The following is a 113,583-nucleotide window of genomic DNA, read 5'->3' as shown; positions in this document are numbered from 1 at the left end:
AAATGAAATATCCCAGATACACTGTATGAGTAAGCGTTCACTTTGAAAACTCACAGACTTGAGACAGAGAGATATCATGTTTTGGAGAGGGGTATTTATTGTTTATTTAAAAAGTTTGTCTCAGGGTCATGGGTTCGAAATATTCCTGCATTGCAGGGGGTTGGACTGGATGACCCTTGGGGTCCCTTCCACTCTACAATTCTTTGATTCTATGATCCATGAAAAGTCTTTTGTGGGAGGGATACATGAAACGGCATTTCCTATACTGTAAAAAAACAAAGGTGTGAATGGAACAAATGTGATTTTGCTTAAAAATAAAACAACCACGAGGTTAGTTTTGAGGGGGCAGGCAAAAATAATGGGGGGCATTTGATATGTCCACACGTACACTGAGAAGGAGTTCAAAATGGGGAGGTTTTGAGTGGCCTCATTCAGAGAATGTGGATCTATGGGGATAGAGACACCCAGAGTTTGGAAGGCGTGCATCCCTTTGGTGGGGTAGATTAATAATAATAATAATAATAATAATAATAATAATAATAATACCCTGCCCTCCCCAGCCAAGACCGGGCTCAGGGCTGCTAACACCAGATATTAAGCAATTGGTTGAAATAAAACTTAAAAAACAAGATTAAAATACAACATTAAAATGCAGCCTCATTTTGGCATAAACTCAGATAGGATCAGATATTCCCCCTTCTGCACACAGGGAACCCCTGAATTATGGGTCTCCCAGTAACACCAGTCCTCTAGATCCTGACAACCCACCCACACCATATACATACGTATAGAATCATAAAATTGTAGGGTTGGAAGGGATCCCGGGGGTCATCCATCCCAACCCCCTGCAATGCAGGAATCTTTGGCCCAACATGGGGTTCGAATCCCGGCCCTGAGATTCAGATCCTAATATTAATATTGGGCTGATTAATAAAGTGGGGTTACAGGTGTTGCAGGAAATTATGTATAGGTTGGGGGGGTTGCCCCTCCAGCAGATATCAGGCACATGCAGCCCACTACCAAAACCAGCACAATCACTTTTGTGACTTTTGTGATTTGCCCCCACAAAACATTTTGTCACAGTTTCTTCCTATCTATTCAAAGGGCCTTTGCTGCACAATACCAAATGTAAGAATTCACTGATCAATGTCTCTATGTACTGGCTCACTGGGAAAACTTCAGAAATTCATATAGACATGTGAGCTCAGCTACTCAGCAGCCCCTCTGCCTGAGTGATAATTCCTGGCATACTGATACCTGAGTGCCAGACAGGTAGCCATTCCAGAAATAACAAACCCAGATGAAGATAAAAGGGTGTGATGAACTTGGCTGGGAAGCAGGGAAATGTAAATATCTTTTTTGTTCCACTTGATGGGTGTTTGGTGGAGGGCAAGGGGAACCCTGGGGCAGGGTCCAGGATGCTCAGATTCCTGCCACCAGACCTCCCCTTTCATGATGTAACCATGATGCATTAGTGATGTAGTTTGGGGGGGGGTGTAACATGGGGATTAGCTAATAAAAGTTTGGGGGCTCTTTTGTTGGGGCTTCCATCTTGTTCCACCTGGTGGCAGGTGGGAGTCCTGTCGCAACGGTCTTCAATAAAGACCAAGCCTACTGGCTGCTGTTTTGCTCTGGTATTCCTGGCTGGTGTCCTTGTTTTTTGCCCAAGGGAGCCCTCAGATTTCTCCGTTAACACAAGGAACCAGGCACAGGGCCTTCTCAGTGGTGGCACCCACCTTGTTGAATGCCCTCCTGTCGGATGTCAAGGAAATATACAACTTTTAGAAGGCATCTGAAGTTTTTAATGTTTGATGTCTCACTGTTTTTATATATGTTGGAAGCTGCCCAGTCCTATGGATGGAGTATAAATAATAAAATTATTATTATTATCATCATCATCATCATCATTATTGCTTTATATGTTCAAAACCAGCACTTTGAAGCCGATAGGCAGCCTGTGCAATTCGGCCAGGATCGGTGCAATATGCTCAAACTGTCTTGCCACTAAATTCTGCACCAGCTTAAGCTTCCAAACTGCCATAAGATCTAATCTCAGGGTCGTGGGTTCGAGCCCCAGCTTGGGCTAAAGATTCCTGCATTGCAGGGGGGTTGGACTAGATGACCCATGGGGTCCCTTCCCACTCTATGATTCTGTGATTCAGAATTCAGATAGCGCGTTGCAGTAATCTAACCTAGAGGATTCCTAAATCAATAGAAAAACAAACTGCTATAGGAAAGAGCTGGGAAATTTTACCGGAACGGAAAGGGTTAACGAGCTGCCGTAAGTCCCGACACTGTCGCAAAGCAGCCTCCTCCGCCTTGTTGCCGCAAAACCTCATTTCCTTCCCAGCCCCTCCCACTTTACGTCGTCTCTTCCGCCTCTTCCTCAAAAGGAAAGAGATATAAAAAGGAAGCGAGGATTTCCCAGCAGCCATTACACCGGGATCCGATGGGACGCCTCCCATAGGAGAGTGGAGAAAGCAAAATTTTGCCTAGTGTTAAGTAAAGCAGGCGGAATGAGACATTACCTCTTGTTGCAGACATTAAACCGTATCACACCTTCTAGCATTTTTTGGCAGGGGGGCAACTTTGCTGATGGAGTAAACCAAGGTTTGCTTGTTTTTGAATGGGTTTTAAAAGAATTTTTAAAATTAGCAGATGCTTAAAAGAGTGCAAAGAAATGGTAATTTAAAAATTGTATAAGGAACGCTTCTCTGGAAGTAAATCCCCCAGGTAAAGGTAAAGTGACCCCTGACCATTAGAATCATAGAATCATAGAATCATAGAGTTGGAAGAGACCACAAGGGCCATCGAGTCCAACCCCCTGCCAAGCAGGAAACACCATCAGAGCACTCCTGACATATGGTTGTCAAGCCTCTGCTTAAAGACCTCCAAAGAAGGAGACTCCACCACACTCCTTGGCAGCAAATTCCACTGTCGAACAGCTCTTACTGTCAGGAAGTTCTTCCTAATGTTTAGGTGGAATCTTCTTTCTTGTAGTTTGGATCCATTGCTCCGTGTCTGCTTCTCTGGAGCAGCAGAAAACAACCTTTCTCCCTCCTCTATGTGACATCCTTTTATATATTTGAACATGGCTATCATATCACCCCTTAACCTCCTCTTCTCCAGGCTAAACATGCCCAGCTCCCTTAGCCGTTCCTCATAAGGCATCATTTCCAGGCCTTTGACCATTTTGGTTGCCCTCCTCTGGACACGTTCCAGTTTGTCAATGTCCTTCTTGAACTGTGGTGCCCAGAACTGGACACAGTACTCCAGGTGAGGTCTGACCAGAGCAGAATACAGTGGCACTATTACTTCCCTTGATCTAGATGCTATACTCCTATTGATGCAGCCCAGAATTGCATTGGCTTTTTTAGCTGCCGTGTCACACTGTTGGCTCATGTCAAGTTTGTGGTCAACCAAGACTCCTAGATCCTTTTCACATGTAGTGCTCTCAAGCCAGGTGTCACCCATCTTGTATTTGTGCCTCTCATTGTTTTTGCCCAAGTGCAATACTTTACATTTCTCCCTGTTAAAATTCATCTTGTTTGTTTTGGCCCAGTTCTCTAATCTGTCAAGGTCGTTTTGAAGTGTGATCCTGTCCTCTGGGGTGTTAGCCACCCCTCCCAGTTTGGTGTCATCTGCAAATTTGATCAGGATGCCCTTGAGTCCATCATCCAAGTCGTTGATAAAGATGTTGAATAAGACCGGGCCCAAGACAGAACCCTGTGGCACCCCACTAGTCACTCTTCTCCAGGATGAAGAGGAACCATTGATGAGCACCCTTTGGGTTCGGTCAGTCAGCCAGTTACAAATCCACTGAGTGGTAGCATAGTCAAGACCGCATTTTACCAGCTTCTTTACAAGAATATCATGGGGCACCTTGTCAAATGCCTTGCTGAAATCAAGGTAGGCTACATCCACTGCGTTCCCTTCATCTACCAGGCTTGTAATTCTGTGAAAAAACGAGATCAGGTTAGTCTGACATGACTTATTTTTCAGAAATCCATGCTGACTATTGGTGATCACAGCATTCCTTTCTAGGTGCTCACAGACTGTTTGCTTAATGATCTGCTCCAGAATCTTCCCTGGTATTGATGTCAGACTGACTGGGCGGTAATTATTTGGGTCCTCTCTTTTCCCCTTTTTGAAAATAGGGACAACATTTGCCCTCCTCCAGTCTGCCGGGACTTCGCCTGTTCTCCAGGAATTCTCAAAGATGACTGCCAGTGGTTCTGAAATCACATCTGCCAGTTCTTTTAATACTCTTGGATGCAGTTCATCTGGCCCTGGAGACTTGAATACATCTAGACTAGCCAAGTATTCTTGTACTATCTCCTTAGTTATTCTGGGCTGTGTTTCCTCTGCTGAATCATTTGCTCCAAATTCTTCAGGTCGGGTATTGTTTTCTTTATCGGAGAAGACTGAGGCAAAGAAGGCATTGAGGAGTTCAGCCCTTTCTGTGTCCCCTGTTTGCATTTCACCATCTTCTCCTCTGAGTGACCCCACTGTTTCTTTGTTCTTCCTTTTGCTACGAACATACCCATAAAAGCCTTTTTTGTTGCTTTTAACCTCTCTAGCAAGCCTGAGTTCATTCTGTGCTTTAGCTTTTCTGACTTTGTGTCTACACGTGCTGGCTATTTGTTTGAATTCCTCTTTGGTGGTTTCCCCCCTTTTCCATTTTTTGTACACATCCTTTTTTAATCTTAACTCAGTTAAAAGTTCTTTAGATAGCCACCCTGGCTTCTTTAGGCACCTTCCATGTTTCCGTCTCATTGGTATTGCCTGAAGTTGTGCTTTTACTATCTCCCTCTTAACAAACTCCCAGCCATCATGAACTCCCTTTCCTTTTAGTATTACTGTCCATGGGATCTCACCCAGCACTTCCCTAAGTTTTATGAAGTCGGCTTTCTTAAAGTCGAGAAATTGAGTCCTAGTATGCTTGGCTGCTCCTTTCCGCTGTATAGTAAACTTCAGAAGAGCATGATCACTCGCGCCTAATGATCCTTCCACTTCTACCCCACTAACCAGGTCATCAACATTGGTTAGGACCAGATCTAAAATGGCTGTTCCTCTTGTTGCTTCTCCCACTTTCTGGACAATGAAGTTGTCTGCAAGTCCAGTGAGGAATCTGTTTGACCTTATGCTCTTGGCTGAGTTTGACATCCAACAAATATCCGGGTAATTGAAGTCCCCCATTACTACTATCTCCCTTCCTTTTGCATGTTTGGCCATCTGTTCCAGGAAGGCATCATCTATGTCCTCCGTTTGGCTTGGGGATCTATAGTAAACTCCCACAATGAGGTCACTGTTATTCTTCTCTCCCTTAATTTTGACCCAAATGCTCTCACTTTGGCTTTGAGGTTCTAAATCTTGGATCTCTTCACAGGTATACACATCCCTGACATATAACGCCACTCCTCCTCCTTTCTTGTCTGGTCTGTTTCTCTGAAATAGATTGTATCCCTCCATTATTACATTCCAATCGTGGGACTTATCCCACCAGGTTTCAGTGATTCCTATTATGTCATATTTAGTTTGCTGTACCAAGAGCTCAAGCTCATCTTGTTTATTTCCCATACTTTGCGCATTAGTGTACAGACATTGAAGTCCATTAATCATTCCCCCGTGTCTCTTATTTAAGGATTTTTTCCTCCCACCACTAGGTCTGCGTGCTGTTTGCTCCATTCGGTCTATGACATTTGGATGATCATCTTCATCAATTGATAGACTCCTACCTTCAGGAGCACTGTCTCCCTCCCCCACATTAGTCAGTTTAAAGCCCTCCTGATGAGGTTTCTGAGGTTTTTGGCAAAAACATTCCTCCCAACCATTGTGAGGTGCAGCCCATCGCTTGCCAGAAGTCCATCTTCAAGAAACTGCATTCCGTGATCTAAGAATCCAAACCGTTCCTGTTTACACCATTTGCGAAGCCAGTTGTTCACTTCCACTATTTTTCCCTCTCTCCCTGGGCCACGTCGTTCAACTGGGAGGACAGATGAGATGACAATTTGTGCATTTAATTGCTTCAATTTCCTGCCCAGAGCCTCGTAATCTCTTTTGATCTTCTGGAGGCTATTGCTTGCAGTGTCATTGGTTCCCACATGAACCAAGAGGAAGGGGTATTTGTCAGTGGGTTTTATGATTCCTTGCAGTCGTTCAGTTACATCTTGGATCTTAGCCCCGGGGAGACAGCACACTTCCCGAGACATCTTGTCAGGCCCACAGATCACTGCTTCTGTTCCCCTCAGTAGGGAATCCCCTATCACCACTACACGCCTCCTCTTAGGTCTGGTCGGGGTTCTTCCGTGAGCTGTCCGTTCCAAGGTCGCCTGCACATTCCCTGAGGACTGCCTTTGCTGCTTGTCTTCATATACCTGATCGACTGTAATGAGGGAGAGATCCTCAAATGGAGTCTGCTCTTCGTCTTCCATGCTAGGGGAAAGGACCTCAAAGCGATTGCGTATTTCTAAACAATCAGAGCGAACCCTGGGCCTCCTACTTCTTTGAGTCACGTTTCTCCATATATCTGGCTCCTGTGTTGGTGAACTAGCCTCCTCAGGGGAGTCCCCTGACTCCTCCTTGGTGGAGACGGTGTGCTCTGTTGCTTCCAAGAAGAGCTCCAGCTCTCTAATTCTTTGGAGCGTAGCTACACGTTCCTCCAGTTGCTGGACTTTGTCTTTTAAGAGGGCAATCAACATGCAATTGCTGCAGGTAAAGCTGCCTGCAACCTTTGGCAAGATGGCAAACATTGCGCAGGAACCACAGGCGACTGCAGCTGTTCCCTCACCCTCCATCTTGAGAAGGTGTCGTTGGGGGTCCAGTCGTAGCCGACTCTGGGGTTGCGGCGCTCATCTCACTTTATTGGCCGAGGGAGCTTCCGGGTCGTGTGGCCAGCATGACTAAGCCAGAGCAGCGAACCAGAGCAGCGCACAGAAACGCCGTTTACCTTCCCACTGGAGTGGTACCTATTTATCTACTTGCACTTTGACGTGGTTTCGAACTGCTAAGTTGGCAGGAGCAGGGACTGAGCAACGGGAGCTCACCCCGTCGCGGGGATTCGAACCACCGACCTTCTGATCGGCAAGCCCTAGGCTCTGGGGTTTAACCCACAGCACCACCCGTATCCCTGGACCATAGGCTTATTCCCAAATCAAGAATTGCAAGCGCAGTTTCTAACGGGCATTAGCGAGCAATTCACACTTTTTCAACTTTCTATCCTGTGGAGTTTGGGTAGCTCACTGGCAGAACACCTGCTTGGCTTCCAGAAGGTCCCGAGTGCAAACTCTGATCATTGCCAGGACTGGGAATGCCCCTCATCTGAAATCCTGGAAAGCGGCTGCCGATCAGTGTAGACAGTACTGATCCAGATGGGACCAGCAGTCTGACTGTATAATAAGGCCCCTTCGCAGGTTTCCGCTTAAAACCACCTCTTTGTTTAAGATCATGAGGAGCAGAGTGTCCTTCCCCCCCAATTCTCTTTTGTTAAGTTTCAACATTCTTCACATATACAGTCAAAACACAAATTCATATTTTATCTTATTTTTATCAACTTCGCACCCTGTTTTCCATGGAGTTGTTGTTTCTCCCCTTCCTCTCTTAATAGTTATTAAATCATAACCACAGTATTGTAATCTAATTACTTCTGTTGCTCATAGCTCAAATCCCACTTGCGAGTTCAGCATACCATAATATTTCTTTAAATAATTTTATCAACAAGTGTTATCAGGTACAGTGGCACCTTGTTTTATGAACTTAGTCTGTTCTGGAAGTCGGTTCTTAAACCAAAGTGTTCTTAAACCAAGGCCTGCTTTCCCATAGCAGCAGGGTACTCAATTTACAAATGGAACACACTCGACATGTTCTACTTCCAAGGCAAAGTTCACAAACCAAAACACCTACTTCCAGGTTTGCAGCGTTCTTAATCCAAGTTGTTTATAAACTAAGCTGCTCTGAAACCAAGGTACCACTGTATCTTGATGAACAGGAGACAAGCTACACTCTCAAATTTTTGCTATAGACTACCTCTTTCTGTAGACTACCTCAACATCAAAAAAACTAAAATCATGGCCTCTGGTCTCATCACCTCCTAGCAAATAGAAGGGGAAGAAATGGAGGCAGTGAGAGATTTTACTTTCCTGGGCTCCATGATCACTGCAGATGGTGACAGCAGTCACGAAATTAAAAGACACCTGCTTCTTGGGAGAAAAGCAAAGACAAACCTGGACAGCATCTTAAAAAGCAGAGACATCACCTTGCCAACAAAGGTCCGTAGAGTTAAAGCCATGGTTTTCCCAGTAGTCATGTATGGAAGTGAGAGCTGGACCATAAAGAAGGCTGATCGCCAGAGAATGGATGCTTTTGAATTCTGGTGCTGGAGGAGACTCTTGAGAGTCCCATGGACTGCAAGAATATCAAACCTCTCCATTCTGAAGGAAATCAGCCCTGAGTGCTCACTGGAAGGACAGATCCTGAAGCTGAGGCTCCAAGACTTTGGCCACCTCATGAGAAGAGAAGACTCCCTGGAAAAGACCCTGATGTTGGGAAAGATGGAGGGCACAAGGAGAAGGGGACGACAGAGGACGAGATGGTGGGACAGTGTTCTCAAAGTTGCCAGCATGAGTTTGACCAAACTGCGGGAGGCAGTGGAAGATAGGGGTGCCTGGCGTGCTCTGGTCCAGGGGGTCACGAAGAGGCGGACACGACTCAACAACAATAACCACCTCTTTCTGTGATGCTTGTATGATGCTTTTGGGTGGTCTTTGGCTAAGGAGCTGGGCAATTTCTAAAGTCTTTAAAATCTGCTACATACCTTTGTTGGGGGGGGGCAGGATCTCTTCTCACTTCCCAGCAAAGGGGGGGGGGGGACTGTTGCAACTGGAAAATAAAGATCTGCCTTGATTCAACTGTTTCCTGCCTCCATCCATCCTTCTCTGACCGTTAATGGACTTCAGGGGACACTGAATCGCTTGGTGATGTGTTGCGCTGTAAAACCAGCCCCAGTTTTACATATAATATCTAACACAGGAACTCGTAGACACTCAGTGAACCTGCATGTTGGGAGACACAGGACAGAGAAAAAGAAACAACTTATTCACACAGCGCAGAGTTAAACTGCAGAAAAGGCTTAGAATTTATTATTATTTCTTGGCAGAGTTATCATATTTATTTCTTCTTACACCCATGGCATTTTTTTCTTTTTTGGTAAATGCTTTTTATTTCATTTTATCGCTTATTATTATTATTTTAAATATTCAATATTTTCTTAGGTCACAAAAGTACGCACTTTGTCATTTTTTTCAGGTCGCTGAGTCTTTTCTACAGATCAGTTACGTTTGATGTGAGACGTTTTATCGCTTATATAAAACAACTACAGTATTTTTCGCTCTATAAGACGCACCAGACCACAAGACGCACCTAGTTTTTGGAGGAGGAAAACAAGAAAAAAAATATTCTGAATCTCAGAAGCCAGAACAGCAAGAGGGATCACTGCGCAGTGAAACCAGCAATCCCTCTTGCTGTTCTGGCTTCTGGGATAGCTGCGCAGCCTGCATTCGCTCCATAAGATGCACACACATTACCCCTTACTTTTTAGGAGGGAAAAAGTGAGTCTTATAGAGCAAAAAATACGGTATATATAACATGAGAAAACACACACACACATATATATAGGCAAAGGGACCCCTGACCATTAGGTCCAGTCGTGGCCGACTCTGGGGTTGCGGCGCTCATCTCGCTTTACTGGCCGAGGGAGCTGGCGTTCAGCTTCCGGGTCATGTGGTCAGCATTCTCAGTGGAGGAACCAGGTTCATGAGTCGGTTATAAGCCGGTTTATTACAAAACCGACTAAGAATTTGTTTTTAAAACGATCTCTGCTTGGTACATGAGGATGCTTTGAAAGTGAAGCCAAACTCGGCCGTTCTCCCAGCACTGTGGCTCATCCACATGGAGACTAATCCTGTACATAAGATTTACGTTGTCTGCTTCATGTTGCATTGGTGATGTTCTATTATGTCATTTTTATTTATTGCTTGCAAGCTGCTTTGCGATTCACGCTTGAGTTGCACTGAGTTGCTGGGTCATGTTGGTTAGCTATGCTGGTGAATCTTGTCACATTGCTGCCTAGATGGGCAGTGGGCTCCGATGACCATTGGGTCATAAGCGCTGGACGTCATAAGAGGGCACACAACTGTTTGTATGTTTCTCCTATTTACTGTTAATGAGACGGGAGTCGTGTTCATTTGAGTTACGACGTCCTGGTAAATGGATGTTCAGCCAGCCTAGGTCAGAAACAAGGAGGTGTACAAGTGGGACTTGCAAGTCAGTGTTGCAGGGTGCTGTTCAGGGTGCCAGCCAGCTATGCTTTTCCCCTAGGATAAATCCTCCATGGTATTTCGTTGTGCCAAGCCACCCCCACCCTAACAGATGCTCAGTGTTCTGTAGTAGCTTCATTGGGCTTTAGGGAGTGTTACGGCTAAAATCTGGGTGCGGGGCTACTCTGCCACCCAGCTGATCGGACTAAGTCCGTGGGTCCCTGCGGAAGAAAATGAGCTCAGCCGGAGACAGGAGCAAGATGCGGAGATCCAAGGTTTATTGCGCAACAGGTTCAAGGCGAGATTGAACAGCGAGAAAGGGGTGACATGAACTTTTGAAACTCCCTCCATGTCCCAGAATACAGTGCAAAATACATCCCAGTTACATCATGAATACATTAAGGAGAGGTTGGGTTACACCGGATTAACATATGGAGGAGGGAGGGGGGAATATGCAGAGCTGGAGATATGCGCAGATAAGCGCTTCCTGAGTGCCGGTGATGGGAAGACAATGGTCCATGTATGCATAGTCTGCCACCTGGCATTGCCCGGAGGAAAGGCTTGGCAGAGCACCTTACTTGAGGGATTATGGACGACAGGGGAGGTGTCATAGAGTCCTAGAGAAATTGAGCAAATTGGCACGTTGATTTTCTATGGATTTTATAGATTTTAGTCCCTTTTGACATTGACAATTGGGAATAAATGGATATATTGTAGCGAAGAAGAAGGTGAAGAAGACATGCCCCCCCCCTTCCGTAACAGGAGAAAAAGGCTTTTTTGTTTTTACTTCTGCAGACCCCAAGACTGCTTGATACCTCTCTGTTTTGGTGTTGCTTTGGTTTGATGTTAGCATATAGGATTGCAGTATTTATCCTTTGGAAGCATGGTCCAGGTACTCTCCATCACTGCAGAGGAAGGGGGGGCGGTCTGCCCGTCCCGTCCATGTCCCGCCCTTGGGGGGACCCTGCCTTGCTTCATGAGCAGAAATATCCAAGGCACCCTCTGCAAGACCAAATAAACAGAAATCTTCTAAATCTATGAAAGTCACAAAGTCACAAAGCGTTGGACATCATAAAAAACAAAGCTTTACGGCTTGTTTTCACCAGAACAGAATCTGACCCATTGCTTCTTTCAGAGACTTGCATAGTCTACAGACACTTTCAGAGACTTATTATAAGACTTACCGTATTTTTTGCTCTATAAGACTCACTTTTTCCCTCCTAAAAAGTAAGGGGAAATGTGTGTGCGTCTTATGGAGCGAATGCAGGCTGCGCAGCTATCCCAGTAGCCAGAACAGCAAGAGGGATCATTGCTTTCACTGCGCAGCGATCCCTCTTGCTGTTCTGGCTTCTGAGATTCAGAATATGTTTTTTCTTGTTTTCTTCCTCCAAAAACTAGGTGCGTCTTATGGTCTGGTGCGTCTTATAGAGCGAAAAATACGGTATGTTTATTTGGTTCTCTGTTTTCAAGAGAATCCACCAAGAGTGCACCTTTTGTGACTTTCATAGATTTAGAAGATTTGGTTTTGCACAGAATGCATATTTCACATATTACATGTTGTTCAGTGTTCTGTACTGTATATATATATATATAAAGAGTTTATATTGACATCGCATTGTTGTATTTGGTCATTGTGTTGCCTTGGACGATTGTTTGCAACACGGGGATTTAATTCTTTGGTTACTTATTGCCTCCTGAGCAGCAGCACATCTTTGAGCACAGCCACACACACACACACAGAGGGGGGTGACATTCAGGGGCCCCCGCAACTCCCAAGCCTACCCCAAGCTGTCGGGGTAAGGGGGGGGAGCTGTGCTGCTTTGCCGGCAGTGGTCCTCCCTCCTCCATTCATTTTGACAGATCGGGGGAGCCTTGGGAGTCGTGGGGGGGGGTAGCACGCCATTGCCCCCCCCCGTGCTCCTGGGGGAGGGAAGGATGTGGCTTCCTTTGACGGGGGGAGAAGGCTTGATCTACATCGGATGGCTGCCTGTGCGGCTTTCTTTGATGGGGGGTAGAGGAAGGGGGAATTTCAATGTGTGTGTTGGGGGATTCCACACCAGGTACCACCTGACCTTGTTACGCCACTGCCCGCAACCCTGGAGGTTGAGAGCATCATGCTCTACCGACTGAGCGATTTCACCGGTAAAGGACCACGGGGAACCAGAACAGTAAAATTCTCCCTTGGTCAGAGACTGGAGCACCATTGTTCACAGCAATGTTATACCGAGGTGGGGGGAACCTTTAAGCCCTGCAACCAACCCACCCGGACCCTGCACTTGCCACCTGAGGCCCTTCTCCATGTCCCCAATAAGGGAGTTTTGGAGAAAGGGCCTTTTCTGCAGTGGCTCCCCGATTGTGGAATAGTCTTCCCAGAGGCTGGCCTTGGCACCGTCATTACACGTCTCTTTACCGAGGCCTTTGACCATTAAACATTCTATGGCCTGTGAAAGGGGGGGGGGGAGAGGATTGTTTATTACTATGAACTATTTTTCTATTAGGCTGTATGATATTCACTATGCTATCCAGTTATTCCCAGACACCATCTTGGCTCCCGGGCATCACCAGTGGCCAACAGGCAGGTGCAAAATGCGCCTGGCTAATTTAAAATACTGGCATGAAGCTTCTGCCCACAAATCAGTGTTGCAAAATGCGCACTGACAACCAACACAGGACTCTTTGTCAGCCACAAGAGAACACTTTTAATATAGACATCGACTTCATACAAGACATGTGGTTTTGGTTTGACTCATGGTCTAGTTGTACATTTTCCAAGAAAAAAACTTTTCAGAAATTCACCGAAGTTTCCAGGTGGAATATTTCCCATAGAAGAAACAGATGCAGAGTTATCTTTATTTTTTTTCCTTTATTTTTTTTCGGTTCTAACAGACATGTTTACACAAAATTCCCCTTTTAAGTTAATGATTCATACTTCCTGCAATAAACTATTTTAAGGAGCCGCTTTGGCAAATAATGGAATGAAACAACCAATAATAATAATAAAAACAAAGCCAAATATATACCACAATCACAGCCAATTTTCAAACCAACACATTTCACCAAAATTGGGGGATGAAAAGGAAAAGGGAAAAAAATCCACCAAGTCGTCATTTTCTCAGTGCTTCAAAAAGTGACCTATCTTCACCATCCCTTTTCAAGTCTGTGCAGGTGCCAGAACGAGTTGTCTTGCTAGAGAACAGAAAGCCAGATTTACATGCTCCGCAGCCCCTGGATCGAGGACTCTAATGTCTTGAAGTCCCAGGTGGTCATTGCTCCATCAATACCAGTGGTGCAGAACTTGCGGCAATCTCGTTTGTCCACCTCATAAATAGACACTTGGGTGATGCTGTTCTGATGCAGCGTCTCCAGAGTAGTGTTGAGATCCTCCGTAGTGGCTCTCTTGTCCATGTTGCAGAAACGTTCCATGGCCGAAATATTGCGTTGTATGCTCTGCTTGGGAATGTCCAGCTTGGAGACATAGGTGAGGGTACCATGGTCATCACAGTTGAAGAGCATCAGGCAGCAATCATGGCCAGCGGCAACCACACTGTTCTCCGAGACGAACGACACACCCAGCAATGGGAGGAATTCTGTTTTCAATTGCGAGATCATGTTTTTGGAGGCATCTGCAACCGACACAGTGCTATCATGGCTGACCCAGGCCAGGCGGTTGCCACGGGTGGAAAAACTGATGCTGGCCAGTCAACGCGACTCCGCTCTGAGCGGCGCTCTCTGAAGGCAGCACGACTGGCCTGTGGGAGAAGAAGACTTGCTTTAGCCCAGGTCTGTCCTCCTTGCCCAAACCTTGAGCATTGCATTCCTTATCAGCTATAGCTCCGTCTTATCCATTTCTGTACTGCATCCATGTTATTTTGATACCAGCTCTCGTAGGAACGCCATGATTTTAAGTCAGAGAGTTGGTCGGGAAGTCTGGAGCAGGGTGTTCTCCCCGCTCCATGCAATTTCTCCCTTCTCCCTCTTACCTGCATTATTTGCGGGGAGGGGGCTTCAGCAGCAGCCACAGCGGTGCAGAAGACATACCCTGCAAGAAAGAAGGAATCCCTGAATGTGTGAATGGTCTGTTACAGACCAAACGACCAGGGAGGGGCTTCAAGAAGTCGTTGCAGGAAGTCCCAGATGAGCAGAGGGCTCTGGGGCTCAAATCCTCTTTCTGGCGAGGGGCGTCCTGATGGGAGACGGGGGGCGGGCTGCCCCAAGTGCCATCCTGAAGGGGGGTGACATTCTGATGTGCCACCTGCCCACGCCCCCCAAACCCGCAAATCACGAGCGGCAAAGCATAGAGCGGCAAAGCAATGAAATCCCCCTGTCCCCTTACCTGTGAGGCGAGAGGCCGTTGTCTCGGCTCCAGGCCCTCCCGGGATGCGGCGGCTCCCAGGCTGAGCCTTCTCCTCGCTGCAAAACAAAGGGAGACATCAGCCGGGTGCCTGGCTCCCAACCACGCGAGCCCCAGCCTGGGGCAGGAGGGTGGGGACCTGGGAAGGGGGCATTTCATCCTACCTGATCTTATTAACTGCCCCACCCTGAACCCCTCCGTACGGGCGTCTGGGCTCCGCCCCGACCAGCCTGGCACAGAGGCAGCAGCCAAAGTCTCCCCCGGCTCCGGAATCACCCTTGAGGCATTTTTGATAGGGGGAAACCTTGGCTGCTGCTTCTGCGCCAAGTACGGCCAGGAAGGAGCCATGCCCGTACGGAGAACCGACGGAGGGTGAGGCAGACGAGGATCAGGATCAGGCGCTGGGAACCGCCGCGATGTTCTGTCATTCTTGATCCCGGGAGCAGGTGCTGGAGCCTCATCCCTGGAGGTGTGGTCCTGTGGAGGAAGCAGAAAGCATCTGATGAGAAGGGGCTGGGGCGGATGAAAAACTACTGCCCCATTTTTGATTACCCCCCCAAAAGAAGTTCCACAAGGACTCCTTCCTTCTGTCCCAGTACCTGATGTTTGCCACGTTCGCCACGTCCCTCCAGGGATTTCGCCAGCACGAAGTAGACGTTGGGGAAAGGCTCCCTCCCTGCAGAGAAAACGGAGGAATCAGCAAGCGCCTGGATCCCAGATGATAGCACCAGTCTGGCGCGTGAGGGAGGGGGGACGCAGGAAGGAAACATTCCTAAAATATGGGGCACTCTGTTGGCATTTCCACTTACCTGAAGTGGGAGCCTTTCCCCCCTCGTACTGGCGGGCCTCTCGCCTAAGGAAGAAACAAGTTCTGTTAGTCTGATTGCTTGGAGGAGTTGGAACCAAATAAATATACAGACGATAATATTCATTATTATCACCTCTATATTTAGACATGTTGATGGACATCTTTTGGAGCCGATTTTGTGCTCCACCCCTCACCTGCACCCCTGGCGGGGGCCCACCTCACCACCCGCTAGCTAGGGCCCTGCCTGGACCACAGAGAAACCCTCTTCATAAAAGTACAGGATCTCTAAATCTGGCCTGGGATCACTGGGAAACACTTCCCCTGCCACACAAGGTCACAACATACCTCTGGATTTTGCTGGGTTTCCCTGCACCGCTGGGCTGCTGCTGGTTCCCCAAACCACGGCCCTGCAAAGGAAGAAGGACATTGTGCTCTCTAGGGGGGCAGAGCAAGCACCCCTGCCAGGCTGCCCATGCCCACATCACCACAGGCTGCCAGCCTGCTCCTGCCTGGGCGCCTGACCCCTGGCTTGGAAGGAGGGGAGCGAGGGGCTGGGGCGAGACCAGCCTGCAACCCCCCAACCCAGCCCTGTTTCACGCAGGTCAGCGCCATGACCTCCCTGCACATGTGGGGAATGGATTCCCCATGGAAGTAACTTACCACAATCTCCAGTGGTTGACTCCAGTTCACTCCAGCCTCCATTGTTTGCCGTCTGAGCAATCTTTTATGTCCTAGGAGACAGAAAGGAAAATAAAAAACAGAGGAAGAGGTTACAGGTGGGAAATGTCCGGGAATCCCAAAGTTTAAATTCAGAGACCTAGACTCAGGATCCAGCCTGGACCTCAACCTTTCTCTGTTCCCTCCCTGTGTCCTATTAAAGATTGTAAGCCCCTTGGGGCAGGGACCTTTTGATCAAGGGTCACGCGCAGTGATGGTGCAAAGAAATAATAGGAAAGTAATTTCACCAGGCTCCTGCCCCGTGCAAGCTGAAGCCCCCTAGGCGCCTTTCCCTGAATACTCCAAATCGTCCACATCCTACCATTTCTTTCTTTCTAGGGTTTAGAGGTGTCCCCTACAAATTCAGAACAGTCTTTTGCCAACGCATGATAATAGAGTGAATAAGTTTGGAACAGAGTAGTTGCTTTGGGCTCCTTTATGGATCACTGCCTTGCCGTGGCGAAGGGGCTTGAATAACTCAGAGAAGCTACGAGCCATGCCGTGCAGGGCCACCCAAGATGGACAGGTCATAGTGGAGAGTTTTGACCAAACATGATCCACCTGGAGCAGGAACCGGCAAGCCACTCCGGTATCGCTGCCAAGAAAACTCCATGGACAAAGACAACAGGCATATAAAAGTTATGACACTGGAAGATGAGCCCCTCAGGTCGGAAGGCGTCCAACATGCTACTGCCGCCAAGTTGGGAGAGCATTGAACGGCCACATTCTCACAGCCATGGCGGCTGTTCTGCTGCTTCTTAGTCCAGCTTAGCTCCAGCCCCTCGGGCCCCCTTCTAGCCATTTCTGTCCTCATCCTGAAGCATCCTGAAGCAAAGTTCTTAACCTGAGGTGCCATTTCTGTAGAAGCCAAGCCCTGGCTCCGTGGCTCACCTGAACAAAGCGAATCCTCCTGCCGCCACATTCTCACAGCAATGGTGGCTGTTTCTCAGTCCAGCTCAGCTCCAGCCCCCCCCTCGTGCCCCCTTCTAGAACCCTCCGCTCTCAACCGACTCTCACCTGCCCCCCCCCCGTTCAAACTCCCTTTCCAAGCCTCCTACCATCTTCCGTCTCATTCCACTCTCTCTCTTCCTCCTCCCTCCCTGCTTGACATTCCCTTTGGAACTGTAATAGCATCACCTCCATTGCCATATTGCAGAAAAGGGGAAGAGGGGGCTGATGGGGAAATGTCCGGGAATCCCAAAGTCTAAACTCAGAGACTCTGACTTACGTGTCGCAGGAGGACTCAGGATCCACCCTGGACCTCAGCCATTCTCTGTTCCCTCCCTGTGTCATACAAAAGATTGTACGCCCCTCGGGGCAGGGACCTTTTTGTCAAGGTTCTAGTTACAGGTAGGTAGCAGTGTTGGTCTGCAATAGTCAAAACATAATAAAAAAAATTCCTTCCAGTAGCACCTTAGAGACCAACTAAGTTTGTTATTGGTATGAGCTTTCGTGTGCATGCAGATATCTGAAGGTATCTGAAGAAGTGTGCATGCACACAAATGCTCATACCAAGAACAAACTTAGTTGGTCTCTAAGGTGCTACTGGAAGGAATTCTTTACTTTTTATCAAGAGTCACATGCAGTGATGGTGCAAAGAAATAATAAAAAATAAATCTCACTAGGCTCCTGCCCCGTGAAACCTGTAGCCCGCTAGAAGCCTTTCCCTTAAAACCAAAGGCTGTGTACACACCATCCATTTGGGGCTCCTGCAGCGTGAAAAGGGGCTAATTCTGCACAGCTGCATTGCTGAGAGGCAGGGACCTGGCAAGCTATCGACAGCTGTCAACAAGTCAAGCCAAGGAGCCAAGCCCCGTGCGCCAGTGACGGGTGACGCTAATAATAATAATAATAATAATAATAATAATAATATGCCCCTCTTCTCCTCTGGGCCTCCTACCTTCAGCATTCATTTTCTCTACAAATCTCTCACCATCATCTGACAGGCATCCCCCTTGCAGGGCATTATAAGGCTTGCTTGCAAAGCAGCACTTTGTGACATCAGCTGGCAAACAGGGGCCAGGCTGCTGGGTTGTCTGGCAGCTGAATGAAGAAAAATAAAACCGGGGGGGGGGGGGTCAAAGTGTGCTGGGATGAGGCCCCCGTGGGTCAGGCCAGAGGGGGCTGGTGGGGTGTGTGGCTGTGCCTCCCCTTCTTCTGCATCTTGCTCCCCTGCCCGTTCCTTCTGTTGCTCGAGAGAATCAGAGCATGGCAGAGTTGGAAGGGGTGCCAAGGGGCATATAGTCCAACCCCCGGCTGTGCAAGGATCCTGCCCACAGCCAGCTCCTGGCTGGGCTCCACACTCCCACCACCTTCTTCCCAGCCCCCTTGCCATTCTGCATGGGGTGGGGAAATGGGAGAGATTGATGTTTTGCTCCCTGTCCCTCCAGATATGGATATGAGAGCCACAACCTGCAAGCCCTGTCAATATCTCAAGGGCCGGCGGCATTAGAAGACATAAGAAGGCAGCCCTGTTTAGGGAGGTTTTCAACGTTTGGTGTTTTATTGTGCTTTTATTATCCTGTTGGAAGCCGCCCAGTGTGGCTGGGGAGGCCTGACCAGATGGGCAGGGTATAAGATCGTCATCATTACTGTTATTGTTATCGTTAGCACCACACTCTATCCAACCGATCTATCTAAAAGCCCTGGCTTCAAGCGACCAGAAAGGAGGTCCCAACTCCAGGAAGAACTTTCTGACAGCAAGAGCTGTTTGACAGCGGGAGGAAATCCCTCGGAAGGCGGTCGACTCTCCTTCCACAACTAAACAACAAGAACATTTGTTATGTATTGAAGTTCTCCCCCTGGCCACCAGGAGTTTGTGTGTGTGTGTGTGTGTGTGTGTGTGTGTGTGTGTGTGTGTGTATAGTTTTCACTCAGGTCCACGTCAGTTAATTTAGGCAGGAAACCCTGGGTTGTTGTTGCTACAATGTTGACAGCCGGCTGCCTATAAAAGCAGGCCGGCTGAGCTGTTTGCTGTTCAGTTTTCTGTTCCAGCTTACAAATAAAATAGCTGCTTTGAAGAATTGCTGTGTCGTCTGATATGTTCACCCACAACTTAACAATATATATATATATACACACACACATAAAGAGAGAGATGGGGGAGGGAGATAACAATAAATAACAAGAGACATTCATTCATTCATTCATTTTCAGGTTTATACATTTCAATAATTTTACAGTCATTTTAACATTTCAAAACTCGACTTCCTTCCCCCTCTTCCTGCCGTTCCTTCAATTTATTTTTTAATATTTCCTGCACCTCCAAATTAACTTAAATTTGTTCATTTATTCATCTACTTTAAATATACACTCCTACGAAACTGCAGGTTGTTGCAATAATCCTGCCCATGTTCTTATCTGTTTGCAATTTGTTTGCAAATATTCAATGAATAAGAGGCAACTGTATGACAAGAGATGGAAGTTTTAAAATAAAATAACCCATAAGATTTGGCGCGTATAAAATAAGCCCAGTTACATATGGGTTAAGTTCTGGTCCTGGAATTATTCCGAAGGCCGAATGGTCCAGATTTTGCCCCGCACATGGACGATCCCCCCCCACTGGAATCCGGAACTGTCTCTCAGGAAGCACAGATCCCTCTCCTCTTTGCCCACCGGCCTCTTCCTCTTCCCCTCCCTCCCGCCCCTCTCTGCGCCTGCGCAGAGGGCCCCCCCCCCCGGAGGGCCAGCGAGCGAGCGAGCCCGAGTCGCCTAAGCCAGCTGCGGAGCGGAGCCCCGGATTCACCAAGGCGGCTTGCGCCGGCGGCGTGACGTCAGCGCCATAGAGCGCCGCCGGGCCTTACGCCGCTGGCGCCCCGGCCGTCCCTTCCCTGCTTGGCTTTGCTCAGAAGGCGAAAGAGCTTGAAAGGGACCGGAGCAGCAAATGGGGCGCCTGGAGGGGGGCAGGCCCGGGGCCCCCCACCCCTGAGGAGCCAGGGGGAGGGGGAAGAAAGCCAGGTGAGTCTTGGGGGGGGGTTAATTTGGGAAGGGCTTTGGAGGGGGGGCTACTGCCCAGTCCCCCCCATTTGCATTGCTTTATATAGCTGCAATTTTTTTTTGGGGGGGGGGCAGAAAAAGAACCAGCAATGCAATGTTTTTTCGAGGGGGTAGGAAAGAGGAAGCTGCATTTTGGGCCAGGGGGGTCTTAATCTTTTTGCACCTTGAACCAGACCTATTGCAACACATTTATAGACATTTTATTAGGAATTTATTGGGGGGGGGGGAGAAGGAAGGAGGCTTAGCTGGCTGTGAGTTAAACTTGGAAAAGGGGGGGGGGAGAGAGGCCTGCTGGCCCTGTTGCATTTCTCTCCTCCACACCCCCCAATTTCTCTCTTACACCCAAGGAATAAATTCAAGGAATAAATAAAGCACCCTCGCAGCCTCCCCTTTTTATTTTTATTTTTTTGTAGGGGGAGGATTTGCATTTAGGTTGGAGGGAATTCCATAAAATACCCACCTCCTTTCCACAAGCCTTTCCAACTTGAAAGGAGGGGGATGGACCAGTTTTTTTAAAAAGTGGATTTTGGTTGTGTGGGACAGAGACATGTGTTGGTGTGAATTGGAAGAGAGGCTTGTTCTTCGTTTTTTTTTCTTTCCCCCCAAAAAGAAACAAAAAGAAGTAACTGTGACCTAGGCCTACTTATTTGTTTTGCTCTTAACTTCCCTTGTCTTCCCTTTTGCAAAACAAAGAGCAGCGCTTGAGCTGTATTATATTTTCAGTGCTTTTTTTGGAAACCCCCTCCCCCCAAAAAAAAACTTTTTGAATTTTCTTCCCCAATTTGAAGAGCGGAGGAAAGTGGCTCCTGAACTGTGGTGGTTTCTAACTTGGAAGGTTATCTTTTGAAACAGAAATGAGATGATGGTGGTTGCAACTGAAAGGAAAGAGTTCCTGGTAAACAGTTGTTATTCTGAGTCTGCTTTTATCATTTCCCCCCTTTCCTCCCTGTGGGAACTGGGCCTCTTTCTCAACACCCCCCCACAAAAGTCCTTTTCCCCAAAACAGTAGGTTAGCAACATCCATAGCTTGGGTGTGTTCATGGAAAAGGAAGGGAAAAATAGAGGGGCAGGATAGACAAAAGGAGGAAATGAAAGGAACCTTTAACAAAAAAGGGAGGTTTTTTTGGGGGGGGATGAGGGTCAGTGCAGCTGTAGCTGAGTGCCTTTTAACCCCCACGTTGGCAAATCCACCTCATTTTCCTTTCCACTCATCTCAGACCAGGCCTTGTCTTTTCTCTTTCATCCCTCCTTAGTAGGAAACCAAACACACACCCCCAAATTGCAAAAAGAAAAAGTGAAAATCTAACTGTTGCAATACTGGTTTGTTTTCCTCCCTGGTTGGTACCTTCTGTTATCTGTAGCATGTCTTTTGTTTTGTTATTAAAGCAAATAACTCCTTTATTTGCATCTTTTCTTCGTCCTGCCACTTCCCAACTTCCCAAAAAGAACCCCCCCCCAAATCGTTTTGATGTGAAACACATAAAGGGATTTGGAATCCTTGCGGTTTTTTTATGCAGGGAACATCTCTTCTTTCCCTCTCTCTCTCTCTCTCTCTCTTTCTTTCTTTGCTTATCGTCCTAAATTGCCCCCAGACAGTCAAAAATCAAAATGTCTCGTGGGTTTTGGAGATGGGGGAGTAGGGAGGAATTCCTTCTGGGGGCAGGCCTGCGGCGCTTTGAGCGAAGGGGACCACCTATTTGGAGTGATTCTTGCTCTCTCTGTAATTTTATTTTCCAAGCACTAACCTGTTATGTTTCTGCTTGTGTGTGTGTGCGTGCAAAGTGTCTTCGTGGCAGGTTTTTAAAGCAATCTCTTAGGCAGGCTGTATATATAAGAACCCTGATTTATTTGCCCGGAACTGTGTTTGCAAAGTCACTATCTTGGGTCTTGTTGTATTCTGGCGAGGCCTTTCTGGAACGGATAAACCAAAGCGTGCGAATCCTTCTGGCAGGAGAACATTTGACCAGGAAATACATCAGATTCTCTCCTCCCTCCTCCTCCTAGGGAGTGAAATGCCGAGAAACAGCTTCGAAAATAAAATGTGGTGTTTAGGAACTTCTGAAAGAAAGGGTTGGCTTATGAGGCCAGTCGTGTTCAGTTAGGAACATTTATTTATTTATTTCTGAACAGCTTGACAAGACACTGGAGAAGTTTTGTTTTGTTCCCATGCAGGCTAAGGGAAATTGTTTATAGAATCATAGAGTTCGAAGGGACCACGAGGGTCATCTAGTCCAACCCTCTGCAATGCGGGAATCTTTTTGCCCAGTGTGGGACTCGAACCCACAACCTTGGGCTTCAATATTTGCATTACACAGAAGAATAGAAAATGCATTTGGAGGAGCGGGGACGCGAACCCAGCTCACCAGATTACGAGTCTACCACTCTTAACCACTACACCATACTGCCTTTGACAGAGTCGAACCATTCACCTGCTGCACTGACTGGCAGCTGCCCTCTGGGCTTTTAGGCAAGGGACCTCTGCCAGCTGAGCCTGGAAATGCCCTTTTAGATGCAAAGAAAGTCCTCTTACCACTGAGTTACACCACTTCCTTTGAAAATAAGCTTAAGACTCTAGTCCTCAGGGTTTTTGTGGTTTTAAACAGGAAGTTGGGGGCTGAACTCGCCACCCTGTTGCAGAGCTACAGCCTTTCCCATCAGCTAAGCCTCTTCCCACTCCTTATGTTTTCCCATGGTTCTTAAATCTCCTGACAACTCTGCAATGTAGGCTCAGTCTGAGAGGCGCATTTGAATCTCCTGCTCCACAGTGGTTAGCTTAAAAGCACTTGCGCATGGGAAACAGTGACTTGCTTCTAGTGCTGTGGCATCAGCTGATACAGGCTTGAAAACGCCAATATATTAAAGGTAAAGGGACCCCTGACCATTAGGTCCAGTCGTGGCCGACTCTGGGGCTGCGGCGCTCATCTCGCTTTATTGGCCGAGGGAGCCGGCGTACAGCTTCCGGGTCATGTGGCCAGCAGGACTAAGCCGCTTCTGGCGAACCAGAGCAGCGCATGGAAACGCCGTTTACCTTCCCGCCGGAGTGGTACCTATTTATCTACTTGCACTTTGACGTGCTTTCGAACTGCTAGGTGGGCAGGAGCAGGGACTGAGCAACGGGAGCTCACCCCGTTGCGGGGATTCGAACCGCCGACCTTCCGATCGGCAAGTCCTAGGCTCTGTGGTTTAACCCACAGCGCCACCCGCGTCCCTGCTGATATATTAGCTTATCTCCAAACGGCACCTTAAACCTAGCTTGTTGTCGCCACAACAGAATGTCCAGGCACCATCTTTTTCTTTCTTTTTTGCAATGGTACATATTATTATTACTTTCATTTCTGAGTGGTTGACAACACATTAAACTGCATGGAGATCTTTCTGGGGGCCAGCCTAGCGACTGGCATCTCCCTCTGGCTGCCCCCTCCAGCTTTCTTAAGCAGAAGAGCTTGTTTATTTCATTTATCTCCCATCTTTTTCTCCAAGGAGTCCATGGTCCACCCCCCTCCTCAGTTAATCCCACAACGACCCTGTGAGGTGGGCCAAGAGACTAGGACTGGGACTCCAAGGTCGCCCAGTGAGCTTCAGGACTGAGTGGGGACTCGAACTCTGATCTCCCAGGTCCTCGTCCGACACTCTAACCACTAGACCACCCTGCCTTCCTAGAGCCCTCCTGCTATGGGGCAGCTCTGTAAATTAAGTAGGTAAATCAGTGAGGGGGGGAGCCAAATGTCCCTGAGAGGAGGATCTGAAATATTTTCCCAGAAGCCTGAATTTGCTTTATTCTGGAATGTTTTATTTGATGTTTTAATGTGTTGAAAACCACTTTGAGGTTTTTTCCCTTTAATACAAAAAGTGTTTTACGATTGACTATTACATTCTGATGTGTTGTTGAATATTTCTTTATTTGACATTGCTTTGTTTTCTGTAAGTTGTTTATTCTGTAAAGTCATTGCGACTTTGTCTTGGATCAGATGCTTATTAGTGTGTGATCTTTGCTGTCTGTTCTGTGGTTTCTTCAGCTCATAAACCACTTTCTGTATAGTAATATGGAAAGGAGGTATACAAAATGAAATGAAATGAAATTTAAATGAAAGCAGTATAGAAGTGGAATTTTAGTATTGCAGTGGTACCTTGGAAGTCGAACTGAATCCATTCTAGAAGTTTGTTCGACTTCCAAAACGTTCGGAAACCCAGATGCAGATTCCGATTGGCTGCAGGAAGCTCCTGCAGCCAATCAGAAGCTGCGGAAGCCACATTGGATGTTCAGGTTCCAAGGAACGTTCACAAACTGGAACACTCACTTCCGGATTTGCCGCGTTCTGGTGCCAAAACATTCGACTTGCAAGCCGTTCGGGATCCAAGGTACAACTGTATTATTATTAGTAGTAGTAGTAGTAGTATCAGTGCTTTTTTTCTGGGGGGAAACAAGGGTACGCATACCCCTAAACATTTTGTGAATCTTAAGTTTGGCCTCATTGAGGGACAGTATTTCAATATGAGTAGGAAAACGAGAGTACAGTGGATGCTTGGGTTGCGAACGTGATCCATGCGGGAGGCACGTTCGCAACCCGCAGTGGCGCGTCTGCGCATGTGCGGGTTGCGATTTGGCGCTTCTGCGCATGCGCAAAGCATGATTTAGCACTTCTGCACAAGTGCCAAAACCCATAAGTAACCTGTTTCGGTACTTCTGGGTTCGGCGTGGTTGCGCAACCTGAAACGTCTGTAACCCGAGGTATGACTGTACCCCTAAATATTTTTTTTAAGAAAAAACAGCATTGATTAGTATTATTTGATTTGGGGGAGAATGATGCCTAGACAGTTCAGTGTGGCGACTGTAACCTAGGTTTAAGGTGCCATTCGGCGGTTAGCTTATATATCCGAGTTTCTCACCCTGTCCAGAGGGTCCCATTTATCTCCCCAGGTAGTGCTGGGAAGGTTCCCTGCCCAAAACTCTGGAGAAAGCTGCTGCTGGTCAGTGTTGACAATATTGAATTAGACGGACTAACTCGTTAACGCAGTTCCTTTTCTCCCAGTTTGTTAGAACTGCCAGGCCTGGAACCTTAACAGTGCAGTTGGTGATAATCATACAGTCATACGTTGGAAGCTGAAAGGAATCTGTTCCGGAAGTCCGTTTGACTTCCAAAATGTTCAGAAACCAAAGTGCGGCTTCTGATTGGCTGTCCTGCAGGCAATCGGAAGCCGCGTCAGACGTTCAGGTTCCAAAGAATGTTCACAAACCAGAACACTCACTTCCGGGTTTTGGTGTTTGGGAGCCAAAACAACTTGCAAGTCGAACGCTTTGGCTCCCAAACACCGTAAAAGTGAGTGTTCCGGTTTGCGAACATTCTTTGGAACCCGAACTTCCTGATACAGGGCTGTTTTCTTATGCCTTCTGATACTCTGCCAGTCAGTGCAGAGGATCTGACTCTGTATTTATAAGGAGCAGCTGGCTTTGCAGCAGAGACTCCTTGGCCGAAAGTTTGAAAGCCTCTCCACGCCTCCAGCCAGCTGCCCCGAGTTTTGTAAAGCCGCCTCGGCCAAGTTTAATAAATGAAGTGTCCCGGATGAGTTTTTTAAAATTACAATCACCAAAAAGCTGAAAAACCAGGTTAAAGCACATGTCTGCATTGCCTAAACAAAACTGTTTTATCAAGCGTAGGCAGGGAGTTCCAAAAGTGGGGAAGGTACCACACTAGAAGATGAATTTATGTTGTCAACAAATAGCAACTTAAAGGCCCTTCCCAAAAAGCCTCCAAAAGCCTTTCTCCACGCCTCTCCATTGATGGTTTGCTTAGTGGTTCTTGGTGAATCTGTTCCTTCTGTTACTTTTGTACTGTACCTAAAATCAAGCCAGGAAAGGACGCAAAACCCAGTCGTCATGGCCAAGTCCCTGTTTTCAGAGCCCTTGTCTTAGAATCATAGAATCTTAATTCAATAATAATAATAATAATAATAATAATAATAATAATGATAATAATATAATATCATTATTATTTATAACCCACCTCTCTGGCTGGGCTTCCCCAGCCACTCTGGGCGGCTTCCAACAAAATATTAAAATACCGTAATGCATCAAACATTGAAAGCTTCCCTAAACAGGGCTGCCTTCAGATGTCTTCTAAAGGTCTGGTAGTTGTTCTCTTTGATATCTGGTGGGAGGGCGTTCCACAGGGCGGGTGCCTCCACCAAGAAGGCCCTCTGTCTGGTTCCCTGTAACCTCACGTCTCGCAATGAGGGAACCGCCAGAAGGCCCTCGGCGCTGGACCTGGCTGAACGATGGAGGTGGAGACGCTCCTTCAGGGATACTGGGCCGAGGTCGTTTAGGGCTTTCAAGGTCAGCACCAACACTTTGAATTGTGCTCAGAAACGTACTGGGAGCCAAAGTAGGTCTTTCAGGACCGGTGTTATATGGTCTCAGCGGCCACTCCCAGTCCCCAGTCTAGCTGCCACATTCTGGATTAGTTGTAGTTTCCAGGTCACCTTCAAAGGCAGCCCCACGGAGAGCACATTGCAGTAGTCCAAGCAGGAGATAACCAGAGCATGCACCACTCTGGCGAGACAGTCCGCGGGTAGATAGGGTCTCAGCCTGCATACCAGATGGAGCTGGTAAACAGCTGCCCTGGACACTTGCAATGCAGGAATCTCATCTGAAGCATCCATGACAGATAGTGCCATCCAGCCTCTGCTTAAAAACCTCCCAGGAAGGAGAGCCCATCACCTCGTAAGGGAACCCGTTCCACTGTCAAACAGCTGGTACACTCAGAAAGTTCTTCCTGATATTTAGTCAGAATATCCTTTCTTGTCAATTGAAGCCGTTGGTTTGGGTCCTGCCTTCCAGAGCAGGAGGAAACAAGCTGGCTCCATCTTCCATGCTCTCCTGTCTTCTCTCAGTCTCCTCTTCCCCAGGCTAAACATACCCAGCTCCTTCAACCGTTCCTCATCAGGCTTGCTTTCCAGACCCTTGAGCATCTTGGTCACCCTCCTCTGCACACCTTCCAGCTTGTCCACATCCTTCTTAAATTGAACCATCTGGAATTTGCGGACACTCTCTTGAGGGCTGCCCCACACAGTACAGTGATCAAGCTTGACAAAGAACGGCGGCAGTATTTCTTTGGCCAATTTATTTTTTAAAAAGATCTTATTTTATGGGGGATGCGGGTGGCACTGTGGGTTAAACCACAGAGCCTAGGACTTGCCGATCAGAAGGTCAGCAGTTCGAATCCCCGGGACGGGGTGAGCTCCCGTTGCTCGGTCCCTGCTCCTGCCCACCTAGCAGTTCAAAAGCACACCAAAGCGCAAGTAGATAAATAGGTACCACTCCAGCAGGAAGGTAAACGGTGTGTTTGTGCGCTGCTCTGGTTCGCCAGAAGCGGCTTAGTCATGCTGGCCACATGACCCGGAAGCTGTACGCCGGCTCCCTCGGCCAATAAAGCGAGATGAGCGCCGCAACCCCAGAGTCGGTCAGGACTGGACCTAGTGGTCAGGGGTCCCTTTACCTTTATTATTTTAGGGATAGGTCGGGAGCAACCTAGCAACCTCCTTATGCCGCGTCAAGAGCTTAGAAAAGAAAAGGGAGTGCCAATCTTCTTCCACTTCAACGTTGCCAGGAGGTAGACCTGACATGCTGCAAGGCAGACAGCTATTTATAAACCTGGTCTAGGAAAACTTAGTGCAGAAAGCGAGAAAAGAGAAGTGGAATGTGTGCAGGGTTTTTTTTTTTGGGGTGGGCAGGTAAGGTATTCACAGGAAGCACCTGGAGGCCTCCACCTGTTTGCAACTGGAAACACACCAGGCGCCTGGGGGAATTCTAGCACTGCCCTGAATGGCGCAGATACGTTCGGATGTGCTGGGCGCCAGGATGAACCAAGATGGCAGACTTTGCTCCTTCGAAAGCGGCGCTGCCAGTTTGAGAATGGCACTGGGCTTCTTTTTCCCTTTCTCTAGTTTCTTAAACTTCCTGATTGGCTCTAGCCTGTTTGGAGAGACCAGTAGCATATCTGTGTGTCCTGCAAATCGTTGTTTTTCTTTCAGGAGCGCAAGCACACAGGCATGTCTGTCGGCTGCTCTCCTGCACGGAGAGCATGCATGAAACGCCTCATTCACAGCCGCCCTGAGCCAAATTGCAGGCATCGCATTTCTCCCGGGGCGGGGGGGCGGGGGGCTGCAAGCGCTCCTGCAAAAACAGCTGGGGAATGAGGGCTGCAAAGGGGCAACATGGTGGAGCTGCCCCTCCGACCCTCCCTTAGTCCTCTTTTACGATGGCGGAGAGAAAGCTTTGTGGTGCGGAGGGGATGGCCGGCCTCTCCCAAAAGAATGCGTCACCCCCCTTTAAACACCTCCACTGACGGGTTTGCAAGAGCTAGACTGGATGCACAAAACTGGCTTGAAGTCCAGTGGACACTCGGGTTGCGAACATGATCTGTGCGGGATGCACGTTTGCAACCCGCAGCGGCGCGTCTGCGCATGCACGGGTTGCGATTTGGCGCATGCACAAAGAGCAATTTAGCGTTTCTGCGCATGCACGACCGCTGAAACCTGGAAGCAACCCATTCCAGTACTTCGGGGTTTCGACAGTCCGTAACCCGAAAAAATGCAACCTGAAGTGGCTGTAACCCGAGGTATGACTGTATTCATTTTGTAGTTTTTGACCTGGCAATATATCGCGAATGGTGATGTGTGTGTTTTTGTGTGCTGTGCAGCCAGTGCCTCTACATAACTCCATCCTTATTTCAGGCATTGTGATATATTCAGATATTGGTAGATTGCAATGTTTAGCTGGTGATATATTGCAATGCTGGAAACCAGATCTCACCCACTGCATTTTTTACGCCTTTCTTAAAAACTAGCTTTCTTAAAAACTAATCTCCTAGGGTTGGGCTAGACTAGACAATGATGCTTGGGGTTCCTTTCAAACCCACCGTTCTGTGATTCCTCCGTTCTCCACCTTCCTGTGTGTAGAGCTCAAATACAGGTGGTTCAGTATTCAACGGGGCCACAAGGGAACGGGGGAAATAACGGGGGAAGAAATAATTGAATGAAGGCAAAGGTAAAGGGACCCCTGACCATTAGGTCCAGTCGTGGCCGACTCTGGGGTTGCGGCGCTCATCTCGCTTTATTGGCCGAGGGAGCCGGCGTACAGCTTCCGGGTCATGTGGCCAGCATGACTAAGCCGCTTCTGGTGAACCAGAGCAGTGCACGGAAATGCCGTTTACCTTCCCGCCGGAGTGGTACCTATTTATCTACTTGCACTTGGACGTGCTTTCGAACTGCTAGGTGGGCAGGAGCAGGGACCGAACAATGGGAGCTCACCCCATCGCGGGGATTCGAACCACCGACCTTCTGATTGGCAAGTCCTAGGCTCAGTGGTTTAACAGAGTATTGCTCAAATGCTTAATCAAAACAGACACATGATTTGTTCAGGATAAAGGAGAAACAGTCATACCTCGGGTTACAGACGCTTCAGGTTGCGTTTTTTCGGGTTACCAACTGCCGAAACCCGGAAGTACCAGAATGGGTTTCGGCGGTCGCACATGCTCAGAAGCGCTAAATTGCGTTATGCACAGAAGCGCCAAATCGCAACCCGTGCATGCGCAGACGAGCCGCTTTGGGTTAAGAACGCTTTGGATTGTGAACGTGCATCCTGCATGGATCACGTTCACAACCCGAGCGTCCACTGTACTTCGGAATTTGACACAGGGGAAGCAACCCTGGTTTTGCCGGTTTCGAGGCAACTGGGCACCCCTTGTGCAGCGTCATGCCTAGTTGCACATAAGAGCGTCATAAGAGACTGTCGAATCGGACCAGTGGTCTGTCTAGTCCCCCAGTGGCAAAATACCCATAAGAAGCTATGAATCCAGACTGTCTCTGGCTGTGGAGGTTCCACAAGAGCGCAAGAAGATCCTAGCTGCTGGAGACCAGGCCAACTGACCCATCTAGTCCATCACCCTCTTCTCACTGCAGCCAACCAGATGTCTGTGGAAAACCAATGAGAAGGATCTGAGCACCAGAACACTGGCTCCGTCGGACGCCCAGGGTTCTAGCGTTGGGAGGGATGGAGGAAAACCATTCTGCATTCTGTTCATAATTTTATGAACTCGTGTACCGTGTCGCCTTTATGTTCAGAGGAAACTTAAAAGCCGCCGTCGTTCCTTGCAGGGGAGTCGCAGAGAGAGTGTGTCTTGCGCCAGCTGCGACCCAGGATCCCGGGGCAACTTGTTTTGCTCCTTCGCTTGATCTCACGGAGGAGAGAACCTCTGATTCTTCGTCCCGGGAGATCTGGGGAGCGGAGATTTGCCGAGCCTTGTTTAAAAGACTTGCCGACTTCTCCCCTGGGTTGGGAGAACCTGAAACTCTCCTGGGACGATAGGATCCTGCGCACGGCATCTTGTCCTCACCACACCTTCCCCCCAAACCCTCCTCTTCCTTTATTTTTCCAGCATGGGCGGGGAAATGTTTTATTTAGACCCCTGGCTTGTGCAGTGCTGCAAAAATCTGTGTGTGCTTGTTATTTTTAGTGCTTTCCTGTTTTCTTTGTGATTCCCACACGGCGCTGCTTAAAGATTTGTGTGTGCTTTTATTTTTTTCCATTGTGACATCTCGTCACTCCCTTCGGTATTGCGCTGCATAATATATAAATATCTGTATATTCCAACCAGGTGTGTGCTGGCTTGTCTAGAAAAGGTGGAGCCCAGGAATCATGGTAGGCGGGGAGTTAGAGCTGGCCTGATTTTTAGCATCTGGAAGAGACAGAGGCGGCATTCATGCCTCTCCCTCCCCTCTTGCGGCCGTCGAGAGTTTCTGTGTCGTCCTGTTTTTGCAAGGTTTGGGGGCGTCAGGGATGTTCCTTTGGGAAAGGTAGCAGAACGTTTGGCTACAGCGCAAAATACAGAAGCGTTGCAGTGAGTTCCGTATTTGTTGCAGTGAGTTCAGTGAGATCAGGCATAGGTAACCTCGGCCCTCCAGATGTTTTGGGACTACAATTCCCATCATCCCTGACCACTGGTCCTGCTAGCCAGGGATGGTGCGAGTTGTAGTCCCAAAACATCTGGAGGGCCGAGGTGGCCTATGCCTGGACTAGGTCATGGGTTGGCAAACTAAGGCCCGGGGGCTGGATCTTGCCCAATCGCCTTCTAAATCCAGCCGCAGACAGTCCGGAAATCAATGTGTTTTTACATGAGTAGAATGTGTCCTTTTATTTAAAATGCATCTCTGGGTTATTTGTGGGGCATAGGAATTTATTCATTTTTAAAAATATATATAGCTCGGCCCCCCACAAGGTCTGAGGGACAGTGGACCGGCCCCCTGCTGAAAAAGTTTGCTGACCCTTGGACTAGATGATCTCTGGGATCTCTCTCAACTTCAGAATTCTATGATTCTGTCAGTCATATGTCGGAGGTCGAACAGAATCCGTTCTGGAAGTCCGTTCGACTCCTGAAACGTTCGACTTCCAAAGCGCGGCTTCTGATTGGCCGCAGGAAGCTCCCATCGGACGTTCGGCTTCGAAAAAGACATTTGAAAACCGAAGCAATCACTTCCGGTTTCCGAATGTTCGGGACCTGGAATGTTCGACTCCCAAGGTGTTCAGGAGCCGAGGTATGACTGGCAGGAGGACCACGTTCCCTACTGCAAAAATATTATGGGGGCCACATGCTTACTGGTGGGTGCAGGGTTAGAAATTCAGATATATAAGCTAGGAGCCAAAGGACTCCTTAAGGCCAAGGTTGCAGTAGCCAAAACAGAATGTCTAGTTGCCAGTCTGGGGCAAGACTGGTCTAATGTCTTATTTTCCAAGTGATGGACTGACTCTGACTGATTCTCAGTTAAACATCTGGCTACTTTAGAGGACAACCCTGAACTCGCTTAAGAGCTTTGAGAACTTGAACAGAGGAAGAGTCAACTTGATCCAGTGATAGTCCGCATATATATTGGCCTATTCCAACAGGATGAACAGGAAAAGCATTTGGCTCCAGAAATTCATTCCGATTGTGCAGATAATAGATAACGGATAGAATTTTACAGGATGCGGATTAGTGTGCTAAAACAGTCCAGATTCAAGGATTGTGGAGATGACAGGAGTCATCCTAGTGTCCAGGCATCATAACTTGGTCGCAGGTGGCCGATAGCCAGGTGCAAAATATGCCTGGTGCCCGGCTAATTCTGAGCAGGTTGGAGGCGGGCAGAGAGGTGGCCCCCCTGAGGAATACGGGGTCCTGAGCCATCTAGGGCTTTGAGAGGTTGAAACCAACCAGAAACTTAACTGGGTAGCCAGCGCAGTTCAGGCAAGAACTGGTGCAATACACTCAGACCTTCTGATCCTGCTTGTTAAGCCCGGTGGCCGAATTCTGCGCTATCGGGTTATCTCCAAGGGCAGCCCCACGGAGAGTGATCTGCAGTAATCTAGCCAAGAGGTTACCAGAGCATAGGCACTGGAGGTTAGGGTCAGTGGTGGTGGAAGGCACAAGTGGGTCCAGAAGTACTTGTCCTCCTCTGAAGAAAGGCCCTCCATTAATAACAACATCATCATCATCATTTTGGAGGTCCCAGGTTGCAAGGTAGTTAGACTGATCTCAACTAGGGCCAGAGCCTTTTCAGTACTGGCCCCGACTTGGTAGTTAGACTGATCTCAACTAGGGCCAGAGCCTTTTCAGTACTGGCCCCGACTTGGTAGTTAGACTGATCTCAACTAGGGCCAGAGCCTTTTCAGTACTGGCCCCGACTTGGTAGTTAGACTGATCTCAACTAGGGCCAGAGCCTTTTCAGTACTGGCCCCGACTTGGTGGAACACTCTGTCCCAAGAGACCAGGGCCCTGCGGGACTTGACATCTTTCCGCAGGGCCTGCAAGACGGAGCTATTCTGCCTGGCCTTTGGTCTGGACTCGGTCTGACCCTTCTGTTTCCCTCCTCTTATGGTTTTGATCTATGGGCTACTTTTAAAATGAGGCTGCATTTTAAACTGCATTTTAACCTGTACAGTCATATCTCATGTTACGTTTGCTTCATGATACATTTTTTCAGGTTGCGACCCAGAAGTACCGGAAAGGGTTACTTCCGAGTCTCGGCGCATGCGCAGATGCGCAAAATGACGTTATGCGCATGCACAGAAGCGGTGAATCGCAACCCACGCGTGTGCAGCCGCACCACTGCGGGTTGCGTTCTGCTCCTGTTGCGAATGGGCCTCTGGAACGGATCCCGTTTGCAACCAGAGATAGCACTGTATTTAAAATTTGTTCTCTCCCCCCATTACGTTTTTACTGTAATTTTACTGGTGTTAGCCGCCCTGAACCCAGCTCTGGCCGGGGAGGGTGGGGTATAAATAAAATTATTATTATATTAATAATAGTAATACAGCGGTACCTCGGGTTAAGTACTTAATTCATTCTGGAGGTCCGTTCTTAACCTGAAACTTGTTCTTAACCTGAAGCACCATTTTAGCTAATGGGGCCTCCTGCTGCCGCCACGCCACCAGAGCACAATTTCTGTTCTCATCCTGAAGCAAAGTTCTTAACCTGAAGCACTATTTCTGGGTTAGCGGAATGTGTAACCTGAAGCGTATGTAACCCGAGGTACCACTGTAATAATAATAATAATAATAATAATAATAATAATAATAATAATAATGATGTACCCCACACATCTGACAGGGTTGCCCCAGCCACTCTGGGCGGTGGATGACCAGTTTAACCCAGAAACGCTGGATAAACGTTTCTGTGTTTTTAGGTGGCTGGGGAATTAGGGAAGGAGGGTTATCTGCTGGTCTGCTGCCAAAATTCTGGCTTTTGGAGAAGGGACTTTTAATATTTATTGGCTGGGTGGTGAGGGGGGGGCGGTCTGGCAATGCTTGCTTTATAGACACAACAGGCTGCGGGCAGGAAATTATTCCAGTCAACACACAAACATTTGAATTAGTCCTGGAAAAAGATCAACTGTGCTAAAGGCAGCTCCAGAACCTCCCCACCGGCTGAAATGCACAATTTCAAGTGTGCATGAACACACACAAAACACAATCGTGGCACATTTTTTTATTCCTCTGTTCATTTTATATATAGCACATTTTTAGCCAAAGCTTTCTTTAAAGACTATATATGGTCGTTTCCCCTGCCTGTATATTTTTAAATCCTTAACAACAGCCTTGCGAGGTGGGACCAGGTGGAAAAGAGCTGTTTGCCCCCCTGCTTTTGCAGCCGCAACACTGAAAACAAAACAGTTGGCTGTAAGGATGGCATGAAAAATTGTCAGTTATTGGAAGCCCGGTAAAACAGATAAGAAATGCGTAGCCTAGAAATAAGGCAGCAATCCATCAAAGGAGTGTTAGAAACTGCGGTAGAAAAGCTGGGAGCCAAATGGAGTTGTGGGTGCCAAAACAGAATGTCTAGTCACCATTTTTTTTGGGGGGGGGGCGACAACACTTTTTAATTATTATTTTGATAAGCATGAACTAATATACAGTTCATGGACACCGTGGATTAAACCACAGAGCCTAGGACTTGCCGATCAGAAGGTCGGCGGTTCGAATCCCCGCGTCTGGGTGAGCTCCCGTTGCTCAGTCCCTGCTCCTGCCAACCTAGCAGTTCGAAAGCACCTCAAAGTGCAAGTAGATAAATAGGTACCACTCTGGCGGGAAGGTAAACGGCGTTTCCGTGTGCTGTTCTGGTTCGCCAGAAGCGGCTTAGTCATGCTGGCCACATGACCCGGAAGCTGTACACCGGCTCCCTCGGCCAGTAAAGCGAGATGAGCGCCGCAACCCCAGAGTCGGCCACGACTGGACCTAATGGTCAGGGGTCCCTTTACCTTTAACATACAATTCACATAAGTGACACATTGTTAATATCATTGTTAATACAGTGGTACCTCGGTTTAAGAACAGTCCTGTTTAAGAACGATTCGGTTCATGAACTCTGCAAAACCAGAAGTAGTGTCAGGTTTGCAAACTTTACCTTGTTCTAAGACCGGAATCCAAACGGTGGAAGGGTACCGGCGGCGGGAGAGCTCATTAGGGAAAGCGTGCCTCGGTTTAAGAACAGTTTCGGTTTAAGAACGGACTTCCGGAACAGATTAAGTTCGTAAACCAAGGTACCACTGTATTGCATTAGAACAATTTGGTGTTTACAATGAAAATATTGATACCATACTTCTTTTTATTGTCAAACTCCTTAACATACTGTCTATTTTTAACATATGTTTCGAGGCTTCAAAGCACATACATTTTAGTCATCATTGAGTGTCAGCCAGACGAAAAAAATGGCACCCAGGCTTTTGGAGGTGCTTGGAAATGGAGACTCTTTAGGCGCAAAAGGCACCTGGTGCCCTGCTAATTTCAAACCCTGCGTCAAAGCAATTAATTGCAGCACAATGCGAACTCGGTAGTGATTTGGAATAATCTGGAATGGCTCCTGAACACCAACTCAGTCAGGAGAGCATGAGACGCTGATTTCAGGGTCCTGGGTTTGAGTCCCACATTGGGCAAAAGATTCCTTCATTGCAGGGGGCTGGACTAGAAGACCTTCGTGGCCCCTTCCTACGCCACAATTCTGTGATCTGCACTATGCATGTAAAGCGGGATCACGCCACGTTAAAGAGTTGCCGCTTCCTGCAAAGCATTCTGGGAGCTGTAGTTTGCTAAGAGAAGCAGAGAGTTGTTGAGAGACCCCATATTCCCCTCCATGAACTACAACTCCCAGAGTTCCCAGTGAAGAGGGAACGATTCTCAAATCACTCTGGGAACTGTAGCTCTGGGAGGAGGATAGAACGTCTCCTGTCAACACCCACAGAGCTACAATTGCCAGACGATTAACTTATACAGTCATACCTCGGTTACCGACACTTGAGGTTGCGTGTTTTCGGGTTATAGACGCGCCAAAACCCAGAAGTAGCGGAATGGGTTACTTCCGGGTTTTGAAGCATGTGCAGAAGCACTAAATTGTGCTTTGCGCATGCGCAGAATCGCAACCCACGCGTGCTCAGACGGCGCACTGCAGGTTGCGAATGCTGCAGGTTGCGAACGTGCCTCCTGCACGGATCACGTTCGCAACCCGAGCGTCCACTATATCCGTGCTCCTTACACCGGACGGCTGATACGATTACAGTGGTACCTTGGCTTAAGAAGGTAATTCGTTCTGGAGGTCCGTTCTTAACCTGAAACTGTTCTTAACCTGAAGCACCACTTTAGCTAATGGGGCCTCCCGCTGCCACCGCACTGCCGGAGCACGATTTCTGTTCTCATCCTGAAGCAAAGTTCTTAACCCAAGGTACTATTTCTGGGTTAGCGGAGTCTGTAACCTGAAGCGTCTGTAACCCGAGGTACCACTGTACTATTAACATTTGTGGACCGCCTTTCACTGGCAGATTTCGGGCCGATTTGCAACATAAAAACACGCAAACCTGGCTCCATGACTGTTGTACTTTTTGTGTTGAAAACAGGAAAAAAACGAAAGAAAACGGGTTGCTGGGGTTTTTTGCTGGTGGAGGGGAGAAAGTGTGTCTGAAACTGGACGGAGACTTTTGCAAGAGTCGCAGCTCCCTACAAGCTCTTGGGGACAGCAGATATATTTTACGTTTCTAACACAGTACTGAACGTGGCACATATTAGCCGTGTGCGCATGGATTTGTGGTGGGGGCAATGTTCCCTTCTGGGCAGCCCCACTCTTAGCCAAACCTTCGCCGCCAGCGCTGCCGTGGTTCTGCCGGCACCGTGGTCCCGCACGTCTGTTTATGATGTGGCTTCCTTTTCCCCCAGAGCCCGGCCTCCTCCTCCTCCCCTTTTGACGTAGAGTCGGCCGATGCGCTCGCTAGGTCTCTGAGAACTTGCTTGGTGGCGCTTCCTCCCTCCTCTCCCAGCCTGCTTTCGGCAGCCAAACCAGGAAATAGAAAAAGAGTCTCCTTTTGCTGGGTTGGAGAGACAGAGAGAGAGTCACACGGAAGCGTTTCTCCAGAGCTGTTCTACGGAAAGGTTTTTCTTTTCCCCCTTCCTAAGAAAAACCACGCTTGTGCAAATCAGGAGATAGAGATATATATTTGGGGGAATTGCAGCCGCCTCTCTGGAGACAAGGAAGCAGGAGGGTAAGGAAACTGGCAAATGTGTTAAACACACCGTGGGAACAAGTTGGACTTCTGGTGCTGGTTTGGAGTCCCAGGATCCTGCTCCCAGTGGCACCACTGGGTGCCTTGGGGATGCTTGAGAGGAGACCCCCGGCCCTTTCTCCTGTCCTCTGCTTCCTCCCAGCGTCTTGGAGTGTAGGATATGCACCCCCTTCCCGTTCTGTCTGTGTTTACTGAGCTCAAAAACTTGGCAGTTTCCTGGTATGGTGAATCTTGGGGAGAACTTTGGACGTGCAAGGCTATTGGGCGGCAACAGCGTTTGTTCACAGGATCTGAAAAGCTTCCCTTCCGCATCGAAAACTAGCCCATCAGCATCCCTTTGTCATGCTAGCTTTCCCCTGGCGAGACGTTAGAATGTTATTTTATTCCTGGGCTTCACCTCATCTTTATTTCCATGCGTGTAGAAAGCTAGTCCTTCAGCAGCCCTGTCTCCTTGACACGCCGGCTTTCCACTGGCAAGACGTTAGAACTTTATTTAAGAACAAAATTAACCCTCTTTAGCTCCCTCTTTAATTAGGATGATCCCGCCTTCCTACGCCTCTCTGGCAATCGCTTGGGAGTTTGCTGCCATTTCTCCCCTCTTCAAGAGAGGCCTCCTAATCCAGATTAACAGGGCACCTTTTTAAAAACTGGGTGTTTTGGTTCTTTGGGGGGGAAGTTTCCCCCTGCCCCTTCCACCAGCCACAATCCTCTTCACTTATTCTTATTATTGATTGTTAAATGCTTCCCTCAGGGAGAAAACCAAAACTGCAATTCTGGACCATAGTTTCCCGGGATCGTGAGCACAGTTGCATTCTGAGGGGCTTCTTGAGAAAGCAATGGCGCTGTGAGACGCTTAGCGCATGGCTTACCTGTGGAACTCTCTGCTGCAGTGGTCAGCAGTGAACACCAACCTTGGATGGCTTTGCCAGAGGGTTGGACAAATCTGTGGCGGAGGAGAGGACTGTTGATGGCTACTAGCCACAAGGCCTCTGCTCTGCCTCCAGGGCTGGGGGAATAATGCTTCTGAACGCCAGTTGTTGTGGGACGGAAGAGAGCTCTTGCACCCAGGTCCATTTACGCCCTTCAACCAAGGTTTCAGGGGCCATTTGGCAATGAGCTTCTATATATGAGTTCCCAGCTCTGCTCATGCTATTTGCTGTTGTTTAGTTGCTTAGTCGTGTCCGATTCTTCGTGACCCCCTGGACCAGAGCACGCCAGGCCCTCCTGTCTTCCACTGCCTCCCGCAGTTTGGTCAAACTCATGCTGGTAGCTTCAAGAACACTGTCCCACCATCCCGTCCTCTGTCGTCCCCTTCTCCTTGTGCCCTCCATCTTTCCCAACATCAGGTCTTTTCCAGGGAGTCTTCTCTTCTCATGAGGTGGCCAAAGTCTTGAAGCCTCAGCTTCAGGATCTGTCCTTCCAGTGAGCACTCAGGGCTGATTTCCTTCAGAATGGAGAGGTTGGATCTTCTTGCAGTCCATGAGACTCTCAAGAGTCTCCTCCAGCACCAGAATTCAAAAGCATCCGTTCTTCGGCGATCAGCCTTCTTTGTGGTCCAGCTCTCACTTCAAAACATCACTACTGGGAAAACCAGAGCTTTAACTATATGGACCTTTGTTGGCAAGGTGATGTCTCTGCTTTTTAAGATGGTGTCTAGCTCATGCTCTACCAGCAGATAATGACTCGGCCGCTAAGCTCACTTGCGGGCTGCCTCTCTGCCCAGTCTACCTCACAGGGCTGTCGTGGGAGATTGAACATGGAGGGGGAGAGCCACATACATGCCACAGTAGGAATGCAATAGAACAGGGACGTCCAACTCCCAATAGATTGTGATCTGCTCACAGTATGAAAAAATGGGCAGTGATCTACCCAAAGTTGGTTGTTTTGTTTTTTGCAAGGAGATCGCTGAGGGGCCAGAGGTCAACCAGGAACGCCCTGTGATCTGCCAGTATATCACAATCTACCCGTTGGACATGCCTGCAATACAGTGGTACCTCTGGTTGTGAACGGGATCCGTTCCGGAGGCCCGTTCGCAACGTGAAAAGAGCGCAACCCGCAGCGGTGCGCCTGGATGGGTTGCAATTCGCCGCTTCTGCGCATGTGCGTGACGTCATTTTGTGCTTCTGCGCGAGTGGCGAAACCCGGAAGTAACCCTTCCCAGTACTTCTGGGTTGCCGCAGGATGTAACATAACGTGAAACGGACGTAACATGAGGTGTGACTGCAGAATTAACGGCTCTCATGATGGAGGATATGTAACTTGCCAAACTGACTGGGAGACTCCAAGACCAGAGAGAAGAGACGGTGGAAGAAGATTGGAAGACATTTAAGGAATATTTGAAGAAATATGTTAATATTTAAATCTTAGAATAGCTTTGGAAGTGGATAAAGGCTGTAGGGTTAGAAGCAGAAGATAGTGTATTTTATAAGTGATAAAATGTAAAGTTTTTTATGGTTAAAGTAAGTGTGATAAAAATATGATTAGAAATTATGATACAGTGGTACCTCGGGTTACATACGCTTCAGGTTACAGACTCCGCTAACCCAGAAATAGTACCTCGGGTTAAGAACTTTGCTTCAGGATGAGAACAGAAATCGTGCAGCGGCAGCGCAGCAGCAGCGGGAGGCCCCATTAGCTAAAGTGGTGCTTCAGGTTAAAAACAGTTTCAGGTTAAGAATGGACCTCCAAAACAAATTAAGTACTTAACCCGAGGTACCACTGTATATGTAAACTGCTAAAGATGAAGTAAAATGAAAATCAGATAGGTGGGACTTGGGGAAGCCCACTTAACAATGTTTAGAAAAATAAGGATAAGACAAGAATCGGTTTGTATTGTTTGTTTTTCTGTTTGTGTTCTTTATTTGTGTTATAAAATGGATAAAAAAATTGAAGAAAAAAGAAGAATTAACGGCTCTCGTGACGAATCGGCTTGTACCTGAAATATAACTCTGCGAATGCTTGTTTCGTATGCTAACCTGCCCTCTGTTCCCCCTCCAGCTCGGACGTGAAGCGTTGCCGCAAGACAGCCGCTCTCAATCTCCCCCTTGCCGCCATGTCGCCGTTTTCGGAGACCAGCCTGCTGCAGGCGCCGGAAGGAACCCCCACGGCCCCTTTGAGGAGAGGACCCCCGGCCCACTAGCGCGGCACATGCGGGTGACGGTCTGCCCCCTGGCGCCCTCCCCTCCTCCTCTACCCGGGATGGTTTACTGACCAAGAAAAGAGAAGCGGCGTTTTCAACCTCCTTTTCCTCTTCTCTCGCTTTCGTGCTCCCCTTCCCCTCCTTCCCCCGACCCCCCTACCCCGCCCTCTCCCCGCCCTGACCCCCCCCCAGCCGGCCCCCGCAAAGTTTCGGCCCTCGGATTTGCATGGCAGCAGCGTAACCGTGGAGAGGCCAGGGTACCACAAACTTATGGATTTTGATAAGAGAGGAGGCAAAGGGGACGCGGAGGAAGGGCGAAGGATGTCTAAGACAGGGAGCAGCCGCAACACGCACGGGAGCCGGACGTCTGGGACCAACTCTGGAGTCTTAATGGTCGGCCCGAACTTCCGTGTCGGGAAGAAGATCGGGTGCGGGAACTTTGGGGAGCTTCGACTAGGTGAGTCTCTGCACCTTCCCGTCTGTGGCCTGTTTTCGAATTCCAAGAAAAAAGCACACCAAGAACTCAGGCCGATGTAAGTTTCAATAGTGGAAGTGGTCCCTACTCTCAAGTCAGTGTTGTTGTTGTTTAGTCATGTCCGACTCTTCGTGACCCCCTGGACCAGAGCACGCCAGGCCCTCCTGTTTTCCACTGCCTCCCGCAGTTTGGTCAAACTCATGCTGGTAGCTTCCAGAACACTGTCCCACCATCTCGTCCTCTGTCGTCCCCTTCTCCTTGTGCCCTCCATCTTTCCCAGCATCAAGGTCTTTTCCAGGGAGTCTTCTCTTCTCATGAGGTGGCCAAAGTCTTGGAGCCTCAACTTCAGGATCTGTCCTTCCAGTGAGCACTCAGGGCTGATTTCCTTCAGAATGGAGAGGTTTGATCTTCATGCATTCCCTGGGACTCTCAAGAGTCTCCTCCAGCACCATCACAAGTCAATAGTCAATAGTAACAAAAACTAATTCATTCAAAAGTATGTAGGATTACAAACTCAAATAGAGATTACAAACTCAAACTCGTAAAAATATGTATAACCCTTTGAAAATTAGGTAAGGAACCAAATGTTATATAATTCTGTTTTATAAATTATAATTTATGATAATTTAGGATTTAAATGTATTTTCATGTAATGTTTGATACTTCCAGCCGATGAAGGTGAATACATCGAAACAGGGCCCTGTCCTGGTTTCTGATCCATAATTGACTTCTGACTTCTGCTCAATGATTGAAACTAAGATTTTCAGGTCGAATCTGACTATGGACTAACATGAACTTATCATAGAATCATAGAATCATAGAGTTGGAAGAGAGCACAAGGGCCATCGAGTCCAACCCCCTGCCAAGCAGGAAACACCATCAGAGCACTCCTGACATATGGTTGTCAAGCCTCTGCTTAAATACCTCCAAAGAAGGAGACTCCACCACACTCCTTGGCAGCAAATTCCACTGTCAAACAGCTCTTACTGTCAGGAAGTTCTTCCTAATGTTTAGGTGGAATCTTCTTTCTTGTAGTTTGGATCCATTGCTCCGTGTCTGCTTCTCTGGAGCAGCAGAAAACAACCTTTCTCCCTCCTCCATACTTTTGAATGGATTAGTTTTTGTTACTATTGACTATTGACTTGCGAGTAGGGACCACTCCCACTATTGAAACTTACATTGGCCTGAGATCTTGGTGTGATTTTTTCTTGGTATATTTAATATCAAGAACTCCCAACTGTTTTCAAATTCCGCCCTGCTTTCTGAACGCAATGCATTCCCAGGAAATGGTTTGCTGAACGAGCTGGCTGACGATCCCCATTCTTTATGGGGACATTTCTGAACCCTAATTCATTTGATGCATGCTTTCTGTCCCAGACTGTTGCAGACCCCCCAGCAAAAGTCAAACAAACAGGGGAGGAACCTGGTACAGTGGTGCCTCGCAAGACGAAATTAATTCGTTCCACAAGTTTTTTCTTCTTGCGAGTTTTTCGTCTTGCGAAGCACGGTTTCCCATAGGAATGCATTGAAAATCAATTAATGCGTTCCTATGGAGTCCGCTTGCCGGGCTGGCGGTGCGGAGAAGGGCTTTTCTCCCCACCGCAAGCCTTCAGGACAGGTACGGGAACAGAGGGGAAGGCGCGCAGCGCTTCTCCTCTGTTCCCAGGGCTTGCGGTGGGAGGAGGGTTTTTCCTCCCCACCGCCAGCATTCAGAACAGCATTCTGAATGTTGGCGGTGGGAAGGAAAACCCTCCTCCCACCGCAAGTCTTCAGGACAGCCATCCGAAGGCTGGCGCGGGGAGAAGGTCTCTCCGCCCCACCGCCAGCCTTCGGAGGAGCCTTCCGAAGGCTGGCGGCGGGAGGAGGTCTCTCCGCCCCACCGCCAGCCTTCGGAGGAGGTCCGAGGACAGTGGGGAAGACGCGCTGCGCTTCCCCGCTGTCCCGGAGATTTCCCTATGGGCTTTCGTCTTGCGAAGGAAGCCCATAGGGAAATTCGTTTTGCGAAGCGCCTCCAAAACGGAAAACCCTTTCGTCTAGCGGGTTTTTCGTCTTGCGGGGCACCACTGTACGTCTTGTTTCTCCTGCTTCCTGGTTTGTTCCATCTCTTTCCCTCCCTCTGTGGTTTTTGCCCGAAAATGGCTTCCACTGACCAGCGAAACACAAGCAGGTGTGGAAGTGGACACACTCTGGCGGTTCGGGTATTTGAATCAGCCACTCATGTATCAAGGTTTGGGTATAATTACTTAACTGAGATTTTGGATAACGGGCCTTTCCTGCTAGCGGGAGCTGTGCATATATAAAATGCGGAGGATGATTAGAACAACAGGTGAAAATTAAAAGTGAGAGGCAAAACTATGAAGCAGGTACGCAGAATGAGTACAGTTGCACATGGGTTGAAATAGAATCTCAACGTAATGTGAATGGTAAAGTATAAATCCCAATCTGGCAGGCTTACAATGAGGGTTATCTTGGAAATTATGGTTCCACAGTGAATGCCAGGTTCTAGGCCTTGCTGAAATCTCAAATTGCGCATGATTTTCTCCATTACGGCTACATCAATAATAATTATTTTTTTATTTAAATGCTGCCCATCTAGTGTTGCTCCAACCACTCGGGGGGGCTCCCAACTAAGTATTAAAAATACAATAAAACATCAAGCATCAAAAACTTCCCTATACAGGGCTTCCTTCTGGTGTCTTCTAAAAGTCAGTTCTTTTATCTCCTTGACATTTGATGGGAGGGCGTTCCACAGGGTGGGCGCCACCACCGAGAAGGCCCTCTGCCTGGTTCCCTGTAACCTCGCTTCTTGATTGGGGTGGAGACGCTCCTTCAGGTATACTGGGCCGAGTACGTTTAGGGCTTTAATTGTCAGTACCAACAATTTGAATTGTGCTTGGAAACGTACTGGGAGCCAATGTAGATTCTTTAGGACTGGAGTTGTATGGTCCCAGTCACCAGTCTAGCTGCCGCATTCTGGATTAGTTGTAGTTTCCGAGTCGCCTTCAAAGGTAGTCCCACATAGAGCGCATTGCAGTAGTCCAAGCGGGAGATAACCAGAGCATGGACCACTCTGGCGAGACAGGGCGCAGGCAGGGTCTCAGATGGAGCTGGCAGACAGCCACCCTGGACGCAGAACTGACCTGCGCCTCCATGGACAGCGGTGAGTCCAAAATGACTCCCAGGCTGCGCACCTGGTCCTTCCGGGACACAGTCACCTCATTCAGAACCAGGGAGTCCCCCACAACTACCTGCCCCCCCCAGAAACAACACTTCAATCCGTTAGCCGCCATCCACCCTCCAACCGCCTCCAGACACTCAAACATCCCAGAGTGAGCCTCTGTTGCAAGATTTCGGGCTGTTTCCCTGTTGAGTTGCAATTGCCAGTCAAACTGCCCAGATCATTCTGTTGCAGCCACCGCAGCAGAGGTTTCAGGTGGCATTTGGCAATTAGCTTACATATCTGAGTTTCTAACACTGTGATCCTGCCGCCTAGCTGAGCACCAGCAATGTTGGCAGACCCTGGCAGCACCAGTCTGCTTCCCTGGGAGTATACATCCCTGCTGCCAGCTGGAGAGTAGCCCCTCTCCATTGCTCTGCTGCTAAGGCTATATTTTCCGCTACATCCTCCCACATGCCAGGGATTATGTCTCCTCCTTTATCCTCCGCCGCCCGCAGGCCAAGCCTCTCGTTCCGGCCACCCCCTGGCAGACAGACAGATCTCCGCTCAGCTGGAGCTCCCACCCTCTGATTTATTTATTTTTTGCTCCTGCATTCACTCCACCCAAGCCCAGATCCATAGCTGTCAACACTTCCCCTTTTTTCAGGGAAATTCCCTTATTCCGAATAGGATTCCTCGCAAGAAAAGGGAAAAGTTGACAGCTATGCCCAAATCAGATTTCCTTTTCTGGGTCGTGTTCCTCAGAGACGTGGTATTTTGAATGTTACAACCGTCAATTCCCCAACCCCGCAAAACCCCCAGCTTCCAGACTTGAAAGCAATCATAGAATCAAAGAATCATAGAGGTGGAAGGGAACTCTGAGGGTCATCCAGTCCAACCCCCTGCAACGCAGGAATCAACAGCTCAAGCATCCGTGACAGAGGGTCACTGAGACATCTGTGGCCATGGAATTGAGAAGGATTTTTCAAAAATCGGGGGTGCCTTGGCAGAGAGCGTTACTATTCTCTGTGCAGATTAAATTTCTGCACACTCAAAAAGTTTGTAGACCTTAAAATAAGGCAGCCCACTGTCAATTGAGCTGAATTTTACAGAAAATGAGTTCTATCTGTGTGTGTCAGGAGGTGTCGGTGAACATATGCAAATTAAATTTATACAGAATCAAAAGTTTCTGGAGCTTTTAGACTAAAGGCGCGTTCCACACAGTGAAGTAGCAGCTGCTGTGGAATTGTGTAGGATTTTTCAGAAGGGTGTCTGTGTTTGCAAGGAACACGGCTGTCTCTGCGTAAATTAAATTACTACAAAAGTTTTTAGATCTTAAGACTAAACGCACGTGACCCAGCAAAACATCCACAGGACTGAGCAGAGGAGTTGTAGTCGTTAATAATAATTTTTATTTACTTTTAACCATTTTTTGAAGGTTTTTAACATATTGAGCACTAAAATCCTAACACGTTTATAAAAAGATAATAAAAAGCAATACGTCCAAATAGAATTGAGAAAGAGAGTGTGAGACTCTTAATCTCAAGGTTGTGGGTTCGAGCCCCACGTTGGGTGAAAGATTCCTGCATCTCAGGGGGTTGGACTAGATGACCCTTGTGGTCCCTTCCAAATCTACATTCTCTGGTTCCAGTACCTGCTCTGCACCCAACCTGAGAGAACCATACTCTCCTGCCTCTCTTGCAGGTCCCTCCAACCTCCGGCTGCCCCCTTCCTGAGTGTCCCCTCCGTAATTCAAAATAAAAGGAATCCCAATATAAAAGAATAAAAAAAAAATAGACACGATGTGATGTGATAATCTTTGTTGTCATTGTCCCATACAAAACAACGAAATTGAAAAATCTACTTAAAACATTCAAAACCCAACAAGCCTCCTATCCCAACCTGGTTAGCGCCCTAAAAACTCTGATACCCCATTTTTAAATGCAATATACTCCCTTAGAGACTCCTTAAAGGTAAAGGTAAAGGTACCCCTGCCCGTACGGGCCAGTCTTGACAGACTCTGGGGTTGTGTGCCCATCTCACTCAAGAGGCCGGGGGCCAGCGCTGTCCGGAGACACTTCCGGGTCACGTGGCCAGTGTGACAAAGCTGCATCTGGCGAGCCAGCGCAGCACACGGAAACGCCGTTTACCTTCCCGCTAGTAAGCGGTCCCTATTTATCTACTTGCACCTGGGGGTGCTTTCGAACTGCTAGGTTGGCAGGCGCTGGGACCGAACAATGGGAGCGCACCCCGCCGCGGGGATTCGAACCGCCGACCTGCGCTGAGGCTTTTACCCACAGCGCCACCCGCGTCCCAGAGACTACCTTACACTGTGTTTAAAACCAAAATTACATTTGGATAGAAACTGTTTCTCAGGTGGCTAGTCCTAGTCTTCATAACCCTGGACCTTCTTCCAGAAGGCAGAAGCTGAAAGAGATCATTTCCGGGGTGCGCACTATCCTGCGCTATCTCTGCAGCTTTCTTATGGCACCTGGAAGCATAGATTTGATCTAAGGTGGGAAGAGTGCACTCAATTATTCTCTCCGCAGTCTTTACAACCCTGGACAGCATTGTTTTTTCCCTGACCGTGCAGCTCCCAAACCACACACACAGACCATAAGTTAATACACTCTCAACAGTACAATGGTAAAATATATATATTTTAGAAAGCATAGTTGCTTTCCCTGTGCAAAACAAACTTTATGCAAACGGACGGCGTCATGCATGTTGCAAATACAGGTTATGACCCCTGTACTTTTAATTCCATTTCCCTTTTAATTTGCATACCGCCTTTCTATATTGCCCGGCCTATAGATTTGAGTTTCTAACAGTGCGGGCATCATATTTTTGTCCTATTTATTTATAAACACACACCCACACCCATTTTTTATTGGAAAACCTGCTCTCTCCTCCTCTTGTGCTTGTTTCCAGTCTGTCTCCAAGGGCGGCCCCACGGGCAGAGCATTGCAGCAGTCCAGCTTGGAAGCGGCCGGGTGGCAAACCAGATGGCCCCCTCCCAGCGCTGCTGGACTACAACTCCCACCATGCAGTGTGGGGGAAAATAGCAAAGGACAATGGGAGTTGTAGTCCACCACCATCACCAAAACCTCCATGCCAAGCGCCCGAAATCCGTTTTCCCCCCAGGAATGGGCAGAAACTGGCGGGTGCCCCAGAATCCTTTGCAACACAGAGAGGTTCTGTGGCTGTTTTATGGGTCGGATTGGGATGGGCGAGCAGGCAAGCGAATGTGGCAAAGTTATTTTGCCGCGTGGGAATTTCTTTCCGGAGAAGACAGGGGGCACACGTCATATTTCCGCTTGGCGGCAGCGATGAGCCCTAGCGCAAAAGCTTCCCTCTGTTGGACGCCCTTGAAATCGGACCCTCGAGGTCCGTATTCTTTCATTTCCTTTATTTTTATTTTTTAAATTAAATGCTTGGAACGCCTCTGGAACAGGAAAGGTCAGGAGGGATGCAAAACCCTGATGTCTGGGAGCAGGTGCGAGAGTGGAGGGGAGAGCTTTGCACGTACGAAAGCCACAAGGACAAATTGTTTTGAGGGGGACAGCGAAGGAACGTTCGGCTTTTTCACCGTGACCTCATAGCATTCCTTGCCCTCTGCTCGGAAAGGGACAGGCTGCCAGCTTTCCATGGGGCCAGCGGAGAACTGGAAATTTGTCCCCCACCCCTTGACACATTGAGAAGCATCTGTTGACCGTGCAAAGCCTTCCGCTCTCTAGCAGAGGAGGCTGCGCGGAGCGTCTCTGTGTGAGTTGCTGTTCCTGAGCTGTTGCTCCTCTAATTAATCAATCAATTTCACTGCTTTAAAATGTGGAATTTTTTTTTAATTAAAAAATTGTATTTATGCAGTTATTTTTGTAACCCTGAAAAACGATTTGTATACTTATTTATTGCATGGTATATCAATAATAAGGGACGCGGGTGGAGCTGTGGGTTAAACCACAGAGCCTAGGACTTGCCGATCAGAAGGTCGGTGGTTCGAATCCCTGTGATAGGGTGAGCTCCCGTTGCTCGGTCCCTGCTCCTGTCAACCTAGCAGTTCGAAAGCACGAAGTGCAAGTAGATAAATAGGTACTGCTTTGGCGGGAAGGTAAACGGCGTTTCCGTGCGCTGCTCTGGTTCGCCAGAAGCGGCTTAGTCATGCTCGTCACATGACCTGGGAGCTGTACACCGGCTCCCTCGGCCAATAAAGTGAGATGAGCGCTGCAACCCCAGAGTCGGCCACGACTGGACCTAATGGTCAGGGACCCCTTTACCTTTACCTATTTGTTGTTGTTTAGTCATTTAGTCGTGTCCACCTCTTCGTGACCCCCTGGACCAGAGCACGCCAGGCACTCCTGTCTTCCACTGCCTCCCACAGTTTGGCCAGACTCATGTTCGTAGCTTTGAGAACACTGTCCAGCCATCTCGCCCTCTGTCGTCCCCTTCTCCTTGTGCCCTCCATCTTTCCCAACATCAGGGTCTTTTCCAGGGAGTCTTCTCTTCTCATGAGGTGGCCAAAGTCTTGGAGCCTCAGCTTCAGGATCTGTCCTTCCAGTGAGCACTCAGGGCTGATTTCCTTCAGAATGGAGAGGTTGGATCTTCTTGCAGTCCATGGGACTCTCAAGAGTCTCCTCCAGCACCAGAATTCAAAAGCATCAATTCTTCGGCCATCTGATTTCTTTATGGTCCAGCTCTCACTTCCATACATCACTACTGGGAAAACCCAGAGCTTTAACTAATTGGACCTTTGTTGGCAAGGTGATGTCTCTGCTTTTTAAGATGCTGTCTAGGTTTGCCATCGCCTTTCTCCGAAGGAGCAGGCGTCTTTTAATTTCGTGGCGGCTGTCACCATCTGCAGTGATCATGGAGCCCTATACCAATAATACCTATACCAATAATAATAATAATAATAATAATAATAATAATAATAATAATAATTTATTTTTCCCCGCCCATCTGGCTGGGTTTCCCTAGCCGCTCTGGGCGGCTTCCAACTGAATATTAAAATACAATAATCTATTAAACGTTAAAAGCTTCAATTGCCTAATAAGTATTTTTTTAATTTTACTTTATTTTTTAAGCACGTAAACTGCTTGGAGACGCCTTTTAGTTGCACTGTGCATACACTATCTTTTTTAATTTTTAAAAATATGCCATGCTGTCTATTCCTATGCTTCGTTTCATGTTTTGATTACTATGCTTAGTAAAATGTGGTTTTGATGTTGTACACCACCCTAAGATCTTTTGATGAAGAGTGGTATAGTAACAATAACCACAACAATAATAATGGATGATGATGATGATATTTTTTATACCCCACCCATCTGACTGTATTGCCCCAGCCACTCTGGGCGGCTTCCAACATCTATAAAAACGTAATAAAATATTGCAAAACTTCCCTATACAGGGCTGCTTTCAGATGTCTAAAGGTTGTATAGTAACTTATCTCCCTGACATAAATCTCCTTGAATAAATTATTACAATTTATTTGATTTATATATCCCCCTTTTAAATCCCATGACGGTGTACATTAAAAACGCATACCGTATTTTTCGTTCTATAGGGCGCACCGGCCCATAGGACACACCTCTTTTTTGGGGGGGGGGGGAAATGAATAAAAAAAATTTATTCCCCCCCCCCCAGCTGCGGCTGCCGCCCCAAGCCTTGCGCACACCTGCCCGAAGCACGGGGCACCCTCCGGAGGGCTCCGCATGCTTCGGGCTGCAGGCTGCCGCCCCAAGTCTTGCGCGCCCGGCGGGAGCTCCCGCCGGGCGCACAAGGCTTGCGAACACTCGCCCGAAGCACGGAGAGCCCTCCGGAGGGCTCCCCGTGCTTCGGGCGACAGGTTGCCGCACCAAGCCTCGCGCGCTCCCGCCGGGCACGCAAGGCTTGCGGACACTCGCGGGGGCTGCAGGCTGCTGCCCGCAAGCCTTGTGAGCCCGCGGGAACTCCCGCCGGGCTTGCAAGGCTTGCGGATAGCTTCCTGAAGCCTGGAGAGCTAGAGGGGTCGGTGGGCACCGATGCCTCTCGCTCTCCAGGCTTCAGCGAAAGCCTGCATTCGCCCCATAGGACGCACACACATTTCCCCTTCATTTTTGGAGGGGAAAAAGTGCGTCCTATGGTGCGAAAAATACGGTATGATGGAATCGTGATGTTTGTGTGTGTGTGCGCGCACGCTATGTAAAAATCATAATGTGGAACAAACTGTGAAGCCAGCCAATGCCTCTACGTAGCTCCATCCTTATTTCAGACATTGTGATATATCAGTATATCGGTCTATTGCGATGTTTAGCTGGTGATATATCACAATGTTGGAAACCAGATATCGCCCAGCCCTACCACTACCCCCCCCCCAGCTTTAACAGGCCATGGATTAAGTAAAGGCAAAAAAGGACTGCTTTTGCTTGGTACCTAAAGACATGTAATGAAGGCTCCAGGCAAGCCTCTCTGGGGAGAGCATTCCACAGACAGGGAGCCACCACCAAAAAGGCCCCGCTTTCGTGTTGCCACCCTCTGAACCTCTTGGGGAAGGAGGACATGTGTCTTGGGCTTGGACTCGGAACCAGAGGAGACACGGTCTGGACCGGATCCTTTGCCTCAGGCATCATCTGAACCAAGTCTGGGGCCTGACCCTGCAGAGTCCCAGTCTGCACAGGTTCCCCTGCAGCAAACCCCAGCTGGGTCGGGTCAGGGGCCTGAGCCTGCCCTGGCTCCAGATGCGGGGATTCCCTCCTTGCCCTCTGCTGGGCCATCACTTACAGCTGCTCCACTACCAGTTGGGTCAGGGGAGGCTGAGACGGCCCCTGGGTCTAGTCACCCACCGACGTCTCCCGAGCTGCAGAGACTGAGGTCTGAGAGAAGGAGAGACCCGAGTACTCGCAGGAGGAGTGCTCACATTCGGGCGAGACAGGGAGGTGAGTCACTGGGGGATCAGGACCAGCTGCTACCCCGACAAAGATCAAAGGCTGTCGGACCCTGTCCCAGGTTGCGGGAGCAACATTACTGTATTCTAGATCCTGTACCTGTCCTTGCCTGGTTTCCTGCCTCGTGTCCTTCCTTGGCCCTGTCGGACTGACTCCCAGCAGGACCTTCAGATTCTGGACCGGACCTGGACTGCAATTCTCGGGTGACCCCCGGGGCCCAGCACAACATGTTATTATTGTTCATGGGATTTAGATTGTCCCCTTCCTCCCCAGGGAGCCCAACAGGGGCAAGCGGACACGCCGTATAAAAGCGAAAAATGCTCAAAACATTGCAAAAGCCATTTGCCGTCTGCAGACATTCCAAAATCAGGTTGCAGTGAAAAGCATTTTCCCCTTGGATGATCTCGGGGGGTTCCAGGAACAGGCTTTCCTCCACCATCAAATGCCTGGGTTGAACTGGAATGTTTTCAAATTCCCACGCTTCTTTTTTCTAAGTCTGGGGTTGTTCTGCTGTGCTGTGCTCAGCTCTGTTTAAGGGATTTCACGGACCACCACCCCCCCCAAAATAGATGCTGCAAAATACTTGCTCACGGCTTGTGTAAAATTGCCAAATATCGTTTAAAGTCTGGCAGACTTTAGACTTTAAACTTTACTATGAATCAGCAGCGTTCTGCTGGTTGAAAGACTGGCTGCTTCTTGAGAACACAGACATTTTGGATCTAGAAGGTTTTAACAATGTTTTTGGGTGGCATGCATATTTGTGGTATGACAAGGCACATAAAGCATTTAAAAACCATATTGTTAGGAAAGCATTGTTTAATGTTTGGATTAGATATAAAGATTTATTGGAAAATAAAACCCCAAGGTGGTTGTCACCAATGGAAGCGAAAGCTCAGAAAAAGCTCAATATGGAGGCCAGATGGCTGAAGTATTGGGAAATTTTGGAACAAGAAGGAGATAGACTGAAACTGCAGAGTTTTGAGAAACTAAAAAACAAAGTGCAAGACTGGCTTCATTATTATCAGATAATGGAGGCTTACAATTTGGATAAGAAAGTTGGCTTCCAGGTGGAAAAATCTATTTTTTATTTTTTTTTAAATATTTTTATTAAACATTTTTTATATTCATACAAACAAAACATACATAAACAAACATAAGACAAAAAAAGAAACAAAACAAGAAACAAGTACCCTTTCATGTCCTAATTTCTTAAACCTTTCTTCTTCGACTTCCTCATGCCTCCCGTTTCTGTATTCCAAATTCTAATCAATTGTTCAGCAAATCTTCCCTTATTTTGCTATAAATTTAAGCTAATCATCCTTATTCTCCTTGTCTTAACCATTACTAATAGTAACCATTTACTTTAGTCCAACATCATTCTAGCTGTCATCAATTTTGTAATATTTCTTTAAATAGTCCTTAAACTTTTTCCATTCTTCTTCCGCCGTTTCTTTTCCCTGGTTTCGGATTCTGCTCGTCAATTCTGCCAAGCCCATGTAGTCCATCACCTTCATCTGCCATTCTTCCAGTGTGGGTAGATCCTGTGTCTTCCAGTACTTTGCAATAAGTATTCTAGCTGCTGTTGTGGCGTACATAAAGAAAGTTATGTCTGACTTTAACACCCCCTGGCCGACAATACCCAAGAGAAAGGCCTCTGGTTTCTTGGGGAAAGTATATTTAAATACCTTTTTCAGTTCATTATAGATCATTTCCCAGAATGCCTTAATCTTCGGGCACGTCCACCAGAGGTGAAAGAATGTACCTTCCTTTTCCTTACATTTCCAACATTTGTTGTCAGGCAAATGGTAAATCTTTGCAAGCTTGACTGGGGTTATGTACCACCTATAGATCATTTTCATAATATTCTCTCTTAAGGCATTACATGCCGTAAACTTCATCCCGGTGGTCCACAACTTTTCCCAATCAGCAAACAAAATATTATGACCAATGTCCTGAGCCCATTTAATCATAGTTGATTTAACCGTTTCATCTTGTGTATTCCATTTGAGCAGCAAGTTGTACATTTTTGACAAATTCTTAGTACTGGATTCTAACAGTTCAGTCTCTAATTTTGATTTTTCCACCTGAAAGCCAATTTTACTGTCCAATTTGAACACTTCGTTTATTTGATGATAATGCAACCAATCTCTCACCTTCCCTTTTACCAGGTGGAAAAATCTAAATTGGAAACAGAACTGTTAGAACCCAAAACTAAGATTTTGTCAAAAATGTATAACTTGCTGCTGAAATGGAACACTCAGGATGAGACTGTCAAATCAGCTATGATTAAATGGGCACAAGATGTTGGACATAACATTATGTTTGCTGACTGGGAACAGTTGTGGACCACTGGGATGAAATTTACGGCATGTAATGCCTTAAGAGAAAATACTATGAAAATGATATACAGGTGGTACATGACCCCAGTCAAGCTTGCAAAAATTTACCATTTGCCCGATAATAAATGTTGGAAATGTAAAGAAAATGAAGGTACATTTTTTCACCTTTGGTGGACGTGCCCTAAGATTAAGGCTTTCTGGGAAATGATCTATAACGAATTGAAAAAGGTATTTAAATATACCTTCTTGAAGAAACCAGAGGCCTTTCTCTTGGGCATGGTCGGCCAGTTGGTGTTAAAAAAGGATAGAACTTTCTTTATGTACGCTACAACAGCAGCAAGAATACTTATTGCAAAGTACTGGAAGATGCAAGATTTACCCACTCTGGAAGAATGGCAGATGAAGATGATTGACTGCATGGGATTGGCGGAAATGACGAGCAGAATCCGTGACCAGGGAGAAGAGTCAGCGGAAGAAGATTGGAAGAAATTCAAGGACTATTTACAGAAATATTGTAAAATTAATGAATGTTGAGTGATGTCGGATAGAAATTAAGGGGTTTTTAGCTGTAATGCTTTGAGATAAGGATTTGCTGAATAAATAATTTGAATTGGAATACAAGAAGGGGAGGTATGAGGAGGTCAGGGAAACATGTCATTGAAAACTAAGTATTGTGAACTATATGTGTTTTTAAACTTTTTTGCTTTTTGTTTGTATAAAAATTGGAAATTTTAATAAATATCTTTTTAAAAAAATTGCCAAATATCTTAATCCCGCGTTTGCTTCTTTTCTCCTCCTGCCAAATCCATTTTCCTTTCATGCTGTGTACTTTTAGATTGTAAGCCCCAAAGGCAGGATCTGTTTCTCTCTCCTCTTTTAAGTGGTCTGTAATCAACTTTGGGAGCCTTCCTTGGTGGGAGGAAACTATTTAAATAACTGAATTGGGCACACATTGGACGAAGGAGAAGAATTTTGGTTTGGGGAAAAGCAATTATGGGTTGCAGCGCTGGCATACCAGTTCCTTAGATGCCCGTTTTGTTTGATGACAACCAAATATTGTAAAATATTCCATGATGTCAAGAGTTTTTTCAGGCAGAACACTCAGTGCGTCTGACGAGTTACTTTTAAGGCAATTATGCCACAGACCAAATGAAACAGAGGTATCAATCACACCCTTTACCTCTTGCAAGGGTTATGTAAACTGAGGTGCAGAAGAACAAGAAAAGGAAAACCTGGATATAATCAGGAAATTATGAAGGCAATTGAATATGATGATGCTAATGTGTTCTTGGTGCAGAATGTGAATAAATATGTCAGCTGGATTTAGTAACTGGAAACCTTTTTTTAAAAAAAGAATTAGGAATATCAGGAGAACGTGTTGCACTTTATACGATCTTGAAAAGATTATTTATATGAAAATACTTATACTTTCTTTTTCATAAAAAAGCAGTTTACAACAAAAATACAGTAAAAGCATACAAAAAAACACCCACAGTGGTTAAAACACACATCAGTTCCACCTAGACACCATTTAACCATTGTGGAAAAGATGTATTCTTAACTGCCTACATAGGCCTGGCAGAATAGACAGGTTTTCAGGAGGTGTTTAAAAGTTGAATCTCAAGTGGCAGAGAGTTCCGCAGGGCTGGGCTGATAACACTAAAGGCTCGGGTTCCTTGTTGTCAAATGAACCTCAACAACCCTGGGAACGATCCAGCGACGCTCCTGCAGGTAGTCTCAGCGATCAAGCTTGGTCTACGAGGGTTCAGCCGAGTCCTGAAAAGCTTAAATTTTCAACCATCTTTTTTGGAATGGTTGTTAAGTGTCGATAAACATTGTGATGAAAGATCTTTCCCCATAAACTTCCATGAGGTTTTTTTTTGGTGGTGCTGCAAATTATGGGTTGTCCTGGCTCTAAGTAGACCCATAGGACCAGAGTTGAGTCACACCCACCCAGTTTCAATGGATCTGAGCAGGATTTAGTTGGGCACAACGCTAGCATGGTATGTTTTACCTATTGATAAGTCGTATATTTAAGTATCGATTCAATTAAATTTGCACATTTTTTTATAGGATACCTCTGTAGATGAATTTTTCAACTGCTTTTAGGATCTGCCTTTGACAATATTCCTCCTTAGCTATTTTCAAATGCATTTGAGAACAGCCACCACCTTCTGTGATTAGATGTGATTGCTGTATTTCAGGGGGTTAGACTAGATGACTCTGGGGCTCCCTTTCCAGTTTTACAATTCTGTGATTCAGTGACGAACAAATTATTAACTGTAGGATAATCCTGGCATTCCTGGTTATTAAAAGCCAGCAAAAAGAAAAAGGCCCGTTTCACAAATCGTTCACACTTGATAGACTGCGTAACCAACTTGGTTAAAAGTTGTACTGAATTGTTAAAAGTTAGTCATTATATCAGCTAATTTGTATGTAATTAGCAAGAGGTGCAATACAGGAATACGCAGCTGTCCCTGACAGGGATCGAACCTGTGACTTTGGCATTTATCAGCACCATGCTCTAACCAACAGAGTTGTTCCCTTGGGCAAGAGACATAACACAACAAATAGAACAAATTCAAGCCTGTCGGATACTTTAGAATGCTGCTGTGTATTTTAATTTGTTTTTTAGTCTGTTGTCCATTTTAATTTCTTGAACGTTTTGAATTATATTTTGTTCATTATGTTTTATCAATGGTTTTATTGTTTTGTCTTCTTTTGTAAGCTGCTTGTTTATGAAATACTGTATTTTTCCGTGTATAAGACTATATCCCCCCCAATTTTTTAAGTTTAAAATTGTGGGGCGTCTTATACACGGAATGCTGCGATTAATTAATTCTTAATTTTGGGCTCCAAAAATAGGGGGCGTCTTATACATGGAAAAATATGGTAATAATAATAAAACTTCCTCAGAACCGCAAGGGGAGAGGCACTCTGTACATGCATGGCAACACCCTTATCGTACAATAGGCTTTTCATTCCTTTGAAAGAGAGAGAGAGAGAGATGCAATGGTTCCAACATTAGTACTTGATAACCATGGTTTGGAAGAGAATACTTTTTGTTTATTGGATGTTAAAAAAGTGGGGGAGGACCATGGTACAGTGGATGCTCGGGTTGCGAACGTGATCTCTCTGGGATTCGGTGCTTCTGCGCATGCGCAAAGCACGATTTAGCGCTTCTGCGCATGCGCAACCTCCAAAACCCGGAAGTAACCGGTACTTCCGGGTTTCTGCTTTCTGTAACCCGAAAAAACGCAACCTGAAGTGGCTGTAACCTGAGGTATGAATGTATTTGTGGACAGAATATTATACTGTCATATCTCATGTTACGTCTGCTTCATGTTACGTTCTTTCAGGTTACAGACCGCCGAAACCCGGAAGTACCGGAAATGGTTACTTCCGGGTTTCACTGCTCGCGCATGCACAGAAACGCAAAATGACCGCATGCGCAGAAGCGCCGCTGTGAGTTGCACTCTTTTTATGTTGCGAACGGGCCTCTGGAACGGATCCCGTTCGCAACCAGAGGTACCACTGCAATCAAAACAGACAGTGACACTTAAATTGTAAATTCCCCTTTTAAAAAAAGCATTCGTAAGTGGGCTTATACCATCTTTTGCAGACATCCGTCTCTCACAAAGAATCACGCAGTCGGAAGAGGGTCCTCCAGTCATCTAGTCCAACCCTCTGCAAGGCAGGAATTTTTTCACCCAAAAAATTCTGGGATTAACTGTCATGGAATTTTCTAGTGTGGAGATCCTAAATTAGGATTTGCGTGTGTGTGTAATTTTCTCCTTTTTTGACTAAATTCTTGTCTTTCTTTTTTAAAAACCTTTCTTATAGGGAAGAACCTCTATACGAATGAATATGTAGCGATCAAGTTGGTAAGTGATCTTCTGATAATAGGTTGGTTCTCTGGGTTTGTCTGTTTTTAAATGAGCCTGTCTCTTCTTTCTCCCCATCCTCATCTTTAGGTAGGGACCACTGTTTTTCAAAATATTATTATTATTATTATTATTATTATTATTATTATTATTTATTATTATCTGGTTGGCCACTGTGAGAGCAGGAAGCTGAAATAAATGATCCACTGGTCTGAGTAGGAAGACTCTGATGTTGCCCCATTTGCACCGGAAAATAAAGGGGTTTTTCCAGCTCTGCATTCTCCCTTCTTCTCTCCCTCTCTCCAGGAACCCATCAAGTCCAGAGCTCCGCAGCTCCACCTGGAATACAGGTTCTACAAACAGCTGGGAAATGCAGGTGGGTAGCAGGCTGGCCAGTCTTGCGTGCAGAACACACTCCCCAGAGGGGCTTCGGAAGAAACTGTAATAAACGAAAATCTGCCCTTATTCGCTTATGGGGGACACAAGAGCCCTTACAGAGTCCTTTGCAGGTTCTTCATCGGTCGGAGAAAAGAACAGAGGCCAACCAGAGAATATTGAGAAGCAAAGCAGCTAGTAAGCCTGGTCTTTATTGAACTGTTGCAACAGGGTGCCCCCCTCACACGCAGGAAGACGAGGAGGACCCAGAACAAAGGTGTGCCAGCCCTTATATAGACATTTTAAATTGCCCGCCCTGGAGTCCAAGACCTCCCCCATATGCATCATACCTGCATCACAGAAAGGGCGATCTACAACAGAAATCTGAGTGCATTGTTTATCTCCTGTCTGGCAGGTTACCTGTTAACGCTTACTTGATTGGATACCCTGGGGAGCCTGGCCAGTCTTTTGTAATGATAAATCCTTAGTTCCTGAGCCAGGTCACAGGCTCACCCTATTCATACACAGACATACCCTTAAGACAGGATTTGTGAAGGAAAAGACAATGGGGAGGCTTTTCCATTTTCCTTGACCTTACAGAGAAATCATTTGGTCAGTTTGGGAGTCAAAATGGTTCCAGGGCTGTTTTCCTGTGCTGCTTCAGACATGTGGTTTATATATTTATGTAGGTGTTTGCTTGGTACATTTATGAACATTTGTTATATATATAAAAAGGTAAAGGGACCCCTGACCATTAGGTCCAGTCACGGACAACTCTGGGGTTGCGGCGCTCATCTCGCTTTATTGGCCGAGGGAGCCGGCGTACAGCTTCTGGGTCATGTGGCCAGCATGACTAAGCCGCTTCTGGGGAACCAGAGCAGCGCACGGAAATGCCGTTTACCTTCCCACCGGAGAAAGGCGTTTGTTAAGCGTTAATAATATTGACAGTCTCTCTGCTGCTGTTCTTCTCATCGACGCCAGGCAGGGACGTTCCCTGAATTCAGTTCCCCCCGAAAATACGTTTGCTTAGGCAAGTCAACCCAGACCCATGTCAGACGTTGACATGTTTCAATCTCTCGTTAATTCTGCTGCTAATTTTAATGATCTCTTAAAGCTCAAAGCCGACTTTTCACTCTCTTTCTGTTGGTAATTTTATTGCTCCTTACGAAACTGCTCAGGTTACGTTACAGCCAGCGGTGGGTGAATTCTGTTAGGTAGAAGATGTAAGTAAAAATGAAAGAAGTCAATACAAATAAAAGAAGTCAATAAAAATGAAACTGTGAGTTGATAGCCCTTAACCTTTTCACAACAGCACTTGGGGAACACACTGAGATAATGGAACTCAGTTGTTAGTGAGATTACTATTTAACTTTTAAAATGGGACTTAAAAGCCCATTATTTTTACATTGTGGTCCTGGGGGCTGAATCTAGGCAGCGTTATAAACTCAGATATATAATAAGCTAGGTGCCAAACGTCTCCTTGAACCAGGGTTACAGTCGCCAAAAGAGAATGTCTCGTTGCCCCTTTTGGTCAAGATGGCTCTAAAGTCTTATTTTCCAAATGATGGACTGTGATGGATTCTCAGTTCAACATCTGGCTAGTTCAGAGGACAACCTTGAGGCAGGTTAAGAACTTTGAGAACTTAAAAGAAGAAAAGTCACTTGATCCTAAGACAGTCCGCCTATCTATTGGCCTATTCCGACCTCTTTTTCGTAATGGTGACTCAGTCCATTCATAACATAGGAATATCCTTCCCAACTCTGAGCAGGGCAGTGGGGAAACTAAAGACAAATGACAACAATTCACTATAACGCTCTTCACTGTTCCTTCCCAGGCTTCACAGAAAAAGTATTTTGGTTCCTGAAATTCATTCCGATTGTGCAGATAAAATATATTGGAGAGAATTCTACAGGAGGGGGTATTGGTGTTTGAAAACAGTCCAGATCCAAGGATCCCCATCCTGGCGCCCAGGCATCTTCACTTGGTCGCCAATTGTTGTTGTCGTTTAGTCGTGTCCGCCTCTTCGTGACCCCCTGGACCAGAGCACGCCAGGCCCTCCTGTCATCCACTGCCTCCCCCAGTTTAGTCAAACTCATGCTGGTAGCTTCGAGAACACTGTCCCACCATCTCGTCCTCTGTCGTCCCCTTCTCCTTGTGCCCTCCATCTTTCCCAGCATCAGGGTCTTTTCCAGGGAGTCTTCTCTTCTCATGAGGTGGCCAAAGTACTGGAGCCTCAGCTTCAGGATCTGTCCTTCCAGTGAGCACTCAGGGCTGATTTCCTTCAGAATGGAGAGGTTTGATCTTCTTGAAGTCCACGGGACTCTCAAGAGTCTCCTCCAGCACCAGAATTCAAAAGCATCCATTCTTCGGCGATCAGCCTTCTTTATGGTCCAGCTCTCACTTCCATACATCACTACTGGGAAAACCATAGCTTTAACTATACGGACCTTTGTTAGCAAGGTGGCTGATAGCCAGGTGCAAAATGTGAATCTCAAGCGCTGCTCACGAGGAAGCGTGCATCATAATGATTGCTCAAAAAACCAGAAAGTTCTCAGCCACAAGGAGTATCCTGGAAAGTCAACTGATCTTGCACTGAACCAAAATTGTCCCTGACTCCACTTTACGATATTCGTTTGAGGAGTTCTAGATCTGTCCTCTTAACTGCCTCCCCCTTTTCTCCACAGAAGGGATACCTCAGGTCTATTACTTTGGGCCCTGCGGGAAATACAACGCGATGGTCTTGGAGCTGTTGGGGCCCAGCCTGGAGGACCTCTTTGACCTCTGTGACCGGACCTTCACCCTCAAGACGGTCCTTATGATCGCCATCCAACTGGTGAGCAGAGAACAACAACGACACCCTTTTTGGGAATGACCTGTGCAACACTCCCCAACTGTGTAGAGGAAGTAGTACAACTCATGCAACACGTTGGCGACTAATATACATACAATAATTACCAAAATAATTACACATTCTTTATCAGTCTTCTGAGAAAAATACAAAACCTTGTGTAAAGCCACAGAGACTTAAGATGGACTTACCGTGTCTGGTTTCAATGGATTTTTCAAAGGCTGAACTCAGTCTTTTGTTTTCTTTATCTTTTTAGGTAAGTTCATGAAGATACCAGCAAATACTCAATACACAATACTGAGAGATGCTAGTGAGGTTGTAGATGGATGTTAATGAAGTTGTAGACAGGGTGATGGCATTTTGCATCCATCTACAACCTCACTAGCATCTCTCAGTACAGTGGTACCTCGGGTTAAGAACTTAATTCGTTCTGGAGGTCTGTTCTTAACCTGAAACTGTTCTTAACCTGAAGCACCACTTTAGCTAATGGGGCCTCCCACTGCCGCACAATTTCTCTTCTCATCCTAAAGCAAAGTTCTTAATCCGAGGTACTATTTCTGAGTTAGCAGAGTCTGTAACCTGAAGCGTCTGTAACCTAAAGCGTCCGTAACCCGAGGTATCACTGTATTGTGAACAACACTGATCTTAACCCTTTGTTGGTATCTTCATGAACTTACCTAAAAAGATAAAGAAAACAAAAGACTGAGTTAAGCATTTGAAAAATCCATTGAAACCAGACATGGTAAGTTCATCTTAAGTTTAGGTGTCTAATGAAGGCGCCAGGTCAGCCTCCCTGTGGAGAGCATTCCACAGACGGGGAGCCACTGCAGAGAAGGCCCCGTTTTCCTGTCGCTGCTCTTTGGCTCTCATGCAGAGGATTCTGCAAACGGGGAGCCGTTGCAGACATGCGACCCCTGGGATGTTGCCCAGTCTAAAAAACAACAGATTCCCCTCCCCATGAAAATGCATACATGTGGAAGAATGGAATCCTTTTTCGGACACGAGATATGAGCAACAGAAGGAACTGGAGGTTATTGAATTGTTTTTATGATATGGGAGTTAGAAGATGGGAGAAATGAAGTATAGCAGGGGTAGGCAAACTAAGGCCCGGGGGCCAAATCCGGCCCAATCGCCTTCTAAATCCGGCCCACGGACAGTCCAGGAATCAGCGTGTTTTTGCATGAGAAGAATGTGTGCTTCTACTTAAAATGCATCTCTGGGTTATTTGTGGGGCATAAGAATTCGTTCATTTCCCCCCCAAATAATATAGTCTGGCCCACCACATGGTCTGAGGGACGGTGGACCAGCATACGGCTGAAAAAGGTTGCTGACCCCTAAAGTACACTAAGGAAAACAGGAGGGGAGGTTGACAAAAAGAAAATAAAAACGCACCATATTTTTCGCTCTATAGGACGCACTTTTCCCCCTCCAAAAATTAAGGGGAAATGTGTGTGCGTCCTAGGGAGCGAATGCAGGCTCCTTGGCTTCAGCGATAGCAACGTGAAGCCTCCGAAGCGCAGAGGGAGCGCTCCCTCCGCGCTCTGGAGGCTTCGTGTTGCTTTCTCTGAAGCCTGGAGAGCGAGAGGGATCGGTGCGCACTGATCCCTCTCGCTCTCTAGGCTTCAGGGATAGCCGCCTGAAGCCTTTGGAGCGCAGCGTGAGTTCCTGCTGCGATCCGCAGGCTTCGAGTTCCTTTTGCCGAAGCCGGGAGAGCAAGACTCTCCCGGCTTCAGCAGAGAGGGAGAGCTGCGCAGCGTCCCTTCAGCCAAGCGGGAGGAGAAATGGAAAGGGCTCCGTTCCTCCTGCCGCTTTGCTGAAGGGGCGCTGAGCAGAGAGGGGGAGAATTTTTTTTTGCTTGTTCTCCCCCTCTAAAACAAGGTGCGTCCTATAGAACGAAAAATACGTTGTGCATCAGAGTGCATATGTGAAACGTTTGAACATTTAATAAAATATAACTGGGGGGAAACTCATAAACCTACAAGAAGCCCCAGTTTTCCTGGACGCAGAACCTCAAGTGCTCCTTTGCGCATGGCACAGAGGCTCTGGCGGTTTTTCCTTCCGCAGATCACTCGCATGGAGTACGTCCACACCAAAAGCCTGATCTACAGAGACGTCAAGCCGGAGAACTTCCTGGTGGGTCGCCCTGGGAGCAAGCGCCAACACGTCATCCACATCATCGACTTCGGCCTGGCCAAAGAGTTCATCGACCCCGAGACCAAAAAGCACATCCCATACCGAGAGCACAAGAGCCTGACCGGCACCGCGCGGTACATGAGCATCAACACGCACCTGGGGAAAGGTGAGCAGGAGGAGGCAGCGGAGGGGGAGGGGGAGGCTGTGAGGAGGGCAAGGAAAGGCAGATTGGGTATGTGTGGCAGAGAGAGAGAGAGAGAGAGAGAGAATGTTGAAGATAGCAGAGAGTTGTAGATGAGCCTTCTTGTGTTTTGCCTCATCTTCCTCTTTCCCCACTTTTTTTTTCTTTTTCCCCTTTTTTTCTTTTTTCTTTTCCCTCCTCCTCCACCTTTCCTTTTTCTTTTTTCTTTTTTCTTTCCCGTAATGGCTTATGTTCTATGCCATGTACTTTGATATTTTTTGTAGTTTTTTTAGCTTTTTTCATCATCATCATTATTATTATTAAGGATTTTCCTTTTGTAATTTTGGTTGTTTATATTTATCTGTACAGTGATACCTCTAGATATGAACGGGATCTGTTCCGGAGCCCCGTTCGCATCTAGACGTAAACGTAACTAGCGATGGCACGTCTGCGCACATGCGCGTCGCTTTTCGCCGCTTCTGCGCATGCGCGCGACATCATTTTGAGCGCCTCCGCATGCGCAAGCAGCGAAACCCGGAAGTAACGCGCTCCGATATTTCCGGGTTGCCGCGGAGCGCAACTCGAACGCACTCAACTCGAAGCATATTCAACCCGAGGTATGACTGTATTTGTTTAAAGCAAAATAAAAGTATTTTTTTAATAAAAAAAGATGCAGAGAGAGAGAAGAGAGCCTAGCTCTATGAATGGTGCAGCTATCTCTGAATCTCTGCATCCGTGCCAGACACAAAAACTATTATTTTAAAAGGGGTGTGTGGAGGGAAGCCCAGGCAGCCAGTGTAGAGATACAGTGGTACCTCAGGTTATAGACACTTCAGGTTACAGACTCCACTAACCCAGAAATAGTGCCTCAGGTTAAGAACTTTGCTTCAGGATGAGAACAGAAATAGTGCTCCAGCAGCAGGAGGCCCCATTAGCTAAAGTGGTGCTGCAGGTTAAGAACAGTTTCAGGTTAATAACGGACCTCCAGAACGAATTAAGTTCTTAACCCGAGTTACCACTGTATTCCGTGTTGATCTTTGGGTTTTATTTAATTTTTAAAATAATTTTTACATATTAATTATCATTCATACAGTAAAACTTCACTTCCTATACAATCTTTTTGGACTTCCATCAGCTCCTCTGATGGTCCTCCGTTCTTATCACTTATTCTGCATTTCTTAAATTCCTATTGCCTTTAATTATCTTAACTAACTGTCCCCCTCGTTACCTTTTTTCTTGCAGTATTTCAAATAGTCCGCCTTACAAAACTTCTCGCAAACCTACAAGCATAATCTGATCATCACGATTACTTTCCAAATACCGTATTTTTTGCCCTTTGGGATGCACTTTTTCCCCTCCAAAAATGAAGGGGAAATGTGTGTGTGTCCTATGGGGCGAATGCAGGCTTTCGCTGAAGCCTGGAGGTTGGTGCACACTGACCCCTCTCGCTCTCCAGGCTTCAGGAAGCTATCCGCAAGCCGTGGGAGCCCGGCGCGACTTCCCGCTGGGCTCCCAAGGCTTGCAGACAGCAGCCTGCATCCTGAAGCCTGGGGCACGCTGAGCTCAGCGCACTCCAGGCTTCAAGTTCACGCAGCTCTCCGCAAGCCGTGGGAGAGCTGCGCGACTTCGGGCAGATATCCGCAAGCCTGGGGAGACTGGTGCGACTTCCTGCCGGGCTCCCAAGGCTTGCGCATAGCAGTTTGTTCTGGGGGCTGGGGTTGGGGGAAGCTCGGGCTTCCCCCGCCCCAGCCCCACGCCTGGGGGGGAAATAAATTTTTTTCTTTATTTCCCCCCCAAAAAACTAGATGCGCCCTGTGGGCCGGTGCGCCCTATGGGGCGAAAAATACGGTAATCCCTAAGTTTATACCAGTCTTCTGTGAATCTCTGATCCCGCAGATTCGCATTCTTCCTGTTAATATATCTAATTCTGCATAGTCCATCAATTTCATCCTCCAATCTTCTTTTGTTCTTTGGGTTTTAAAAAGAAAAAAAGTTTCTGAAATGATGACAAAGCAGCAACTGAAAATGTCCACTGTTGTCTCTTGCACAGAACAAAGTCGCAGGGACGACCTGGAGGCGTTAGGTCATATGTTCATGTACTTCCTCCGGGGGAGCCTGCCCTGGCAGGGCCTGAAGGTGAGTTTCACTGTGGAAATGGAAAAGCTTTTTCTCAACCGCCACTGAGCCTCTTGGGCTTGCCGATCAGAAGGTCGGTGGTTCGAATCCCCGTGACGGGGTGAGCTCCCGTTGCTCGGTCCCTGCTCCTGCCAACCTAGCAGTTTGAAAGCACGTCAAAGTGCAAGTAGATAAATAGGTACCACTCCGGCGGGAAGGTAAACGGTGTTTCCGTGCGCTGCTCTGGTTCGCCAGAAGCGGCTTAGTCCTGCTGGCCACATGACCCGGAAGCTGTACACCGGCTCCCTCGGCCAATAAAGCGAGATGAGCGCCGCGATCCCAGAGTCGGCCACGACTGGACCTAATGGTCAGGGGTCCCTTTACCTTTACCTTACATATTCCCCCCCAAAGAATCTTGATCTTTCCACATGTGGATCATGTCACCATTATTCCCTCCACATCTCCAACAAGCACTCGCCAAATTCTCATTCCCCACCCCAAATTCTCATTGCAGGCGGACACGCTGAAGGAGCGATACCAGAAGATTGGCGATACCAAAAGAGCCACCCCCGTCGAAGTGCTGTGCGAAAACTTCCCTGGTAAGGACTGGGTGGGGGGAGGAATGACCGCTGGCTTGGGTGCGATTCCTGAGTCGAAGCGGGTCAGACTGGATGACCCCCTGGGTGGGTGTCCCCCTTTCTGAGTCTACAGCCCTATGATTCTGCATCCTTTCTTAGAGTAACGTCATGGAGGGAGTGGGAGAACCCAGGCGTGCCACAAAAACCAGCCTCTGAATAGAACCTCCATATTCAGGAACACTCTACCACAATCAAACAGTTGGTCCCTTACCTCTCCCGCCCCGCCCTGGCCACAGTGATCCATGCGACGGTCACCTCCAGGCTAGACTACTATAATTCGCTCTACGCGGGGCTGCCCTTGAAGCTGACCCAGAAACTCCAGCGGGTGCAGAATGCTGCAGCGAGGCTCCTCACGGGGTCTCTGCCATGGGAGCATATTCACCCAGTGCTTTTCCAGCTGCACTGGCTCCCGGTAGAGTACAGGGTCAGATTGAAGGTGCTGGTTTTGACCTTTAAAGCCCTTCATGGCCTAGGACCCTCGTACCTACGGGACCGCCTCTCCCGGTATGCCCCACGGAGGACCTTAAGGTCCACAAATGACAACATTTTGGAGGTCCCAAGTCACAAGATTAGTCTCAACCAGAGGCAGGGCCTTTTTAGCACTGGCTCCGGCCTGGTGGAACGCTCTGTCCCAAGAGACCAGGGCCCTGCAGGATCTGATTTCTTTCCGCAGGGCCTGTAAGACAGAGTTGTTCCGCCTGGCCTTTGGCTTGGAGTCAACTTGATTCCCTCCCTCCCTCTCTTTCTTTTTTCCTTTCTCCTCCGGTGATGAGGCTGCATCTTGATGTTTTAATGTTGTATTTTAATCTTGTTTTTAAGTTGTATTCATTCAACTTGTTTTTATTATTGGTTGTTAGCCACCCTGAGTCCGGCCTTGGCTGGGGAGGGTGGGGTATAAATATTTATTATTATTATTAAGTCCCTGCTTCTTCAGGGTGGCATGTGTTGGGTTTTGCCTTTTGGGTTCCTCTGTAAGGCTTCCTCAGGTGCGTCCAGGTGGCCACAAGGTGCCACGATGCCCCTCCAGGTGTGTTGCTGGACGCCAAGCCCTCAACAGCCCCTGCATCGCTGACGGCAAGGGATGTTGGGAGAGACCCTCCCAATATCCCTGGGGGAAGGCCACCCAGCAACCCCGTAAAAGTCTGCTTGGAATATCCCGTTGGCAAAAGTCTGATTTAAGCGCCACCCAGCACACAGACCCGGGTGGCGCTGTGGGTTAAACCACAGAGTCTAGGACTTGCTGATCAGAAGGTCGGCAGTTCGAATCCCCGCGACAGGGTGAGCTCCCGTTGCTCGGTCCCTGCTGCTGCCAACCTAGCAGTTCAAAATTACATCAAAGTGCAAGTAGATAAATAGGTAACGCTTTGGCAGGAAGGTAAACGGCATTTCCATGCGCTGCTCTGGTTCGCCAGAAGCCGCTTAGTCATGCTGGCCACATGACCCAGAAGCTGTACACCGGCTCCCTCGGCCAATAAAGCGAGATGAGCGCCGCAACCCCAGAGTCAGCCGCGACTGGACCCTTTACCCTTTACCTAGCGCACAGACCTCCCGCTTCCCCTCTCCCTGCAACAGAATTCCCCCAAACTTGGGTCTCCAGCTAGTTTTGAACTAGCTTGCAGGTCAGGAATGATGTGAATCGTAGCCCCGAAGCGGCTGGAGAACCGAGTTTGTCCTACAAATTTGCCCTGCTGATCCAGTTTAACCCTTTGGATTAGCTTCCCTTGGTGAGATTGCGTGTGCTCTGACCATTGGGCAACCGCTGCCTCTTCCACCTTCCTCCCCTTCCGCAGAGGAGATGGCCACGTACCTCCGATACGTCCGCCGCCTGGACTTCTTTGAGAAGCCAGACTACGACTACTTGAGGAAACTCTTCACGGACCTCTTTGACCGGAACGGCTACGTCTTTGATTATGAATACGACTGGGCAGGGAAGCCTTTAGTGAGTTGGGGGTTTTTTAGGGGGAGAGCGGCTGGCTTTGGGTTGGGGAACTGAGGGGCCGCATTTGCTCAAAGGCAGCCCTTTTGAGGGCCGCAGCAAATGCAAGCAGATGCAGCTCTTGACCATTAAAAACCACAGGGGGATTAAAAAAAATCAGCTATATTTTTCTCCTTTCTCCTCCTGTGATGAGGCTGCATTTTAATGTTTTAATGTTGTCTTTTAATCTTGTTTTTAAGTTGTATTCATTCAACTTGTTTTTATTATTGGTTGTTAGCCGCCCTGAGCCCGTCCTTGGCTGGGGAGGGCGGGGTATAAATAAAATTTTTTATTATTATTATTATTATTATTATTATTATTATTATTATTATTATTATTAATTTTGTAAAGTTGGTTGTTCATTCTGCATTTGAACACCTCTGGATATATCGGCGCCAAATTTTGCTGGACACAGGTGGACGCCACGTTGAATCAAGGCTACCTTTGTGGGCCTTTCAAAATGGCAATTATTTCCACCAGATTTTGCACAGTGGTTCCTAAAATCGAAGAGCAGGAGTTTTCCTATATGTGGTAGAACCTTTTGAAATGGTGATGATTTGAAGCTGCACAGGTTCTTTGATTTCTTAGAAATCTCAAGCGGGTGGGTGGAGAGAGGGAAAAGAAATTTCTCTCTTTTTAGATCATTGTTGAGTTGGAAGGGGCCATCAAGGGTCATCTAGCCCAACCCCCTGAAATATAGCAATTATCGAATTCCGAATGAACCTTTGCTTCAAGATGTCCAAGGAAAGAGAGTCCATCAGCTCTTAACACCTCTCAAATTTCTATTCTCTTCCCCCCTTATTCACCTTTCCCCCAAACTTCTCCACCTGTTTGGGAGGGTCCGTGGCTCTGTGACAGATCAGCTGCTTGGAATGTAGAAGGCCCCAACCCCTGATTTCTCCAAGTATGGCTGGGAATGCCCCCCCCCCGATACAGAAGAAAACATTTTGGACGTAGCGCCATCAATTAGGGGACGCGGGTGGCGCTGTGGGTTAAACCACAGAGCCTAGGGCTTGCCGATCAGAAGGTCGGCGGTTCGAATCCCCGCAACGGGGTGAGCTCCCGTTGCTCGGTCCCTGCTCCTGCCAACCTAGCAGTTTGAAAGCAAGTCAAAGTGCAAGTAGATAATTAGGTACCACTCCGGTGGGAAGGTAAACGGCATTTCAGTGCGCTGTTCTGGTTCGCCAGAAGCGGCTTAGTCCTGCTGGCCACATGACCCTGAAGCTGTACGCCGGCTCCCTTGGCCAGTAAAGCAAGATGAGCGCCGCAACCCCAGAGTCGGCCACAACTGGACCTAATGGTCAGGGGTCCCTTTACCTTTTACCATCAATTAGACCATCAGACTCTTAATATTGGGGTCGTGGGTTCGAATCTTGGCCAGAAGATTTCTGCATCGCATGGGGTTGGGCTGGATGACCCTCGGGACCCCTTCCAAGCCTTCGATTTGCAAAGGAGCGCGGTACCGTTGATGTTCCCGATCTCACACTCCCGTCTTCATTTCCTCCCCTCTTTGCAGCCGACCCCAATTGGCACAATTCAGAGTGATTTACAAGTCCAGGCTCCAAACAGGGAAAAGACTCAGCAGTACATTAAACAACAGGTAAGCGGGGTTCCTTCCCCCCCCTCCATGCCCCATATTGGGGTGTGGGGCAGTTAGAGGGCTGGCGATGGGGTGGGAGAGGAGGCCAGCCAGAGTCTGAGTGAGTTGTGGGCGAACCTGCAAAGTTCCTCCACTTCTGCCAAAACAGGGAGTGAATGGGGACCACAGAGGGGTCAGGCTGCCAAATTGGGCCTGCATGGGGCTTGGGTGAACAATGAGGACCAGCTCCTTGCGGAGGCTGGAGCAGAGGCTTGGCGCCACCTGGTGGGAAGAGACGGAGGCGCCTCGATGTCCGAGGAAAAGTCCTTCCTGAACAGGAGGGAGCGTGATGGTTGCCTGGGTGTGGTGGAAAAGCGTTGGTCCATAGATCTTAGTTCTGCCTACACTGACTGGCAGCAGCTCTGCAGGTAGAGAGGGCTGTTTCCCTTTCAACAACCGGAATTAATGGCTTGCTTTCAACGGGTATGCAAAGGATTGATCCCATGTTCTTCTGCATGCCAAGCAGGCGAGCTGGTGGCCCCTTCCATAAAAACAAAGGCAGATTCTAGTCCTCATGGTGTTGAACGATGGGCTGATTTAACAGAGAGGTGCGGAGCTGCCTTCTAGCAAAGTTTCAGGGGCTTCAGGACAGGATCAGACTTAACCTGGGATGCCGGGGTTTTGAACCTGCAACCTTCTGCATGCTGAGCAGGTGCTCTGACCCCTGAGTTGATTTGCTAGGGACATAGCCTTATTCTGAGTCAGCCCTTGGCTCTGTCTAGATCAGGCATGGCCAAACTTGGCCCTCTAGCTGTTTTGGGACTACAACTCCCATCATCCTTAGCTAACAGAACCAGTGGTCAGGGATGATGGGAATTGTAGTCCAAAAACAAGTTTGGCCATGCCTGGTCTAGAACAAGGTTTCCCAAACTTGGTTTTCCAGCTGTTTTTGGACTACAATTCCCATCATCCCTAGCTAGGCGGCATGCCGAGGGCCGGGAGGCTGGGCCGTCTCCATCTAGCGGCCCGGTGCAAAGACCATCACTTCTGCTCCGACATAAATCAGCAACCTGGGCTTCAAAGCTATCAGCAGATGGAACTGCGCACACAGAATAAGTGTGAGGCTTGGGGAAGCATACTGCAACTACAGATTTATTAATCATAAAGCAGGACAAATAAACATGTCGACTCTCTCTCATGTCTTCTCAGAGAGAAAAGCAAAAGCAAAAGCTATACACACAACGGAAGTTCCCAGCAGACATGTGACACGTAACAATCCTTTGTCTGTTCCTTAAGGTGGAATGGAATTCTCAACACTTTCATCATCCCTAGCTAACAGGACCAGTGGTCAGGGATGATGGGAAATGTAGTCCAAAAACAACTGGGGACCCAAGTTTGGGAAACGGTGCTCTAAATCCAAAGTCCTTTGGGGATCTTTGTGCCATTTCATTGAATCATAGGATCGTAGAGTTGGAAGGGACACCGAGGGGGTCATCTAGCCCAACCCCCTTGAAATGCAGGAATTCACAATGTGTGTTTTGAGTGTGACCTGGTGTGTGTGTGTGTGCCCCTGGCATCTCTTGAAGGCCGTGCCATTTGTCAAGAGTTTCCCAAACTTGGGTCTCCGACTTTTCTGGGACTACGATTCCCATCATCCATGACCCTGCTAGTAAAGCATTCTGGGATTTGTAGTCCCCCCAAAACAGCCAGAGACCCACGTTTGGTAAGCCCTGTGTTTGGAGGCACACCTGCCCTGCATGCGCTTAGTGAAACTCGGCAGCGGCTGTGACTCTAACAGGGTTTGGTCACGGGGGCTCTGATTGGCGTCCCCTTTCCCTTCCGGACGGCGCCGGTCACTCTCAGGGTTGGGGTACCTGTGGCGCTGCAGGTGTCAGGGTGCCAGCAACCAGCAGCCATTAGGGACACTGGGAGCTAGAGCCCAGCCAGGCTGGGAACCCCACCTGCAAGACAAGAAGGGGCAGTTTGGGGAGCAGGGGGGAGAACCATTATCCCTCCAGAGGTGCCTTCCTTTCCGAGAAAGTGGGGGACTTCTCTTTTCAATTCAGGGATGGAGGAGAGTGGAAGACCCCCAAGTGCCCTTGAGCCCAGTGGGCGGAGGAGATTGGGAGTTGTAGTTCAGCCGCACCCGGTGCCCCTCACGCCCCCTGCCCCCCTTTGGGGGAATTTGCGTCCAGGCCTGTTTTATATTCTTTCGTTTTGCATGCTTTTTCGTTTTGTTTTCTCTTCCTTTCTCTCTTTCCCTCTCCCCCCTTTGTCGCCTCTCCCCACAACCCCCCCATCTTTTTCTGACCCCTCTCTCGCCTTCGTCACCCCCCCTTTCGTCTCCTCCCCCCGTCGCTAGCAGTCCCCCGAGGGGACGGAGGTGTGGGACCCTCAGGCTGGCCAGCAGCCTGCCGAGGAAGCCCTAGGAACCCACCTTGCGGCCAGCAGGCTTGGGGGGTCCGTGCAGGTACATTAGAGGGGCGTATGGGGTGGGGGGTGGGGCTGGCAGGGGGGGCATGACCTGCAAACCGCTGTCCAAGCACCATTGGCACCTGCAAACATTGCCACCGTCCCAGGTGCAACTGACTTTGCCCCATTCACTTCAATGGCTCTCTTGGGGCTCGGCTTTCACCGGTTCATCCATGGCGGTGGGTCTACTCTGGAGTAGGAATTGGCGTGGGCTGCCACCCTCTCTTTAGCCCCTGCTGCTTTCTCTCACCTGTGTCCCCCAGTTTTGCTCGGAAAAAAGGAGTGCACAGCTCTTCCCTTGATGGTGAATCGGGTCCGCCTATGTCCACGCATGATGTCCCCCCCCATTTTTCTGGGGAGGGGGCTAGTGCAAAACGTTTCCAGAGCTCTAGTGGAAATATTGCAAGCCTACCAGGGGGGCGCATTACACCGATAAATCCTACTTGAATTCCCCCCGCAGAAATTACTAGGACTCGTGCCTGTTGACTCCAGTGTGTCTACTCGGAGTAGGACTACGGTTGGATGCAGCCCGGCATCTGTTCTCCTCCCCACCCCCCCATGGCAAACTTCTTTGGTGAAGACAGGGAGCGTGGCTGTGGGTATTTTTAATTTTTAAAGAAAACCTTGGTCACTCTCCTGTCTGTTTTACTTATTTCATAAAACCTGCATACCATTTGATAATTTAAAAAAAAAACTTCACAAAACTGTTTAGAAACAGAATAAAATTATGTATACCGTATTTTTTGCTCCATAAAGACTCGCTTTTTCCCTCCTAAAAAGTAAGGGGAAATGTGTGTGCGTCTTTTGGAGTGAATGCAGGCTGCACAGCTATCCCAGAAGCCAGAACAGCAAGGGATTGCTGCTTTCACTGTGCAGCGATGCCTCTTGCTGTTCTGGCTTCTGAGATTCAGAATATTTTTTTTCTTGTTTTCCTCCTCCAAAAACGAGGTGCGTCTTGTGGTCAGGTGCATTTTATAGAGCGAAAAATACGGTATATATTTACACCCCCCCACCCCCCAAGAATTCAGGGGTTCTCTCTCTGTCATTGCAAATCCACAGCAGGGTTTTTTGAAGGTGGGTTTCCTGTTGTGACAGCAACTGGTTCCCTGAGAGGCGTGATTCAGAAAAAAGCCACTATTTTTTACCAGCAAACCCAGAATGAGGGATAACATTTCAGTATCAACAGGGTTGATTTTCTTCCAGGATCGTGGTTTCATGACTTCAGCGAGACATCCTTCCAGCTTTTGCCGTTTATTACCGAATACATACGAAAAAGATTTCATTTTCTTATCACACCATGAATAATAATAATAACAATAACAATAATAATGATATATGACATTATTTGATAATAGTATTAACAATAACAATGTTAATAATAATAATATTTAACAGCCACAATAATAATATCCTGGTCCCCTGCAGAATCCCACTGTCGGCACAACCTTTTATGTAAGAGGCGAGAGCTCTGGAATTCTGTAAACGGCAAACTAAAATTGTCCTGTTGCAATGTTTTGGGATATTCCCATATTTTTTGCTCTATAAGACTCACTTTTTCCCTGCTAAAAAGTAAGGGGAAATGTGTGAGCGTCTTATGGGGCGAATGCAGGCTGCGCAGCTATCCCAGAAGCCAGAACAGCAAGAGGGATTGCTGCTTTCACTGCGCAGCGATCCCTCTTGCTGTTCTGGCTTCTGAAATTCAGAATATTTTTTTCTTGTTTTCCTCCTCCAAAAACTTGTGGTCTGGTGCGTCTTATAGAGCGAAAAATGTGGTAATTTGTTTGTGTTCGCAAAGGAATTTTAGAGACTGAAGGAAGCTGTTCTCAGATGAGGGGCTAGAGAAGAGAAGTTGGGGCGTGTAATGGGATATTGGGGGGGGGGGAATATTCGTGAACACCCAGAAAGTGCTAAACTTGGTTTCTGGCAGTGGTTTCTTAATCCTTACAGGTTTGCACATGAAATTCAGAATTTCTGACGTTAAGACTGAAAACTTGGGGTTCCGTTTGGTTTTCAGTTCATCTTCCGACGTTCTTAAAAGCCAGAACCATGTAATGCAGTTTAGCGAAAGCTACAAAAATGTTTTCTGGATAAAGCTAATAGCAAGGTGGTGTTGCTGGTTCAACGGGCAGCCTTGAGATGGATTTGAACCACCCACAGTTCTCTCTAAAAAGTGGACTATAAACCTGGTTGGTTGCAGGTGTCCTGTGATTCAGTATGTTCTTTGACGAACCCCTGTGTGGTACTAAGAATAATTATTTGAAAATGAGCCAGCCTTTTACAGTAATGTACCCTCTCCTCCCTCAGGTTCAGATCTGGGCTGCTTGCGCATTTTGCCCAGTGCAGCCTGGCTCAACCTGAATTGAATTTTATTATTACGGTCACAGACCAGTTCCGGCTCACTTACAATATCAGGAAAATCATAAAACACAACAGGAATACATTGAATTGCAATTGGGTATAACAGAGACAATACAGATATAGCGGCAGTTAAAAATATATATTAAATCTTGATCACTTGTCTTTTAAAACCTTAATCATTTTGGTAGCACAGCTTGTTCCCTAAGTTTTATGGCAGTCGCACAGAATTTGGCCACCCTGAGCGTGATCTATAGATCCTTGTCCTCAACCAGGAGTTTTAGACATTGAAGTTTCGGACCCATTTGGAGATTTTTGCGTAACAGGAGTGATAAATACCGAGCGTATATTGCCATAGAAACGGCAGCATAACAAGATGAGAGAGACAGTTTCCACCTCCATTAAACCGCAGGGGCAGATTCGTTGCAGGTACGGTTTACCCTCGAATCTGCCCAGCCTGGCTCAATGCCAACCAGGGTCTGTGCAGAGCGGCCGCTCTCCTGCCCCCCCCCCCCAGCAATCAGAAACCCTGGCTTGGCTTGCAAACGACAGATTCTAGGGCAGCAAGATTGCTCACCTCGCACCAGGCATCAAAGCGACTCCCGATTTCTTCCCCCGATCCACGGTTTGCAGGGAGTTGCCAAACCCTGTGGCTTGCAGTGCAAGCGGTTTCAAAACCTTGTGCGATTGCTTTGGTGGAAAATGTCTTTGGACTTTTTGACTCTGCACCCCACGTTTCTACCCAAATCGGGTCGCTGCTCATCTCCGAACCAAAGAGGGCTCAGCATTGGCCCTTGAATTCTTTGCTTTGAATCCCAACAAGACAGAAGTGCTGTTTTTGGGGGACAGGAGGCGGCAGGTGTGGGGGACTCCCTGGTCCTGAATGGGGTAACTGTGCCCCTGAAGGACCAGGTGCGCAACCTGGGAGTCAGTCTGGACTCACAGTTGTCCATGGAGGCGCAGGTTAATTCTGTGTCCAGGGCAGCTGTTTTATCAGCTCCACCTGGTACACAGGATGAGACCCTCCCTGCCCGCGGACTGTCTTGCCAGAGTGGTGCATGCTCTAGTTATCTCCTGCTTGGACTCCTGCAATGCACTCTACATGGGGCTACCTTTGAAGGTGACCCGGAAACTACAACTAATCCAGAATGCGGCAGCTACACTGGTGACTGGGGGCGGCCGCCAAGACCTTCATTAGCTCCCAGTACGTTTCTGAGCACAATTCAAAGTTTTGGTGCTGACCTTGAAAGCCCTAAACGGCCTCGGCCCAGTATACCTGAAGAAGCGTCTCCACCCCCATCGCTCAGCCCGGACACTGAGGTCCAGCGCCAAGGGCCTTCTGGCGGTTCCCTCGCTGCGAGAAGCCAAGTTACAGGGAACCAGGCAGAGGGCCTTCTCGGTGGTGGCACCCGCCTTGTGGAACGCCCTCCCATCAGATGTCAAAGAGAAGAACAACTACCAGACTTTTAGACGACATCGGAAGGCAGCCCTGTTTAGGGAAGCTTTAAATTTTTAATAGGTTATTGTATTTTAATATTCCATTGGAGGCGGCCCAAAGTGGCTGGAGAAACCCAGCCAGATGGGTGTGATATAAATAATAAATTATTATTATTATTATTATTATTATTACTGCTGCTTTTCATCGGAAAGGATTCGGCTCCAAATGCCAGGCTCAATGCACTACGTTTGGGGGAGTCCTGTCTTGAGGCCAATGCACCCTGACCTCTGCATTTATGTGCAAAACCCCAGAGGCAGAGGGGTGCAAGCACTTTCTCCCCATCACACCTGCCTCCTCTTCCTTCCTCCTCAGGTCATGAGTTCGACCAACGGGGAGCTGAACACAGATGACCCCACTGCCGGCCACTCTAATGCCCCCATCACCGCCCCCGCCGAGGTCGAGGTGGCTGATGACACTAAGTGAGTAAGCCAAGTCTTCTTGCGCGGAGGGGGGCACCCAGAGTCTCGCTTGGCCTGGGGGAGGAAGCTCAGGTCCGGCGCCCAAATCCAGCCCCCAAGTCCTGGCCCTGCTTTGCACCCCTGGATTTGAAGTGGGTTGGACTAGATGACCCTGGGGGGAGAGAGACCCTTCGAATTCTGCCGTTCTCTGATTCCACAAGTGCTTTTGCCTCCTTGGGGGCCTGTTTCTGCAAGCGGCAGGAGGAGAGTTTTGCTCTTGTGCTCAGGCCCCGTCCGAGGTGCCCCACTTGGGCCTGATCCGCCTGCAAGGCTCCTAACACCCTCCTCTCCTCGATTCTCAGGTGCTGCTGTTTCTTCAAGAGGCGGAAGAGGAAAACCACCCAACGCCACAAGTGACGTGATCCCCTTCCCCGCTCTGGCCGAGGCCGGCGTCCCCTCGGGACTACGTTTTCACCCTCCGCCCCTCTTCCTTTTCACTTCCTGTCTGTGGATAATGGATCTTGATCCTTTGGTCGGATGGGAGAGGACAGGGCTTCTCCCCTCCGCCTGCTCCAGAGTCGCAAGGGGTCCGTGTGGCGTGCAACCCGCCTTTGACTCCACTCGCAGGCTCACCCGGGGAGAGGAGGGGAAGCCTCTCCCCCACTCTCAGCCTGAATATATATATATATATTTCTTTTATTTTCTTTCCCCTTCCTCCAAGAGACACAGCAACAGAGGGAAGCGGAACCGGCAGGAGGAGGAAGAAGAAGCACGTCGCTGAACTTTCTTTGGAAGTGCCCGCGCCCCTCCTTGGTTTTGCAAAGAGAAAAAAGCATTAACTATTTATGCAGCTGCCCCCCTCCAAGGGGGGGAAAACCCCACACTTGTCTGGACTCTTCTCTCCCCGCTCACCTTGGTTTCACGGAATTATTTTTTTGGAAGCAAAAAAAGAACCCTGGGAATCAGTTCTTTGCAGAAGATTTGCTGGGGCGATGCTGGGAATGTCAGCTGCCGCTAATATTCCCTCCCCATCCCTCCTCTCCTCCCCCCCCCCCTTTTGCTGTTTCTTTGTCTCTTTAACTTAATTTAAAAATTGCATCTTAGTCTTTGCGTTTGTGGGACAGTCTCCTTATTTTCTTTCTCCCCCCCCCCCGTTTTTGTAGCGATGCAAACGTTTTTTGCATCATATTTTTTTTATTATTTCATAAAGTATCTTTGTTTTAGGTTTGTGCCCCCCCTTCCCAACTCTCGTAAGTTTCTCCCCGCAACCCCTTTCGATTTAGTTGTGGCCAAGGTCCTTTGGGGGAGTCAGGGGGAGGTCCCTGGGGTGCCCCCCCGTCTGGAGCACGGCGGGGGGGGCGCAAAGTGGGGTTTCGCGTCTGGGGAGGCTCGTTTACACTTCCGACTCTTCATTTCTCAATGCACTTTTTTTGGGTAGCAATACAAGGAGCACCTGCGTCTCGGAATTAACCGGGCTTTAGAGAATTCTTTGGGGTTCGTTTTGCGGAAAGCTAGATTCTCCTTTAACTAAAAAAAAGACCCACTGACTCGCTGGGGGTGGGGGGGGGCGCTTGGATCTCAGGAACAGCCAAGATGAGCCCCCAAAACGACTTCCGTTGCTATGAGAAATTTGGGGGGGGGTAGTTCAGAAAGGAGAGGGTTTGGGGTGGCCAAAGCCAAAAATCGAAATCTGATCTTCGGGGGTCAAGCCTAGCCCCCTAAAAGTTCCAACTGGAACAGATCTGTGGCAAAAGCTCCTTGGGAGGGGGTGAAAAGGAAACTTTGGCTGAACAAATTCATGTGAGGACAATCCACCCTGTTGTTTTTGTGCCCCCCCCCCCAAATACAGATCAGACACAGTGACGAATTCCCGTTTCTGCTAAATTGCTCAGCTACGGGATGTTGTCTTGAGAAGTCCGGCTCTCCGCTGCAGTTTTAAATCTTGTGCATTTTGCTGCAGGGAGCAAGGAAATGGGTAGAAGCAGATTTCTTCCTCGGGGGTTGTTTTGGGGCAGTAGGGAGCGGCCCCCCATTTTCTTCTGGGTTTCTTGGCCATCTTAAAATCCCACCAAGGGTGGACCACCAGTTAGGACCACATCTTGTGTTTGTGCCCCCCTCTCTTCCAGCCAACCGGACCCCCACCACAACCACCCTTCTAGGTCCTGCAGAGTTTCCGGGCACACTTTGGGGGGTGGGGGGGTCCGTTGCTTCCAAACAAGGACTGAGAAGGCTTGCTGCTTCTTTATAGACAAATATATTTTTATACAGAGAAGAAGGGGAGGGCAAAGCCTTCCCTTGCACCTATTCCAGAGTAGCATGTTCTGCTTCCTTTAAATAAATTTAAAAAGCCTGTCGTCCCCCCCCCCCACTTACAAATGTTGTAATCACAACACTTGTTAATGTCAGGCTATGGTTGGCTATGGGGGGAGGGCTGTGATTAGACAGGCAGGGAAGGTTTTTTGGGGGGGGTCCTTGGTCTCTTGCACTAAATGGCACCCACGTCGCCCAAATTCTACGTGTCTTAAAACTGCTGCACCTCCTCACCGCTAGTAATACCCCCCCCCCCGTTGCTTCAGTTCCCACTACATGTCTCCCCCCCACACGGAAAAAAAATACCCACCAAAGCTGTGTATGCTTGCCCTCGTCTTGTTCACTTGATTGTGCTAGAGTCAAATTGGTTAAAAGTGGGATCTAAGTTTCTAGTCCTCCTCGTTCCTGGACAGCAGGACCCCCCCCCCGGCCGACCCCAAGTTGTGTTGGAGGGAGTTAGTGCCAGAATGCAAGGCCCACCCTGACCACCCTCCATGCCTCTCTCTACATCGGACCCCTTGCAAAAAGCCGAACTTAAGTTTTCAGTTGTGTGTGCTTTTAAAGATGGGTGTTTTTTTGGGGGGGTCCCCTTTTTTTCTTTTATGGCTGATTTCTTTTACGGCTACTTGGAGAAGAGGCAAGGTGTGGGGAGGAGAAAGAACTATATAAAAAATTCATATTATTGTCTTGCTCTACCTGGTCTTAGGTTTATAAACTCAGTGCCTCAAAAGAGGGGTGTGTTTTTTTGGGGGGAAGAGGGCATCGGAATGGAAAGATGGGAGGAGGCGTTAAGGTAAAGGGCAGGAAAAAATAATAATCCTCGATTCTGGCGACTTTCACTAAAAATAGGGTTCCTTAGATACGTGCAATGTTTGAGCTTGTTCCCCAAACAGTGCAAACGAGGAGGGGAGGGAATTAAAAAATTCAGCCTTAAATGATATGCTTTGGGGGGGTGGTAATGTAGTTCCAGTCCCAGGAAGGGTGTAAAAGAGAAATTAAAATTAAAATGTTTATGTAAAAAGAGTGCATGTGAGTGTGCTTGGATTACCAGTTGCAATGTGGATTATTCTGGTTTTTGAAAAGGGCAGACTTTGAAAAGATTTACCTTGGCAGAGGTCGACATCAAGGTGTGGTTTTTGCCGTTCGGGCCCAGATTGTCAGAAGCTTGCATCAAAATGAATCTTGCAGACCCAGCAGTGGTGGTTTGTTTGGTTTTGTTTTAGAAAATTAAATTGCTTTTTTTTGCTTAACAAAACGGGGGGGCGGGGGGGTTGATCGATTTGAGTCTGCACAGAGACGAGATCTGTTGCCGATGCGATTCCAAAAACTCGAGGCAGCGAGAGACACTTTTGCGTTGTCAGTTTTTAGTTAACTGCTTTAAGCAAAACAAAAATGTACACAGGTAAATGGCATATAAAAGTTTCTCCGAAGCTTCTTTGAAAGCCATAGAGGTTTAGGGGCTTTTTTTTTTTAATTAAAAAAATTCAAAAAACAGAGGAAAAAAACCCTGAAAAACAAAAAAAATTAAAAAAAACTTGAAAAATAAATTCTGCAAAGATGTTTCTTTGGGTTTTGGCTGAAATAGGAGGGTGTGGTACTACTCTTAATGTTTTGTTTCCGAAAGTTCCTATAGCCCAGGGTGTAGTGTAGGTTAGAGCACTTTCCCAAACTTGGGTCTCCAGCTGTTGTTAAGACTACAACTCCCATCATCCATAGCTAGCAAGTCAGGGATAATGGGAATTGTAGTCCAAAAGCCGCGAAAGACCCAAGTTTGGGAAAAGCCTGGTTTACAGTGTCATACCAGGACCTAGAAGACCACACTGTTTGGGGTTTCAGGCAGCAGACATTCCTAGCCATGCTGGTCCTCGTGATTCTAAATAAAGGGCTGATTTAGCAGGAACCAAGAATTGCACCATTGGTGCAGCTAGTTTAGTATTGTCGACACTGATCGGCAGCAGGTTTCAGGTCTCTCCGAGCCTTGCCTGGAAACTGAAGCTGGGATCTTGCGTTTGCTCCTAAGCACTGAACCACAACCCTCCTCCCAATTAGGAGCCCCACAAGCACTGTGCATGAACCAGTCTTGCACTTGGTGGCGGCAATCCAAGGTAGACTGTGCTTGCGCATGGAGGTGCGCCAGCAAAGCACACAACGTCTGAGCTGCTTGCAAGAGGAATGGTTGGGCTCATGCCGCCATCGCTGCTTCCCGTTGGCCAGGAAATTGGGAGTCCAGTAACACCCAAGAGAGCTCCAATTGCAGAAAAAGGGGGGGGATTATTGCACCAGGGTTTCTAACACACATTTTCAGACAGGGCAAAAATCTGGCTACTTTTGTGAAGGCTGAAATGCTCTTTGGCTGTTAAAAAAAGTATCTTGAGAGGCCATTGATCCTGGTGCGCCTTGTACGTTCATAAAAGCTGTGTTTTGATTTAAAAAACCCCCAAAGATTAGGTCTTGCAAGCTTGAAGCTTGCCAACTTTGGACATTTACACCCAGCAAAGTGGATTTCCTTTGCAGTCGATGCTGAAAGTGAGGTGCTGCTGTGAAACTCCTTTCCCCCTCACCCCTATTTATTGCCAGAAAGAACGTTTCTCCTCTCCCACCTATGCCCCAGTTGATCTACTCAACTGGGAGCAGTCCCATGGCTTCTTAAAATATATTAATTCTTATTAAGGTTTTTCAAGGGTAGCAAATTTACATACAATATATATTCACTTACATTTTTGTTACTAACCCAGGTCTTGTCAATTTTCCCCCGCTGCTCCCTCGAATCCTCATGATTTCATATTGCTATAATACTTTTGAGATAGTCCCAAAAAGGCCTCCAATTTTTCCAGAAACACCATTTTCATCTCTTCATTTTACAGTCGATTCCTCATGCTTTTTAGGGCTATCAAGACAGGGAGCAGTGCACCTTCAGACCCCGCCAGCCAAGATGTGCAGGCACCGTTATTTTGCTTCCAGGGTGGCAAGAGTAGGGTGCCTGTGCGCATGTGGGCAAAATCCTGGATCACGCTTTCCAGCTCACAGGACAAAGCAAAAACATGCGGCAAAAAAATACTTTTTAAAACAATCATTTCATTATTTATACCCTGCCCACCTGGCTTTGGAGTTTTTGAGGCTGAGGTTTCCTTTTTTAAAAAAGAAATGGACACATCTTCCGTCCGACCTACCTTTGAAGGCAAACTATTCAGAATGAAGTTTCCCTCTCCCTATTGATACGCAAAGGACCAGGCCTGGTCTGCAAAAGAATCGCCCTCCGCCAGTTTAAAATTTCCCTGCTTTTGCATACCGCCCCCTTTCTCCTTTCGAATCACCAAGAATCCCTCGCTGAAAGACAACCTGCCTTTTATTGGATTTCCTATTTACAAATCAGAAAGAGAGAAACCAGGGTGAACACTGAAAATTATATATATATATATAATATGTATATATAGCACATCTGATACATTCATTATATTTCTGTCATAATTAACATGAGCAAATTTCCAGGCGTGTCGGACCTTCCAAGAGGTTGGGGGCTAGGCATGGTGGGCAAGCGAGTTTGTGATTTGCACCAGGGCCCAAGAACCATCAACCGGACAGGATTCTGCCTTCGACTGGTGTGAACAAACCACCACCATCCCAAGCGCATCCTATAACCAAGAAGGGCGCACTAGTGAGATTCCAAAGGGGAGGGGCTGCAACTGCAGTTAAATTTAAGCTACTCAGCCACCCAAAAAGTCAGTAGCTGTGTTTGGAACCTATTCAGTGATCTCTATATACAGACTGGGGGGCGTCTATGTACACAGCTCAAGAAAGGGAGGGGGTGGAGAGCAAATGAAGAGAGGCAGTCGAAAGCCCCTCCAAAATTGATGCGCTACTGCTGCAGCAACATGCACTAGCGCACTCTTCGGAAGAAGCCGGAGACATACAAAGGCTTTTGCACCGATGAGAAGCTTGTAGCTGAGGAATGGCTCCATTATCCATACTGGCCATATTGAGGCTCACAAGTGCAGGTAACAAACATAGGGACTTGCACTGGGTGCTCTACCACAAATAAACTTTTTGCATTTATTTTTTAAAAAAAGCTCAGCAGCGCCAGCTTTTGAGCACAGCTAGGGTTCAGGTGATGACAGCTGCGTACCCAAGGCAAATTGCTTGCAGGTTTCCACAGGCAGGAGATTTCACGGGGGGGGGGGGGGTGGAATGGGCAAACGAACTGTCCCATCAGTGCTGGTGGGGATCCCACCTTTAGCACAAAAGCCTTCGAGCTTTGATGCATTTCTGTCAGGTCACCAAGACGCCCAGGGTTTTCTAGGGATGGGGAATCTTAAACCTGTTTGGCTGCTGGGTTTTTGGGAAACGCAGCTCACCGTAGCCCCAGCTCGAAAACCAACCCCCAAACGAGCAAATCAGCAGTCACGGCACCAGCTTGTGAATGGGAACCAGACTCAAAAGGAGACCGTAGAAGAGTAAAATGCATTGTTGAGTTGCACTATATTATTATTATTAGCAGCAAGCAACATATTGACGATCAGAGTCCAGGGACTTCAGCCACTCCCAATACTCTTCAAACAAGGCAAGTCTTTTTGTGGCTGCGAATCACCCCCACTGCCTCGCGTTCAGGGATGAGTCCCTCCCCAAAAAATCTGTCCCGTGACACGATAAGGTAGTTGCCCGGCGAGGGCAGGAGCAGCCTGGGCTGGCCAGGGCGTTCTGGGTCAAGCCTTGCCAGGTGACCAGCCGTCAGAAACACATTTCCTCCTTGCCCTGCCGCATCCCCCTGTCCGGCCTGATCCTGGCACAGAGGGGGGCTTCCTTTGGCAGGGATTGTCCATCCGCAAGAGCGAGTCTGCCCCCGCCTCCCCACTGCAACAGCTGGATGTAGAAGCGGCTACGTTCACGATGCAATGGTAGAGCCGAGCTGCCGGCCTGGGCAGAAGGAATTGCTAGCCGCCGTCCCGGCCCGACTCAGGCCAGCGAATCGTCCCGTCAGTGGGCTCCCGGTGTCGGCCCCGCTGGGTCCCCAGCCCCGGCTAGCAGCCCTCCTGCCAGCACGGCAGAGGACGGCCTGCGGTTTCAGCTGGGAAGGACACGCAAGGGGTGCGCATGGAGGGGGGAGAGATGAGGCGGGAGGAGGGGGGGCAGCAGCACATGGCCGTCCGCCCGGCAGCGAGCTATCCCCCCGCGGCGGCCCCTATGTGTAGAAGATGATCTCTGGGATCTGTCCGTCCTCCACGGACGTGCCGTTGTTGTTGCCGGCGGCGTAGCAGAAGGTGAAGCAGGTCTTGGCGCCCGTCGTCGGCGACTCGTGGATCACTTTGCGGAGCCCTTTGGTGCCGTAGTGAGAATCGGGGCCCTGGGAGAGAGAAGGGAGAGAGCATGTCAGCAGTCTTGCAGTCAGGCCCCAGGCCAGCATCCTGCTCTCAGTGGCCGACCAGAGGCCCCAAGGGGTAAACCCTCACACAGGACTCAAAGCACAAGAGCAATTCTCCCCTCCTGGGGTTTTCGGAGGCATTTTCCGAGGCCATCAATAGATTTCTCTGCCACAAATCTGTCCAATCCTCTTTTTAAAGCCCCCCGAAGCTGAGGTGGTAATAATAATAATAATAATAATAATAATAATAATAATAATAATTTATTATTTATACCCCGCGCATCTGGCTGGGTTTCCCCAGCCACTCTGGGCGGCTTCCAACAAAACACTAAAATACAATAACCAACATTAAAAGCTTCCCTAAACAGGGCTGCCTTTGGACGTCTTCTAAAAGTCTGGTAGTTATTTTTCTCTTTGACATCTGGTGGGAGGGCGTTCCACAAGGCGGGTGCCACCACCGAGAAGGCCCTCTGCCTGGTACCCTGTAACTTGGCTTCTCGCAGCGAGGGAACCGCCAGAAGGCCCTTCGCGCTGGACCTCAGTGTCAGGGCAGAACGATGGAGGTGGAGACACTCCTTCAGGTATACTGGGCCGAGGCCGCTTAGGTTGGTGAGCTCCACAGCTGCGATTTTGACCGGAGCAATTACAAGGCTTTCAACCCCACACACACAAGAGACCTGTGTCTGATTTTGGGGCTAGCTGTAAAGCGTGGCCCATGTTGGAGGGGGGGACATTTAGGAACCACTGTTAGAAATTACTCAGGCACCAGGCCCGTTTTGTGACTGGCGCAAGTCCAATTGCGACCCTATGGAGATCTCTGGGCACCAGGTGGGCTACTGACACCTCCAGCTTCCTTAAGCAGGTCAGCAGAAGAGCTGGTTTTTTTACATTTAACTATCACCTTTTTCTCCAAGGATTGCATGCTTTAACCCCCCCCCCATGTTAATCCCCTACAACGACCCTGTGAGGTGGGCTAAGAGGCTGGGACTGACTCCAGGGAGCTTCATGACTGAGGGGGGATTTGAACCCCAATCTCCCAGGTCTGACGCTCTAACTGCTACGCCACCCTGCCTTCCTAGAGCCCTTCTGCTATGGGAAAGCTCTATAAATTAAGTAGGTAAATAAATAGAGGGAAAGCCAAATGTCCCTGAGAGAGGCAGCTGAAAAGATTTTCCTTGAAATTTGAATTTGTTTTATTCTGGAATGTTTTATTTGATGCTTTAATGTGCTGCCTACCGCTTTGGGATTTTCACTTTACAATATAAAGCGGTATAGAAATGAAATGCAAACAACTATTACCACTATACAAACACCATTGGGGGGAGGGGGTTAGGCACCTAGACATACCTCAGTTTAAGGTACCCTTTGGCGATTGGCTTATATATTCGAGTTTCTAACACCGTTAGGAGCCCACTTGCCATTCTACTCGCCCAAGACTATGAAAACAAGAACAAAACCACAGAAATGGGTGATTTGGGGCTAGTCACCATCTCTCAGCCAAACCTACCTTGCGGGCTTGTTGCGAGGATAAAATGGAGAGGAGCAGCAAGAAGCTTGTACAAAAGATGCGGATATAAATGGAATAATAAACTTTTAAAATAAAATAATAAAAGGAACAGGCAGCTAGTGAGCCACAAGACCAGCCTTGGTGACCTGTGGCGGTCCCCCTCCTCCTCACCTTCCCAAGCCAGGACAAAGCACGTCTTCAAAACCAAATATAAAAGGACCTGGAATGTTTTCACACTCTCCCTGAAGGGCAGAAAAAGCTGTGCAGTTACCTTCAAGGTGGCACAGGCTGTGTAGCTGACAGTGGGCAAGATCTCAACGGGCTCTTTAAACATGACCCGGAAAGTGCTGGAAGACCCATCGCAGCTGAAGCCGGTGTCATTCTGGCCCAGGATTGTGTTGCTGTCGGTATGAATAATCTGGGGGGCAGGCAGTGGACCAAGAGAAAGGGGAAAAGAGAAAGAAAGGGAAACCTTTTAAACTCACGACATCTCTGCAAATGAAAATGTAAACTCCTCTCCCTGGCCTACGGAACCAGAACTCCGAGTCCACCTAGCCCAGGGCTTCCCAAACCTGGCCCTCCAGCTGTTTTGGGACTACGATTCCCATCATCCCTGACCACGGACCCTGCTAGCTAGGGAGGATGGGAGTTTAGTCCAAAAGCAGCTGGTCTTGCCAATGCTGTCTGCTCTGAAGTATTGCGCTCACACACACAGTTGTTTTTAACAATATGAAATACTTTTAAAAATAAAAGTCAATCCACCCTGGATTTTCCAGGGTTTTTCCTTTGCTATGGGATCAGCCACTGGATGCCCCACTTTTCTTCAAAAACAAGCATCTAAAAAGTGTTAGTGTCCACCAAATCAGTTGGTGGACAGACGGAAAAGCAGATGGGAGCCAGTTACGCCCCTCTCCCTTCCTCTCTTTCTCAGCAGATCCCCCTTTTATCTGTACACCTGCCTGGCCCCTTTCACAGATCTTCATCTTTGCCCCACCTCGCCCGCCCCTGCCCCAAGTCAAAACCTGGAGAGTTCTCTACCTGTATATTTACTTGATAATCTGTTGGGCCGTGGATGGATCCGTACAACCCGAATCCGACGATAAATATCCTTTTGTTGACAGAGAACCTGGAGGGTTGGAGAGGGAAACCGAGCATCAAGCACAGAAGAATCCTGCTGGATACAGGCAAGCGAAGATTGCTCTGCGGGGGGGTGTGTGTGCTTGGGGGTCTCGCAGATGACACCTGCTCGCAGCATCCCTGACACGGCAGCCAAGGTGGTCAGGGGCCAGCGCAAGGAGGAACCCAGCAACTCATGGAGGCAGTGTTAGAAACTCAGATATATAAGCTGGGTGCCAAAAGGCTCCTTAAATCAAGGTTACAGTCGCCAAAATGGAATGTCTAGTTGCCATTTTTGAGCAAGACAGCTATAAAGTCTTGTTTTTAAAATGAGGGACTGGCTGTGGATTCTCAGTTAAACATCTGGCTGGTTCAGATGCCTTGAGCAAGCTAAAAAACATTGAGAACTGAAAGAAGAAGAACCCAGGGACAGCCTACATATATATTGGCCTATGCCGACCTCTTTTTCTTAACGGTGACATGGACCATTCATAACATGGGGATATTATTCACAACTGTGAGCAGGGCAGGGGGCGGGAAGCAAAGACAAGTGACAACAATTTGCTGTATCGTTGTTCACCGCTCCTGCTCGGGATGCACAGAAAAAAGCATTTTGGTTGCTGAAATTCATTCCAATTGGGCGGATAAAATATATCTGATAGAATTCTACAGGATGGGACCTTAGTGTGTGAAAACAGTCCCGATCCAAGGATCCCCGGATGGTGGAGACGTCAGAAGCCATCCTAGTGCCCAGGCATCTTCACTTGGTTGCAAACGGCCCATATCCAGGTGCAAAGTGTGCTGGGCACCTGATGAATCTCGAACACTGCCTTGAGGGTGACAGGTTTCCCCTCCCCTGGTCTAATAAGATGCATTCCCTGTTCTCAGGAGAGGTGCTCTTTCATCTCTTGCTTGCAGTATTATTATTATTATTAAATTTTATTTATACCCCGCCCTCCCCAGCCAAGACCGGGTTCAGGGCGGCTAACACTGGTATAAAAACAATTGATTGAAATACAACTTAGAAACAAGATTAAAATACAACATTAAAATGCAGCCTCGTTACAGTAGGAATACAAATCAAAAACTTTGGGGGGGATGAAAACGTCAAGTCTTCACCAAGGCCAACTATCCAGACTGGTCCTACGTGGGTCAGAAAAAAGCTAGGGAAGTCCCCAAATAGGAGTTCCATCACAGAAGGAGAAAGGAAAAAGGAAGAGGGGGAGGGGATCAATTTAATTCCAAGCCGAAGGCCAGGCAGAACAACTCTGTCTTACAGGCCCTGCGGAAAGAAATCAGATCCTGCAGGGCCCTGGTCTCATGAGACAGAGCGTTCCACCAGGCTGGGGCCAGTGCTAAAAAGGCCCTGGCTCTGGTTGAGGCTAATCTGACTTCCTTAGGGCCCGGGACCTCTAGGGTGTTGCTATTTATGGACCTTAAGGGAAATGCTGCTTTTTAAATGTGGGATGGAGAACCTCAGACGCTCCAGACGTTGGACTCCTGCCTCCCATCACCCTTGACTGCTGGGAGTCGTAGTCTGGCAATGCCTGGAAGGCGCCAGGACCTGGGGAACCCCGGTGCCTGCTCTAGGTGTTGCGGAAGCCTCCCTTCCAACCCAGCTGGACAAGCCTCTCTGCTGGGGAGCAGGCAAGTGGCGTCAGGGCCCCAGGTCTCACCTGATCCGGTCGCTGGTCCCGCTGTACCCCCAACGGCTCTCCACCTGCTGGAAACGGTTGATGCTGCACTCCTTCCCCCGCAGGCAGCAGCGGGGGCGGTCGATGAACTCCACCCGCGGCTTGGGGTTGACGGTGAAGTGCAGGAACAGGCTGACCACTTCGCGGTCGGTCAAGATGCCCGACTGAGCTGGCCCTGGGGAAAGGCAGCAGGAAATGTCAAGAAGGACAGAGTGAGCTTCAATACCACGTTTACTGATTTTTTGATTTTTTTACTTGGTCCCTCCCTGACCGCCTACCCTTGTCCTTCTAATTTCATTTCGCTTTTAATTTGTACGCTGCCTTTCCATATTGCACGAGGCCATTTACAAGCTGAAGAAACAACAAAATGCACAACGAAGCTCACGCAGCTTCTAGCAACCCCGTCTGATGCAAGCAAGTCGTAATGAAAAATAAACAGCTTCTACCGAATAACGTAATGTTCGATAATCCATTTGGAATATAATATTACGCAGCAAAATGAACTCTCAAACTCTCACTAAATAATCACCTTCAATGATTGCAACAAATCATTACTAGACTATAATTGATTAAGATGACAGCAAGTCGCGAGATATAAAGCACTACATTTTTTAAAAAACCTGTAAAAATATTGAATTGTCACAACCAAGTCACATCCGGCCAAGATTACTCCGGAAGGGAATTTTGTAGTTTAATTGTGCAGTTTAAACTGTGGGATTTGCTCCTGCCAGGTGCATGGATGGTCACCAACTTGGGTGACTTCAAACGAGGATTAGAGGAGAAGGCAATTCATGGCTACGAGCTCCTGCATCCATACTCTCTCCCAACTGTCGGAGGAAGTAAATGCCTCCAAATACCAGGGTCTGAGAATCACGAAAGAGGAGAGTTGCTCTTGCGCCCGGGTCCTGCTTGAGAGTCCCCCTTGAGGCATCTGGTTGGCCAATGTGGGAACAGGGGGCTGGATGAGGTGGGCCCCTTGTCGCCCTGATCCAGCTGCAGGACTCTTTAGGATGTTCTTACCCGAGAGAAAAAAAGGGAGAACATGTCTGGGCAACTGTTCAGGGTCACGGAGCAGATTGCTATGGGGAGCTAAGTCCAAGTATAGTCGTAACTGCCCTGACACCTGCGGGCATACGGCAATATACAAATTAATAATAATAATAATAATAATAATAATAATAATTCCCTGTTTCTAGGAAAGAGCTTACAAAGCTGACACACGACATGAAGAAAATAAGGACAGGAGAAATGACCCTCTCCTTTTCCCACAATACTAGAAATCAGGGTCATCTAATGAAACTGAAAGTGCTGGGTGTTAAAGCTCTGAACGGCCCTGTATCCCTGAAGGAGCGTCTCCACCCCCGTCGTCCAGCCCAGGCACTGAAGTCCACCTTGAATGTCTTCTGGCGGTTCCCTCACTGTGAGAAATGAGATTAAAGGGAACCAGGCAGAGGGCCTTCTCGGTGGTGGCACCTCCTGTGGAATGCCCTCCCAGCAGACATCAAGGAAATAAACAACTATCTGACTTTTGCTGGAAACTGCCCAGAATGGCTGGGGGAACCCAGTCAGATGGGTGGCATATAAACTTAGTAGTAGTAGTAGTATGCACAGGCACTAGCCTCTGGCCCCGCCCACCGCTGTCATGTGCCTCAGGTCATGTGGCCCTTGGCCTTATCAATCCCTGAATCAGATGTCCTTCCAACTTTGCTTCAGACAGAGGGCATTCTCATCCCACCTGGAGATGCTCTGCCACTGAGCAATGGCCCTCCCCCTCAACACTTTACCTTCTTAACGCAGAGGTGGAATGGCCCTCTGTCCCGAAGCTTTAGCTGAGATTCCTGCATTGCAGGGGGCTCGGCTGGATGACCTTTGGGGGGTCCCTTCCAGCTCTACCATTCTGTGATTCTATGATGGACAGTGTCCTCCTGCCCACATCATACACTCTCACACTTTATCCAAAATCCACTGCCTGGGGGGGGGGCAGTTGCTTCACAGCTTTTGTGTGCTGCCAACAGTTCCTGGCCGCAAAGCCCTTCAGCAAATATTTGCTCTGGAGGGAAAGGTGTGGCGGCAGCACAGCTGCTAGTCTGTTTAGAAAGATCCTGACCGCAGAGGCCGGATTCTCCGCCCCCAAGTAGTGTGTGTGAATGTTTGGCTGGAGAATGGCTGCCAAGGACGCCTCATCGCGTGCTGGCAAAATACCCGGTTAGAGCCAAGCCAGCGGGTGCTGCATCCACAATACAGTGGTACCACGGGTTACATATGCTTCAGGTTACAGATGCTTCAGGTTACAGACTCTGCTAACCCAGAAATAGTGCTTCAGGTTAAGAACTTTGCTTCAGGATGAGAACAGAAATCGGGCTCTGGTGGTGCGGCGGCAGCGGGAGGCCCCATTAGCTAAAGTGGTGCTTCAGGTTAAGAACAGTTTCAGGTTAAGAACAGACCTCCAGAATGAATTAAGTTCTTAACCCAAGGTACCACTGTATACATTTACAGCACTCTTATACCACTTTTTACCATCACAATTTTCCCCAGGTAATCCCGGGAACTGTGGTTTGCTAATAGTTTCCTCGCAGCAGCAGCCACTGTGGCCTAGTGGCTGGAGTGTTGCATAAGATCTGGGAGACCAGGGTTCGAATTTCCGCTTGGCCATGAAGCTCACAGAGCGACCTTGTGGCCAGTAACTGCTTCTCAGCCTAACCTTCCTTGCAGTTAATCCCCTGCGGGGATTAAATGAGGAGGAGGGAGAAGCATGTGCTTCTTGGGAGAAAATGTGGGATGTAGATGCAATAAATAGAACAATAGAATCGCAGATCTGGAAGGGACCATGAAGGAGATCAAAACTGCAACGTTGGGAGTTATCAGCACCAACTGTCCTACACATTCCTACATGTTCCAGCCACAAACCCCTTCACTTTTGCTGATGAACCAGTCAATGAACTAGTATCAACAACCAGGGATTTGGGGGGGGGGGGGAGAGAGAGAGAGAGAGAGAGAGAGAGAGAGAGAGAGAGAGAAGGGGGCGCTATGCTCAATCCGCTGAGCCCTCTGGTTCTTGCAAGCATCCTGAGCCCTTCTGTCACAGCACCTCAAGTTGCCCTCCAGAGCCAGCCCCACTGATGATGTGGGTTTTCAAGGAGGGGCGGGAATAAATTGGAAAACTTCCTGACGCTGCCTCAAAATCAGCTGGGACCTGATTCAGCATCCTGCCCTCACGCTGAGCCAACCAGGTGTTCATGAGAAGCCCACAAGAGATCTTTAAAAGATGCCGTTCATTAGAACATGGAAACTAACCAGTTTGACTACTGTAGTTTCCATTGTGTTACTAATCCGTTTTTTTAGAAACTGAATTTTCCCATGGGAAAAAAAACGGCAGCAGCAGAGGAATATTTCCTGCTCCGCATCACTGCCTGGCTTCCCCCTCGATATTTGCCATCCACAACAAGCGGCAAAAGTGCCTCTTTGTTCCCAGGAGGCATTTGTGGGGCTGCGCGAGCTGGCAGCACACGTAACTCTGCACATTTATTTGAATGGCTTTTATTTATCCGCAAGCAGCCTTGGGGAGAAGGGCAGGGGGCCGAAACAGCTTCCAGTGAAATAACCCACAGGGCGACTCAGGACTAGCCATTGCTCTGTGAAAGAGAGCAAGCACCCTGTTTGCATGCAGAAGGTTCAATCCCCAAAGACACCCTCAGGTAGGCCTGAGAAGGACTTCCTGCCCAAATCCCTGGAGAGCCACTGTCAGTCAGTGTGGACAATATTGAGCTGGATGGGCCAAAGGTCTGATTTGGCGTAAGACAATCCCCCCCCATGAGGACTAGAATCTTAATTTACATTTGGGGAAGAACCCTAGAGTTTGGCAGTACAGCACCTGATTTCCAGAAGGTCCCAGGCTCTTTTTCATATTACTTTTTTATTAAATTTCAGAATTTTGTTTAAAAAAAAACTTCAACTTTAATACTTATTTTCCTTAACCCTTAACTCCATGATGTTTTAGTTCCCACCCCTTTTTTCTGCTGCATTATGTGACACGTTTGCACCCCACAGTTATTTCCTCTATTGCAATCTGCACCTTTCCCTTCTGCTGCTTACATTTTGAATCCTGCTTGCGACTTCGTTCAGCTATGATACTCCCTGGAGTGGCCCAAAAGGGGAAAGTCCCGGGTTCAAGCCCAAGCATCTCCAGGCAGGGCTTGAAAGGGCTCCAGGGCTGACACCCTGGACTTGGGATATGGCAGCCGCTTAGGGTCCTGTGATGTTCACCTGCTAAGTCTCCAGACCCCCTGGATTTCAAGGGAGGGCTACCCGCTTACCCGCTGCGAACTCCTCGATGGTCATCAAGGGGAAGCGGATGAGGGAGAGGGCTTTGCCCAGGGTTTTCCGCTTGTTTTCTGGGACCACCTGCAGCTGCTGCCGCTGGCACTCGGCCTCGGACCACCGGACCACCGCGTTGAAGAGGCGCACCTCACGGATGCCAAGGGTGTCCCTCTCCAGGACAGCCACCAGTGTATCTGTCGGGCAAGGAGAGTGGGGCGTCAGCTGCAGGCCCTGGCAATACAGGGCTTGAGGGCAGGGAAGAGGGGCAGCCACAGCTCTCCACAATGTTGCTGGGCAGCCATTTCCACCAGCCACACCAGCTGCCAGCTCATGGTTGTTCCTCATCCCTGATCTGAGAAGAGGCATGCTCCCATTTCTTGCACACAGAAGGAATGCTGTATCTTTCTTGCAGCATCTAAGATGCTGACGGGACTCCAACTCCCATCATCCTGACCACTGACAACGCTGGGGCTTCTGGGAGCTGGCGCCCCCTGCCCCCTGAAGGGTCACAGGCTCCCCTATCCACACATCAGGGCAAACAGGGACGGCGTGGAGCTGTTTTTATTGCCATTTGTTCTTTCATCCAGGAAAGGAAGGAACCTGGGAGGTTCACCGGTTTTTGAAAGACAGCTTTGAGAAAAGTTTCACAAACTGAGCCAACTGCTCTGAGTCGCAGAGAATTCTGGGGCAAATGCAGCTCTCAGGTGAGGGCAAAGGCCAGGTCCTGTCAACCTCAGTGCTCAGACCTGAGCGCGTACTCTCCGCACCAGTCCCAAAACCCCACTGGGGGTAAAATTCCTGCCATCCCTGGGCTGGCTATGGACGATGGGAGCTGTAGTTCAGCAACACCCAGGGATACCCGAGCTAACATGTTAAGCACCTTGTTGGGTGAAATATCACCAGGTCAGTGGGACAGGAAGCTCAGAGAGTTGCAACAGCAACACTCCCGACACAGCAAAGGCTGGCTGTTCTAGCGGGGAGCTTGGCTCTCTCAATCCGATCCCCTTGCCAAGAAGACCAGAACTTTTCCCCAAAGCAGCCTGACGATCGCTGCCACAGATGAAGAACCAGGGCTCAAATCTGCCCTGATCAGTCTCTGCACGTATGCAGAGGTACGCCGTGACGGAAGGAGGAAGGCCGCACGTGGGGCAAGCCAGCCCCCGCTGCTACTGTTGGCTGCCCTGCCCTGTTCCCACTCGCCCTTTTCATCCTGCGAGGCTTGGGAGGAATGTAGCAGCACAAACGAGACCTCTGTTGGCAAGCATCCTGTGTGCGCCAGACAATGGGCATTGTGGCATTCGGCTGGTGGAAGACGGAAGGACAGAATGTCCTCTCTGCCGCCTGACAGAGAGAACGACTGAGCTGGGACACAAAATACCGACCAATGAGGCTTGTCTCCTGGCTTACGTGTCGTTTTGCTTCAAACTTGCATGCTTAAATGCCCCTGCATGCATTTAAAATATATAATAAACGAGACACACAATGCACATGGAAAAGTAGGGTGTAGGGATATGGCAAGGCCAAAACCCTTGATGCACAAGCTTTCTATGTGCAGGAATATGTACGGTGGAGCATTCAATCATGCTGAGTTTCCCCACCGGCAGCCCAAAGGGGTGCTTCAGCTCAGACGCAAATTGGCACAGCCTCAATCGGCTGTTTCTGGGATCAACTTGGGACCCTCAAAGGCTTGTATCCCAAACAGCAAATGCACACACACCAGCACACAACACAACAACCATGAACTGCTGTGCCAATCTGCAGGAATCAGATTTGTAATTATGCACATCTGCCCAGGGGCACAGCAAGAACTCCCTCCCCTTTGCCGGAAGTCTTACTTCTCCCTGCTGGGTGTTGCATGAACTGTTTGGCAGCATACTTTGCAGCCATGGGGACTAGCAACTTATCATGAATTTGAAAACGCTCAAGGAGGGTTCTGTGAATAGTACAGCGTCCCCTGCCTTTTCCTTTATTACACAGGCTCAGCTCCAGCCCTTCAGGAAGCCAGAACCCAAGCAGTACAGAGAATTAGCCAAGCAACCGACCGACACTACGATCCCCACTGAGCCTGCAAAGTGGACGACTCACCAAGGTCAATATCTGTGAAGCCTTCTGCGTTGATGGCGTCAGATGTGTTCTTATCTATGTTTTCCAGGCAAAGGCTTGCCAGCTGGGGCTCATCGAAGAGTCTGGCCTGAAAGACAGCCATCAGCCAGCAGGTGAAATAAAAATATACAAGGTTAATTAAAATGTGTGTGGAGGGGGTAACTCTAGGGAGGGCAGCAGCCAGAATGCGGCAGATAGACTGGTGACTGGGAGCGGCCGCCGCCAGGACCATATAACTCTGGTCCTAAAGGATCTTCAATGCCTCCTAGTCTGTTCAAAGTGTTGGTGCTGACCTTTAAAGCCCTAAATAGCCTCAGCCCAGTATACCTGAGAGTCTCTACCCCCATCACTCAGCCCAGACCCTGAGGTCCTCCTCTGACGGTCTTCTGGGGGTTCTCTCACTGTGAGAAGTGAAGTTACAGGGAACCTAAGCAAGAGGGCCTTCTCAGTGGTGGCACCCACCCTGTGGAACAGCCCCTCCCATCAGATGCCAAGGAGATAAAGAACTACACAATTTTTAAAAGACACCTGAAGGCAGCCCTGTATTGGGAAGTTTTAAATGTTTGATGTTTTACTATGTTTTCATATGTGTTTGAAGCCGCCGAGGGTGGCTGGGGCAACCTAGCTGGATGAGCAGGGTATAAATAATAAAATAATAATAACTGACATTATCTTCTCTGAACTAAGAAGTTCCCAATGGTGCAACCTTTCCCCATAGAGTTTGAAAGGCATTGTCTCAGCAAAGAACTGGGGGTCAGCTGAGGTCAGCCGGCATGGCCTACACCACCTTTTCCAACTTGGCGCCCTCCAGATCAGTTGGGACTACCACTCGCGACAGCCTCTGCCAGCACACAACCTCCTGTGCAAGCATACCTGCGTTAAGAGCATGAAGGCGTTATCTGCCCTGAGGTTCTTCTTGAGGAACTCCACACAGTGGGCTTCAAGCGCGGGGACGGCGTACTTCTTAGCGGTGTAAAGGGTCGTCATCACGGTCTCCGGGCCTATATGAACCTCATCCGAATAGAGAAACCTGGGAGCGAGAGCAGGGAGGGCAGGAAGAAAGCACGGCTGCAATTAAAAACAAGGATTTTGACTTAAGGTACAGCACTAGCATGGAATAAGCTGGCTGTTAGGGAGAAAGGGTTCTCCGTGCCCATAAATCGGAGGTTGGGGGGGGGGGTATGAGGATAATGTTAGCTTGAGAGGTAGTGACTTGTTCAACTGCACCTGGCAAGCTTTGTGACTAAAAGGGTGCGATGCAATTTGTACCTGGCTATCCTCAGACCGAGTTCGGCACTCTAACCACTACACCATACTGCATCTCAAACAAACCTGGACCTTCAATTTTTGTTTGTTTTTAAAAAGTATATTCATTAGATTCAGTCTGGCTTTCCATGGGTTATTTAAAAGCTTGGTTTCCACGAGCTACACAAACACACACACACACACACACACACTCCACCCCCTGGGAGTAACTTACTCTTCTTATTTGCTTTTATGCTGTACGTCTATGCTTGTTTTATTAGTTGGATTGATTTTAACAACTGTTACATTTTAAGGTGTTTATTGTACTTAGTGAGCTGTTGGAAACTGCCTAAGGGGGTCAGGTCGACATGACAAAGGAGGACCGACAAACTGCAGAAATAAACAATAAATGAAATAAAACAAACTCCTTGTGGACTGCAGCCAAAAACATTGGAGCTGAAATGTTCATTAAAACTCTCTCACCCACAAAAATCTCCGTTCTAGTAATGCAGGAAGCTACCTCATACAGAGTCAGGAGGCTGGTCCTGTCTAATTTAGCTAGGGTCTTTTCCTCACCCCCTGGCTGTAGATGCCATGGGATTAATCAGGGAGCTTCTCTTATCAGGAACGGTTGAGAGAGCTGGGCATGTTTAGTCTGGAAAAGAGGAGACTGAGAAGAGAGATGAGAGCCATCTTCCAATAGCTCAGGGCTGTCACATGGAGGAGGGAGCAAGCTTGTTTTCTCCTACTCTGGAGGGCAGGACCCAAACCAAAGAACCAAGAAAGGAGATTCTGACTCAACATCAGGAGAAACTTTCTGATATTAAGAGCTGCTCCACAGTGGGACGGTCTCCCTAGAGAGGTGGTGGACTCACCTTCCTTGGAGATTTTTAAGCAGAGGCTGGATGGCCATGTGTCCTGCATGCTTTAGTTGAGATTCCTGCACAGCAGGGGGTCAGACTGGAAGACCCTTGGGGTCCCTACAGCTCCCATCAGCCCCAACCAATGCCTGGAGCGCACCATGTTGGCGAAGGCAGGCCCAGGGGCAAAGGGACAACCTTAAAGACAAATCTCCCAGTCTCTTAAGGCTGCCCTGGTCTCAGAAGCACAGCCCTGCTGCCTCGTAAGAGAAAAGGGTTTAATCTGCTCAAGGACTTACAGAAAGGAGGGAGATGGAAAAGAGAACTTCAACAGAAAAGCAAAGGCCGGCTGTGGGGCAGGAGGCCACTTTAAGGTGTTGCACAGAATCTGAAGGCTTGGCGTCTGGAGTATCCTCCCCCCAAATTTCTCTATAACCATGAGAGCTAGTGCCTTTAAAAAATAATTTTTTAAAAAAGCAGAAGGGAAGCAAGCGCTCCACTCTTAGAACCCAGCCCCTGGAGAGCGATTGCCTGGTGTTTCTTTGGAGAACTGTGTTCCTCCTGAGGAAGCGGGGGCTTACTTCAGCAAAGCAAGGAAGGCAGCCGGTTCCACGTCGGGTAGTTCTATCTCGGAGGACGTTGTAGCCATCCCGCCATTGAACATGGCATCAAAGACCGCACTGCCCACAGCCAGCACAAACCTGACATTTGGGAAGAAGAAACAAGAAGGTTCCGGCATTGACTGGATTGCACTCTGATTCTCATCCATTCCCCACAACAAGAGCCACAAATTAAGATTTTGCTATAACCGTATTGCACAGTGTGCTGCCCTGAAGTTACTCTTCCTCCTCAGAACCTCTGGTGCACAGCTCACACAACAGAGCAACAAAAACAATTCTTAAAAAAAGGAACAGACTTAGATCAGGTTTCTTTACATTGTGGTTGTTATCAACTTATCAGGCACCCTAACAACCATGTGATACCTGGATGTTACACAAATGTATTGAAAACTACGCTCTTTAGCCCTTCAAACAGGCTGTCAAAAGGTGTTTTTCAACATAAAAGAACGAAGCACAAATAAAAACATGACTTCCAAATTCAGGCATTGTAATTAATGGCAGAATAAATTGTTTGTTTTACAGTGCAAGTTATGAGTATTTAGACTGCATTAAGAACTTAGGTAAAACCCAACAGGCTTTTACTTCATCTAAACACGGGAGCAACATCCAGCTGCCATGTGCAGCTACCAGCCTTTGCTTCTGCAAAGTTCTGGACCCTCCACCTTCAAGGCAATGGTCTTGCTTAGTGTCCTTAACACACGGAGGGAGAGGGAGAGAGAACCAGGCAGAAACCTTTCAGACCACAACTGCTGCCCTGACACTAAGCAGATATCAGTTCCCTAGTGTAAAAGGGCACAGGAGCTTGCAAGATCAGATGGGATTTTTTGATTACGCTCCTGGGTACTACAAAAGCTCTATTTGCAAACAGATATGCTTTTAACTGCTACAGCAACCAATTAGGAAACATGCTTGCTCAGAAAACGCATGACGTAAAACACTTGTAGAAATTAATCCATTCCACCTAAAGGCTGGATCATTTTTCTTGCCCAAAGCCAGGGACAACCAGACGCTCAGAATGAACATCCTTGTGGTTCGAAATCAACCAATTTATCTGTCCAATAACAAATAGTTCTGTATCAAAAGCAAGCAAGCCGAAAAGCCGAACGCAGACTGGCTGCATCTTTCCTGGGGCCTTTCTGCATGCGCCCTCCTAATAAAGCTATCAGTGGACCTAGGTAATTTAGAATTATGGTGGCATATTTCCAGGGCAAGTTTCCCCCTAGTTTTGGGTAGCAAGTGTGTAACCAGCCACAACTCGGAACCTCTAACATGCCAAAATTGGAGCTCACTCCTTGCTAGCTTACAGCTCTGCCTGCAGGTGCATCAGGAAAGCCAGCTGCGAATAAGCAAACTCATTTTGTTTCTAGTCTGCTTCCCATTAAATATAATCCCACAGCATAATGCAATCTGATAAATCCTAGTGAGATCCATAATTCATAAAAACAAAATCAATAGCATAAGACAACAACACAGTCCAGCAAGGAAGCATTTGCGACCTCATGGGAACCTAAGCATCAGCCTTATAGCTCAGTAGGGCCTACACGGGCTTGCAGCAGCTCTTTAGGATTCCAGGCAGGGAATATTCACAGCTACCTGGAGATGTCAGGAATTGAACCCGGGACCTTCAGCATCCTCTTTAAACCCCATCCCACAGATGCTTCCTTGCGGGTTGCACAGCCATTTGCCCTTCTCAGCAGCAAAAGCCTCCAGCAGCTGCCCTACCCATCACAAACACACACACACACACACCCCTCTCTCGGACCCACAACTGCCCCCCTCTCCCCAGCTTCCTGTCCCATAACTTTACCCATATTTTCATAACAAACAACAGCTACCGGTATAAAGAACAGCCAAGTCCATCACACCCAAAGAATGACAGCCTACGGAGGGGGGGGGTATGTGTACAGCACAGTTCTCTCCACCCCCCAATCATACTCAAAACCCCACTGTAACCTGCCCCCCCCAATAATAACTTGCCCTTAAGAGCCCACCAAATTTAACTGTTCTCAGCCTCCCCCTTGAAAAAGGCCCATGGCTCTGCAACAGGCCCCCTACTCCCCTCTTTCCACGCCCCTCTAAGTAGGTCAGCGGTGGGGGGGGTGTTCCTCCCTTCCTGCCCCCCAACCAGGGGTCCTAATTTGAATAAAACATGGGGGGAGGAGGCAGATAAGCCCTGCCCTGTATAACTGATCACAAGACATAGTGCACTCACACTATCTGAATGGCAATGCCCATTGACTTGGGTGCGGGTGGGTGCACGACCCCCCCCCCTCAAATATACTATCCATTCATTCATTCATTCATAAAATTTGCACACCGCCTACTCCCGCGGCCCTGGGGGCGGTTGCAACACAAAACCACAACATAAAAACGCCAATGCTGTGATCATTCATTTGTGCCCCACCCTTGCCCCCAAATACATAAACAACAACAACAACAAGCCCCCTCCCGCTGCTCCCCATTTCAAAAGGGCGTGGGATATTGGGGGGGGGGGCTCCTAGGCATGGGCCTGGCCAGGATTTGTTATTGGGGGGGGCGTTGTAAACAAAACCCTTTTTCCTTTATGGGGTACCCAAGAGCCCATAGGTAGGTTCTTATGCATTTCTATTGATTCGGTGGAGGGGGGGGCTTGGCTACGCCCACGCTCCTCTGCCCCCAACCAGGGGGGCTCCGACGTGAATAAAAATCTAGGGGGGGTTGCTTCTGCATGATCCAGGGGGCCGTGCTTTCCAATGACCCTTTTTGAGGTGGGCCCCCAACATGGGGGGGGGGGCGTTTGGATGGCGACTCGGGGGGGGGCCGTGCTTTCCAATGACCCTTTTTGAGGTGGGCCCCCAACATGGGGGGGGGGGGCGTTTGGATGGCGACTCGGGGGGGGCCGTGCTTTCCAATGACCCTTTTTGAGGTGGGCCCCCAACATGGGGGGGGGGCGTTTGGATGGCGACTCGGGGGGGGCGTGCTTTCCAATGACCCTTTTTGAGGTGGGCCCCCAACATGGGGGGGGGCGTTTGGATGGCGACTCGGGGGGGGCCGTGCTTTCGAATGACCCTTTTTGAGGTGGGGGGTGGCTGCCCTCCAAGATGGGGGGGGGGCGTTTGGATGGCGACTCGGGGGGGCGCCTTCCTTCCTCCTACCTGTGGGCGGGGAGGCGCTGGGCCCCCGCTCGGCCCTTCCCCACCAAGAAGTGGACGTCGCTGAGCACCTCGTTGTTGAAGAGGAAGGCGAAGCGCTCCTGCACCGTCGGCTTGGTGGCCTGCCAGTTGTAGGCCGGCTCGCGGGGGCCCAGCGAGCACGACGAGGCCGGCGGAGGCGGAGGAGGAGGAGGAAGGGGAGCGGGCGGAGAGGGCGGCGAAGCGGGAGACGCCGGGGCCGGGGCCGCCGGACACGACGACGACGACGAGGCCGGCAGAGGGTTCCCGACGCGGTGGTTGTGCGTGAGGGGAGAAGAAGAGGAGGCCGCCGCCGCCGCGGCTGTCGGGCCGGCCTGAGGCGGAGGAGGAGGAGGCGGCGGCGGCTGCTGCTGCTGAGGCGACGCCGCGGCTGAGGTAAAAGACGGCGGGAGGCCTCCGCCCGCCACGGGCCCGGCGCCGGCCGCCATTTTGCGAGGGGCGGCGGCCGGCGGAGGAGGAGGAGGGAAGAAGGGCCAAGAGGAGGCGGGGAAAGAGGAGGACGAGGGAGGCGGGGAACGTTCAGACGTGACGCCGGGAGGGTCGCCAAAGACACGCGCCCGCGGGGGTGGGGGTGGGGAGGGGCACCCCCAAGGTCATCCAGTCTGACCCCGGCGAAAGGCGCAAGGGGTGGGGGAGGCCTGCCTAAAAGGGCACCCCGCCCCCATGAATCGTCGAATGAGTTGGAAGGGGGGCCCCCAGGGGTCATCCAGTCTGACCCGCCCCACACACACAATGCAGCTGAAGCATCCCCGACCTCTGCTTAGAAACCGCCAGGGAAGAATGATGGGGGTGATAACGATGACAACTTTGTTCTTGATGCAGTGGTACCTCGGGTTACATACGCTTCAGGTTACAGACTCCGCTAACCCAGAAATAGTGCTTCAGGTTAAGAACTTTGCTTCAGGATGAGAACAGAAATGGTGCCACGGCAGCAACAGGAGGCCCCATTGGCTAAAGTGGTGCTTCAGGTTAAGAACAGTTTCAGGTTAAGAACAGACCTCCAGAACGAATTAAGTTCTTAACCCAAGGTACTACTGTATCATTATTATTTACTATTACTACTACTACAGTGGTACCTCGGGTTACATATGCTTCAGGTTACAGACTCCGCTAACCCAGAAATAGTGCTTCAGGTTAAGAACTTTGCTTCAGGATGAGAACAGAAATGGTGCTCCGGTGGCACGGCAGCAACAGGAGGCCCCATTGGCTAAAGTGGTGCTTCAGGTTAAGAACAGTTTCAGGTTAAGAACGGACCTCCGGAATGAATTAAGTACTTAACCCGAGGTACCACTGTATTCAGCTAAGGCCAGGGGTCAGCAAACCTTTTCGGCAGGGGGCCGGTCCACTGTCCCTCAGGCCTTGTGGGGGGGCCAGACTATATGAAAGAATTCCTATGCCCCTCAAATAAACCAGAGATGCATTTTAAATAAAAGCACACATTCTACTCATGCATAGCTGTCAACTTTCAGATTTGAAAATAAGGGATCAGCAGCCTCACCTGTCCCGGGGACAGACTACAGGATATCTAACAATCCGGGATAGCAGCAGGAAGCAGCGGGAAACAGCACTGGAATAAGGGAATTTCCCGCAAAAAAAGGGAAGGTTGACAGCTATGTACTTATGTAAAAACACCAGGCAGGCCCCTCAAATAACCCAGAGATGCATTCTAAATAAAAGCACACATTCTACTCATGCAAAAACACCAGGCAGGCCCCTCAAATAACCCAGAGATGCATTCTAAATAAAAGCACACATTCTACTCATGCAAAAACACCAGGCAGGCCCCACAAATAACCCAGAGATGCATTCTAAATAAAAGCACACATTCTACTCATGTAAAAACATGCTGATTCCCGGACTGTCCGTGGGCCAGCTTTAGAAGGCGATTGGGCTGAATCCGGCCCCCGGGCCTTAGTTTGCCTACCCATGGGCTACGTTGTCCCAGCCATTCTGGGTTGCTTCCAACAGAATATTAAAACACAATAAAACATCAAACATTAAAAAGCTTCCCGATACAGGGCTGTCTTCAGATGTCTTCTGAAATATAGTTATTTATCTCCTTGACTTCTGATGGGAGGGCGTTCCACAGGGCGGGCACCACCACCAAGAAGGCCCTCTGCCTGGTTCCCTGTAACCTCACTTCTCGCAGGGAGGGAACCACCAGAAGGCCCTCGGAGCTGGATCTCGTGTCTGGGATGGATGATGGGGGTGGAGACGCTTCTTTGGGCATAGATGGCCGAGGCTATTTAGGGCTCTAAACGTTATGTATGGAACATACTGGGATCCAATGAAGATCCTTTAGGACCTGTGGTACCATATTGGCCCGAATATAAGCCGCACCTTTAAAATTGGAGGGGGGGGGGAGAAAAGAAAAAAACACCTGAATATAAGCCGCTGCAGGCCTTTCCCCATCCTCGCTCTCCCCACCCGGCTTTGAGGGAGAGGGCAGGAGACTATGCACCGGGCAGGCACCACTTTGCTGCGCGCTCCTGGCTACATCCCATAGGGTCATGAATATAAGCCACACTTTAACTTTTCACAGTCAGAATTTGGGGAAAAAGTGAGGCTTATATTCAGGTCAGTACGGTATATGGTCCCAGTAGCCTCTTGCAGTCACCAGTCTAGCTGCTGCATTCTGGATTAGTTGTCATTTCTGAGTCACCTTCCACGGTAGCCCCACAGAGAGCACATGGCAGTAGTCCAAGCGGGAGAAAACCAGAGCATGGACCATTCTGGTGAGACAGGGCGCAGGCCGGGAGGGTTTCAGATGGAGCTGGCAGACACCCACCCTGGATGCAGAATTGACCTGCGCCTCCATGGACAGCTGTGAGTCCAAAATGACCCCCAGGCTGTGCACCTGGTCCTTTAGGGTCACAGTTACCCCATGAAGGACCAGGAAGTCCCACCCACCCACCCCTTGTTCCCCCAAATCAGCATTTGTCTTGTCAGGATTCATCCTCAATCCGTTAGCCGCCATCCATCCTCCAACTGCCTCCAGACATTTGGACCTTCACTGGTTCCGATTTAAAGGAAGGAGAATCCACCACCTCCCAAGGGAGAACGATCCGCTGTTGAACGGCTTGGACTGTCAGAAAGTTCTTCCTGATCTTTAGAGTTGGAAGGGACACCCAAACATCATCTAGTCCAACCCCCTGCGAAGCAGGGATCTCAGCTAGAGAGTCTCTGATAGGCAGGGGTGCCAACTTGAATAAAATATTGTCCTTTGGGGAGGGAGATGAGCTCCACCCCACATAATCACATAACATCACACACACACACACACACACTTTGTTTTTTTTAAACAGATATTTATTGAAATTTTCAACTTTAATACATTAAAAAAGAATCAAAAAAGGAAAAACAAAAAGGTTTAAAAACACATAAAGTTCACAATCCTTATTTTTCTATAACATATTTCCCTGACTTCCCCACACCTCCCCTTCTTATATTCCAATTCAAAATGTTAGTTCAGCAAGTTCTTATCCCTAATTTTAACCTTTTTCTATTTAGTTCATTTTAAAAAAGCAATTTTGCCTTATCCAAACTTAAACACAATACTTATGCATCAATACTCGTTCTTAAAACATTTTTCTAACGTCGACCCAATTTCCCTTCTACGAATTCCCCAATTTTCATACAAATAACAAAATAAAATAAAAATAAAACAGATTGTAATTATACACCCTTTGGATTCCCAAACTCCACCCCCCCCTTTCCCGGTTTCGATCCCCAACAAATGTCCATCAGTCTTAGTCTACTATCAGCCTGGAGATCTCACGTCCGAGGCTCTTAATTCTCTCTCAATTCCTCTCTGCCGGTTTTTTTTATAGTCCTTAATATTAAACACCAGATCTCGGAGAAGCTCTGGCCCAACGGGATCCATGTTTCTTCCAGCCAGACCTCCATACTTAAAAGTGGAGCCCGAATCATGTTTCTTATTCCTTTCAAGTCCAAATGTCCCCAAAGCTCCAACTTCCACCTTAAGCAAATTCACCTTAATCAAATTTGTAATCCATAGGTCTTCAGATCTCCACATAAGGAGATCTCTCCATTCTTCAATCTTCAATTCAAAACAGATTTTCATCATCCAGTACTTATTTTCCTTTGTAGCCATCATGTCAGGCCTCTGGCTCTCCTTTGTCATCTGCAACATTACATCTCCTCCTTCCTTTTCCTCAGAAACAACATATATCTCTTTCTCCACACTCTCAAATCTTTCAAGTTCCTCTTCTTGTCCAGCTGCATGGACTTCATGAGTCAAGTCCTTATCAAATTCAATGGATTTGTTTACTGTTAAGTCCAGAGTTGCAACATTTGTAGCCAAAACATCAATTTGGCCTTGTAACTTTCCCAAGAGAAGAAACACTCTGTCCAATTTAGCTTGAATTTTTCCTCCTTCAGCCATTCTTGTAATGTCCCAAAATCCCCTCTAGAGGGATTTTGGTTACTTTATCTTCCTTCCAGTTCAAATCCAAAAATCAAGTTAGTTTGTATCAGTTCTTCCTTGTTTTCAACAAAATATAACCAAATTGTAGCAAATATATCCAGCAGAGATAGCAGAAACAAAGTTCTCTTTTTCCTTCTTGACAGCTAATTTGACAGCTGTCAAACTCTTCTATATCTCCTCAACAGGCTCTCTCGCGGATCACTCCTGGGTCCGGGGGGGTGGCACTTCAGCTCTCAAAATTAGCTCTTATCCTCCAGTGAAATTACTTATACTGCCAAATAGTGAAATTAATGTCTTTTACCCAATAAAGAAGAAGAAATTCTCTCGACCTTAGTTAGCTAGTCCTTGCTTTAGATTATTTATAAGACGGGGAGACGGACTTCCTGTTTGCGCCTTCCCCGATCATGCCTGATTCAAAAAAATTTTTTTCTTTACAAATCCAATTTCCGTATTACTCACGGGTTGTTGCTTTTAGAGTCCAATTGTTCACAAGAAGAAGTCAGCGCTCTCCGACCATGGCATGCGGCTTCACTCCGCAGGAGAAGCAGTTGACTCTCAGCACCGCGCCCCGTCCCCCGTTCCGAAGCCTTTAAAAAGGCTCCTTCGCGGGTCGAGGGGGCGCAAATGGTGCCCGCCGAGTCACCAAGTTCACAGGCTTCAGCGCCTGTGATTTCTGAGGGTCCCCGCGTCGCCGCAGCGGCAAGACCCGGATCCTGCGGAGCCGATTCCCTCCGGAGCTCGGAGGGAATCCGCCATTAGCCGATGGCGCTAACCCGGAAGTCCACACACACACACACACACACACACACACACACACACACTTTGAATGGAAACTCACCTCAACTTTTTTGGGGGGGGCAGATCCCTCAAATATTTTATTGGGGGGACCAAAGGGACCTCAATCCCTAGGAGTTGGCTCCTATGCTGACAGCAGGCCGGCCAACCTCTGCTTAATAACTTAATAACTTCCATTGAAGGAGAGTCCACCATGTAAGGGAGGCTGTTCCATCATCAAAACTACACTTACCAGAATTCTTTAAAGCCATAACCGCTTCAAATAGTTTGATACAGCTTTCAGTGCATAGTGCATTGAAATTTCCACAGTGGAAAGGAAATGTAATGGGAGCGTCATCCTTCCTTCATTAAAGAAACACACCAAATGAACACTAGAGGTTGCTGCAGACCACAGGATGAACAGACGTGGTAAAGGAGAGCTAGCTTCTGCCTGCAGATTAAAAACAACTAAAAATAAATCTGGACCTGCCGAGTCCCCCGTCCCCCCCCCCCATACACAGAGGGACTATTACGTTGCAATCCCTATGCATACATTTCACTTGGAAGCAAGCCTTGTTAACTTCCCTGTTACTTGATGTACAAAATCTCACAGCCACGATTCAGCAAAGCTTCTTATGGCATTTTAGGCAGCGTGTGGTGTTTTTGTGTAGCTGCTCCCCCTTATTTTGACATCCATTGTTCTTCCTCCTCCCAAAGGGAGGTGCTTTGCCCCCAGTTTTGTTTGTGCGCATCGCCGAGAGCGCTTTCGAAGCATTATGAAATAAATAAATTACCTGTCCTTCTGTGTCGGCTCTGAAACTACCACCTCCAGAGTTGTTGCCACCCTAGGAGCAAAGGGGCGTTTTAAGGAAGTGCCCCCTTCCATCTGAGGCACAGTGGAAGAAGTGCCAAGACTTAGGAACAGTGAATCATTCCAATATAACGCTGGGAATCTTCTCCCAGTTCTGCAGTGTTCCTCTCCTGAGCCCAGGGATGGAACAAGCCAGCACCCGAAGGAATAGATCAGACTTAAGGGTTAAGGCAGGCAGCCAGCCCTACAAAGATGCGGATTTCTATGTGATTACGGAGGGTTATTTTCAGAGGATTTGTCAAAGGTTCTTCCCTGTCCCGGAGGCCCTCCTTGCCATTTGGAGAGGTGAAAGACACCCATCGTGACATCTAATCTTTCTGCCCAACTCCGCTTGCCTTTGGACAGTTTCTTTTTAAACTTTGTGATTCATGGGTGAACCCTCTGGTAAGCACAAGTTTGCTGGTAACGAACAAAACAAACAAACAAAAACCCCTCCAAATGTACTAAAGACACGCCCCCCCATCTCTCTTGAAGGCAGAGAGAAAAATAAGGTAAATGGTTTTATTACTAAGCAGAAAGCTGACAGTGAAATTAAGATATGAAAACGATGAACTTTTCATAGAAGAATAGAGGCCTTTCATGGACTTTGGAAAAGCATTGCAGACAAATGAAATCGTGGGCCGGATTCGAGAACAGCAATGGAAGAAAAATGGCAAAATAATTGTAATAGAGGATTTTTTTGCAATAAAGATATAATGCAGTAGAAAAGGTTTGAGTCAAAACACTGCGGATGAGGGTGGAAAGTCAACTCGTGAACCAATGCAATTATCTGATTTGAAGGTCATTGTGAAAACATGGGGGGGGGAATTAATATTGCACATAATTGTTTTATTTATTTGGTTTCTTACCCGCCCGTCACTCTAACCTCCCAGGGTAGCTTGCATATATTCAACAATTCAATATGAAAAATTCTAGTTGCAAGAATAGGGTGGGTCCTAAAAGATACTTATAGCGCAAACATCAAAAGGTCAGACTTAAAGAGGTGAGTCACAGAGAAAAAACCAGAAAGCAAAAACTCTTTTCGAAATGTGCCTGAAATAGCTGCATTCGCCTTATTTATAACCCGGGCCTCTTGCTCACCTGTATGGAAGCTTTGACTATCCAAGGCTGCGAGGCATGATGGCGGGATACTCTTGAGAATCACGGTCGCTGGGTAGGAGGATCAGGGAGGTTGCCAAGGTGATCATGCCCCGCTGGTGAGTTTCCCAGAAGCATATAGACAACTGCTGTATCCAAGATGTTGTTGGAGCAGATGAGTCTCTGGTCTGATCCTGCTACAGGGCTTGTCTGACATTTTTACATGCACCACCCTTTATCCAGCAAGCTGTACAAAGCTGCCACCACCAACACAATTCATTTTACCCCCTACAACAACCCTGTGGGGTGGGTTGCGCCAAGAGGTAGCAACTGTCCCGAGGTTACCTTGACATTCATTCATGGCCCTGAAATTATTTAACCAGGGTGTGTGGAGTGATGTGTGGAAGTGAGAGCTGGACCATCAAGAAGGCTGATTGCCGAAGAATGGATGCTTTGGAATTCTGGTGCTGGAGGAGACTCTGGAGAGTCCCATGGACTGCAAGAAGATCAAATCTATCCATTCTGAAGGAAATCAGCCCTGAGTGCTCACTGGAAGGACAGATCCTGAAGCTGAGGCTCCAATACTTTGGCCACCTCATGAGAAGAGAAGACTCCCTGGAAAAGACCCTGATGCTGGGAAAGATGGAGGGCACAAGGAGAAGGGGACAACAGAGGATGAGATGGTTGGACAGTGTTCTCGAAGGAGGCAGTGGAAGACAGGAGTGCCTGGTCTGCTCTGGTCCATGGGGTCACAAAGAGTCGGACACAATTAAACAACGTGTAATGTACCTTTGGTGGTGGGAGACACGTCCTGCTCCTTCTGGGGCAGTTTGTCCACCTTTGGTCCCCACCAGCACTCAGCTCTCAGCTGTGGCTCCTAGAAGCTGCCAGCAGGTGACAGCGGCCACAATCCTGAGAATGAAGCCACCGAGTGGCAGGGGCAACCCAGTCAAGATGGGCGGCGTATAAAATTCAGTGATGGCTAACACAGCGGTTTTTCACCCCCAGAACTGCATCCCACCCCCAAGGCTTGAAGTTCCCCACCCACCAGGCTTCGCGTGAACAACAGATATGCCCTTGGGGAAAAGACTGCAGCCACACTGCTCCTGTCTCCTGTTCCTGCTTTGCCACGCTACCTGAGGCTAAGCGATGATTTGGCTTAGCCTCATCACATGGGGAGGATCTGTGTAACAACCACACCACCATCCACTCTCGACTCATATGGTCGTCGTCATCACCATCCTTTTATTGTTTATACCCCGCCTGTGGCAGGGTATCCCCAGCCACTCTGGGTGGCTTCCAGCAAAATATTAAAAATAATGAAGCGTCAGGTCAGACATAAAAAACTTCCCTGAACTTTCTGAGCACAATTCAAAGTGTTGGTGTTGACCTTGAAAGCCCTAAACGGCCTCGGTCCAGTATATCTGAAGGAGCGTCTCCATCCCCATCGTTCTACCCGGACACGGAGGTCCAGCACCGAGGGCCTTCTGCCAGTTCCCTCACTGCGAGAAGCCAAGTTACAAGGAACCAGGCAGAGGGCCTTCTCGGTAGTGGCGCCCGCCCTGTGGAACGCCCTCCCACCAGATGTCAAAGAGAACAACTACCACCAGACTTTTAGAAGACATCTGAAGGCAGCCCTCTTTAGGGAAGCGTTTAATGTTTGATGTATTACAGTATTTTAATATTTTTTGGGAAGCCGCCCAGAGTGGCTGGGGAAGCCCAGCCAGATGGGTGGGGTATTAATAATAATAATAATAATAATAATAATAATAATGATGATGAACAGGGCTTCCAGTCCCAGATGCTTGCTGACCCTTCTCTTTAATGATGGTGAACTGGTTGCTAGAGAGATGACTTGGTGACTGGACTCCATGGCAACTTCCAGACTGGACTACTGCACACTGTCCGTGGGGCTGCCCTTGGAGGCAACTCAAACTTCGCTTTGGTCCAAAATGCAACAGCCAGATTGCTGGCTGGGGTTCCATTTATATATCAGCCCCAATTTTTTTTAAAAGCTGCGCTGGTTGCCCGTAGAACTGGGTGATATATCGTCCAATACCTGTTTGAAGTCTATATTGTGATATCGGTTTCATAATTTTTTCACCTGGCAATGTATTGCTAATCATGATGTGTCTGTGTGCTTTGCAAAAATCACGATGTGGGGAAGACCGTGAAGCCAGCCAATGCCCTTGTATAGGTAACCATTAGGTCCAGTCGTGACCGACTCTGGGGTTGCGGCGCTCATCTCGCTTTATTGGCTGAGGGAGCCGGCATACAGCTTCCGGGTCATGTGGCCAGCATGACTAAGCCGCTTCTGGCGAACCAGAGCAGCGCACGGAAACGCCGTTTACCTTCTCGCCGGAGTGGTACCTATTTATCTACTTGCACTTTGAAGTGCTTTCAGACTGCTAGGTTGGCAGGAGCTGGGACTGAGCAACGGGAGCTCACCCGGTTGCGGGATTCGAACCGCCGACCTTCTGATCAGCAAGTCCTAGGCTCTGTGGTTTAACCCACAGCACCACCCGCGTCCCTCCATGCACTTGTATAGTTCCATCCTTATTGCAGACATTATGATATGCCATTTCTTGTTCTGTCATTTCTAAGAGGATCTTGGGAAGTGTGGGAGACCTTAAGTAGCATTTTTAAAATTTCTATTTTGAAAAACAAACAGACCCCCAACTCCAAAAAACATTCAATTTGTTTATGTGTTTCAATGCATTTATTAAATTCTTACAAAACAGAATACAAAAAATTCTGGCATCAACAAGGTGTTACGAAGGAAAAAATTCCATCAAGCTGTATCAGTTAATAAAGTGCTTGGTTGCTGTTGTCTTATAAGTTTTTATTTTTTTATATATTTTTATGGTTGTTTTTTCTCTTTTTTATTCTTTTTTAAATTTCTCCTTTTTTTTTTTAAACCAGTCCCTTTCTGAAGGACTTGCTGCTCATAAGAGTCCCCAACGGTACATTAAGGTGACTGCATGTCCAAAATAAAATAAACTTAAATTTAAAAGCTCCACAAAACCTTTGGCAGTCTTTCTGATAACCAGAGGAAAATATTTCTCCTGGACTGAATCCCACCCCCGCAAAAAAAAAAGGGGGGGGGGACGTGAAAAGGAACAGATTTTCACAGTAAAATGTTGCTAACCAACATCTAAGGAAAAGTAAAATCTAGAGGAAGGAGACGTCGTTCAAAGCAATGACGTTCCCACCACCACCTCAAATTTGCAGTTAATACAACTCGTAATAAGGAGGTACAGAAAAAAAATATGCTTTCCAATAAAAGAATTTCACAAAATAAAACATTTTGGTGGGGAGGACTGGTGGAAGAAAGAGAAGTTTAAACTAAGAACTTTGGCAAGATAAGGGTTAAAAATCCATGCACAGTTTAAAGACTTTGTGGGGGGGAATAACGCAAACCAAAGATAGTATACCTGGAAAGCAACCTTGAGAAGGCTGGTTAAGAGGATGTCAAAAGGGTACACTGGATTAACAAGAGGTCCCTCATATCTCTTTGGGGGACAAGTAACTTTGAACTCAGTTTAAACTCTTCCGGCTTCCAAACCAGGGGGGTTGTGGGCGACTACTTCAAGGCGATCCAATAAAGGTATTCTTAAAGCCAAGGATGAGGGGAACCTGTGGTTGTGGAAGGACACAGGTTCACCTGGCCCCCGTTTCCAAAGCCCAGAATTCCTTGCATGTTAAAAGATCTGAGCTTTGGTGTGTATATTGTAGTGTGAGACTGTATGGTAGGAAGACTTATTTCCCAGTAAAGAAGGGAGGGAGGGAGCCTTAAAAAGAAGAGGAAGAAACCAAACGTTTTACCTCTGAATTGAGCGGTGGAAAAAAAGAAATCAAAGCACCACCAGTTTTGGTCACACAAACGAAAAGGTGCACGGTCGTGGGAGTAAGGAGAAGGATCAGGATTTTGCTCACGTCCTGAGAATAACCATTAAACAGAAGCAAAATTTCAACACACACATATGAAAGGCCTAAATATATTTAAGGGGGGGCATGGGGAGAAATTCCAGCTCACTTACTAATCGTGACTCACCCCATTGAAATGGGAACTAGACAAGTTAGCCGCAACTCTTGTTTTCAATGCAATTTATTGTGTGTCCCCGCTAGGACTCAAGCGGACTTCTTACCTCCCCAGTTTAAGCAAGCTGGGGAGTGGGAGCTCATCACTATGTTGGCAAAAGCCAACCCCAACCAAGCAAGGCTGGGTTCCTGATCTGACTTGGCAATGCAAGAAAGGGAAGGCAAGACTGTGTCTTCACAACAGCAGTTCTTTAAAGAGACAAAAATGACCACGTGCCAAACCATCACAATCGCCTGGCGTTTTCAAGCCACAAAACAATCATCCGATCAAAACAATCATCCGATCAGAAACTGGGGGAGTAGACTTTCAGCGACGCTCAAACCCAAACACAAAGATTCAAGTCATTCACCACTCAGGAGAGAAGAGGTGGACTTGATTAAACTTCCATTATGGGATTTGATTCCATTACGCTGAATGATTTCTAATGCTACCAAATCCAGGTACTTTGTGGTGGCGCGATCCTAGCACATTGCCCACTTGCACACACAAAATAATGCACAGCATTGCCCAGAGAGGGTATGCATATGAAGGTATATAAGCACAAAGGGGGAGCGAAGAACCGCAACAGCCACGTTAAAGCGCTCCAAATCATTTTATTCTGCAACAGTGCGCAATGATGCACACGCTCTGGCGTTTTGTTTTCATTAAACGTCGGGCAAAAGTCAAAAAGACTGAAGTTGGGAAAGGAAACCTTTGAGCAGTCCTTCACACGCTGAAATTATCCTGAGAAGTCCCCTTTATTTGAAGAGAGGAAGAGAGAAAGAGAAGGGAGTGGTTCTCGCCAAAGAACTTTGGTTCGAAAGCCAAACCACACAAGCTTAACCACAACCCTGCGAGTCGACAACTCAACATGGGCTTGTTGTTGAGGGAGTTTCCAGCACTCCTGAATTTTGGCCCTTCAGTAATGAACCGGGTGGGGTGGGTGGGGGCACTCATCCACCCACCTTCCCCAAAACAGGATCACTAACACAGAAGAAGAACATGATCCCATACAAATTATCTGGCCCTTGCAGAGGCAACAAGGATCACTCGCGGACCTTACGGTCGCCGCCACCTGAACAGGGTCAGCGGAATACGAGGACCACGCTGTTTCTGGAAGAACCGACACGGCTGCAGACCAGCTTACCTATCTGCAACTTCTACTGTAGAAACCACTATGTGTTTCTGAGATATTACATGCGTAGTACTGGTGTAGTACTGAATAAGTGGGCTTAAACAAAACCCCCAAAAAGTCACAGGTAGCGTTCCTGTGCTCAAAAGATCTGCTTTTAAAAACAAGGGTATGCTGTTTTTCAAAGGTACGCCCGGCACCCTGCCCCTGCCGCAAAAAAACAACAACCCACCCCAGGGAGAAATCAGCTATCATTTTAACGTTGCCACTGCAAACGTTAAAACCCGTTTCTGAACCATTGTATCTCCCAGTACTTCGGACACTGGGAACTGCACATCTACTTTGGCTCCCAATTGCTGGGAACTGTACAACTGTGCAGGATCTCGGGGACATTCAAGAGGACTCTATGCCCTCAGAAGTTGGCAATTCCCAGAATTTTTTAGGACAGGTAAAATAAGCCCAAAGAGGGAAGCTGTTCCCAAACAGATCAGAAAATCTGCTTAGATAATAGCTGAGAAAGGGGGAGAGAAACTCCCCTCTTTCCACCAAAGGAACTGAAGCTAACCTTGCAAGATCTTTTGCGAATGCTCTTGCAAGCAAAAGCAGCATAGAAACCGCCACTCTCAGTCCCAGATGCAAAGAGTTTCCTTCGCTTCTTGCCCTGGAAAGGTGAAACACACTATCCCAAAACAATTTCCCAGCCATCACCTGCAGCCTTGAGACAGCTTTCCTGACCAAAAGAAGGCATTGGTGCAACAGCCGTCCGATGTTCAAGTATTTCTTACCCTAAGATGAAACTCTACAACCAAATAACAAAATGTGATGTAAAACAAAGTTTAAAAAGAAAGATAAAGGGGGTCCCCACCCCTTAAAAAAAAAGAAAACCTCTCACTAACTTTACACAGTGAACCTCACATCCCAATCTGACCCCCCCCATCCCCCTTGAAAGGACATTTGCTAGATGCCGAATGTTCGTGAAAAGAAAGCGACAATAAATTTCACAGCCGGGGGGGGGGGGGGAGTGGAATCATACTCTGAGCAGAACCACTGAAATTGATGGACAGCACTTACATAGGTCAATCAATGCCAATCGGTCTAACTGCTAAGTATGAACGACTTTGGACACAACCCCAGATACCATATTCACTGTTTCTTTGGGG

General features: G+C 48.1%; 3 protein-coding genes across 10 annotated transcripts; 1 reads left to right on the top strand and 2 right to left on the bottom strand.

Moving 5' to 3' along the window:
- Positions 1–13,959: 13,959 nt before the first annotated feature.
- On the bottom strand, positions 13,960–17,117 carry LOC128405665 (uncharacterized). Its single transcript, XM_053372525.1, has 9 exons — positions 17,081–17,117; positions 16,133–16,203; positions 15,818–15,879; positions 15,474–15,517; positions 15,264–15,340; positions 14,829–15,141; positions 14,647–14,723; positions 14,294–14,352; positions 13,960–14,062 (listed from the first exon to the last, which is right to left on the bottom strand). The coding sequence occupies exons 1-8, from the start codon at positions 17,109–17,111 to the stop codon at positions 14,299–14,301; spliced, it is 729 nt and encodes a 242-aa protein (XP_053228500.1). The 5' UTR covers positions 17,112–17,117; the 3' UTR covers positions 13,960–14,062; positions 14,294–14,298.
- Positions 17,118–19,925: 2,808 nt separating this feature from the next.
- On the top strand, positions 19,926–77,606 carry CSNK1G2 (casein kinase 1 gamma 2). Its single transcript, XM_053372515.1, has 12 exons — positions 19,926–20,146; positions 40,256–40,854; positions 57,135–57,175; positions 57,482–57,551; positions 60,236–60,384; positions 62,464–62,698; positions 64,764–64,849; positions 65,343–65,427; positions 67,257–67,405; positions 68,958–69,041; positions 75,658–75,764; positions 76,106–77,606. The coding sequence occupies exons 2-12, from the start codon at positions 40,668–40,670 to the stop codon at positions 76,158–76,160; spliced, it is 1,248 nt and encodes a 415-aa protein (XP_053228490.1). The 5' UTR covers positions 19,926–20,146; positions 40,256–40,667; the 3' UTR covers positions 76,161–77,606.
- A 4,510-nt stretch (positions 77,607–82,116) lies between these two features.
- Positions 82,117–106,264, bottom strand: BTBD2 (BTB domain containing 2). Of its 8 annotated transcripts, XM_053372508.1 has the most exons (10): positions 106,057–106,264; positions 96,833–96,952; positions 95,020–95,176; positions 94,129–94,234; positions 92,040–92,237; positions 87,709–87,901; positions 85,955–86,042; positions 85,188–85,334; positions 84,757–84,845; positions 83,238–83,391 (listed from the first exon to the last, which is right to left on the bottom strand). In XM_053372508.1, exons 1-10 carry the CDS (start codon positions 106,146–106,148, stop codon positions 83,349–83,351), a joined length of 1,233 nt encoding a protein of 410 aa, XP_053228483.1. In that variant the 5' UTR covers positions 106,149–106,264; the 3' UTR covers positions 83,238–83,348. The 8 variants fall into 8 exon arrangements, with proteins under 8 accessions (XP_053228482.1, XP_053228481.1, XP_053228488.1 ...); XM_053372507.1 differs by lacking the exon at positions 84,757–84,845 and having other exon boundaries at positions 82,117–83,391; positions 85,967–86,042; positions 106,057–106,262; XM_053372506.1 differs by lacking the exon at positions 84,757–84,845 and having other exon boundaries at positions 82,117–83,391; positions 106,057–106,260.
- Positions 106,265–113,583: the final 7,319 nt, after the last annotated feature.

Source organism: Podarcis raffonei, chromosome 18 (assembly GCF_027172205.1).
Source record: "Podarcis raffonei isolate rPodRaf1 chromosome 18, rPodRaf1.pri, whole genome shotgun sequence".
Taxonomy (NCBI): Eukaryota; Metazoa; Chordata; class Lepidosauria; order Squamata; family Lacertidae; genus Podarcis; species Podarcis raffonei.
Note: the sequence above shows the minus strand (reverse complement) of the source record. Positions and strands in the feature narration are given on the sequence as shown.

Bases quoted from the DNA above. Each gene is read 5' to 3' on its own strand.
- LOC128405665 (XM_053372525.1), bottom strand. From the start codon at position 17,111: ATGTGGCGGCAGGAGGATTCGCTTTGTTCAG. The intron at 16,204-17,080 runs GTGAGCCACGGA...TCTGTCTCCTAG, and splicing joins GGAGGATTCGCTTTGTTCAG to GACATAAAAGATTGCTCAGA. The intron at 15,142-15,263 runs GTACTGGGACAG...CTTCCTCCACAG, and splicing joins GCGAACGTGGCAAACATCAG to GACCACACCTCCAGGGATGA.
- CSNK1G2 (XM_053372515.1), top strand. From the start codon at position 40,668: ATGGATTTTGATAAGAGAGGAGGCAAAGGGGACGCGGAGGAAGGGCGA. The intron at 62,699-64,763 runs GTGAGCAGGAGG...TCTCTTGCACAG, and splicing joins CAACACGCACCTGGGGAAAG to AACAAAGTCGCAGGGACGAC. The intron at 65,428-67,256 runs GTAAGGACTGGG...CCCCTTCCGCAG, and splicing joins GCTGTGCGAAAACTTCCCTG to AGGAGATGGCCACGTACCTC.
- BTBD2 (XM_053372506.1), bottom strand. From the start codon at position 106,148: ATGGAAGGGGGCACTTCCTTAAAACGCCCCTTTGCTCCTAGGGTGGCA. The intron at 95,177-96,832 runs GTAAGCCCCCGC...TCTCGCTCCCAG, and splicing joins GCCTTCCTTGCTTTGCTGAA to GTTTCTCTATTCGGATGAGG. The intron at 86,043-87,708 runs GTGAGACCTGGG...CCAACCCTCCAG, and splicing joins GGGACCAGCGACCGGATCAG to GTTCTCTGTCAACAAAAGGA.